General features: G+C 43.5%; 1 protein-coding gene across 1 annotated transcript; it reads left to right on the top strand.

The window, feature by feature from the left end:
- The first annotated feature begins 41,673 nt into the window (after positions 1-41,673).
- Positions 41,674-114,203, top strand: LOC121273095 (basement membrane-specific heparan sulfate proteoglycan core protein-like). Its single transcript, XM_041180060.1, has 20 exons — positions 41,674-41,806; positions 42,651-42,938; positions 47,074-47,159; positions 51,315-51,432; positions 52,743-52,877; positions 54,129-54,239; positions 61,498-61,598; positions 78,436-78,523; positions 80,023-80,316; positions 87,061-87,354; positions 91,490-91,783; positions 92,850-93,143; positions 98,967-99,260; positions 100,425-100,718; positions 103,104-103,400; positions 104,498-104,590; positions 107,519-107,546; positions 108,929-108,972; positions 110,954-110,991; positions 113,118-114,203. The coding sequence occupies exons 1-20, from the start codon at positions 41,674-41,676 to the stop codon at positions 113,187-113,189; spliced, it is 3,396 nt and encodes a 1,131-aa protein (XP_041035994.1). The 3' UTR covers positions 113,190-114,203.
- Positions 114,204-122,674: the final 8,471 nt, after the last annotated feature.

The raw sequence follows: 122,674 nt of genomic DNA, 5'->3' as shown, positions 1-122,674 counted from the left end.
TTCTTCAAATTAAACCATGAATAATTTGCAATCTGAATCCATTTAACAGCCATTGTATAATTTTGTTGGACAAACAGGCAGGGTAAGTTTACCTTTGTCTCAGTGGTGTGACATTTCTGACTGCGATATGGGCCATTTGGAAACATTGGCTGGATGTCCGGAACTCAAGGAGAGTGTCCAAAAAAAAGTCCAGCATCTCTGGATCTTGATCCAACAAGGGGATCTGTTGCCAATGTCTTTGCGTCTGAAGCTGAGGGGATTTAAGATAACCCGTACACGGTTTTTTCCAATTGGCAGCCTGTGGCTGCCTATATTTTGCTGTCATAATGGCACAGCGAGCACTTAGCGAGGCAAATGGTATGTTGGGCTTGAGTGGCAGAGAATTTTCTTACTGGAGTAGATAAGACTAATGGGAATTGCATCAAATCTTGGAAACATGGGATTTTGGTGCAGTTTTGCTCTCACGACCGATGTGAGGGTTTACGGGACACAGAGGCAGAGCAACGAAAACGGCGATTTGTCGTATGACGAGAGATAGAGGAGAGTGGGCCTGTATTCTCTCGAGTGACAGGTGATTTCATCGGTGCACACAACATTCTTACAGGGCTCAACAAGTTCGATGCAGGAAGGTCGGTTTCTCTGGTTGGCGGGTCTGGAACCAGGAGACACCGTCTCAGAATAAGGGACAGGCCATTAAGGACTGAGTTGTGGAGGGATTCCCTCACTCAGAGGGTGATGAATATTTACAATCTCTCTCCCACGGGGATGTGGAGGCTCAGTTATCGCGTGTTTTCTAAACAGATTTCAAGATATTAAAAACATCAGTGGACATGGGGATAGTGCAGCAAAGTCCTGTTGAGGTACAAGATCAGCCATGAGTTGGAGGCGGTTCAGAGGAGCTTTATTAGATTTTGACCTGGAATGAGCGGGTTGTCATATGAGGGAAGAATGGACAGACTGGGCTTGTTTCCACTGGAGTTTAGAAGAGCAAGGGGTTGCTTCATTTAAGTGCATCAGATCCTGAATTGTCTGCAAAAGATGAAAGTGGAAAGAATGTTTCTGCTGGTGAGAGAGTCTCGAACCAGGGGGCCCTGTTTTAGACTTCGGGTTCGACGTTTTAGGACAGAGATGTGGAGATTATCTTTTTCTCTCAGAAGGCTGTGCGATGTTGGAACTCTCTGTCTCCGATGGAGGCCGAGGCGGGGTCACTACATACTTTTAAGGTGGAGGTAGATAGAATCTAATTAGCAAGGGAGTCAAAGGTTTTCTGGCGTACATGGGAATGTGAAATTCGAAGCACAAACATATCAGTCAGGGCCTTATTTAATATTATCGAGGAGCCGAAAGGCCTGCTTTTGCATTTATTTAGTATGATCATGCGATTTATTTAATCGTGCAACAGGCTTGTTTGCTGAATGACTTTCTCCTGCTCATATTCCCTCTTCTACTCTGTTCTCACACGTGACAAAATCATGCTCTCTACCCCAGAACCACACCCCAGATGATCCAGCCGCTTACTCTAGTAATAAACACCTGTTGAAGTGTATGAGATTGTGAAGAAGAGGCCATTCAGCCTTTCCAACATTGGCGACCATGAAATGGCTGCTCTGTGACCTAACTACAGGTCTGACATTGGCAGTTTCAGGGAGGTTCAGTAACTGGCTGGCTCGGTCTGGGCACAGGCTGATGGGGAGTGAACGCTGCAAAGGGAATTGAAATTTGCAGCGGATGCTCGGCTGGTGCATTCGGCCCTTTAGCAGCGGACACTGCCCAAGAGCTCTGCTCCTCTTTCCCTGTTGGATACATTGTCGGGAGATGATTTTTGGGGGATTATTCAAGGTGGCAATGTGGGTGTTAGGTACCGATTTCAGGCACTGATCCCAGTGTCAGGATAACTTTACAGTGCTCTGTAAATCCTCTCAATGTCATTGTCAATGTTTAGCCCCACACCTTCACCACCCCACCCCCCCACCCCTGCAGTCGCCCCCGCCCCCCCCCCCCCCCCCCCCCCACTCCACCGACACTCACTGCATCTTGATAAAGGTTTCTAATGAATACAATCCCAGGATAATTTTCTCCATTTCTCACACCGGCTCTTTACCCCAGGAACAAACATTGGATACACCCACGTTAATGGGGCGGAATTTACTTTTTACATCTTTACCACCTTTATTCTCCGTGTGTCTGTGCCGAGTCAGGAGAGAAGGTTTATACCGACCTTTCCCATTTTGCAGCTCTTGTCCTGTGATCCTGTGGGTTACAGTGATACAGCCAGACGGGCAGAGTTGAAGTGAAATACCCCACCTCCATTCTTGACCGCCCCACCCCCAAACATTTTACCCCGCCAGTTCTAAACCTCTCCCAAATTCACTCACAGAATTGTCAGCTAGTCTCCCTTTCGAACACTGGCGTCGACTTTGGTGAAACAGGCGGATCTTCCCCACCGCACAATAAACACACAAAGTCTCATTGATTCCCCTCATTATTTTTGGAGCTGTTAAAGCCCCAAATATAATCACCACAACTTCAACCCTAAAACCCCCAACCAATAAATGGATTATTAAAAAAACAAATATAATCTCCACACATTCACCTGTAAATGAATAAATTGATAATGGGGGAGATGGAAAGTGAAAGTTTAACTCTCCCCAGGTTGAGGAACTTTCCTGAGATGAAAGTGATCCAATGCCACCATCTGTTGGCGGAGCACGGCTACTGCAGGCACTGCTCTTTGCCAGTCTCAGAGAGGTTCAGTCATTGGCTGGCTGCGTCTAGGGACAGGCTGATTGCGTTTGAACACTGCAAAGGGAATTGAAATTTCCAGCAGGCGATCGACTGGCGCATTCGCCCCATGAGCTGTGCTCTTCTTTCCCCATTGCAGCGGATATTGTCTGGAGATGGTATTTGTGGGATTATTCCAGGCTGCAATGTGGACGTTTGGTGCCGATTTCAGACACTGCTCCCAGTGTCAGGATAACTTTGCTGTGATCTGTAAATCCTCAGAAAGACATTGTCAATATTTAATCCCACACACTTCATCTTGCTATAGGTTTCTGATGGATACGTTCCCAGGATAATTTTCTCAAATTTTCACCCCAAACCTTATCACAGAAACAAGCACTGGAAACACTCCATTGTATGGGACGGGATGTAATTTTTACATTTTACCACCTTTATTCACCCTGTGTCGGTGCCGGCCCAGTAGAGATGATTTAAACAGGCCTTTCCCATTTTGCAGCTCTGGCCCTGTGAACCTGTGGATTGCAGTGATACAGTAGGTCGAAATACGAATGCCCCACCTCCACTTCCTGCTCATCCGCCCCAACCTATTTACCCTCCCAGTTCTAAACCTCACCCATAGTCTCTAATGGAATTTTCAGCAAGTGTCTCCCTTTCCAAAATCCGGCGTTGACTCTGGTGAAACACGTGAATTTTCCCCACCGCACAATAAACACACAGAGTCTAAATTATATTTCAATTACTTCTGGAGGTGTTAAAGCCCCAAATATAATTCCACACCTTCACCCCACCCACCAGTAAATGTTTTATGAAGACTCAAATATAATCTCCGCACATTCACCTCCCCCTCCCAGTAATTGTTTTATTCAGCCTAAAATACAACATCCACTCATTCAAGCCTCCAGTAAATATTTTATTAAGCCAATATTGTAAGGTCTCTACATTCATCCTCCCACAGTAAATTACTAAATTGGGGAGATGGAAAATGAAATTTTAACTCTCCACAGGTTGGAGAAACTTTCCTGGGATGAAAGTGATCCAATGCCACCATCTGCCGGCGGATCACAGCAACTGCAGGCGCTTCTCTTTGCCAGTCTCAGAGTTTCAGTCATTGGCTGGCGAGATCTGGGCACAGGCTGATGGGGTGTGATCGCTGCAAAGGGGATTGAAATTTGCAGCGGGCGCTCGGCAGCTGCAACCGACCCTTTATCCCATGAACAAACATTGCAAACACCCACATTTTATGGGGCGGAATTTATTTTTTTTCATTTTCATCACCTAATTTACCATGTGTCAGTGCTGGACCAGGAGAGACGATTTATACAGATATTTCCCATTTTGCAGCCCTTGCCCTTTCATACTGTGGGTTACAGTGATACAGGCAGGCTGGCAGAGTCGAATTGCAAATGTCCCACCTCCACTCCCGACACCCCTGCCCACCGCCCATTTACCCCGCCTGTTCTAAACCTCACCCAAAGTCTCTAACAGAACTGTCAGCGAGAATCTCCCTTTCGAAAACTGGCGTCGGCTCTGGTGAAACAGATGAATCTTTCCCACTGCACAATAAAGACGCACAGTCTCAATGATGCCTGCATTATATTTGGAGATGTTAAATCCCAAATAAAATCTCCACACATTCACCCGCCCACGAAGTAAATGTTGTATTAGAGCCTCAAATATAATCTCCACACATGCATCCTCCCCCATTAAATGAATAAATTCATAATGGGGGAAATGGAAAGCAAACGTTTAACTCTCCACAGGCTGGAAGAACATTCCGGAGATGAAAGTGATCCAAAGTGATCTGCTGGCAGATCACTGCTACTGCAGGCGTTGCTCTTTGCCAATCTCAGAGAGGTTCAGTCACTGGCTGGCTGCGTCTAGGGACAGGCTGATGGGGTGTGAACACAGCAAAGGAGATTGAAATTTCCAGCGGACCATCCACTGGTGCATTCGCCCCTTTGGCAGCGAACACTGCCCATGAGCTCTGCTCTTCTTTCCCAATTGGAGATATTGTCTGGAGATGGTGTTTGGGGGATTATTCCAGGCTGCAAAGTGGACGTTTGGTACCGATTACAGACACTGGTCCCAGTGTCAGGATAACTTTGCTGTGCTCTGTAAATCCTCACAAAGACATTGTCAATGTTTAACCCCATGCACTTAATCTTGCTAAAGTTTTCTGATGAATACATTCCCAGGATAATTTTCTCAAATTTTCACCCCATTTCTTATCACAGAAACAAGCATTGGAAACACCCACATTATATGGGGCAGAAATTAATGTTTACACCTTGACCCCCTTTATTCACCCTGTGTCTGTGCCGGACTAAGAGAACAGATTAATACAGACTTTGCCTATTTTGCGGCTCCTGTCCTGTGAACCTGTGGATTAGAGCGATCCAGCCAGACGGGCGGAATCGAAATACAAATGCCCCACCTCCACTGTTGACACCCCCCAAACATTTTACCCCACCAGTTCCAACCTCACCCAAAGTCTCCAGCAGAATTGTCAGCGATAGTCCCCGTTTCCAAAACGCGGCGTTGACTCTGGAGAAAGACGTGAATCTTCCCAACCGCACAATACACAAACAGAGTCTCAATGATTCTCCTTGTTATTTTTGGAGCAGTTGAAGCCCCAAATATTATCGCCACACCTTAACCCCTCCCCCTCCACCTACACAAGTAAATGTTTTATTAAAATCCCAAATATAATCTTCACAAATTCATCGCCCCCCCCCCCCCCACCCCCACCCCACACCAAATCCAGTAAATGAGTAAATTGATAATGGGGGACTTGGGAAGTTAGAGTTTAACTTTCTACGAGTTGGAGGAACTTTCCTGATTAGGAAGTGATCAAATGCCACCATCTGCTGGCGCCTCACGGCTACTGCAGGCACTGATCTTTGCCAGTCTCAGAGAGGTTCAATCACTGGCTGGCTCGGTCTGGGCACAGGCTGATGGGGCGGGAATGCAGCAAAGGGAATTGAAATTTGCAGTCGTCTCTCGACTAGCGCATTCGCCCCTTTAGCAGCGGGCACTACCCATGAGTTCTGCTCCTTTCCCCATTGGAGATATTGTCTGGAGATGTTGATTGGGGGATTATTCGAGGTGGCAATGTGGGCATTAGGTACCGATTTCAGGTACTGGTCCCAGTGTCTGGAGAACTTGGCTGGGCTCTGTAAATCCCTGCAAGACATTGTCAATATTTAAACCCAAAGACTTCATCTTGCTAAATGTTTCCAATGAATACGATCGCAGGATAATTTTCAACATTTCTCAGGCTGACTCCTTATCACAGGAACAAACATTGGAAACACTGACATTTTATGGGACGGAATTTAATTTTTACATCTTTACCGCCTTTATTCACCCTGTGTCTGTGCCGGACCAGGAGAGAAGATTTATACAGGTCTTTCCCAATTTGCAGCTCTTGTCCTGTGAACCCGTGGGTTACAGTGATACAGCCAGACGGGTAGAGTCGAAATCCAAATGCCCCACCTCCACTTTTGCACCACCACCCCCCACCCCGCCCCGCCCTGCCCTGCACCCCTTCCCCCGCCCCAACCTATTTGCCCCATCAGTTCTAAATCTCATCCAAAGACTCCAACAGAATTGTCAGCGAGAGTCCCACTTTCTAAAACCCGGCGTCGATTCTGGTGAAACAGTTGAATCTTCCCCTCCCCACAGAATCTCAGTGATAACTCCATTAGTTTTGGAGCTGTTAAAGGCCCAAATATAACTCCACACCTTCACTCCACCCACCGGTCAATGTTTTATGAAGACGCAAATGTAAGCTGCACACATTCACCCGCCCCAGTAATTGTTTTATTAAGCCCAACATATAATCTGCACACACGCATGCCCGCAGTAATTGGTCTATTAAGCCATTGGTCAGATTATCTCCATAGGTTCACCAATTCCAACCCCACCCCCCCCCCCCCACCCCACGCCCCGCCATAAATGGTGAATTTAAACTCCAATTATAATCTCCACACATTCACCGTCGCCCATTATATGCCTAGATTTTGGAGGTGGAAATTGAAAGTTTAACTCTCCACAGGTTGGAGAAACTACCCTGAGATTAAAGTGTTCCAATGCTACCATCTGCTGGCGCCTCACGGCTATTACAGGCAAAGCTCTTTGCCAGTCTCTAGGAGGTTCAGTCACTGGGTGGCTGGATCTGGGCACCGGCTGATGGCGTGTGAGCGCTGAAAAGGGGATTGACATTTGCGGCGGGCGCTAGTCTGGTACATCAAACTCATTATCCCAGGAACAAACATTGGAAACACCCACATTTTATGGGGCAGAATTAATTGTTTATATCTTCATCGCCTTTATTCACCCTGTGTTTGTTCTGGACCAGGAGAGACGATTTATACAGACATTTCCCGTTTTGCAGCTCTTGTCCTGGAAACCAGTGGGTTACAGTAACACAGCCAGGCGGGTAGTTTCGAAGTGCAAATTCCCCGCCTCCACACTTGGAACTCCCTCCCTAACAGCACTATGGGTGCACTAGCACCACATGAACAAAATCCTGGAACTCCCTCCCTAACAGCACTGTGGGTGTACCTACACCAAACAGACAAAATCCTGGAACTCCCTCCCTAACAGCGGCGTGGGTGTACCTACACCACAGGGACAAAATCCTGGAACTCCCTCCCTAACAGCACTGTGGGTGTTCCTAAATGACAGGGACAAGATCCTGGAACGCCCTCTCTAATGGCGCTGTGGCTGTACCTACACCACACGGACAAAATCCTGGAACACTCTCCCTAACATCGCCGTGGGTGCACCTACACCACGCAAACAAAATCCTGGAACTCCCTCCCTAACAGCGCCGTGGGTGTACCTACATCTCACGGACAAAATCCTGGAACTCCCTCCCTAACAGCGCCTTGGATGTACCTACATCACACAGACAAAATCCTGGAACTCCCTCCCTAACAGCACCATGGGTTAACCCTATGCTAATTGAGGAAGGAGTTAACAACTCAGTTCGTAGAATGTTCATCGTGACTTGCAGAAGTTAGAGAATAAATGGATTCTGTGCAAAATCAAATGAATATTGTTGTACTCGCTGACAAATTGGAGGGATAATTGTTTGTAAACGTGTAACTCTCTAACATCTCCCAGTTCTGAGCAAATACAAGTTGCTACATACAGATGCTACCTGATCTGCTGAGTATTTCCAGGGTTAGGGTTTGGGTTAGGGTTAGGGTTAGGGTTAGGTAGTGGAGGTTTTGATTTCCTCTTCCTCATTTAAGATTCCCAGAGTGCGAACGAACAGTTAATTCTTAAAGCCTAACTCTAGTACCTAACATCTAGCTTCTCTTTGAATTCGGTTCTGTTTTATAGTAAAGTGGGAAACCTTAGAATTTGTATGCAGAATGCAGAAAATTAATGTCAAGGTATTGGAGGGGGAGAAATTACATCAAGTTTTGGAGATAAAATATTTAATCGCAAAAAAAGGAAACATTGAGGGTGCCTGTTGGAATTGCTTGTGTCTGTAAAACACAGGATTGGAGTATCTCGGCCCCTCTCGGGATAAGAGAACTTGGAACCTTGAGAGAAGAGACATTCGAACAAAGATGGATGTGAGAAACAGGTTGCAATGCTGTGCTGTTCACATATGAGATGTCTGGTCGGTTCAGGAAACTGCGGTCAAACACGGGGAAAACAATGACTGGGGAGAGGGAGGAGTTAACTGGATTAGAGCCAGTATGGAGGAGACCCGGACTTTGTCTCTGTGCGGTGGAGAAATCTAGATAGCGAGACAAGAACAAATCAGGCAAGAGATAAAGGAGAGGGAGAGAGAGGCGAAATGTGAAGATCTGCCCGAAGATCAAGAGCTGCAACCAGAGATCTCATTGTGCGCTCCCCATTCAGGCATAAAACAGTAACGATACAGCGCACGTTGGATTGTAACTCGCTGCCGGCCTTTATAGATATAGGTGACCTGAACAGCTGGTAAACCTTTTCCTAACTTGCTCCACTTAAATGTGTCGGATGACTGAACGATTTGCAAGTGCGATCCCAAAAATTTGGAGGTTCAGAAGCCTCAAAACCGAACTCCAACATCCACAATATACACATTTAAAAATTCTATATCCCACGTTTTTATTTTCTGTCTCATGGGATGTGGCCGTCGCGAGCAAGGCCAGAGTTTGCTGCCCATCCCTAATTGTCTTTGAACCGAATGGATTCCCAGAGCCTTTCGGAGGGCCTTTCACAATCAACCACATTGCGATGGGTCTGGAGTCACATGTAGGCCAGACCGGGTAAGGGCGGCAGATTTCCCTCCCTGAAGGGCATTAGTGAACCAGATGGGTTTTTCCAACAATCGGCAATTGCATCACGGTCACCATATCTGAGATTAAAAACTTGCACACTTTGTTTCGGGTTTTACCTCATTAAATATGTCATATCAAATTTTACAAGCGCCACCGGAAAATAAAAATGTGGATCAGAACGCGCAGAAACCAACACAAACTCACGCAATAGTTTTCACTCCGTTATCTGTTCCACATAATCTTAGACCAGACGATTGATCAGTTGCAACAATTGCTCCTGTTCAATTATTCTCGGAACAATTTTGAAGTTGAGTTGCAATTACTTTATCCAGTCAGGCTAAGCGGAAACGCCGAAACTGAACCGAAAAGATGCCACTTTGAATCACTGAGAGAAATATTGCTAGTCTTGGTCGCAAGATGTTCCATCTAAACATTAAAAGCTTCGTTTCGCTGTTCACTCCGAAACGCTTTTAACAACACTACATCCCATATAGAGGGGCGGCCGTCTGCAAAATACACCCTGAGCAGAGGAGCCTCAATCAACGCTCTGTTCCAAAATACTCTGACATCTTCAGCCCCATTACCAAAGTCGTCACTTATCCTCGAATAAAGCTCAGACCCATTTGAATTTACACCGATTAACTCGGCTCGGCTTAAATTCAATTTCCGCTTGTGGAGAAGGGGAAAACATCTCTCACAATCGGGCACATCTTTCACAGCCCAATTGGGATGCCGAGAGGCAGCCCTGTGATGAAGGCTGACATCCGCCAATGGCAAAGCGATTCCTGAATTAAATCATCATCTCACAACCATGTGGGTTAAAGATGCTGCTGCTGGCTGCAACAGGAATAGGGTCACTATTAGTTCATCAGCCCAGCGACCTGCATCTTGGGATTCTCATCCTTGTACATAAACAAACACGGAGATGATATGACTCCTGCTTTATCTGTATCTATAACCACCGCCAGCCCCACAAAACTCCCAGATCTCGGTGCTCCTCTGATCTTAGTGTCGCTCATTTTTCACGATCTCCATTTCTATCGACAACTTTCACAAAGAAATTTGAATTTCCAGGTTCTCGCTGCAAGAATGAGCAGGTCGGGTTTCACGTTATACATGTTCTTACAATAGCAAATTACTAAGAGCGAACAACATTTTCTTTATAGAGGCCTGTTATACTTTAACCTGTAGAGATGGCTACACCCACTTTTATGCTAATTATACATTGGACCCCCCCAACGAACTTCGATCCTTACAACAATCCACGAATGCCCCCAGCCTCCAATGGGCTCCCGTATTCTCACTTCACAGAGCAGTAACTGAGTGTGAGGCACTTACCGCAATTCTCGGAGATGCCCTTAAATACAGCACCAGCAGTAAAGGCTATTCCAAAGATTCTAATTATTCGCGGCCGTGTGAGGATATTCTCCCGGAATCGATAGAAAGCTGCAGGACGCATCTCTTCAGCTGGGTGATGTCTCCCTTCCACTTCTGGCTGTGCTATCTCTGAAAGCCAAATGATCTTCTGTCCCTGCTAATCTCACTGAGCTGCTGCATCTCTGCGATATTCATTGCTTTATAGGGAAGCCTGTAATCTAATGTTAAAATAATAGCTTATCCCTCTTCTCAGCTGCAAAGCCAAATATATTAAATTTCACATCGAGGTAGAAATGATAATGAGCTTTTCTTGACCTCAACTATCTTTCCATCTTCCAAGTAAATGGAGAGTTTAAAGCATTACTGTTCAGAATTCTGTAAATTCAACACCTTTCTCGGAGTTTGGGTGACTTTCAGTCTGCTCATTGTTAACTCAGATGTTGCTGTCATTGTCTCTGAGCGTAAATACCTTGTGACTTCTTACCAGGAAAATAATCCAAGTCTTATTTTCATCGGTAAACATCAAAACAGCCCGGCTTACTGTCAGGCAATCTGCAGAACAGGTCAAACAAGCCCCATCACTTACCCTAATTGAAAACTACAATCCTAAAATATTCTAATCCTCTAACATTCACAATTGAAACACACATTTTAATTGCTGCATCATTGGTAACCTTACTGCCTGTTAACCTCGGATTCTAAGCTCCGGATTCGACATCATGAACCTCTTTGCACCACAAAATTATCATCATTTCAGTCGTTGCTGATTGCCTGAACATTAGAGAAAAACTATTTGGTCAGCACGACAGGTCTTAAATTGCAAAGGAAGTGTGGCCGGGAAGCATTAGGTGTTCAGTCGTTCAGTACTGTTAGATCTAATACTGGAAATGAAATGGAAACCGTGTCAAACTCCTGCATTTCTTCAACAAAGTTCTCATCCACTTATCTTCAATTTATATTTATCTCCGGTGAAATTGCCAAATCGACCACGGAGCTTTTGGCTCTGAGATCAGTTTGTCTTGTATCTAAGTGAAATTTATGGCCGAATTTATTTAATCAAACTCCAAAACTCCAACCCTTATCTGCCGGAGATCTGAGCACTCTGTCAATGGCTGGCATGGTTATGCATGGCTCTGGGGAGTGGAACGAGAATGAGGGACAGAACAGTACAGATTTTTCGCCACATCTTCATTCAACTGCTCGGAAATAAACATGATCGGTTTAGCTCCTATCTGTAACTACGTCAATGCAGTTCACTGGGTGTTTCAGGATAATATTTCGAAATCATTCCAAAAAATAATTTCACTTGTAGTTGTGACATGCAAAGGTCGTCCATGCTTGATTATAAGTCTGAAAACAAAGCGTTGAAAATCTTCAAAACCAGACCTGTGTCAGTTATGATCCATGACACTTGATAAGCAATAATATTGACCAGCCAGCAAGCCATTCCCTCACGTTTCAGTCTGCAAAATTGCCAAGAGTTCGGTGGAAGGACTTCGGACAGTGTGTTTTCGCTTCCCACAAAGTGCATGCTGCAGAATCGTTCATAATGTTAAGGGGAAAAACATACAAAATCTGGAAAAAATGCAGTAAAGGGAGCGAGGGAGGGAGAGACACACACACAGAGATACAGAGTCTGAGAATTAGAGAGAGAGAGAGTGAAAGGGAGACTTGTCCCGACCAATCATTGACGCCATCAATCATCGTTAGCTGACCGATGTAAAACACTCTAGAGTCAACCTCAGGACTTCCAAAAATAACAAAACAAACAATCAAGTACAGAACCGAGGGCCTCAACATGAACATCAATTGAGCTCCCCCTGCTGTTTTGTGCAGGGAATGTACACGACACTGTAGATTGCGACGTAGAGATTGAGCTGTGTTACAGTCGTTAATCATTTATTTGCGTAATTATAGCAAATTATAGCACCTTGTCAATCCTGTGTACCCACGAGTTCGAATGAGAGAGCGCTGAATGAAAGAATTGGAAAAGGTTGGGAAAGAGTTTAAACTGCTAACTGAATTTTTTTAGGCCTCGACACCTTATTTCAAATAACAAAGAAAAGTACAGCACAGAAACAGGCCCTTCGGCCCTCCAAGCCTGCGCCGATCGAGTAGTTTCGGTTCAAAATTCAAAAAACAATATGAATTGAAGAAAGTCCTTTAGGCGGGAAGGTTTCAGTTTAGTTCTGTTCAACTGAGGGGAGCAGGGACGCCGCTAATTAACGTAATCAATATTGCTGGAGCCTTCATTTCTGATTATGGAGGAAGCAGTGTTGGAGCAAGATGAGAGAAACCCCAAATTAATGATTAACAACTGTTATACAGCTCAATCTCTCCGTCACAACGGACACTCTGGTGTACATTCGCTGCACAAAACAGCAGAGGCTGCTCAATAGAATGGATCTGTAATTATCAATGAATGATTTAGAATATCTGGGTGAGTGAAAATTAGCATGGACATTCTCACATTGAGGGTAAGTTTGATCTGGAATGATCTACCGGTAAGAATGGTGCAAGCAGATTCGACCAGAACTTTGAGAATCTATTTGAATGGAACGGATTATTTACGAACATGAAGTTGGGTTATGTGGGGAAAGTTTCAGATCCAGAATATTTAGGATGGTGAATGGCCTCCATCTGCCCTGTAATGTGTCAAAATCCACTTCTGTACATTAAAGTAAGATTCAAGATTCAACATTTACTTTGGGCTATGTTTGAGATCCCCATCCAGGGGACATGCTGACCCTACTCTTGGGCCGATTTCCCGGAGTCACTGACGGGAATCTCGGCCGATATTCACTCTGTTATCCTTTCAGTTTGTTTTCTGCTTAGATGCGCGCATGCGCAGTTGGAGGGCGAAGGCCTGCCTCTGTCATCTCTGCTCATCTCAGTTCAAGCAACCCTTTCGGTGTCTGCACTCAAAACATCAGCAGGTAATGCTGTGAGTTGCTGGAGGCGACGTGGGGTACATCTCCTGTCGGGAATGTGCATCTACAGGAGAGTTAGAGAAACAAATGGGAGAAGGCACGTGTAAAAGTGAATATTTAGTAAATGTCTTTTGGCACTTTGTTAGCACATCCCGACGCTCCCCGGCCCAACCGCGCCCCAATTGGACGCTATGTCCCACCTTCTTTCAACCTGCGCTGCTCCAAGTTAAAAATATTGACTTCTGCAGTACCAACTTTGGATATTCCTGTTCCCCCAGTCATATCCACTTTCCATATTTCTCTTTCCTTTTCAACATTGAAGCTGAATTTGAGGCGCTTTCTGATATTTGTGATTGCCTGTGGGTAAATGTCTGGACACCACAACATTTCTTAAAATTAAACAGGAAAGTGCATGTCTTTCAAAGACAGTGTGTCAGATATTTTTCATCCCAGGGACAATCCCGCAATGGAATAAACTATCAAACGCAAGAGTAACAGCCCCGTCACTTGAAAATTTCAAGATCTATCTTTATAACATTTTCATTGTGAAGTTTTCAGTACCAGGACTGCCATTTCGGTAGGACATACCTGTCTTTGCTAGTTCTAGCTCTATGAATGTTGGTGGAATAGGGATATTATTCTGTGATGTGAACACAAGAAAAGCCGAAGCAGAAGCATGATTCAGGCTGGGCATAGTTCTCATAAATTGTCTTCTCTCAGCTTCTCCATCCAGTCTTCTGGAGTTGAGCATATTGCTAAGATATAAATCTTTACTGTGAATGAGCACTAATGTCCTGAAAACTCTGTTCCAACTGCTTTGGGGGCTCAGAGTTAATCTCTGAATCCACTCATTCCAACCTCTATTTGAAATACTGAAGGGTGCTGTGCTTATAAACTCCATTACCTATTCATTATTCATCCGAATTGTTCCTCCTTCTTTGTAGGTTAGGAGGCATGGGGCGGTGTGGGGGGTGATATTAGATATTTCACTCTTGGAACATTTCGACAATCCATAATTTTCCTGAGAAAAGCGAAGAAATTCCATGGCTTCTGCTACAAGTGGTGTGACCCAAAAATAATTAACTGTTGATTGAAAGAATAGCAGTGTTATTCTTATAGTATATTTTTAAATCAATCTAATTGTGCGCGTCCGTCGTTCTCATGCGCTGTTCTTCTTAGTTTCCCGACTTCCATGGAAAGGAGATGCTGGCGCGACCAATCAGCTCATATCTCCGAATCCACTGAAGGAAGCCAAATATGATGATAGAGCTTCTTAATGCCTGCTCCACGCAGGGGAGCGAGCGTGATCTGTAGGAGGGAAAAGTTCCTCCATTGTCACCACTGACGTCAGGTCAAGAAATCCACACTGTTTCTGGAAACAAAAATGAACAGATGACTAGAAGAGTATTTTGAACAGGCGCGGGTTTGCATTTGTGAATCAGTGCCCTCGGGAGATGAGAACAAACTGTTTGGAGAATACTTTCACGCAATTAGAAAACATTCTAATCAATTTATTTTGAGCGATTCGTTTGTTTCTGAGTCACCGTCCTAACTGACAGTTGCTCAGATCCTCTTTCTTTGTACTGAAGCTCCTTCGAGTTAAAACCGCTGCCTTCCGCTATGATGCTAATGGCTATTTCTATCCTCTGCAAAACTGATTACTTTCAGCATATTCGCTGATTTTTCTACCTCGTGCCCATTTGTCATCGAACTCCAGGCGCATTGTGATATTTTTGAGCGTGTGTATGTTGTTGGTCCATCTCTAGCGGATAATTCAGTCAGCCTCCAGATCAGGGACGTTGATTTAACTTTGCTTCGTCATTCACCCAGCTACTTATGAGCACATCACTGAGATACGCAGCTGCAGGGTGGGCGGAAACTAATGTCCATCAGAAAAAAACAAAGCTTCAGCTTTCCCCTGTTCTCAGCATCCATCTCACAATCTCCACATTCAACATCCAAATTGCCACCACGAACAGCTCAATCCGTTCCATAATGGACCTCGGCACTTCCAGTGGACATTCTGTTTGGTATTCCCCAATGAATTTTCATATTTGAATACAAATTCCACCCAGCTGCTTTCATGTGACTTTCAGTCAAAGATTCACTGAGTCACAAAACTGATGTTTTATTTTTAACATTTTTTTTTACCTGCAGGGCTTGTGTAAATAAAATCTCAGAGTGAATAATTGGATTGCTATTTCAACGACTCACTCCAGAGATGGATTGTCTGAGTTTCAAAGCGACAGAAAAGCAGCAGGAGGCCATTCAGCTCCTGGAGCCTGCTCTGCCCTTCAATTAGATACTGGTTGAACGTTTAGCTCAGCGCCATTTCCCGCACTGCCCCCATAACCCTTGATATCTTCTGAATCAATTAATCTGTCGATGTCTGCCTTGAAGATGCTCAATGAAAGAGCTTCCACAACCATTTAGCGTATACAATTTCAAAGATCCACCATCCCTTGAGTGAAGAATGTCCTCCTTAACTCCGTACTAAATAGCCACCCGCCTCCCAAACCTCTAATTCTGGGACGCTGTTCCCTGGTTCCAGACCATCCAGTCAGCGGAAACTTCCTCCCTGCATCTGTCCTGTTAAGCCCCTTAAGGATGTTGTGTCTTTGAAAGGGATCACTTCTCAGCCTCAGAATTTTCTAGAACACAAACACAGTCTCCTCAACGTCTCCTCAGGCGATACTCCTTCGATTTCAGGGATCACTTTAGTGAACATTCGCTGCACTCGCTCGATGACAGTTATATCCTTACGCAGGTAAGAAGGCCAGGACTGTACATAATGCAGCAGATTCGGCCTTACCATGGCTCTAAACAGATGCAGCAACACATTTTATTTTAATTCCTGTGCAAAAATCATTTTGCAATGAAAGCCAACATTCCATTTCCTTTACTAATTGATTGTTGAAACCACATCTTAGCTTTCAGTGACATGTGAACAGGTACACCTCAGTCCCCAGACTTCCCAATTTCTCAGCATTTATGGAATACTCTGCCTTTCTGTTTTTTCTTCCAAAGTGTATTCCATTACTTTTTACTTCATTACGTTCCATCTGCCATACTCATGCGCACAGGCTTAGTCTGTCTACATCCCCTTGAAGCCTCATTGGACCGTCCTCAGAACTCGTATTCCCACCAAATTGTGTGTCAACAGCAAATTTGGAAACGTTACCTTTGCCCCCACACCCAGTTTATTGTTGTAGATTGTGAACAGTTGGACCAAGCACTGATCGGTGCAGCACCTCATTTTAATGACTGCCTGAGAAACCTGGAATGACCCTTGTATAGCTACTTTCTATTTTCAATCTGAAAACGCTGTTCAATCCATGCTAGTTTATTAACCCCAATGACTGGTTCTGTTTTCTAATCTCTTGTTTCGGGCCTTATCAAAGCATTCAAATAAACCGCATCCATTGGTTTAACCTTTATCCATTCCGCTATTTGCATCCCTCAAAATCACTAATGGTTTTGTCAAACATCATGTCCCTTTCATAAATCCATCTTGGCTTCACTCAACAATGGGTCTTTAATGTTTTTATTCTAACTCTCGTGGTGTTAGAGAAATTCATGAATAACAAGGTTTAAAACGTACCAAAAGGTTACAGCAATGAAATTTATTTTTATATATTTGGCTCCAGACTTGGCTCTGATGCCCTGTTCATCCTGTCAGAGGTTGAAATCACATATGTCCGAGATGAAGTGTCTCTGAGCTGATATCACAGATTTCTGCTTAAAGCTTTTTCTGAAACTGTTAGCCTCAGCGTGACACATTCTCAGCTTCTTTGTTTTGCTCCGGTATTTTTTGTATTCAACACATTTGTTCTTCCATTCTGATTTCTCACCAACATTCCCAACTTGTCACATCTCTTCTGATAAAATAATTCCCAATCCTCACTGCCACCTTGAGAACAATGTGCTAAACTCCTCATATCTAAGGGGAATCATCCCACCTTCTCCAGTCCCTACACAGGAATGAAATCTCTAATACCTGGTCATATTCCCTAAACGTCCACTTAAATTCTGTTCTATCTGGAGAACACCCCCGACTGCTCTAATTTCTCCATAGAGCTGCAGAAATGATGATTAATGACATTCGTTCAGTCGCATTTGCTGCATTTCACTATTCCCCTGCTCCCCACTTTTAGCCTCCTTGGGGTTCTCTCCTCTCTGAAATCTGATGTTTAGACTTGAAGGTATTACCCAATGCCCTCACACACATGCCTATCGTGGGAGTAGTTTTCCAGTGATAACCATCACCTCCTTCCTTGACCACATTCTCAGTGAACAACTGGCAATCTGCACTGTCTCTCAGAGTTTGAAGCAGCTGAAATAATGACTTGCCAGTCTGTTCTGGTACGGTTATACCTTACAGAATTGCTTTGTGCCTGACAGGACCCTTCAATTTAACCAACTTAATCTATTTGTTGCGCCAAATTGCATCCAGTAATTGAGATGTTAGAAAATGCTTGTACAATATCAAATTTGTTTCTCTATTTAGCAGGCTGAATTCAGTTTTGAGATAAATGAATGTCTGAGAAGCAGAAGCTGCTGCTGTTGCTCTCACAGTGGCCATCTTCATAGAACAACTTAATATTATTTATGCCTGAAGTCATGTAAAAAATTGAACCATATGCTTGTACTGAGTGTGTTCGAACAGACTATTCACTCTGATGCACTGTCCATGCTATGAGGTTTAAAGTTCACTTGATCAGAATTGAAGGGATCCGACGTTGAACACAGAGATTTGGAATTATTACATTTTCTGTCACTTCACGCCTAATATCCATTAAAATTATTTGTTTTTACAGCAGAGAAGCACACCATTCCGCACAACAGCTCCATGCTGTTCTTGATGCTCAGTTTATCTAACATTTTCACCACTTCCTCATAATGCATTTCATCCACATGTTTCCAAACTATTTTCCAATGATATATATCAATTCTGTCAGTCTCAGCTACACCACGAGGCATCATGTTCAACATTTGGCAATCTTCCTGGGTGAAGAGATACCTCCTGACTACCACATTGCACATGTTGAAGTACATTACGATCTTTCACTTTTATAGCTAGATGCTGACGCTTTGACATGGCTTGGGGAATAGTGAATTTATCCTTTCGGGAATGGGAACCTGTTGGTCTGCCCATGGCATGGTAGGGCCGATAGTCTGGTTAGTGTTTGGTCTCCGATGTGACTACCAATCAGCTCAGTGCTCCAAAGAAACAGACAGGGAACACCTGAGAAGTGTTGTGACACAGTTGCTGAGTATTCTGTGATCCTTTTCCGTGTTCCAAAGTCGGTATTCGCAGCAGAAGAGTGAAGTATCTTTAGGGAAAGAAATCTGCCGCACTTACCTGGTCTGGCCTATACGTGACTCCAGACACATATCAATGTGGTTGACTTTTAACAATATGCTCTTAATTAAGAGAGGTATGGGTGGACAATCAATGCTGGCCTAGCCAGCGATGCCCACATCTCATGAATGAATAAAAAGTAAGTTCGAAAGACCTGTGGTCCAGTATCACCACTGGTTTCCAGAATTCACGTGGTAAAATCAATACCTGCGTTCAATTTGGATCAGATAATAGGGTGGGGAATTCAGCGTGGACGGGGTTCATTCATCAGTGAGCGTCATCGGGTGATTTGGCAAGTTCGACACAATTAGTAACATTCTGGTAAATTTATGTTGAGACATTCTGATAATTTGAATTCAATGTTGTCACTGACAGTGGCTACCTTTCCTGTTTCTTAGAACTGAAGGCCCATCAAGTTGAAACCGCCCCCTTCCGCTCTAACACCAAAGTGCTATCTCTATCATCTTTAATAATGGACACTTTCAGAATGTTTGCTTATTTTTAAGTCATATTCCCGAATTTCAGCTACTTTCAATGTACTGTGTGTTAGTCGACTGCTGGTGTCTTTATCATCTAAACAACCACTCGCTTGTTGTGAATAATTCAGGCAGAGTTTACTTTTGAAAACTTGAATTAACTCCACTTCCTCATTCAGTCTACTGAAGCTGAGCACATCACTGAGAGAAATATCAGCAGTGTTGGTGGAGACTAATGACCAACAATGCAGTAGTCTATCTTTGTGTTGAGAATTCACTTCTCAGTTACCATATTCCATTGTTTCAATTCCACTGTCAAATACTCAATCTTTTCCATATTGGAGCCCTGGCACTTGCATTCCCATTTTGTTTCTTGGTGTGGACACATGTGGGGACCTGCAAAGATGCTCAGTGTTTGCATACACGCTCCACAAAGCTCCTTTGAATTGCACTGAAGCTTTCATTCCGCAAGAAAATAGAAATTTTGTGAGTTTGTAAAATTATTTCAATTGAGCTCTGCCCTTAAGGTAAAGAGGATAAATTCGTGACTTCCATTATTTGTTGATGGTGTTTGCAAATGGAAACCCTGTACAACGAATATGACTAGAGGCATAGAAATCTTATACCTGAGGAGGTCATTAGGCCCGTCCTTTCTGTGCTGTATTTTTAAAGTGCTGCCAAATATGGAACAATGACCCAATTTTATTTTGCAAAGATACAAATTAGTCATGTTGAAATGCATGTACAGTGGTCTTTGTAAATTTCATCTGGAATCATTTTGCATCACATTTTCAATGTCCCTCTTAAAAAGTGAAAGATTCTATTCTATCTTTAACTCTTATGTAAGATCATATGATCATTAGTTCATTGGAAATGGGAGAAGGTGTAGGCCATTCAGATCGTTGATCATGCTCCACGATTCAATGAGGTCAAGATTCCTCTAATTGTGGCCTTCCTTGTCTGGCCCACATGCACCTTAAAATCCCAGCCTCCACTGCTCCTTTATTAAGATAGTTCCCATGGAAACAAATTCAGCTTCGAATCCAGTCAACTGGATAAATCATTCTTTGTAAACCGTGCCAACTAATTCTCAGTTCCCCCATGGGCTGAACATTCTCTTAGTCTCTAGAATTTAAAGCATCCTCAATACCTTGTATACTTCTTTAAGTCCACCTCTCACGTTTTAAGTGGGATTGAGTGTAAGTCCAATCTTCTCAGCATTTCCTGAAGACAACTTCTTCTGCCAGGTTTCAGTGAAAATTTTGTGAACCGCTTCTAATGACAGTGCACTAGTCCTTACATAAGGAGGCAAAGATAGCAGACAGCACCATTGGTGTGGTCTCACCAATGCTCTGTACAACTGCAACGAGGTTCTCTACATTTAAAACTCAATCCCTTTGCTCAAAACTGACCATATTCCATTTTATTTCATCGTTCCTTTGTCTACCTTCATTGTATTTCTCTGTAATTAATGAACAAGAGCCCCCAGATCCCTCTCTAATAGAGCATTTTACCCACTCTTGCATTGCATTTAATATTGTGCTCATCCATTTCTTTCCACCATTGGAAAAATTAATAATTTCGAAGATTTTACTCCATCTGACAAAGTGATGGCCAATCACTGATTGTATCCTGAGCAGATTCACCATTTCCTCTTCACAACTTTATTTCCTGCTTATCTTTGTATCCTTGAAAATCGGTTTACAGCGCAGCCCCTCATTTTCAGACAAATATTCATATTTGTAAATATTTGAAGCTCCAACAAAGATCCCTGTGGCACTCCAATCGTCACACTTTGCCAACCTGAACACATTCCAGTTTCCCCCGCTCTCCGTCTCCAGTTGATTTTCCAATCCTCCATCCTTGCTCAAATATCACCCATAAAACCAAAAGCTCTTACTTCCTGCTCCATTTTCTTTATGTGGTGTTTTATCGAATGACGTATGCAAATTGAAAAACATTATATTTGCTGATACCCCTTTGCCCAGTCTGTTCGTTGCAAACTCAAAGAGCACCAACATTTGCCAAACGCCATTTCCCTTACACAGAAACCTGTTGACTCTGCCTGATTGTAACGTGATTTTATTAATGCCCTGTTGCTACATCCTTAAAAATGGATTCTGACTTATTCACAAGGTTAGATGTTCGGTAAGCAGCCCATTGTTCCCTGCCATTTCATGCTTTCCTTCTTTCTAGAATTTAGGTGTTACGTTTGCAATTTTCCAAGCAGCTGGGAGCTTTCCCGATTCTATGCAATTTTAGAGGATTACAACCAATGTATCCATTATCACTGTTGTCGTCTCCTTTAGAACCCCTGAATGCTGTCCATGATTCCAGGAGTCTTGTCAATCTTTATTGCCATTAGTGCTCCCAGTACTTATTTCTCCAGTGATTGTGTTTGTTTTAGTCTCGTCCCTCTTGATTTTCTTCCATGCCTTGGATGATTTCTGTGTCACCTACTGCGATGACTGATTTAAAAATACTTGTTCAAAGTCTTTGCTTATTTCCTGTTTCCCCACTAGCACTTCGCCAGTCCCCCTCTAATGGCTCAATTTTCAACTGGCTATTTATCTTTCCTGTTTCATATACTTATTGAAGCTATTTTTTCCCTGTCTGTTTGTATAATTTTTCATGTCAAGCAATTCCTGAATCGTTTGTTCTGATGTATTTTGTACGTGTGTTAAGAGAATCAAAGATGTTGTGTGTAAAATGTAGTAACTTATTCGCATTGGAAGTAGGTTACAATTATTGGCATGAATAAACGAGTGCAAGGAGTTTCAGTATGGAAATCCACGAACATTGCTGGTCTTTTATCCAAGAATTCACTGATATATTGTTTTCAAAGTATTTAACAAAATTTGTCACAATATATTTTAATCCAATTTGTCTGAACACATGTCGATACATTGTTTTTCTAGACAAGTTTTAAATTATTCTTTTTCTGAGATGGTGTGTTTCTGACATTTAACTAAAACTAGTTTCCATTGCAAACACTTGCTGCCACTCTCAAGTTCAGCCACACACTTTAGCAATGGATTCATCCATTGTTATTTAATTTTCTTCTACGCTGCATTATGTTATACGCGAAATGTGGCATTGGAGACAGTTAGTTAATTGTCCTTGTTACCGTGATTTGAAATCCGAATAAGCTCTCATTTTATTTAAGTTGGCACTTTCTCGTTTGGCCTGCTTGAGTTGGGTAATTTGTTGAAATAGTGATCTGAATAGAGGGCGGGGACTAATTCCCTTCAGTTAACACATTGCAGCAGCTGCATTTATCTGGTTACCTTCATTGATTCCAATTGAAAATCTGTGGTTCGCACAGCAAACCATACAATAATGCTGCACAAAGACACAAACAGAAACACCAAGAGAGACAGACGCACGGACAGTGACAGACATACACACAGTGAAAGACACACAGACCGTGAAAGACACACAGAAATGGACAGGCATAGAGACAGAGACAGATAAAAAGACATAGGGAGACAAATATACACAAAAACCGGGATAGAAACACAGACTGTTATACACACAGACAGAGACAGACATGAAGACACAGACAGAAAGACATATATGACAGACGCAGGGTCAGAGGCAAACATTAGTGCAGTAACTGAGCCACCCAGAGTTAGTCAGGCAGAGAGAGGCACAGAAAGCGACATGAAGACAAAAACAGTGGCATGCACACAAGAGAGGCAGAGGCAGTGACAGACCCCCAGGCAGAGAGAGTCACTCAGCCAGCGGCAGAAACACCCACAGGGACAGACACACAGACAGAGACTGGTACACAGAGCATGCCAGACCCACTGAAAAAGACAGACACAAAGACAGCGAAAGACACACGAAAGTGACTGAAACACACACAGTGACAACAACACAGACAGAGACAGTAACAGACATACAGACAGTGGCAGAAACACACAGCCGGAACAAAACACAGATTGAGACAGGCACACAGACAGAGACAGACATGGAGACACAGACAGGCACACAGATAGTGACAGATGCACAGACAGAGACAGATGCTAGTATAGTAACACATGCATAGAGTGTGACAGGCAGGCACACAGGCAGAGAAAGCGACTTGAAGACAAACACAGTGTCAGGCAAACCAGCGATCTAGAGTCAGCGACTGATGCACAGGTAGAGGAAATCACACAGCCAGCGACAGAAACACCAACATGGAGAAACACGCAGACAGAGACTGGACAACAGAGAGTGTAAGAGACATAGAGAATGAAAAACACAAAGACAGTGAAGGACACACAGACAGTGACAGAAGCACAGACAGTGACAAACAGAAAGACATCACATAAACACAGAGACAGAGACAGTAACAGAAACACAGACAGTGGCAGAAGCACAGACAGTGAAAAGGCACACAGACAGAGACAAAGACATAAACAGTGACAGGAACACAAAAAGTGTCAGAAACACAGACAGAGATGGATGCGTAGAGTGAAGAAGCACAGACAGGGAAAGGGACAACGACATGGACAAGCACACAGTCAATGACAGGCCCACAGACAGTGACAGGCATCAGACAGCGAGGGAAACACAGACCATGACAGGCACACAGAGACTGTCCCACACATTTAGACATTTACACAAGTCACTTATCCATGGAGAAATATTTTAGTCTGAGCCCTCCACCACTGTTTCATTTTCCCTTACCTTCGACTCTCTTGTACTGTGGGGTGCCCACGGGAACGATGAGGGCTGAAGGTAAACTGCCATTGAGAATCATGGAGAGATAGAGAGAGCTCTCCATGTTAAATCATCTGTCCCACACTCACTGTGGGCGGCCCACCTCCCAAATCCCCGGATTGTGATTGCAAATCTGAAGACTCTCATCGCTGGTATAATTTTGTACAACCTTCTTTCAAACATTTCAAAGGCCTGGAAATCCTTTCTAAAGAGCTTTGCTCAGATATGGTCACATTAACTCAGCTGCTGCATAACCAAAGATTTAGTTATGTTTCTGAGATTCATCTCTTTATTTTGTTTTCTTTTATTTTCTTCGAATAACTAGTTGTCCAGTATCTTAACTAAAATTTCACTTTCTCTACCTTTTCTAGGCTACGTGTATGTGAACTGCCTTCTCAGTGTCAGGTGTTAGGAATCTAGTCTACAGTTCCCAATTTACAATATTCCTCCTTTCTAGACAATTGATATTAGGTTCCAACATCCAAGCAGTTGGTACCTTTAATAATCTAGAGAGGTTCGGAAGATTACAAGCATTGCAAACTTCATTGCCGCTGGGAATCCCTTCCAAACAGCACTGTGGTTGTGCCTACACGACAGGGACTGTAGCTGTTGAACAAGGCGGCGCACGACCACCTACTCAAGGGGCAATTAGGGACGATAAAAGCTGGAGGAGCCAGCGGCGCCCACTCTCGGTAAAAGAATAAAACATTTATATCACACCTGTCCCCTATTTTAAGACACCAGGATGCAGGTCATCGATTGCACAAGGATTGCTTATCCTTTGCTCCATTAGTTTTCGCGTTGTTTTTTTTTTTCCCTCTGATTGTGTTTGTTGTAGCTTCCACCTTTTTGCTTTTTTGCCATTCTTTGGATGTTTTTGTTCCATTCACTGCCAGGTACTTGATTCCCATCATTAACTCGCCAGTTTCCACCTCTCAGGGGCTAATGCACATTTTGGCTTCTGGCTTCCTTTTCACGTACTTGATGAAACTTATTTTCAGTCTTTAAATAGACGATTACATGGCGCTCAAATCCTCAACATGTTGGCATAATGCAACGTCTCTGCTTATTAATAACTTCTGAGATGCTTTGTGGAATGTTTAATGGCTGCTTTGTATTTGAAGCAGCTTGTATTTAATAGTTTGAATAATTAAGTGCAGGGTGAATCAGTCTGTTTGTCTGCACCACTGGCGGTTTTGTAACGCGGAATTAGTTGTTTACGCTATTCAAAGTAGTTAGAAGGAATTTTCACCATGTATTTTCTTTCACTGTGATTTATCACATGTCTGTCTCTGGGTCATTGTTTCTACTGTCAAGGGTTAAATTGTTTTGTGCCTGAGATTATGTGTTTCTGCTGTGAAACCACAGCTTGCCGTTATAAAAATTCACTGTCTCTGTAAAATTCAGACAGTTACATTTCCAAATATTTCACCTATTAATATTTCATTTTTATTTCACTATCCACTTAGTTGATATGCGAAGTGTCATGCATGTGACAGTTAATAAACTATTCTTGTTGTGGTGATTTGAAACAATGCTCGGTTCTTATTATTTAGTCAGAACCTTCTCCTTTACAGGGCTGGAGTTGGTCAAATCTTTAAGATATAGATCTGTACAGGTGTGGAGACTAATGTCCGTAAATATACGCCTTACAGCAGCTGCTCTTTCTCGACAACTTTTATCATGCACCTACTGAGGTGTTTTTCTTCAACTTCAAAGGCTGCTGCTAATGTATGAATTAATTCCTTAATGGGGCTCGCCGACAGAGAAAGACTTAGATGGAGGCAGACTCGCAGACATAGGCAGAGAAATACACAGAATCAGGCACATTGACAGAGATTGTCGCATCGAGTCAAAAACACAGACAAACACACAAAGACACACACAGCAAGAGAGGCGCAAGCAGATAAAGACACACAGTTAGACACTGCCACGCAGACAGAGAGAAGGAAATATAGAGAGACAATCAAATGCACAGGCATACAGGGAGATGGACTCTCGGGCAGGAGCAGACACACAGACAGAAAGAGAAATAGGGAATCATATGAACACAAAGAGGCATACACACAGATGCAGACAGCGACAGATAGTCAGATAGAGACCGACACAGAGAGACAGACACACAGAGACATGCACGCAGAAAGACTCATACGCACACAGAGAGGAAGATACAGATACAGAAACGACAGTTAATCAGATAGAGACATGTATACAAACATCGCTTAACCACAGAGAAAATGTTAAGATTCTCCAGGTCCTCATTCATTGTTTCTTCGCTGTGAGTTCCACCGTCTCTTGTGACAGCTGAATCCTGAGGGTAAATGCTAAATGATGAGAACCGTGAAATAGAGACGGGGCTGAATCTGGTGGCAAAGGTCACCTTCGTTCTGCGTCCTTCTCACTATCACACATGAGTAGCAATGGAATGTTGTGCCATTTAATAAAATCATGGCTGACTAGATGGTTACGTCATGTGAATCTCTCCTAACCCGATATCATATCGCCCCCTTGCTTACCAAGAATCTATCCACGTCTGCCTTAAAAATATTCAAACACTGACATTACCCTTCATTTCAACCCATTCGGTTTGTGTGATTCGCCCAAATGCATCCAGACATTGAGAGGTTTGAAGATACTGCCGCAATATTAAATGAGCTTCTGTAATTAACAGTCTTCAATTCAGTTTTGATGATAAATGAATGTCTGAGAACGAGCAGCTGCTGCTATTGCTCTCACAGTTCTGATGCTCTTAGAAAGGCTGAATAGTATTTACGGCTGAAGTCTGTGAAAAATTTTGTCACAACATCTTTGTATTCAGTGTGTGCAAACAGAATCTTCACTCTGATGTACTGCTCTTGCTGTGAGGGTTAAATTTCACTTGATCAGGGGTGAAGGGCTTCGATGCTGAACACAGTCACTTTCAGTTCGTGCATTTTTTGTTGCTTCATGCCTAATGTCCATTGAAATTATTTGCATTTAAATCAGAGAAAGACATCATTCGGTTCAAGAGCTCTATGCTGTTAATGATGCTCCACACCATCCTCCTGCCATCTTGTTTTATGCAATGTAATCACCACTTCCTCATAATGTTTATCACCGACAAGTTTCCAAACATATTTCCTCTGAAATATATCAATTATGTAATCCTCAACCAATCCACGAGGTGCAATGTCCCATATTCTGCCCATTGACTGGATCAAGAGATATCTCGTCGATACCACATTGCACATGTTGAAGTAGATTTTAATGCTAGATATTGGCTCTGTGACATGACTTGAAGGATAGTAAATTTAATTTTCGAAATGGGAGCCTGTTTGTCTGCCCATGATCTCGGCAGAGCCGATAATCTGCTTAACAAAAACAGAAATATGTGGAAAAGCTCAGCAGTCTGGCAGCATCGGCTGAGAAGAGCAAGGCTTCCCACCACCCCCCCCGCCCCCCAACCACCACCCACACACACACACACCCCTTAAACCAGCTTATATTTCACCCCTTTCCTACTTCTACTTAGTTCTGTTGAAGGGTCACGAGGACTCGAAACGTCAATTTTGCTCTTCTCCGCCGATGCTTCCAGACCTGCTGAGGTTTTCCAGGTATTTCTGTTTTTGTTTTGGATTTCCAGCATCCGCAGTTTTTTGTTTTTATATTGATAATCTACTTAGTTTTGTTTGTCTTATGTGACTACCAGTTAGCTCAGTGCTCCAAAGCCAAAGAAAGGGAGCATTGGTCAAATTTTGTGACACAGCAGCCGATTATTTTGAAATTTGTTCCGTGCTGCTAAGCGGGCTTGCGCGGAACGAGGGTGAAGGAAATATGGCCACCTTACGTTGGCTGGTCGACATGTGACTCCAGGCACACTACAATATACTTGACTCTTAAAGATGTCACCCCAGTGATGGGACTTATGGATGGGCAAATAATGGCGGCCTAGCTAGCCATGCACACACCCTCTGAACAAACAAAAACAATGTTAGAAACGTTTCAAAGACCTACAGGCCTTTAACTCCGCTTTTATCTGGGGGGCTCATGATCAAATCAATATATGCTTTCAGTCTGGATCAGATAATGTGATGGGTTATTCTCCGTCGACGGGATCATTCATTAGCGAGGCTCATCGGGAGATTTGGAAAGTTAAATTGAGGTAAAAACTTGTTCACAATTAGGGAACATTTTGATGAATTTATTTTCGGCTATTCTGTTAACTCTAGTTCAATGTCGTTACTGACAGAAGCTAAGTTCCTGTTTCGTTGAACTGGGGCCCCATCAAGTTGAAACCAATACCATCCGCTCTAAAGCCTAAGTGCTATCACAATCATAGTTAATAATAACAAACTTCACCATGTTTGCTTATGTTTCAGTCATGTTCCCAGACTTCAGCTACTTTCAATATGCCTTCTGTTAGCTTTGAGCGGGTGTATTTACAAACTGTACAACTAAACCCTTCTATTGAGTAATTCGGGCAGTGTTTAAATGTGGAAACTTGAATTAACTCCACTTTCTCTTTCAGCCTGCTAGAACTGAGCACATCACTGAGATAAAGATCTGCAGGGTGGGCGGAGACTAATGACCAACAATGCGGCAGACTAACTTTGTGTTCAGAATTCAGCTCTCAATTACTATAATCCATTGTTTCAATTCCACTGTCAATGCCTCCACCTGTTCCAAGTTGGAGCTCTGACACACTCACATTATCTTCCTTGGTCAGTACACATGTGGGGATCTGCAAAGATGCTCTGTGTTTGCAGACACACTGCACCCAGCAGCTCTCCTTTTACTTTCACTGATGCTTCCAAGAGTTCAGTGAATGAGCCTTTAGTGAATGTTTTAATTTATTTCAATTGATTTCTGCCCTGAAGGAAAAGTGTATATGTTGACGAATTCCATTAATTGTTGATAATGGTTGCAAATGGAAACCCAGTACAACAACTATAACAAGAAGTATAGATATCTTATACCAGAGGAGGTCATTAGGCCCGTCCTTTCAGTGCTGGATTTTTAAAGTGCTGATAAATGTGGTACAATACCCCACTTTTAATTTTGCACAAATACAAATTAGTACTTTTGAATTGTATGTGCAGTGGTCTTTGGATAGTTCAAATGGAATCAATTTGCACCACAGTTTCAATGCTCCCCTTACAAAGTTAAACATTCCATTCAATTTTGAACCCTTATGTAAGATCATACGATCATTAGTTCATTAGAAATGGGAGCAGGTGTAGGCGATTCAGAACCTCGATCCTGCTCCGCCATTCAATGAGATCGATATTGATGTAATTGTGGCATTCCTTTTCTGGCCCGCATGCACCTTGACGTCTTTGTAGATCACAGCCGTGGATATATTAAATGTCCCAGCCTCCACTGCTCCCTGACGAAGAAAGCTCCTGTGGAAACAAATTGCTCTTCGGCTCCATTCCACTGGTTGAATCGTTCTTCTTAAACTCGGCCTCCTAGTTCTCATTCACCCAACGGGGTGAACATTCTCCTCGTGTCCAGTCTACAAAAGACCCTGGTTACCTTGTATATTTTTATAAGTCCAACACTCAGGTTTCAAGTGCGATTGAGTATAGATCCAATCTTCTCAGCCTTTCCTGAACTCTTCGGCCAAGCTTTCAGTGAAACCTGTGTGAACTGCTCCTAACTATAGAATAACAGACGCGCAGACATAGGCAGACCATACACAGAATCAGCTACATAGAAGGAGATAGGCACATAGAGTCAGAAACACCGACAGATACAAAGACACACATACAGGGGGAGAGACACACGCAGATACAGACACACAGGCAGGAGCAGGAGAAGGCTATTCGGCCCCTTCAGCCTGCTCCGCCATTTAATAAAATCATGGCTGATCTATTGGTTACGTCATCTGAATCTCTCATACCCCCCGGTAACCCCTTGCTTACCAAGAATCTACACACCTCTGCCTTAAAAAAATATTCAAACACTGACAGTACCCTTCATCTTAACCCACTTAATTTGTGTGATGCGCCCAAATGTTTCCAGGCATTGAGATGCTAAGAAATGCTGGTGAAATATTAAGTGAGTTTCTGTAGTTATCAGTCTTGAATTCAGTTTTGATGATCAATGAATGCCTGAAAGCCGTCAGCTGCTACTGCTCTTCTCACAGTACTGTTGCACTTATTAAGGCTTAATACTATTTACGGCTGAGGTCATGTCGAAAAATGTTGTTACAATATGTTTGTATTCAGTGTATTCAAACAAAACCTTCACTCTGATATTCTGTTCTTGCTGTGATGGTGAAATTTCACTACATCAGAAGGGAAGGGCTTCGATGCTGAACACAGTCATTTTCGGTTAGTGCTTTTTTTGTCGCTTCATGCCTAATACCCGTTGAAATTATTTGTTTTCAAAGCAGAGAAATACCTCACTCGGCCTATCAGCGCTATGCTGCAATTGATGCTCCACACCATCCTCCTTCCCCTTTGGTTCATCCAACGTAATCACCACTTCCTCATAATGTTTATCGCCTACCTGTTTCCGAACATATTTCCCCTGAAAAACATCAACTCTATAGCCCTCATCTGCTCCATGAGTTGCAATTTCCCATATTCTGCCCTGTCCCTAGGTCAAGAGGTATCTCCCGAATTCCACATTGCACATGTTGAAGTAAATTGTGCGATCGGTATTATTAGTTACATGCGTGCTCTGTGACGTGATTTGGAGAAGAGTGAATTTATCCTTTGGAAATGGGAGTCTGTCTGCCCAAAACCTCGGCTGGGCCGATTGTCTGCTTAGTCCTGGTTGTTCGGTCTGACTACCAGTCATCTCAGTGCTCCAAAGCCACAGAATGGGAACATCGGAAAAGTATTGTGACACAGCTGCTGATTATTCGGTGATATTTGTTCTGTGCTGCGAAGTGGGCATGGGCGGAAGGAGGGTGAAATACGTTTAAGGTAGTAAATCTGCCGTCGTTCTCTGGTCTGTCCTACATGTGAGTCCAGATCACAGAAATGTGGTTGACTCTTAAAATTGTCCTCGCAATGAGGGGAATTAGGCATGGGCAATAAACGCCGGCCTAGCCAACGATGCCCACATCCCTGAATGAAAATAAACAAGTTAGAAACAATTCAAAAAGTTTATAGGCCTTTAACACCATAATTGTCTGGGGGGCTCGTGATCTCATCAAGATCTCATTTCAATCTGGGTCCGATAATGTGATGGGGAATCCCGAGTTGACGGGATCATTCATCAGCGAGCGCCATTGGGAGATTTGGAAAGTTAAATTGGAGTAAAACATTGAACACAATTAGGGAACATTCTGGTAAATTTTATTTACAGATATTCTATTAAATATAACCCAATGTCGTTACTGACAGACGCAATGTTCCTGTTTGTTTGCACTGAAGCGCCATGAAGTTGAAAACGCTCACTTCCGCTCTAACACCTAAGTGCCATTCCTATCATCTTTAATAATGTTCACTTTCGCTCTGTCTGCTTATTTTTCAGTCATGTCCCCAGCCTTCAGCTGCTTTCAATATACCTTCTGTTAGCTTTAAGCTGGTGTCTTTACCAACTGTACAACTAAACAGCTCTGGTGAATAATTCAGACAGCGTTTCCATTTGGAATCTGGAGTTAACTCCACTTCCTCATTCAGCCTGGGAGATCTGAACACATCACTGAGAGAGAGAGACCTGCAAGGTGGGCGGAGACTAATGAACAAAAATGCTGCAGTCTATCTGTGTGTTGAGAATTCAGCTCTCAATTACCATATTCATTTTTTTCAATTCCACTGTCAATGCTTCCAACTGTTCCATATTGGAGCTCTGGCACATTCACATGATGTTTCTTAGTTTGGACACATTTGGGGTTCTGCAAAGATGCTCAGTGTTTGCACACACACGACACCCAGCTGCTATCCTTTGACTTCCAAAGAAGCTTTCCTTCGTTCAGTAAATGGATCTTCAGTGAATTTTTAAACTTATTTCTATTGGGTTATGTCCTTAAGACAAAGAACATACACTGATGACAGCCATTGGTTATTAAAAGTGTTTCCAAATGGAGACCGAATACAACAAATATGATTAGATTTACCGATACAAATACAGGAGTTCATTCGTCCCTTCCTTCCTGTGCTGGATAATTTATGTGCGGCTAGATATTATAAAAAGGCCCAACTAAATTTTCTTAAATATTCAAGTTAATCCTTTTGTGATACTTGTACAGTATTTGTTGTGATGTTCATATGGATCCATATTGCACCAGAATTTCAATGCCCCTATTATAAACTTAACTATTCCCTACATTTTAAGCCCTTACATGAGATCATCAATTTGTTAATTTAATCGAAATATCAGCTGGTGTAGGCCATTCAACTCTTCGTGCCCACTCTGCCGTTCAATGTGATCATTGCTGATCAAATGGTGGTCTTCACTCCATGTTTCTTGCCATCCCTCAAGCACCTGGCTGTCCTTGTGTATCATAGCCTTGAATATATTAAATTTTGAAGCCTTCACTGCTCCCTGGTGGAGATAACTCCAGGGAAAACAAATGCTGCCTTTTCGAAGCCATTTATCTATGCGAATCCTTATTTGTAAACTGCGGGCTGTAATTCTCAGTCAGCCCACGGGGAGAGAATTAGCCTATTATCGAGTCTGTGATACACGCTTAGAGCCTCGTGTGCTTCTCTAACCTAACTCTCAGATTTCTAAGCGCCATTGTGCACAGGCCCAATCTGCTCAGCCTTTCCTGAAGGCAATCGCTTCAACCCAGGTATCAGTGAAACTTGTGTGAATTGCTCCTAAAGCAAGAATATCCTTCCTTGTGCCTGGAGAGCAAGGTTATAGACACAACTCTTGCTATATTCTCACCAATGCTCTGTAAAAATGCGGTGAGCTTCCCTACATTTAAAGTCAAACCCCTTTGCAACACAATGCCCATATTTCTATTTCTTCCATCAATTTTTGTTGTGCCTTCATTGTACTTCCCTATGATTCATGTCCAAGGGCACTCAGGGCCCACTCTAGAAGAACATTTTGCAGACTCTCCCCATTGTAATTAATATCCTCTTTTTTTCTGCCATTTGGAAAAGTTCATATTTTCCAAGATTATACTCCAACTGACAAATTGATGGCCAATCACTCATTTGATTTATCCTTTGTTGACTCGACGTATCCTCCTTGTAAATTGCTTTCCTGCCCATCTTTCTGTCATTGCAAATGTGGCTACAATTCTGCCCAATCCCTTCATCCAAATATTCATGTTGTTGATAAATGGTTCTAGTTCCAGCACCGATCCCTGTGACACTCCATTTGTTACAGTGTGCCAAACTGAATATGTTCCATTTCCCCCTCATCTCCATTTGCAGTTAGTTTCCCAGTCCTTTATCCTTGCCCTTATTTCATCCATAATATCATGAGCTCTCATTTAGTGCTGCATTATCATTTAACGTGGTAGCTTATCGAATAGCATTTGTAAATCCAATTACACTAGATCTACTGGCTCCCCACTGTCGAGCGTCTTTGTTACATGCTCAAAGGAAACATACATTTACCAAACTCCATTTCAATTCCACAGGAACATGTTCACTCTGCCTGATTATAGTATGAATTTATAGGTGCCCTGCTACTACATTCTTCATAATGAATTGTGCCATTTTCACAACGCCAGGTGCTTATCTAACAGGTATATAGTTCACTGTTCTTTCTTGAAATGTATTTTTCTAGAATTTAGGCGCTACAGTAGCAATTTTCCAAGCAGATGGAAGTTTTCCAGAATTAGGGAATATTGGATGATTGCAACCAGTGTACCCAATACTCCTGCTGCGCCTTCCATTAGGACCCCAGGATGCAGGACATGGATTCCCGGAGCCATTTCAGCCTTTAGTTCAATTTGTCTTCCCAGTACTTATTCTCCAGGGACCCTGTTTGTATTAGCTTGTCCCTCCCTTTTTTATTTCTATGCCTCGGATGGTGTGTGCGTGTGTGTGTGTGTGTGTGTGTGTGTGTGTGGACTACTTCGAGGACAGATTTTATAAAACTTGCTCAAATAATTTGTCATTTCCTTGTTCGCCAAGTAATTTGGCAATCTACCCCTCCATGTGACCAGTTCTCATTTTGGCTATGTATATAACTTTCTTTTTAATATTCTTTTTGAGATTTTTTTTATTTTCTGTCCGTTTTTATAATGTTATATGCTGTGCAATTGCTCAGTTTGTTGGCAACATTTGATGTGTATTTGTGTTAACAGATTCAAAGATGTTATGTGGAATAATTAGTGATTTAATTGTATAGGAGGTAACTTGAATATTATTATATGAATAAATCACTTCAGGGAGATTCAGTATGGAAGACCGTGAAAATTAATTATCCAATAATTAATTAATATGTCTTTAAAAGTATTTAATTTAGGGTTTTCACAATATACTTTTACACAGTGTGTTTCATCACGTTTCTCTCTCTTTAGCATAGCTTTTCCAGTAAACGCTCAAATGCTTTTTCTGAGATGATGTGTTTCTGATCTGAAACCCCAGGTTTCTCTTCCATACTCTTGCTGTCACTCTGAAATTCAGCAAGATACTTTATCATTTTTGTTATCGATTGATGTTTAATTTTCTTCCACTGCCCATTAAGTTCATACACAAAGTGTGACCTTATTGACAGTTAATAAACTACACTTGCAACCGTGAATTGTAACAATTATCGGGTCTAATTTTCTAGGCGGCAGTTGTTCCTTTGGTCTTCTTGGATTGATTACATCCTTGAGATAGAGATCTCTATAGAGGGCAGTAAATAATGTCCTTCAGTTAACACATTGCAGCAGTTGCCTTTCATGGTCGATATTTTCCTTTTACATTGACTTGTTACCTTAACTTGCTGTTAAAGCTGCAAATCATGCCATCATGCGACAGAGAGAGAGAGACAGACAGAGAGACAGACAGACAGACAAGGACAGACACACAGACAATGACAGAAGCAAAGACCGTGGCAGGCACACATTCAAGACAGGAACACAAACAGTTGCAAGCACACAGGGGCTGAAGCATAGACAGTGAGAAACAAAAGGCGGAGACAGACACACAGGCAGTGTCAGACTTACAGACAGTGACAGACAAATAAAGAGAAAGACAAATACAGAGACAGACACACAAATATTGGCAGAGAAATAAAGTGAAACACACAACTTCAAGATAAAAACGCAGACAGTTTCAGGCACACAGAGATAGAGACACAGACAGTGACAGAGACACAGGCAGAGACAGGCACATAGTCAGTGACAGGGACAAACATAGTGACAGGCACACAGGTAGTGAGAGACAAACAGGCGTTGACAAAGGCTCCCAATGACAGACACACAGACAGAGACAGAAACATAGGCAGAGACAGAATCATTGTCAATGAGAGACACACAGTTAGTCGTGGCAAAGATGTACAGACAGACACACGCTCAGTGACAGTCACAAAAACAGAGAGAGACACACAGACAAAAATAGAAACTCAAACAGAGACAGACTCAAAAAAAGCCACATGTGCACAGAAAGTGACAGACACACTGACAGAGATAGGTACACAGACAGGGACAGTCACACAGACACAGGCTGTGGCACGCATACAGGTCTTATTAGACGCAAAGGCAGAGGCAGGCACACAGGCAGACACGCAGAAACACAGACAGGGACGCTAAAAAGTCAGAGACTGGCACAACGACAGTAAGAAACAGATACAGACAGACGTGTACATGGAGACAGTCATACAAACAGAAATAGGCACAAAGACATAAACAGCTACACGACAAGAGAGAGATGCACAGACAGTGACAACTAAACAGACAGAGACGGACACACAGAAAGAGACTGTCACACAGACAGAGCCATGCAGAAAGAGAACGAAACACAATTTGAGACGAAGAGTAAAATAGGAAAATAAATGGAGAGACACAGAGCGAGACAGGCAGACAGACTGATGCAGATACTAAGGTAGAGGCATTCACACAGACATGATACAGAGAACTAGACAGAGGCAATCACACACACTGTGGCATTTTCAAAGGTCCTTACCCATAGAGGAACATTTTCTGACCAGGCCCTTGTTCACAGTGTGATTTTCTTCAAATTTGCCGCTCTTTATGCCATGGGGTATCCACGGGAACGATGAGGCCTGAAGTTAAACGATGAATATGGTTCATGGAGAGATAGGAAGAGCTCTGCATGTCAAAACATTCGTCACACACTCCCTGCGGATGGTCCACCTTTCAAACCCCCGGATTGGGATTGTAAAACTGAAGATACTTATCCCTGGTATAATTTTCGACAAACTGCATTTAGCAAAGTTCCAAAGACCTGGAAATCCTTTCTAAAATGCTTGGCTCAGACATGGTCAGAATAAATGAGCTGTGGCCTAACCGGTGATTCAAATATGTTTTTGTGAATCAGCTCTTTCGATTGTTCTTTTTGTTTTTTCCTTTCACAACTAGATATCCAGTCAGACATTTTGTCACCCGCTCTTCAGGGACCAATTCTCACTTTGGCTGTTATCTTCATTTTCACATTCTTATTGAGGATTTTTTTAAATTCCCGCCAGTAAAAAGATGATGATACGGCGCTCTAATCTTCAACATGTTGCCATAATGTAACGTGTCTGCTTATTAACAACTTCTGAGCATCTTTGCAGCATTTCAATAACTGCTACGTATTTGAAGTAAATTGCATTGAATTGTTTGAATAATTAAGTGCAGGGTGATTCAGTCAGTATATCCGCACCACTGCTGGTGATTTATTGCAGGATGAATTATTTAATCTGATCAAAGTATGTACACAAATTCTTAAACTGTATTTTCATTCAATGTGTTTCAACACGTCAGCCTCTGAATCATTGTTTCCAGTCCCAAGGATTAAATTGCTTTGAGGTTGAGATGATTTGTTTCTGCTGTAAAGCCCCTGGTTTCTGTTGTAAACAGTGCCTCTGACAAATTCAGACAGTCAGATTTCCAAATGATTCACCTATTGATATTTAATTTTCATTCCTTATCCATTTAGTTGATATGCGAAGTGTGATGCTTGTGGAAGTTAATAAACTACTCTTGTTATTGAAAATTGAAACACTGCTCGGATTTGATTATGTAGACATCACCCCCTCTTTTAATCCACTGTAGTTGGTCACATCATTGAGATAACGATCTGTATATTGGCGGAGACAAACGTCCTTTAATAACCACATTGGAGCAGCTGCCTTTTCTGCTCAAATTTAACAAGTACCTACCTGATTTTTTTTCCAATTCAAAGGTTACAGCGAATGCATGGATTCATTCCATAATTGTGCTCGCCGATGGAGACAGAGACTCAGACGGAAGCCGACATTCAGACAGAGAAAGGCGCATACACATAGTCAGACCTTAGACAGAGATAGGCTCACAGAGTCAGACTCAGAGAAACGCTTCAATGGAGAGAGACACAAACGGGGACAGGCAACTGGTAGAGGCTGTCACACAGACAGAGACAAACAAACATTGGGAAACATTTAAACACACATACATACAGAGAGATACACTCTCACAGACAGAGACAGGCGCACAGACAGCGACAGACACAGAGATAGACTCATGTGCACACAGAGATTTCCACACAGACAGTGACAGATACTCGGGCAGTGAAATTTATACCAAGTTTCCTTAACTATGGAGAAAAAAGAAATATTCTCCAGATCCTCATGCACTGCCACTTCTCTCTAAGTTCAGCGGCCTTGTGTGACAGCCGAAGACAGGAGGTCAGTGCAACCCATTAAAATCAAGGGATAGAAAGGGGTTGAATCTGGGGAAATAAATCACTCTCATCCTGCGTCCATCTCGCAAAACCAACCTGAGTGGGCTCGGAATTCCAGAGGAGCCTTGACCTCACAATCCATCCTCTGCAGACTCCAATCTCGCTTGATCACATATTGAGGAAGCGCCATGTTTCCCCGGCTTTCCCAATGCTTTCTCCTTACTCCATCTGTCAAAACTTTCGAACATTTGGAAACCTCCAGCATGTGTCCACATAGCCTTCTCTGTTCTGCATCAGTCTGTGTGTCTGCCTCAGTACGTGTGTCTGAGTCTGTTTGTTCCATATCTGAATTTCTCACAATTAGGAGAACGATACCAGCTTTTCCTATCTCTCCACATCACTGAAGCCTCCTCATCGCGGTACCAATGTGACATTATCCTTTCCAGCCTTTCAAAGTCTTTGAAATCCTCCCTAAAGTGGACACCAAAATTAGACAGCATATTCCAGATGAAGCCTAGCCGCTGATTTATGCATGTTTGGGAATCACTTCCTCTCTTTTTTATTGTTTACGTTTATTTGTAGAACCACAATTCCAGCAAGATTGTTTTATTTGCCCTAGATTCTTCAACGTTTACTTATGAACATACGATAAAGGAGCAGGAGTAGGCCATTCGGCCCCTCCATCCTGCCCTGCCAGTTAATAAAATCATGGCTGATCTAATTGTTACCGCAGCTGCACTCCTCTTACAAAGGTAATCTATCAGCCCCTTGCTTGCCAAGAATCTATTCACCTCTGCCTTGAACATATCAAACATTCTGCTTCCACTGCGTTTTCAGGAAGAGAGTTCCAAAGGCTCACGACTCCCTGAGTGGAAAAACACATCCTCATAATCCTTTTAAATAGGCGACCCCTTAGTTTTAATCAGTGACCCCTAGTTCTAGATTCTCCCAAAAGAGGAAAATCCTCTCCACATCCACCCTCTCAAGGCTCATCGGGTTTTTATGTGGTTCAATGAAGTCGCCCCTTACTCTTCTAAATTCCAGCTGATACAAGCCTAGTCTTTCCAGCCTTTCCTCATAAGACAACCCACCCATTCCAGTCTGGTCAACCTTCTCTGAACTGCTTCCAACGTGTTTCGCGATGTTGAAATATTGGTGTACGTGACCTCTCTTCCTGCACACTTTGGAACTTTTTCAATTTTCTTCAAGTTGCCTTTTCTCCTGAGTCCTCTCTGAATGCATCACCTCACAATAATCTTCAAAAATTATCCACATTACACCAGGCTGCACATGTCCACCTGAAATCTGCTTCTAGCTCCACACTCTTTACTATAATTTCTACGTCACTACATTTTCAGCTGGTGCAGAAGGTGGCAGGCTCGGCTTAGAAAATAAAGACCAGGAAACTGAACAGGATATAGGAAAATCAGCAGGTCATTTAACACTTCAAGTCTTTGATAGCATTAAATTAGATCACGGCCACGCAGCCAGTAGGAAGTGGTGACATAATAATGCATCACTAGACTAATGATCCGCAGTAATGGTTTATGGATCTGTGATCGAATCCCAAGTGGAGGAATAAGCAGGAAACCACTGGATTATTGCAAAATGCTGGTTGTCTGTATCCACGTCACCAAATAATTCGCAAAGACAAACGTATGTAAATACAAGCTGAGGCAGTGATGCCCCATGAGGGAATGCAAGGGGAATCGTACATGCCAGTCTCTGGTTGATATCAAAAAATATTGTTAATTCGGAAAGAAATGAATCATTGACATGGCCTTTGGCAGAAGCTATTTCCAATCTTACGCCACCCAAGTTTCCTAAGTTCACTCCTGAAATCTAGGACTGTATCGTCTTGCCTGTGCCTCCCAGTCCCATACTGCAGTTGTGTTGTGAGAATGGAAATTCTGCGCTTCACCCACTGAGAGCAGAAAGGTGTCGGATGAGAATTGATGGCGGTGTTCAAAATCACGATGGATTTTGATGGATTAGATAAGGTGCAAGAGATTGCAGTCGTGGTAAACAGAGGACACACAATTGAACATACTTGGCAAAAGAACCAACGGAGGCATGATGGGGACAAATTTCTTTACAAAAAGCGAATAGTTGTGATCTGGAATGCACCTCTTGAAATTGAATTATAAACATATGAAATTGAATTGGATAAGTAGCTGCGTGCAAAACAGAATCCATGGATATTGAGAAAAGCAGGGAGTGGCCTTAATTGCAAAACACGGCAAAGAAGCTGACATATGTGTAATGAGAGGAATAGCCTTCTCTGTATTGCAATGTATCGTTCTCTGATTCTTGGGAATAAGGGAAGGTTCTGGTCTTCATTTAATCCATTCATTTTCTCTCTTTTCAGTGGCTTTTGCGGTTCAGAGGAGCGTGTTTTAATGTAAGTATTGACATTTCTCTCTAAAATTCTGACCGTGAATAATTAATTAGCACACTGGTAAATCAATCAGTTGGCTTTAATCGAAATTAATTTGGTTGCTATAACCCATGGTGTTGTCGCAGTGATAGCTGCAATGCAGCATGTATTCTGACAGTTGTCATTGCGAAGACGTTATGTGAAATGCCCTTTCTTGACACTTTATCCTATTTCCTTTCTGTGCCGAGAATGACGAGGCAGTATCCCAGCATTCCAAATGGTCACAGACCAATGTTCTATTGAATGTTAAAATGACCTCAAAATGTGTATTAATTTTCCATTCCAAGTCCTCACATTTGTCATCATGGCGAAGGAGGCCATTGTATCCTTTATGTCTGTTCTGCCGTTGAATGTCAGCGTGACTCGCTTATCTGTTCTCTCCTTCTATACACCCTGGTTACATTATCTTTTAAAGCCTAAACTAACAAACATGCTATCAACTTACCAAGGCTCTGGAGATATCCTGCAGTACCAGATTAAAGCCATTCCTCGCCTCAGTGATTTCTTGTCTACATCGTCATTAGAAGGGTTAGTTTTATTTTCTAGTCTTTCTCTCTTCGATCTGGACTCGGAAACGAGTGGCGTAGAATCTGTCTATCTTGACCAGGATACAGTTAATTTACCTGAAACACCTCAATTTCATCAATTTATATTATACACTTAGCATTTCACATGCAGTTTGTTTTAATAATTCACACCATCTAACCCGGTAATGATTCTCTAACACTGCAGAGGCCAAATCTCATAAAAATCTTCCCTGTCCACTGAACCCAGCCTGGACCACCACCTAGAACTCTTCAATTGATCAAATAGAGCAACTGTTGATCTCCATCTCGAACAATGATTAAATAAAATAAAAGAAACATGTTACTCATGGAGTTGTATCTGTCATTGTGTTTTCATAGTAGCTTTGACTAAGGCCATGTTCAGTACAGTCGCATCCCCACATGCTGGTGGAATCCTCTCCCTGCCCCACCAGAGTTGTTTCGGCGGCAATGTAGCACTAAACCTGAGAGTAGACTTTCCACTAGCTCCTCTGTCACCTTCCCCTCAATCCAACAACATTAACGGCCGTTAACTATGTATAATCTGCAGTTTCCCACCAAAAACCAGTCAGCTCTGACAGCTTCGTCGCAACCAAAATTTGCATTTATATAGCGCTTTTAATGCTGTAACACGTCTGAATGTGCTTCATGGGAACCATTATGAAACGAAATTTGACAAACTTTAATAGGAAGAGATTTTAGTGCTGTTCGCCAAAATATATGCTGAACAGGCAGGAATGAAGGTGTGTCCTAAAATAAGGCAGAAAAAGATGCCAAAGAGCAGCGAAGGAATTCCAGAGTTTCGGACCCCCAGACAGCTGAAGACGCCAATTGTGGAGCGATGGAAATCTCAACCAGCGGCTATAAGAGGACCACAGAGATATCGGAGGAGTCTTAGGATTGGGGGAGTTTGCACAGATAGAGAGGCCTCGAGGTCCATGGGGAAGGTGGCAGAGGAGGGCTGGTGGGGCGAGGAGTGAAGGTGGGGCTGTTGTGGTACATTGACATCAAGAATGAGATTATTGTGAAATCTTAGTATTCCTTCATGGGCTGGCGACGTGGGAAGAATGTATTTTTTTGAGAACAGGAGTCATGGATCAACAGATTTTGGTGCGAATGAAGAAAGAGGGCAGCAGAGATTTAGTTAACTTCGAGTTTATGCCTGGTGGAAAATGCACGTTTCACCAGGATGCATGTGGAATAAACATATCTGGACGTAACAATGGTAGATGACCAGGGGCAGAGGTGGAGTCAGGTGATGCCACTGAGGCGGATAATGGTGGCCTTGAAGATGGAGCGCATAAGACCAACTCAAAGTCAACGGTCGCACTAACATTATCAAGAGAGTCCTTCAGGGACAAGAAGCTTCCGGGGAAAGGGATGGAGTTTCTGCCTAGGGATATGAGCTCTGGAGATGGGCGATGGGGTATCGTTGTCTTGGGGCCCAATTCCACGTCCTGCTTCCAATCAGCAAATCGGTTTTACCAACAAATCGTGGCCTGCATTGCCTGAGAGACACTCACCTTCAGATTCTCAAAGGCAAGTAGGATGCACAAGGAATTCAGCCTGGCCAGATTCACTTACATCCGGAATGATTGCATAATACTTCCGGTTTACAAGGATAAGACCAGTGTTTGAAATGCAAATCCACACTGTTTAAAGTTACATTTTCACCCCGGCCAAATTAACTAGAAATGTCGAATGCACATTAAACAATCTCCTCCATTCCCTTGTATACCAAAGTCACATTTCTGATCCGACGTCTAACTTGAAAGACAACTCCAGCTGAGTTATGTTCTTTGGCACGGCCTGTATTACCGAAGTAGCTGGGCTTCATATATGCGTCAGTGGCCATGAAGGGAATTTTAAAGCCCAGCGTTACAGAGATGCTTTGTTCAACATCAAATATTTCTCACTTTCTCAGTTAACAAATCCCTAAACATCATCTTGTTCCAATTCATTTCCAACGGATGCAACTTCCCTCAACAGGAATTGAGTTATCAACTTCCACTGCACCTGAAACCTTGGAGATCCATTCCTAACAGACCTTTCCGTTTCTTATTCCGCAGATGAATTAACACAGCCGGAGATATCACTTGACCAACCTGCAGGAGTTTGCTTAGAAACAGAGTATATCACCATTAACTGCACTGCGCGGGCAAACTATTTCGATAAAACGTTCTACATTTACAAGGATAATCAAGCACTCAACATTTCTCCAGCTTCCAAAAAGGATAAATTTGTAATGTGCTCGATTCCTGCTTTAAACCAGGAAGGGCGGTACCAATGCAGGTACGGGGTTTCGGTTCTCCAGTCCCGTTCTCCACTGAGCGAAACTGTGATGGTGACTATCGAAGGTGAGTGACAAGGAACAGAGATTGTTAATAATGACTTCATTCAAAACAATTGCGAATTACAAAACTCTGTTTTTTTAGTATAAGGAAATAGAACTTTAGGTATTAGGAGTGAGGGGTAAAACGGATTGACCTTGGAATTCACTGTGTAACGCCTGTCAGATGTCAGTAAAGACTGAGGCCTGATTGCATCAGTCGTGATTGTAGGGGCTGAAGGAACCAGAGGAGTAAAGCAGCAGGAGCAGCGTGTCAGTGTACAGTCAACAGCTGAAACAATCTTTCCCTGGTGACGTGGCCCATTGTTGTTTGACGCCACACTGTATCTAGGGATACGGCTGGGCCGTTTATGATATCAAAGTGGCCTTGAGTGTTTGCATCCCACAACTGATGACATCACAGTGTCTCCCATGACCCCATGCGGTGGCAAGGCCGAATCAGCCAATCATTGCCTCCACCCATTGTCTCTCATTCTCCACATAGACGTTGGCAGAACTCCCCCTGGTGTTGGACTATCCCCATTGACACTCTCTTTACCTGGTTTGAGAGCTATTTCACCTGCCTCAGTTGGAACTGGCTTCAATTTCCAACTCAGCGATTTGAGCTCCATTATCCAGCCGGCACTCCCCCGGTGCACAATTTAGTGTGTGCTGCACTGCTGAAGTTAGATGTATATAGTCCAGGACTTGAGCTCCATAATCAAAGCCGACGCATTGCACGTGCCAGTGCTGAGAGAACGCTGCTCTACCGGAAGTATATGCGCTTGCTCTGAAGGCTGAAGGCCTTGATCTCCATAATCCAGTCAATACAGCGGTGTTAGCCCTGAGAGAACACTGCACTATCAGAGGGGATTTTTATCCGATGAGAGGCTATGAACATCCCTCATTTCAGGTGAAGGCAAATTACACCATGGGCAGTCTTTCGAACAAGGTCATTGAGCTGTTCTCAGTAGTGTCCTGAGGTCAATAGATACCACGCATCCAATGACGCCATTAAGTCTTCATTATCTCAATATTTTTCCTGCAATATATTTCTGCGTAAATTGTTACAATTCAACAGTCGCAAGATTTCACTATCAGTTCAGTGTTTGTGAAGGTCTCTGGGACATGCTGGGTTGCTGAGAAAGGCGTTGAAATACGTTTTGATGTCTTCGTTTCCTTTCTAACCAACACCGAACTCACCGCCTGTGGAATCTGAGTCCCGGATGTAATCACTTCCCTTCCACACAGATCAATTGACAGTGAGTTAGTAGCGTTCTACTTGTACATGGTATTCCCCTGATCCACTTCTCATCGTTCATTCATTTATTCCACAACAGCTCCACGATCAAATCCAGTGATTAGACATGATCAACAGACAGGGGTTTATGTTGTCGGAGAGAGGGTCACCATTACCTGCACTGTAACTGGAGATGTTCGTGATAAAACCTTTCACTTTTACGGAGGCACCAGATACTCTCCTCCTCACAGCTCTTCACAAAGAACAACATTGGAACAGCTCATGTTCCCGCTGGAACAAATGGAGAACAATACAGCTGCGCATATAGCATTTCTGTTAATAATCGGCTGATAGATTCCCCGGTGAGCCAGCATGTGATGGTGACTATAACAGGTCAGTGACCGGGAACAAGGCTATAAAACACTTTTTGTATTTTTTTAACATATCAATGATTTAATCATTGCATTAAAAAGTAATGTTCAATGATCGGTGGGAGTATTGTAAGTGAATGAACTTTTATTTCATTTCTCAACTCTTGACAGTTTCCCTGAATGAATGAGACCTGAATGCACCCGCAGTGCATCGGCTGTGATGGCAGGGTCTGACTATGGCAGGGCAGAAAGGCTGGAGGAGAGGGTGACGGGACATGCAGCTGCTGAATTTTTCTGTTCCTGGGGAGAGCTGGCGTTCATGCATTGTGCTGTGAGGTCGCAGTCCACCTCACGATTGGGTTATTTTCATTCTGCCATCAAAGTGCCCCAGAATGTTCGTCCGTGAACATTGATGTTGTCACAGCGAATGCCACAAACCCGCCCGATCCTCAGAGGCATTGACAGGGTGCATGTGGAGGGGACGTTTCCTTTTATGGAATAATCTAGAACTCAGGGGATCAGATTAAAATTAAATGGTCACACATTTTAGACGGAGCTGAGTGGGTATTTTTCTTTCTCTCAGAGGATCTTTAGTCTTTGAACTCTGTTCCTGAAAGTTGAATGCAGTGTATCTGAGAATTGTGAAGGCAGAACGAGATACATTCGTTATTAACGAGGGTTTAAATGGTTCTTGGGAATGGTCAGGAAAAAATGGGTGAGGTGACACCAAACCAGCCATGATCTGATTGATTGGTGGGGGGGGCGGGGGGGGATGGGGGGGGGCGGGGGGGTGTGTGTGTCGGGCTGGGGGGTGTGGGGTGGGGTGAGTGGGTGCCGAGTGGCCTAAACCTGGTCCGAATTTATATATTTAAACGCTAATACATTCGAGTTTCTGCATCTTGAATTGAACGGTTAGTGCCACAGTTCAGCTCCCATTCCCTTGAAACTGCGACTACAGCCCATCGCCTTGGAATATCTCAATTAGGCAGCCCGTAACGAATTTGGTATCGCTGTTTCCTGAGAAGGAAATACCTGGCCTCTGCTCCCACTCAAAAAAACTTCAGCTTCACAAATCAGACCGATATTCCCCCTGGTGCCAACATAAATTTAGCGCTGCAATGTCGGAGGTACTTGAATATACCTTAGGACTTGATCTGCTTAATCCAGACCTACACTCCCCCCGATAATAATACTGAGGGAGAGCTCCGCTGTCGGAGGTAGATGGAAATAGTCTAGGACTTGAGCTCCATAATCCAGGCCGACACTCCCCCGGTGCCAGTACTGAGGTAGTGCTGAAACAAAAGCAGAATTATCCGGAAAATCTCATCAGGTCTGGCAGCATCGGCGGAGGAGAAAATAGTTGATGTTTCGAGTCCTCATGACCCTTCAACAGAACTAGCTGAATCCAAGGAGAAGGGTGAAATATAAGCTGGTTAAGGTGGGGGTGGTGGGGGGGGGGGGGGGGGGGGGATGGGGTGTGGTGTAGGGGGTTGGGTGGGGGGAGAGAAGTGGAGGGGGTGTGTGGTTGTAGGGATAAACAAGCAGTGATAGGAGCAGATAATCAAAATATGTCACACACAAATGAACAAAAGAACACAGGGGTGTTGAAGTTGGTGATATTATCTAAACGAATGTGCTAATTAAGAATGGAATGTAGGGCACTCAAGGAATAGCTCTGGTGGGGGTTGGGGGCATAAAACATTTAAGAAAAATGGAAATAGGTGGGAAAATAAAAATCTATATAAATTTTTGGAAAAAACAAAAGGAAGGGCGAAGAAACAGAAAGGAGGTGGGAATGGAGGAGGGAGTTCAAGACCTAAAGCTGTTGAATTCAATATTCAGTCTGGAAGGCTGTAAAGTGCCTAGTCGGAAGATGAAGTGTTGTTCCTTCAGTTTGAGTTGGGCTTCACTGGAATAATGCAGCAAGCCAAGGACAGACATGTGGGCAAGGGAGCAGGGTGGAGTGTTAAAATGGCAAGCGACAGGGAGGTTTGGGTCATTCTTGTGGACAGACCACAGGTGTTCTGCTAAGCGGTCGCCCAGTTTACGTTTGGTCTCGCTAATGTCGAGGAGACCACATTGGGAGCAACGAATGCAGTAGACTAAGTTGGGGGAAATGCAAGTGAAATGCTGCTTCACTTGAAAGGAGTGTTTGGGCCTGTGGACGGTGAGGAGAGAGGAAGTGAAGGGGCAGGTGTTACATCTTTTGCGTGGGCATGGGGAGGTGCCGTGGAGGGGGTTGAGGAGTAGGGGGTGATGGAGGAGTGGACCAGGGTGTCCCGGAGGGAATGATCCCTATGGAATGCCGCCAGGGGGGATGAAGGGAAGATGTGTTTTGTGGTAGCATCATGACACTTTCCCTCAAAGAATGGGCCCTGAATTCACCTGCTGGGCATCAACTAACTATCACTGCAAGTGTTGACATGGGAAGGAGGCAAGCAGGAGGAGGATGTGAGGGGAGAGTCAGCAGCTGAAGGATTCTGTCACTGAGGGAGGGGCTGTCCATTGGTCAGTTAGGTCATGCTCTACCTCCTTATTGGGTTCTGCTCTAGCTGGCTTCATACTGGGACCAAGTGTCCAACGCCGACCACTGAGGCTGTCAAACAAGAGAAATTCCCCATTCCAAAACCCACATGCGGTAGGGGATCACGTACCACCCAAGCCTTTCAGCGTTTGTCTTTCATTCTCCACATTGGTATTAGCACTAAGTGCCTTTTTCATTGACGATCTTCAATCATCTCTTTACCAAGTCTGTAGGATGCTACGCTAAGTCAGAAGGTTGTGTGATCAACTCCCACTCCAGTTTGAGCCAAACACATTTCTTTAGAACAAAAAACAAAAAAACTGCGGATGCTGGAAATCCAAAACAAAAACAGAATTACCTGGAAAAACTCAGCAGGTCTGGCAGCATCGGCGGAGAAGAAAAGAGTTGACGTTTCGAGTCCTCATGACCCTTCGACAGTTCTGTCGAAGGGTCATGAGGACTCGAAACGTCAACTCTTTTCTTCTCCGCCGATGCTGCCAGACCTGCTGAGTTTTTCCAGGTAATTCTGTTTTTGTTTCTTTAGAACAAAATTACTGAAGAAAGAACCATGTTGATAGTCCAGTCATTAATTGATTTCAGTTAATAGGATCTTCTTCTTCTCAATCTATTAGTGTGAATCATCGATTACCATAATAAATACTGTTCCATGATACTTATCAGCTGCAGAGCTGTTAGAGAAGGCCTAAGTCCCTGATTGGCGTTTAGAATAGGCTTTACTTACTTCATCATCACATTCTGATCCCTACATTTGTGAATTCTCAAACACTTGTAAACACGTTGTCGAGACACAGAGAAATCAATGTGTTTCCAACCACCTGCTGCTCATACAATGACGCTGATCCATTTCTAATTGTTCCTTAAATTAGTTTTACCACAGAAATGCTTAAAACCCCAATTATATCTCTTGATCAAACTGGCACTGAATTAACCCGCTGGGCGTGAAGCAACAGTGTAAGTGTTGAGATGAGTTGGGGAGGAAAGCAGCAGAAGGGTGGGAGGGGACAGTCAACAGCATATGGATTCTGTCACTAGGGGAGAGTCGTCACCCTGTTGGGTGATGTCATGGTCTACCTCAGTATTGGGTGATGCTCTTTCTAATATCGCAGTGGGACCGAGTGTCCAACGCCGACCACTGAGGTGGTCAAACAAGAGAGACTCCCCATCCCAAAACCCACATGTAGTGTGGCATGATGTACCATAGAATTGTTTCACAGTTTGCCTTTCATCTTCCATGTTGATGCAGAAACTACCAGCAATCGTCATCTTCCCTCATGTGCTTACAGGGAATGTTGCACGCTACCCTAAATCAGAAGGCTGTGTGATAAACCACAACTCCAGATTTAATTCCATAATCCAGGATGTCTCTTATGCACTGTGTCAGTACTGAGGGGATGCTGCACTGTCAGCGGCAGATCTATATACTCTAGGAGTTGAGCTCCATAATCCAGGCCAACTCTCCCCGGGTGCCAGTACTGAAGGACTGTCTGAACTCTGCTATTTGTAATATTCCGCTCTGCAATTTTATGTTCAGTCAATACATACAGTGGAATTATTGCCAGTGACATCAGTAGGAACTTCGCTTTAGTATCCATGGGCTCAAACACACAACCATAAAACAACATCACTGAAGGAAAAATCACGTTGATTGTCCCATCAATTAATTTCAGTTCATTGGATCTTGCTCTGCCCAAATCTGCTGGTAAGAATTGTCGATTACCATAACGAATACACTTCAGTCGGGTTTATCAGCTGCAGAGTTGTTAGAGAAGGCCCGAATCACTGATTGACATTTAAAAATGCATTTTCTTATCCTCCTTGCTTCATAAACAAATCCTGATCTTTACATTCGTGAATTTTTAAACACTTGTAAACACCTTGACTCGACACAAATCATTTAATGTGTTTATAATCTACTGCTTAACATAGAATGACTCTGATCCATTTCTAATTGTTCCTTCAGTTCATTTTACCACAGTTACGCTATAAACCCCAGTGATATCTATTGATCAAATCTCAGGGGTATATGCAGCAGGAGAGACGATCACCATGACCTGTACCGTGACTGGAGATAATCGCGAGGAAATGTGTTATTTTTATATATTACGTTATCAACTGTGATTTAGTCCAACTAAACCAAATAGCAACACTTTAACATTCCAGAATTCCCATCCAAGCCGCAGCGGACAATATCAGTGTCAATACAGAGTTACGGTCCAGAACCGGCAGTTCGATTCCAAACAGAGCCCGACAGGTGAGGGACAGGGAACAGGTATTTAAACATTTCTATTTACGATCTTGGCATTCTCAAATAGTCGATATTTTATTCACTGTAACAACATGAATCATTCTAAATAGACGGCGGTGCAAAGGGGCGAAGGTGGTGGGCGGGAGGTTCAGATGTTCTGACTTTTCATTCCACAATTGTGAAGTTGGAGACTGGATTCACCCGCTGTCCATCGAATGTGATTGTAGAGGATGGGGTTGGCAGGAGGTGACTGTGAGCCGCTGAAGTGCTCAGACACTGGGGGAAGCTGGTGTCCATTGGCTGGAGATGTCACAATCTTAGTTGGGATTTGGTTTGATCAGTTGTGACATCAGAGATGACTTCCACACCTCGGTGCGGAACAATGCCTTCATTTCGATGCATTGCTTTTATTTCCCTAACCCTAATCCTAACCCTAGCCCTAACCCTAACCCTAACCCTAATTACTTTAAATATTCTGCCATTAAAAACCATTTTTCCTTATTTACTTTATCGAGCTCTTAATGATTTTTTAAAGCTCTATGAAAATCTCACTTAACCTTCCCTAAACTACGAGAAAATCCCCAGCTTCTCCTCTCTCTCTACATGTCCTTCTTTCTGAAACCATTCTAGTCAATGTCCTCTGCCTCTTTGACAAGGCATGGTTATCCTTAACTTAGGGTGACGCCCATACCTGGACACAAAATTCCAAATGAGGCCTAACCAGCAAAATAACAGCAAAATACGGCGGATGCTGAAAATCTGAAATAAAAACAAAAAATGCTGGAGGGCTTAGCAGATCAAGAGGCATGTGTGGAGTTAGAAACAGAGTTCACATTTAGTGCATGTATGACTCTTCTTCACAGTTGAAGAGGGTGTGGAGAAGTGGGTATTCATTAGAGATTGACAAGAATGCCATGGGCACAAGACAAATCGACTATTAATGGTAGCGTTGAAGGTTAAAGAAGGTAGAATAGGGGCAGAAAGATAAGCTAGCAGAATGTGTGAATTGCAGAACAAGTGTAAGCACACTAAAAACAAAACATGTTACAGATGGGCCTGTGGGGGAGACGGCATGGGAAATATGTGAAAATGGAGGAACGAATTAATGGCTTGAGTCTGTTGCACTCACTGTTAAGTCCAAACGTCTGAAAAGTTCTCAATTACCACATTGTTATCTCACCTTTAGGACATTATTAGCACTTTTTCAGTCTTTAGCACTACCATTACCATTCCATTTATCTTGTGTCCATGACATATGTTTCAAATTTCTCTTGAGCTTCCCCCTTGCCATGACCCTCTATCTTGCTCCAGCTGCTCCACTCCTTTCATTATATAATCCATCACATTTCTAATTATCTTTTGCGCTGAAGAAGTCACACAGAATGGAAAGTTTAGCTCTGTTACTCTATCCACAGATGCTGCCTGATTCTTGGCAGCATTTTTGTTTTGACATGAGGGCTAAGGAGTGTTTTATGAAAACTTACCATATGTTTTATTTTGAGAGACTGATTTTTGACAAAAGCTAGTCTTGTATTTGTAACCAATCGGTACCAACTCTTCAATTCAATTTCCAGATCTTCCCGCACCATACATATCGGTTGGTTCTAGCGGTGTTGTTCAGGTTGGAAATGTCACATTTAACTGTACAAGCCCCGGGGGCAATGCTGCCAGCGAATTTTACCTGTACGGACAAGGGGATGTGAATCACTGTGCGGTCAAGCCTTCTATTCAGGGATCAATTTTGTCACCTTCACCATCAGGGGTATCGATTCGCTGCCGGATGTCCCTGGAGAAGGAGCACGCGGTGTCTGCTGGCACTCTCGAGGCCTTCTGTGCTCGGTGGCCACCATGGGGACTGGAGTGTTTTGTTGACCCCTTTAATCACATTTTGATTTAAAGTTTGTAAGTTTCCTTTAAACTTTGTTCTTGGTTTTACAGCTGACCTGAATTAGGGGCTGTGCCTGATTTATCCCAATTTTGTTGATTTGGTTTTCATTTAAAAGATTATCAGGGGTGTCGATCGCTCCGAGATAGGCAGTTATTCCTGTTGCTATAAGGCACTGATTAACGGCAGCAAGCTATCGTCGGCTCTGAGTGACCCTGTACACATCATTGCAACAGGTGAGCGAGATCCCTGCAGTCACTGTGTCCATTCGACCCCAGTAACTGTTCATTTACTGTTTCCATGTCATGCTGCATTAGATGATCGCCTTACCTTGTGCTTGGAAAGGAAAGTGACGACAAAAAAAACACAGACTATGCTCGTTACCTTTTTCACTTAGAATAAGTCAACTGTTGTAATCGCCGATTGTGGAATGAATCAATGCATATCTGATAGCCAATTGTTAAACCATGCAAGGAGGGATATAAATTACGCACGAATTGTACCACCCCAGGCCTGACACTGAGAGTTCCTTTGTCGCAGGGTGGGTGGGGTTTAGGGCTGGGGTGGATGGAATGTAGTAAAGATGGGGTTTGATAATACTGCAGGATCCCACAAACTAGGCTTTCTGATTACGAAGGATTAGCCTGACAGTTTTCCCAAAGTTAAACAGAAAATAAGATCAGTTTAAGGGCGCGATTTCCATAGGCAAATCGCAACTGGCAAGCATAATTCACACGCACTCTGTGGCCCACACACAGATTCACAAACACAGTCCCACACACAAAATTACTCAAGCACACACACACACTAGTACAAATGGTAGGAGAAGTGGATAGCCTAAATGCTCGTTAAGTAGAATTGGAGAAACTTGCAAACCCAGACACGGTACTTTCAAGGGAGAGAAAAGGAGAGAGAGATGGAGACAAAGACAGAAGGAGAGAGACAGTGAGAGAGTGCGAGAGAGAGAGAGAGAGGCAGAGAATATCTTTAGCAGCCTCTTTCAGGATAATATATTGCTCTTCCAAATCATCGCACTAACGTACAGTTCTGATGGTTTTATATTCCAGAGCAATACCATAAAACTGTGTGTCTTAAAGTCATTGTGTTTCGAACAATTAATGATATTTTCATATCTCATGAGCCAAACCATTTAGGATTTTTAGGATGATGTTCATGCCAACAACAGGCGATGTTTTGTTTCGCAAACATCATGGGATTTTGGATGTCTATTCCCCTTTTCATCCCACTTGGGACCAATGCAAGTTTGCATGTTCAAGGTTGTTGGCTGTTCTTCATTGTCTTAAAAGGGGGGCATTTCATTAGTGTTCAAAATCCAGCCAGAAAAAAAAGGAAAAACACTGTTTCTTAAGCTAAAAACAAAAATAAATCAATGATTGAATAAATGAAATGAACGAATAAGGAAGTTAAAGTCATTAAAGTATGATTGAATCATCTGTGGATGAATGGAGAAAATAGGTGATAATCCACTTATTCAATATCTCCATGAAACAGAGATACATTAATATGATGGCTCTGCCTTCTGCAGCGATCGATGATATGAATTGTTACATGATTGCAATCTATGGTCCCTTTCTGTTCGTCGCTTTTTTCCAGAATGACACAATGTCCTCTGGCTCGCTGGTACTTCATATTACACCGCTATTGAATGTGCGTGCCATTTGTAATACTCTGTTCCAGGTCCGGTCAACAAAAAACTGACATTGGTGATTTTGACAATTTTTTTTTTACATTTAAACTTCCACTAGTTGTTATAATTTTGCTTGAATACTTTCCACGCCAACAGCTTCTTGCGTTGAGCATGGAAATCATTGTTAGAGCCTGTTAACGCTGTTAAACAGGTTAAGTTCACAACAAAAACAGAATTACCTGGAAAAACTCAGCAGGTTTGGCAGCATCGGCGGAGAAGAAAAGAATTGACGTTTCGAGTCCTCATGACCCTTCGACAGAACTTGAGTTCGAGTCCAAGAAAGAGCTGAAATATAAGCTGGTTTAAGGTGTGTGTGTGGGGGGCGGAGAAATAGAGAGACAGAGAGGTGGAGGGAGGGGTGTGGTTGTAGGGACAAACAAGCAGTGATAGAAGCAGATCATCAAAAGATGTCAACGACAATAGTACAATAGAACACATAGGTGTTAAAGTTAAAGTTGGTAATATTATCTAAACGAATGTGCTAATTAAGAATGGATGGTAGGGCACTCAAGGTATAGCTCTAGTGTTTTTTTTATATAATGGAAATAGGTGGGAAAAGGAAAATCTTTATAATTTCCCGCATCCGCAGTTTTTTTGTTTTTATCTCTGAGGTTAAGTTCACTCCTGGATAAATAGGGATTATGTCCTGCTGATCATCTCAATCGTTGCTCTTTTTTACTTCTCCTTTACTGGATTCTATAACCCTCTCTAACAGGCGTTTAGTATGACTCACTGAGTGAACTGCTTGGCCAATTGGAGAGCGGTTCATACTCAGCCACGTGGCTGCAGATCTGGAGGCACATGATGGACGCGGTCACGTACGGACGGGAGACTTCATTCTCCAAAGGATATCAGTGACGAGATGTATTTTTTTTCATATGACAATTCAGTACGTTCACCGTCACCATTACTGATACAAAGTTTTCTGCTTAGCCTAAATTAAATTGAAGGTACACAGCTGTTCCAGTAGGATTAGGAATTCAACATCCCTCTGTCATTCATCTCGTACACTGGGTAATGTGTCCAATTTATGAAGAGGGCTTAACCCACAGAGGTAGAGGCCGAATAATGTCAATCGGGTGTGAGTATTTGACTGACCGTGAATGTCAAATGACAATATTGCCATGCTCCCCTATCTGTTAGACAGAATTACAGTCTCACTGGTCATTGCAATTTAATATAGTAATTTCCTATTAACTCTCGCCAATTTTGATTGCTTCCCAGCTTCCAATTCAATCCCTATTCGCCTGTGCCTCGCGGTTCTGATCATGTTTGTGATTGTGATTATCCTGGGAATAGAGTTCAATCCGATCAAGAGAAAGAGGGATTGCAAAGGTACGCTTGAAAATTACTGCATCTATTGTATATGTCATGTTGGAGTGAACAAAGGAATCATATAATCCTGTTTACTCTATGCTCTGAATAGTACTAATTCTTCATTTATAAAAGTTGGCACTTCAAAGGCAGACACTCCATAAGCTGACAAAATCAGACAATTATCCCTCAATGATTGTTCGTGCAAGAGAGGAGGCGATAAAGGCACTGAAGAGGTGACTGATTCCAGTAAATTATCAAAACGTGAAAACGTTGTGCATAAGTATAGAAAAACATTCAGTTTGTCTCTCTTCAAGTTCCCTGAATTGATCTATACCAATCATATAATATCACATCGTATCGTAACGTATCATGACATATCATATCATATATCATCTCGTATATCATATCGTATGATGTCAAATATATGTAGGCAAAACTGGTTACAACTGCTACTTGCGACAGAAGCCTGAAATGTTTCACGTCATCTCCGTTTCCACTAAATGGGCTGTTCATCATTCACTCCCACATCTCCCTGCAACAGCTTGCGAAGTGCATTCCAGCCATTTACAGCCGCTGGGACTATATTTGATCGAGGCACTCGGTCTCAGTTGTGAACGACACTGAGCCCAACACTGACTGTCAAACGGTTATATGTGTTGAATCAATCCACTTTTCCCAATAAGCAGACTGATAAAATTGAAGCAAAACATCAATATATGGAAAAAAGACAAACTCAGAATTCGGGGTTGAGGGACAATATCGTGACGCCGGGATTGACACATAAATGCACACACAGACAAACATTTGAATCATTAAATAAGTTTCCTGATGTAGCCTATACTCAGCTAATAAATCGAATCTGCTCAGAGCGGCAAAAAATGGTGATGGTCTCATGGGTGCACGGATAGTATTTTAGTTCAAAGCGCCACACACCGCCTCTCCCCCATCAACCCCCGAACTCTGCCATTACATTGACATCGTCTAATTGAAGGCAAATGACGGGATAACAAATTGCCACAGCAAATCGTCACACCGGATTCTGGCTGTAAAGTCAGCTATCTGACGGTAAGTTTCAAAAACTGTAACATTCTGTCTCAGGAAGATTTTTTAAAAATAATTTGTATCTATATGGCTTGTTCTTACTGGGGGAGTTCAGTGACAGTATATCAGTTACTTTTGCAGCCTTGCAGATAAACATGTTCCTTCTCCTTTGACTGTTGACGATACTGATGGAGTACATTGTGTCGCAAATGGTGATGAAGAGGCGACAGAGTGAGAGTGTTTTATTCAAGATGTTACATAAATCCGACATTTTAAAACAGAATTAAGATTGGTATTACACAAAACTGTACAAACAAATTTTATTTTGTTAATCTAATTACCAGTACGATAACTTTAACCGTTACATCAATTGTTTTCCGTTTGTGTGCGTGCTCCTGTAAGTGTGTGTGAAAGAGAGAATATCTGCAACTGGTTGTGTGTGTGTTTCTTTCTGTCTGTTAGTGTGGGCGCGTGTGTATGAACGTGTGTGCATCTGTGTGTCTGTGTGTGTGGGTGTGTGTGAGAGAGAGAGAGAGAGAATGTCTGTGCCTCAGTGTGCGTATGTGTGTTTTTCTGTGGGAGATTTTGTGCGCAAGTGTGTATATGAATGCGTGTGTGATTGTGTCTGTTTCTCTGAACGAGGGCGTGTATTTCTGTGTGAGACTCTGTGTGTGCATATGTGATTGTGTGTGCACGTGGTGTGAATGTGTATGCCCAAGCGTATACGTGTGTGTGTGTGTGTGGTGTGTGTGTAAGTGTTTCTGAGTGTAAATGTATTCTTTTATGTATGCGTGTGTGTTTGTGTTTGTGTGTGTGTGTGTGTGTGTGTGTGTGTGTTCATTTATCTGTGTAAGAGGGAGAGACGGAGGTCAGGCTTCTCATATATAATGATCCATATCTAATATGATAGGTTACATTGTATAACATGTGTATTTGTAATTTCATAAATACAGTTGAATTGTTGGCTTCTATCTGTGATATGGATATAAGTTGTTCTTAGTTTTCTCTCACAGTTGACCTGTTTCAGCGACAGGGATTGTATTTTTAATTCAGGCTGATCTCCGCACAAATTTTAATTTTCATGCAATTGTCTATTTAATATCAGATGTGATTTGAAAAAAAACGATTCAATAGTAGCCGGTATGCCCACTTGTTCGGAGGCATATAATAGTATATAGAGAGGATACACCAACATAACGAATAGTAGATAGGTATACATAGTAGCTAGAAGAAAATAAATAACTCAAGTTGTACATTTAAATGAAACTTTGTTTTCAAATGTCATGGTAGTATTTATTGACTTTGCTGTTTACCGTGTATATATTTGAATAACTTTTCACAACACGTTGTGAAACAAGATGAGTCCAAGATGGCGAAAGCTGCCCAGGCTGCTGGGCAGGTTTGAATTTGATGTTTTGTGCGCGCGCTCTAAATATTTGGGGTTCTGATGACATTAATTTTACATCATCTTCTATTGGATCCTCATGGGTCATCTGCGTGATGATAGCCAGAAATCTCTCGAAAATTCCTGCATGTATGGTAGAGAGAGACATGATCTAATGCTGAGCATAGTCTTAACGACACTCAAAGTGGAAACGGATGCTTGTTTTTACCCTCTCATGGGACGTGGTCGTCGTGAGCAAGGCCAGCGTTTGTTGCCCATATCTAATTACCTTTGAACAAAATGGACTCCCACAGCCTTTCAGAGGGCAGTTAAGAGTCAAAAACATCGCAGTGGCTCTGGAGTAACATGTAGGCCAGACCGTGTAAAGGCGGCAGGTTTCGTTCCCTGAAAGACATTAGTGGGCCGGATGGGTTTAAACAACAGTCGGCAATTGTTTCACTGTCAACATTACTGAAACTAAAAACTTGCACTTTTTCTTCGGATTTGACCATATTAAATGTGTCACACGACTGAACATTTTGCAAGCGCAATCCCAAAAAGTGGTGTCCAGGGCCTGCAGAAACCAAGACCAGAACCTGAAATGGTTTTCACTCTGTCATATATTCCTCATAACCGTAGTTCAGACGTTTTATCAGTTGCTAAAGTTGTTCCTGTTCAATTCTTCTGCCAAGATTGGAGCTGAATCACAATTACTTTATCAAATCAAACTAAGCGGAAATGCCAAAACACGGACAGAAATATTGCCAGTCTTGGCCGCCAAATGTTCCACCTAAAGATTAAAAGCGATGTTTGGTTGTTCACTCTGAAACCCATTTAACAGAACTGCAGCCCATATGGAGGGGTGGCCGTTTGCAAAAGACACCCGGAGCAAAGTTGTGTCAATCATGCTCAGCCCCCTCACCAAAGTCATCACTTATTCTCGAAGAAACCTTAGACCCATTTAAACTTACACCTATTAACTCGACTCTGCTTGAATTCCATTTCCATTCCTGGGGAAACCGATAGAATTTCTCACAATCGGGCACATGTCTCACCGCCCAATTGGTCTGCCGAGAGACAGCCCTGTGTAGAAGGCTGACATCCGCACATGGCAAAGCCATTCCTGAATTAAAACATTATCGCACAAACATGTGGGTTAAAGATGCTGCTCCTGGCTGCAACAGGACTTGGGTAACTATTAGTTCATCAGCCAAGTGACCTGTAACTTGGAATTCTCATCCTAGTACACAGACAAAGACAAAGATGATGTCTCTCCTGCTTTATCTGTATCTATAACGACTGCCAGCCCTACTACACTCCCAGGTCTCTGTGCTCCTCTGATCTTGGGGTTGTTCAGATATCACGATCTCCATTTTGGCCGATAAATTTGACAAAGAGATTTGAATTTCCAGGTTCCAGCTACATGAATTACCAAGTTGGATTTCACATTTTAGAACATTTACAGTACCATATTACTAACAGCAAACAACATTTTCTTTTCAGAGGCATCTTAAACTTTTAGCTACAGTGGAGACCGCACCATCTTTTATGCTATTTGTACATCGGGCTCCGCAATGAGTTCCGGTTCTTACAGCAATACACATATGCTCCCAGCTCCAATGGGCTCCCGCATTCCCACTTCACCGAGTAGTAACTGAGTGTTACGGTGCTTTCCACAATTCTCAGAGATGTTCTTAAATACAACACCAGCAAAGAATTTTCCAATGATTTTACTTACACTTGGCCATGACAGGGTATTCTTCCAGAATCCATAGAAAGCTGCAGGACACATCTGTTTAGCTGTATGCTGTCTCCATTCAGCTTCTGGCTGTGCTATCTCTGCTAGCCAAGCGATCTTTTGCCTCTGCTCGCCTAACTGAGATGCTGCCTCTCTGCGATGTCCATTGCTTTTCAGGGAAAACTGTGATCCAATATTTTTTTTTTTTTAATGATTTATTCAGCTCTCGCCCCAGTTGCGATAGAAAACATAATGACATTTTCACGACCTCAACTCTCATATTCAAAGGCTTACAGCGTAACTGTTCATAACTCGATACATTCAAAAACTTTCTTGGGCTTTGGGTGACTTGCAATCTACTCAATGTTAAATCAGACGTTCCTGGCATTGTCTTTGAACATAGATAACTTGTAACTTCTTTCCAGAAAAAAATAATCTAGGCCTAAATTTGACCTCTAAACATCAAACCAGACAGGCTTACTGTCAGGCAATCCGCAGAGCAGGTCAAACCAGTCCCATCACTTACCCTAATGGAAAGCAATAATCCTAGAACATTCTAACCCAATAAGCTTCTTAATGGAAATGCACATCCAGCATTTTAATTGCTGCACCAATGGTAGCCATGCAACATGTGGACCCAGGACTCTAAGTTCCGGATTCGACATTTTGAACCTCTCCTTGCACCACAATATTTTCAAAGTTCCAGTCGTTGCTGATTGCCTGAACAATAGAGAAAGAAGTATTTGGGCAGCACAGATCACTGAGAAATTGCATAGGAAGTGTGGCCCGTGAAGTTTTTCGGAACAACCTCCTTCATTAGGATGATTTATGAAGATAATCTGTCGCTCTCGGATCGATGTTTCTTCTGCACAAAACATCAAGTGTTCAGTGGTTCCATTATGTTAGATCCAATACTGGAAAATAAATGGAAACTGTATCAAGCTCCCACATTTATTCCTCAAATTTGTCTTCCACTGATCATCAATAAATGTTCATGTTCGTTGAAATTGCAAAATTGGCCAAAGAGGATTTGGCTCTGAACTCAGTTTATATTGGATCTGAGTGAAATTTATGACTGAATTTCATTAATCAAACTATTATAATTCCAGCCCTTCTCTACAGGAGGCCTGAGTCCCTTAAATGGCATAGCTATGCTTGGCTATGGAGGCAGGAATGAGGAACAGAGCTGTACAGATTATTCACAACATTTTCATTCAACTGCTCCGAAATCAACATGATCGGTTTAGATCCTATCCCTAACTTTGTCAATGCAATTCACTCGGGGTTCTAGGGTATTAGATCTATCGAAACAATAATGTCACATGCAGATGAGACTTTCACAGGGTGTTCATACTTGACTATAAGTCTGAAACCAAAACCTTGAGAATCTTCAAAACCAGACCTGTGTTAGTCTTGGCCCTTGAGGCTTGACAAGCACAACTTGTTACAAGCCAACAAACGAATCACCCAAAATTGCCAATAGAGTGCAAGCAAACAACTTAGGAAAGTGAATATTCGCTTCCAACAAAGTGCATGCTGCTGAATAATTCGTTATGTAAGGGGCAGAATCAATGAACCTACGAAAAAAAATTCTGCAGTAAACAGAGAAAGAGACAGACAGACAGGCAGACAGACGCAAAGACAGTGTGTGTGAGAGAAAGAGACAGAGACAGAGAGAAAGTTAGAGAGAGAGAGAGAGACATAGAGACAGAGACAGAGAGCGAGAGGAGAGATAAAGGGAGAGATGGGGAAGCGGTGATCCGGTCAATCAGTAAAGGCTGCAATCATCGCCAACTGACCATGTGTAGGTGTTCTATACTTCCAGCGCCTTGCCAATCCTATTACGGCGTGCCCTAACGCTTGAACAAGAGGGCGCTTAATGAACGAATTGGAAAAGTGTGGGAAAGAGTTTAAATTGCTAACTGAATTTTTCAAGCCCGATCCCCTTATTTCTGCAAATTCCGGATCGGAATTCCTGAGAGAAGTGAAAAAGCTTTCAGGCGGGAAGTTTTCAGTTAATTACTGTTCCACTGGGAAGAGCAGGAACGCCGCAACTTAGTCTCATGAATATTGATTTCGCCATCATTTCTGATGATGGATGAGAGGGTTTTGGAACAAGATGGGAGAGAATTTAAATGAAAGTTTAACAGCTGTAATACAGTTCAATCTCTGCGGCACAACACACTCTCGTGTAAATTAACCCTACAAAACAATAGGTGGGGGTTCAGTTGATGTTCCTGCTGAGGCTCTCTATGTTTTTGTGTGTTTTCTTTTGATAGTTTAGTAAATCCTGATGTTGAATATAGCGTCTTTTAAATCGGCTCCGGGAGATGATATGAGGAACGGTCCCTCCCAGATTTAGACTACCTGACCATTCTGAAAGACAAACTCCCAACGAACACCAAATATTTCAGTTTGTCCCTCCTGCTTTATAATCTCTTGTCGTTCATTAAACACGTGATCATTGTTTAACTTGCAAATGTTAACATTTTCGATCATGCAGGGATTGCATCCAGATTTCACTCCACGTTGTTCAAAACTCAGCGCTGTTTTTTTTAACCGTGGTGACCACCTCACGCCTCTGATTCCTCTCTCATTCAACGCTTCCTGGTTGAACTTCTGAGTCTTGGAGGAAGAGAATCAGCCGCTGTACCTTCCAGCTCTCATGTCTCGAAGCAGCACGAACTGGAACATGATGACAGGCGTCTCGTTACTGCTCTTTGGTGAGTCGTGAAGCAAACCTGTATTGGCACTGCTGGGTTTCTGGTCTGTGTGGTGGCTAAGTGGGTAACTAGCACAGCGAGAGAGGGACTGAGGCCCAAGGTGTCCGATCCCTGTTAGCTGAGTGAATTAAAGCAACGACTGGTCTGGTTTGCATTGTATCAGGATTGTTTATCGGAGCAGAAAGTGACTATGTTGAATTTTCCGTGAGGAACGGTATAGGAGAAAATCTGCTTTTACTTTTGCGGAGGTGTGAGCGATTTAGATCAGGCCAGAGAGCAGAGATAGTGTCTGCTACCGACAGTCACCTCCTGGCACCGTTTCAAAGCGTAAATAAGTGGATGTCCACTGAGGATTCTGACAGCGTCCTGTTTTGCACCTTCTGTAATCAGCCTGTTTCAATGGAAAACAGCGGCCGAGCTTAGACACCAAACATGTCCTTACCAGCGAAGGACAAGGCGGAGAGGCCCTTGCCCTAGAACTGTGGTCAAAGGCAAGTCACCACTTTCAGTTAAGGGAAAGGGCGAGATGGAGAAATCAAACACTAACGCTGCTGTTTGTGTCTGATTGTTTCTGGTCACGAGTTCAACTGGTTAACTTGGAGGATCCCAAGAGGCCTTGAATTGAATTGAACACTGTCCAGCCCGCCATTGGAAAAAAAAACAAGTGATTGTTACCAGCGATGAAATGATTCAGTGAAGTTGGGAGACTTCAGAATCTTTTTTCTTCTCTGCTTTTCCTTATTTTTAAATACAGCGAAGGTAAGGGGGGAGGGGGGGTACCTGAGAGATGCATTCAAAATGTTATTGTTATTTCACAGAGAGCACAGGGAGAACCTATTTCATTTCGTAAATTGATCTGTGATTATCGATGAAAGAGCTATAATAACTGGGTGAGGGGAACTTACTCAATTGAGGGTCGAAGTGATCAGTAATGGTATACATTCAAGAATGGTGGAAGCAGAATCGATCAGAACTTTGAGAAAATATTTGAATAGAACTGAATAGTATCAGATATGAAGCTGGGATATGTGGAGAAATTTGGACAGCTTTTCACAGAACCTTGAAAAGCAGGTTGGGTGAATGGCCTCCAACTGTGTTGTCAGATGCCAAAATCCCCTGCTATATATTAAAATAAGATTGAAGGATCAACATTCACTTTTTGCTGTATGAGAGATCTCCAAAAAGGGGACATACTGACATTGGTCCCAATTCCCCCGGAGTGACTGACGGGAAACTCAAGTGATATACACTCCATTATCCTTCCTCCCTCTTAAGCTGCTTGGATGCGTGCATGCACAGTTGGAGGGTGAATACCTATCTCTGTCATCTCTGCTCATCTCAGGTGAAGCAACTCTCTCAGTGTCTGAACTCAACTATGAGCACCTATTGCTGTGTGTTTTTGGAGGGTGGCCATGGAGTATATCTCATGTCAGGAATGTATATATAGAAGAGACATAGAGAGACAAGTGGGAGGAGGCGCGTTGTACAAGTCCATGAATATTTAGTAAATGTTTTATGGTCATTTTGTGAGCACAAAAAGCCCCGCCCCCCCGCCCCCCACACCCCCCCCCCCCCCAACCCCCCCCCCCCCCCCCCCCCCCCACCCCCCGCCATCTGCACCCCAAATGGATATTATGTCCAACCTTCCTTAAACCTGCACTTCTCCAAGTTATAAATGCTGACTTCGGATATACCGAATGTGTTACTGTTCCTTCAGTGCTGACAATTTTCCATACTTTTCATTCCTTTTCAATGTCGACACTGAATTTGAGGTTTATTGTGATACCTGTGATTTACTGTGTGCAAAGTGTCTGGACACCTCACCATTTCTAGAATCTATCATTAGATTATTTCCAATTTGAAGGTTTCTGTGCCAGTAGTACAATTTCAGAAGTACATCCCTGCTTTTGTTAGCTTCATCTGTCTAGGTGTTGCTTGAAAAAGGGTTATTATTCTATGCTGTGAACACAAATAAAGCGGGAGCATGATTCAGGCTAAGATAAGTTGTCAGAACTTGTATTCACTTCACTTCCCCGTTTAGTCTTCTGGGGTGCAGCATGTCACTGAGATATGGATCTGCAATGTGAAAGGACACTAATGTCCAGTAAACGGTGTTCCAGCTGCCTCTTGGACTGAAAGCTTACCTTTCAATCTGCTGATATCCTGTCCTCCTTTCGCGAAACTAAAATGTGCTGTGTTTGTATCCTCCATTGTCCATTCACTGTCAGGCGAATTGTTTCTCCTTCTTTGTAGTTTAGGAGCCATGAGAGAGAATATTAAATGTTTCAATTGATGCTAAATGTCTGGGAACCACAATTTTCCTTGCATGGGATGCAATTCTATTGTGATTGGTCTAGGAATTGTGGCCTAATAGTAATTAACTGGTGTGTGTTTCGATGAAAGCATAGCAGGAAGGTTCTTACAGTATATTTTAATTCAATCCTTTTTATGCACGTCCACGGTTCTCATGCACTGTTCTTCTCAGTTGCACGATTTCCATCAAAAGGAAATGCTGGCGTGGCCAATCAGCTCAGAGCTCCGGAGCCACTGATGGAAGTGAAATTTGGTGACACAGCCCCTTAATGTCAGCTACACACAGGGGGCGAGCATGCGCGATAGGAGGGTTAAGTTCTGCCACTGTCACCACTGCCCTCAGGTCAAGCAACCCACAGTGTGTCTGGGGACACAAATGAACAGATAACCAGAAGAGTAGTTTGTGAAGGCTTTGCTTTCAGCGTCTCCCGAAGATGAGACCAAACTGTTTGGTAGGATATTTTCACACAGTTAGGGAACATTCTCATGAATTTATTTTGAGAGATCCGTTTGTTCCTGAGTACTCAGTGCCAGTTACTCAGTTCCTCTTTCTTTGCACTGAAGCTGCAATGGTTCAAACCGTTATCATCTGCTATGATGCCAAGTGCTATTAACAACCCTGAAGACACTGATCATTTTTAGCATGTTTGTTGATTTTTCTATTCCTTTCTCATTCGTCATCAAATTCCAGGCACTTTGTGATATTGTGCGACGTGCGTAGGTTGTTTGCGCATCTCTAGCGGACAATTCCGTCAGCCTTCAGGTCTTGTGCTATGCATCAGCTCCACTTCCTCTTTCACCTAGTTAGGAATGAGTACAACACTGAGATATGTATCTGGATAGTGAGCGGAGACTAAGGTCCTTCAATAAATACAGGGCTTCAGCTTTCTCCTGCACTCAGAATGTATCTCTCAATCTCCATCTTAAACAACCCAAATTGACACCGTCAACACCTCTATCCGTTCCATATTGGAACTCCAGTACTTGCAGTGGACATTATGTTTAGAGATCTCTAAAGAAGTTCAATATTTGAACACTTACTTCACCCAGCTGATTCCACGTGTCTTTAAGTAAAGGATGAACTCAATCACAAAATGGATGTTTATTTAACTTTTTTTTAAACTACACGACTTTTGTAAATAATGCCTAAGCGTCAATAATTGGATTGCTCTTTCAAAGAGACGGTCCGGACGTGGTTTGTCTGAATTTCAAATGGGCATAAAAGCAGGAGGAGAGCATTCAATTCCTGGAGCCTGCTCTGCGTTTCAATTAGATTATGGTTGATTCCCTACCTCACTGCCATTTTCATGCACTGTCCTGATAACCCTTGATATTATCTGAATCAGTGAACCTATCGATATCTGCCTTGAAGATGCTCAGTGAATGAGCCTCCACAGCCCTCTGGGGTACAGGGTTCCAGAGAGCAACCTTCCCGCTGGCTGAAAATATTCCTCCATATATAATTGCAAAATAGCAGCCCAACCCCGCCCCCTAACTCTGAGATGGAGTCTCCTTTTTTCCTCCTTACATCCATCTGAAAGACCCATGAGGATGCTGTTTGTTTGAAAGAGGCCACCTCTTATCCTTGGGAACTATCGAGAACAAAAGCCCAGTGTCCTCAATGGCTCCTCAGAGGACACCGCCTTCTTTCCAGAGATCACTCTCATGAACCTGCACGGCACCCTCTCTTCCCCAAGTATCTCCTTGCTCAGATAAGAAGGTGACATCTGTACATAATGCTCCAGATTTGGCCTAACCATGGTTCTAAATAAATGCAGCAACACATTTTATTTTCTTAAATACTGTGCAAATGTAATCTTGAAATTGAGGCCAACATGTCATTTTATTTCCTAATTGTTTGCCATATCCACACATTAACTTTCAGTGACATATGGACAGGGACACCCAAGTCCCCTGACTTCCCAGCTCTCATTATTAACGATACACTCTGCCTTTCTGTTTTTCCTAACAAAGTGGATTCCACTTTTCCACATTACCTTTGATTTCTCTCATTCATGCCCTCTCAGCTAGCCTGTCGACATCCCTTTTAAAGCTTCTGCATCCGCCTCAGAACCATGTTCGGATATACCTCTGTGTCAACAGAAAATTTGGAAATATTATCTTTACCACATTTTTTGAGAATGTAACTAGTAGAGATGGTGAGGGAAAACCAGTGGATGTATTTTATTTGTTCGTTCAGAAGGGTTTCTAAAAAGTCCCACGTAAGAGATTGTCATGTAAAATTAAAACGCATGGGATTGGGGGTAGTGTTTGGAGGTGCATAGAAAACTGGTTGTCAGATAGGAAACAAATAGTAGCAGTAAATGGATCTTTTCCGAATGACAGGCAATGACTAGTGGGGTACCGCAGGGGTCATACTGGGACCCCAGTTATTCACAATATATATTAGTAATTTAGATGAGGGAACTAAATGTAATAGGTCCAAATTTGCTGATGACACAAAGCTGGGTGGGAGGGTGAGCTGTGAGGAGGATGCAGAGATGATTCAGTGTGATTTGGACAAGCTGAGTGAGTGGGAAAATGCATTGCAGATGGAGTATAATGTAGATAACTGTGAGGTTATCCACTTTGGTAGCAAAAACAGGAAAACGGATTAATATTTCAATGGTGTTAGATTGAGAGCGGTGAATGTGCAACGAGACCTTGCTGTCCATGTACACCAGTCGCTGAAAGTAAGCATGCAGGTGCAGCAGGCAGTAAAGAAGGGGGTGCAGCGAAGGGTTACACAACTAATTCCTGGGATGGTGGGACTGAGATATGTGGAGATATTGAGTCGATTAGGTTTATATTCGCTGGAGTTCAGAAGAATAAGAGGGTTCTCATAGAAACCTATAAAATTCTAACAGGACTAGACAGGGTAAACTCAGCAAGGATCTTCCCGATGGTGGGGGAGTCTATAACCAGAGGTCACAGACTGAGGATATGGGGTAGACCATTTAGGACTGAAATGAGGAGAAATTTCTTCACCCAAAGAGTGGTGAGCCTGTGGAATTCGCTACCACAGAAAGCAGTTGAGACCAAAACATTATATGTTTCCAAGAGGGAGTTAGATCTATCTCTTTGAGTGAAATGGAGCAAACGGTATGGGGAGGAAGGGGGAGCAGACGATTGAGTTGGATGATCAGCTATGATCATAAAGAAAGGTGGAGCAGGCTCGAAGGGCCTACTCCCCCTCCTAGATTCTATGTTTCTATCACCCAAATCTTTGATGTAGGTGGTGAACAGGTGGGTCACAATGATGCCTGAGACTGCCATTTTGTTACTTTATTAATGTTCGTTTGCTGCTCCAATCTCAATTGTCCTTGAACAGATTGCATATAAGAGTCAACTACACCATTGTGTATCTTTCGTCACATGTAGGCCAGACCATTTGAGGACTATAGGTTTCCACCCCAATGGGCATTAGTGAGCCACATGGGTTTTTATAGCAACGGTTTCAAGGTCATCATTAGGCTTATAATCCTAGATTTTTATTAGATTCAAATTTCACCATTTGCTGTGGTGGGCCTCGAACCTGGTTCCACAAAGCATTATCCTGCGTTTGATGGATTACAAGTTTACTTACAACACCACTGTCCCACTGCCCGTACTCCCCCACTAATCACTGAATGAGCAGCTGGAATGATCCATTTATTTGTATTTTCAATTTTCTATCTGAAAACGTTTCTCAATCCATGCCAGTTTATTATCCACAATGCGATTCGCACTGTTCTTTTTCCCTAATCTCTTAGGCCCGACCTTATTGAAAGCCTTCTGAAAGTTCAAATACATAATATCCACTGGTTCATCATTATCTATTCTGCTATTTACACACCTCAAAATTCTCCACAGTTTTGTCAAACATGATTTCACTTTCATTAATCCACTTTGTCTCCGCACAACACTGGGGATCAGCAGCGGGGCCTTTCATGTTAGGATCCTATCTGTGGTTGTGTTAGAGAAATTCATTAATTAAACAACTTAACGCACAGAACTGGAATGCAACAATGCATTTTTGTTTCTTACTTTCATCTATAGGCTTGGTCCTGATGTATCATTCAACCTATCAGGGGTTAAAGTTTTTATGCCCGAGATGAAGCGCCTCTGAGTTGAAACAACAAGATTTCCGTTGTAACATTTTATTGACACAGTTAGCCACAGCCTCCAGCATGCTCGGCTTCTTTGCTTTGCTCGGGTTTTTTTTCCTGTATTCTGAACATTTATTTATCCCATTCCGATCCTCAACAACTTTCCCAGTTGAGTCCCATCTCTCCTGTTAAATTAATTCCCATTCCTCACTGCCAAGCAGGGAAATATGTGCTTAAACTCCTCATATCTATTGAGAGCCATCCCAGCTTCTCCAGTCCTCAACAGCACTGAAGCCTCTCACCCCTGGTAAAATTCCCTAAACGTCCACTAAAAATTCTCTGTGCTATGGAGAACAGTCCCAACTGCTTTGGATTCTCCATGTAACTGTAGCTACGATGACTAATGCCATCCATTCAGTTGCATCTGCTGCATTCCCCAACCCCCTGCTCTCCTCTTTTACTCTCTTTGATGCTCTCCCCTCTCTGAAATCTTATGCTCAGTCTTGACGTTATAACTTCACTGTCCTCACACGCATGCCCATATTGGGGTTAGTTTTCCAGTCAAATCCACCACCTCCTTAATTGACCTCATTCTCAGTAAACAGCTGACAATCTGCACTCTCTCTCTCAGAGGATGCACCAGCTTAAATAATGACTTGCCCTGGTGTGTCTGTTCTGGTGCGGCCATGCCTTCACACAACTGCAGTGTGCCTGAAAATACCCTTCAATTAAACTTGTTTAATTTACGTGATGCTACCAAAGGTATCCAGACATTGAGGTGTTAGAAGATATTTGTTAAAACATTAAACATGTTTCAGTATTTAACTGGCTTGAATTCAGTTTTGGTGATAAATGAAAGCCTGAGCACCAGCAGCTGCTGCAGATGCTCTGATCGAGCTGATACACTTAGAATGGCGTAATGCTGTTTCAAACCGAAATGTTATCAACAATATTATCACATTACGTTTTTATTCAGTGTGTTCAAGCAAGCTCCTCACTCTCATCTATTATTATTGCTGTGATGATTAAAATTCACTTGATCAGAATTGAGGGGTTCCGAGGCTGAACTTAGAGATTTCCAATCATTATGTTTTCTCTCTCTTCACTGCGAATATCCTTTAACATTATTTTGCATTTATGGCAGAGAAGCACACCAATTGGCCCAAAAGCTCTATGCTGTTGTTAATACTCCAAAACATCTTCCTCCCACTCTGGTTTATCCAACGTTATCAGCATTTCCTCATAATGTTATTCACCCACATGTTTCCAAACAAGTTTTCCCTCAAAGATATCAATTCTCTCGGCCTCAAATACCCCATAAGGTATCATGCTCCATATTTTGTCCGCCCCTTGGGTCAACAGATTTCTCCTGAATTCCACCTTGCATATGTTGAAGTACATTCTGATATCTCGGTTTTATAGCTAGATACTGACTCTGTGCCATGGCATGGAGAACAGTGGATTTTTCCTTTGGAAATGGGGGTCTGTGGGCCACAACAGGCCGATAGCCTGGATAGTCCTAGGTGTCCTATGTGACTACCAGTGAGCTCAGTGTTGCAAAGTTATAGAAAGTGAGCATCATCAGGTGTTGTGCCACAGCTGCTGGCTATTCTATGATATATGTAATGTGCTGCGAAGTGGGCATGCGTGGAAGGAGGGTGAACTATCTTTAGGAAAGGACATCTACGGCCCTTAACTGGCCTCGCATTCATGGGAATCCAGATCCACAGCAGTGTGGTTGGCCTGTATAAATATCAACTAAATAAGGAGAATTATGGATGGGCAATAAATGCTGGCATGGTCGACGATGACCACATCCCATGAATGAATAAAGAAACATTAGAAACAGTTTAAAAGGCCTATACGCCTTTAACACCGCTATTGACAGGGGACACGTGATCAAATCAATATCTGCTTTCAATCTGTTAATGTGGTGGGGGACTGAGCGCGGAAGGGTACTTTTTTGAACGAGTGTCATCTGGTGTTTCGGAAATTACTTTGGAAAAAAACACGAAACCAATTAGGGAACATTCTGGTAAATTTATTTTGGGCTATTCTGTTAATTTTAATTCAATGCCTTTACTGACAGTGACTAAATTCCTGTTTCTTTGAACTGAAACCCCAAGACGTTGAAACCGCTCCCTTCCGTTCTCTCGCCTAAGTACTATTTTTAATAGGGGCCACTTTCAGAATGTTTGCATATTTTTTCGGTCATGTTCCCAGCGTTAGTTTGTTTTAATACACTTTGGGTTAGCTGCGGGCAGTGATTTGACAGCCTGTAAAACTAAAGGCTTGCAGTGAATAATCCAGACACCGTTTCCATTTGGAAATTTGAATTAACTCCACTACCTCATTCACTTTGTTAGAGCTGAGCACATCACTGAGATAGAGATCTGCAGGCTGGGCTGAGACGATTGACCAAGAGTGCTGCAGTCTATGTTGTGCTGGAATACACCGCTCAATTACCATACTTCACTGTTTCAATACCATGTCAGCGCCTCAATTTGTTCCACATTCGAGCTTTGACACTTCCTTCACATTATGTTCCTTGGTCTGGACACATGTAGGGATCTGCAAAGATACTCAGTGTTTGCATTCAACGGAGCTGCCCTCCTTTGACTTTCACTGAAGCCTTCATTCCATCAGTAAGATATTTTTGTGGATGTTTACTTATTTCAATTGAGTTCTGCCATTAAGACATGGGGATACATTGAGGACAGCCATTGATTTTTGATAATGTTCGTAAATGGAAACTCAATTCAACAAACATGATTATAAGAATAGAAAGCCTATTATAGAGGGCATAATTCGTCCCACCCTTTCTGTGATGCATTTTTTTATGTGCAGCAAAATGTGGTTCAATGCCCCAATTTTAATTTTGCAAGGATACAAGTTCGCCCTATTGAAATACATGCGCAGTAGTCTTTATAAAGTCCACATGAAATTATTTTGCACCACACTTTCAATGTCCCTCTTACAAAGGTAAACATTCCATGCATTTTGAATCCTTATGTAAGGTCATAAGATCATTATTCCATGAGAAATGGGAGAAGGGGTAGGCCATTCAGTCCCAAGGGCCTACTCGCCATTAAACAGGATCATGGTTAATCTAATTGTGGTATTCACTCCACTTCCTTGCCTTCCCCCATTCACCTTGAGGTAATTGTAGATCACAGCATTGAATGTATTAAATTTCTCAGCCTCCACTGCATCCTGGTGAAGATATCTCCAGTGAAAACAAATTCCTGTTTGGCGCCGTTTAACTGGGGGAATGCTTATTTGTAAACTATGCTCCCTAGCTCTCAATCCCCCCATGTGAGGAACATTCTCCTAGAATTTAGGCTGTAAAATGCACTCAGTGACTTGTATGCTTCTATAAGACCAGATCTCAGTTTTCAAAGCAGCATTGAGTGTCGGCCCAATCTACTCAGAATTCCCAACGACAATCACTTCAGCCCACGTATCAGTGAAACATGTATGAGCTGCTCCTAATGATACGTAAGGAGGCCAAAATGGCAGACAGTACTGTTGGTGTGGTCTCACCAATGCTCCATGCAAATGCGCTGGGGTTCCCATCTGTTGCATTTGTCATAAACTGACCATATTCCATTTTCTTTCAAATTTGCTTGTTGTACCTTTATTATATTTATCCTTGATTCTGGTTCAAGGGCACCCAGGTCCTTCTCTGTCAGAGCATTATGCCATCTCCCCCCATTGTAATTCATATTCTGCTAAGCAATTTTCTTTCACCATGAGGAAAAGTTAATATTTTCCCATATTATACTCCATCTGACAAATGAATTACCTGTCACTCACCTGCTTGGATCATTTGCAGACTCACAGTACATTCCTCACAACTTGCTTTCTTGCTTATCTTTGCATCCTTACAAATTGGATAAGGAATTTACTAATTTCCTTACAGACAGACAGCGCAGCCCTGCATTTTCAGCAAAGCAAAGAGCATCTACATTGGCCAAACCTTTTGCCTTCCATGTTGACTCTGCTCGGTTGTAGTATAGTATTGTTAATATCCTTCTACTACATCCTTAATGATGGATTTTCTAAAGGTCAGATGTGATGCAATTGGTCTATAGTTTCCTGTTGTATCTTGCCTTCCTCCTTTTTAGATGGTAGGTACTGCATTTGCAATTTTCCAAGCAGCTGGCAGCTTCCCAGAATCAATGGAATTTTTGATGATTTCAACCAATGTATCTATTATCACTGTTGTCCCATCCTTCAGGAGCCCAGGATTCAGGCTGTTGATTCCACCAGCCTTGTCAGCTTTTAGGTCCAGTACTGCTCTCAGTACTTTTCTCCAGTGATCGTGTTTGTTTTAGCTTCCTCCCTTTTGATTTTCTTCCATGACTTTGATGATATTTGTGTCATCTATTGCGAATGGAGATTTAAAAATACTTGTTGAAAGTATTTGCCATTACATTTTTTCCTCGTTAGTATTTCGCCAGTCTCCCCCTCAAAGGGCCTAATTCTCAATTTGGCTATTTATGTTTCCTGCTTCAGGTACTTTTTGAAGCTTTTTTTCTGCCAATTTGCAGACTGCTATATAACATGCAAATCCTCAATGCATGACATGATGTAATCTGTATGTGTTAACAGATTCAATGGTGTTGTGTGGAATTGTTGGTAAATTATTCTCATCGGAAGTATGTTACATTTAATTGCATGAATGAATGAGTGCAGTGAGATTTAGAATGTAAGTCTACAAAAAGTGTTGGTCTTTTTTCCAAGAATTAATTAATATTTTGTTTTCAACGTATGGAATAAAGATTGCCTCAATATATTTTCATTCAATCTGTTTTGACACATTTCAATCTCTCATCCAGTTGCTTTTCCAGTCAAGGATTAAATTGCTCCTTGTCTAAGAAGATTCGTTTCTGATCTGAAGCCAGGTTCCCATTGCAAACACTTGCTAGCGGTCTGCACTTCAGGCAGATACATTATCAAATGTTTTATAGATTGATATTTAATTTTCTTCCACTCTCCATTAGGTTTGTACACGAAGTTTGACCTTGGTGACAGCTAGAAAGCTACTCTTGTTACCGTGAATTGAAACACTAATCAGATCTCACTTTTTAGTAGACCCTTTGGACTGCTTGAGTTGGTCACATCCTTGGGATGGAATTAAAAATCCGTATAAAGGGCGGAGATCAATTTCCCTCAGTTGACGCATTGCAGCAGCTGCTCTTTCTGGCCTACATTTATCCTGTTTCCTTCCTTGGTTCCAATATAAAATCTGCTGTTAGTGAAGCAAGCCATTCCATAATGGTGCACAAACACAGAGGCCAAAACACCAATAGTGGCAAACACAAAGACAGTGATAGTCACACAGGCAGTGACAGACACACAGAAATAGACAGGCATAAAGACAGAGACAGATACAAAGACACAGAGAAACAGAAACAGTCACAGACACACAGACCGGGACAGAAAAAGAGATTAAGACAGGCACACAGGCAGATACAGATATAGTGACGCAGACAAATGGGCAGTAACACGGACACAGAGAGTGACAGGCAGAGGCAGAGACACATACAGTGAGTGACATAGAGATAAAGACAGTGACAGGCACACAAGCAGAGACAGTCTCACAACCAGCGACCTAAATATTGACAGGGACAGGCATGCAGACAGAGATTAGAACACAGCGAGTGTCAGACACACAGGCAGTGACAGACAAAATGACACTGAAATACATAAAGACGATGACTGAAATGCAGGCAGTGACAGATACACAGACAGAGGCAGGCACAATGACAGAGACAGACACAGACAGTGTCATATGCGCAGGCAAAGATGTGACAGAAGCACAGGCACAGGAAGGAACACAGACCCAGAAAGGCGCAGAGACAGTCTCAAAAACGCAGGCAGTGAACGAGACAATGGCAGGGACATGCACACAGACAATGGCCGTTAAACAGGCAGTGACAGACAAACAGACAGTGACAGAAACTTAGGCATACAGGCAGTGACATAAACACCATCATACAGGCAGTGACAAAAGCACAGCAGAAACAAGCCCACAGAAAGAGAGAGCCCCACACATTGAGGTGTTTACACAAGCCACTTGTCCACAGAGGAACATTCTTGACCAGGCCCTCGCTCATTCTTTCATTTTCCCTCACCTTTGTCGCTCTTTGTACCATGGGGCATTTACGGGAACAATGATGACTGAAGGGAAACGACCATTATGGATAATGGAGAGATGGAGATACCTATCCATGTTAAAACATCCGTAACATACGTCCATGTGAACAGCCCACCTCCCAGACTCTGGAATAGAATGCAAAATCGAAGGCCCTCATACCCAATACAATTTTGGACATTCTCCCTTTAAACATTTCAAAGGCCTGGAAATTCTTTCTAAATTGTTTTGCTCAGACATCGTCACAATAACTTTGCTGAGACCTAACCGGTGATTCATTTCTGTTTTTGATAATTATCGCTTTTGTTTGTTCTCTTTGTTTGTATTTTTGAATACATGGATATCCAAAAAAAAGTTATTTATTGTTTCACAGATTCATAAACTTCTTCATGTGTGCAAACTCTCTTCTCATTTTCAGATGTTAGGTATTTGGTCTACAGTTCCCTGCTTGCTTTCTTCCTACTTTCTACTAAGTAGATGTTAGATTTCCAATTTTCCAAGCAACGGGTACCTTGAAAAATCTCCTGGAATTTGGAAGATTACAAGCAGTACATCTTTCACTGTTTCTGGGACAAAATCTTGGAGCTCCCTCCCAAAGAACACTGTTGGGTGCAACTATACCATATGGACTCAGGGAGCCAACTAACCCATATCTTTTCACTGGGGCAATTAGGGATGGGTGATTAATGCTGGCCAAGCCAGCAACGCCCAGGCCCCGTAAACGAATGAAACATATATGTCGGAGCTGCCCCTTGTTTTAAAGCTACTTCTTGATTCTCTGCCATTCTTTGGCTGTGGTGTTATGCTTGCTCAAAACCTCTGCTAGTCACTTATTTCCCATTATTAATTCGCCAGCCTCCCCATCTCAGCGAACCAATGCTCACTGTGGCAGATATCTTCCTTTTTACACATTTGATCACGCTTTGTTTCTGTCTGTAAATTGACTGCGATATGCCGTTCAAATCCTCAAAAAGATCACATAATGTAACGTGTCTGCTTATTAACAACTTCTGAGCTGCTTTGTGGATGTTTAATAACTGATGTGTATTTGAAGTAGCTTGCATTAAATTGTTTAAACAGAGTGCAGGATGATTCAGTCTGTATATCCGCTCCATTGGTGGTGTTATATCGCAGAATGAATTGTTTAATATGTTCAAAGTATATAATACAAATTTGCACAATATGTTTTCATTAATTTTGTTTCAACACATGTCTGTCTCTGATCCATTGTTTCTACTGCCAAGGCTTAAATTGCTTTGTGCCTGAGATGATGTGTTTCTGTTCTAAAAACACAGGTTTCCGATGGAAACGCTTACTGCCTCTGTAATATTCAGTTCCATTTCAAAATGTTTCGCCTTTTCATAATTAATTTCCTTCACTACCCATTTAGATGATATTCGAAGTGTGATGCTTGTGACAGTCAGTAAACAGCTCTCATTATCATCAATTGAAACACTGCTCGGTGCTTATTATTTAGACGGCACCCTCTCCTTTAGTCGGCTGGATTTGGTCACATCATTGAGCTAGAGATCTGCAAATGGGCGGAGACTAACATTGCAGCAACAGCTCTTTCTGCTCAAAATTTATCATGCACCTTCCTGAGGTTTTTTTCAACTTCATAGGCTGCTGCTATTGCAGGAATTCATTTCAATATGGTGCACTCCGACAGGGGGAGAGAATTAGAGGGAGGCACAGGCGGAGACAGCCACATGCACAGAGTCAGGCACATAGACAAAGATAGTGACACAGAGTCAAATGCACCGACAGACACACATACACACAATACAAGGACAGAGACACATACAGGGACAGACACACAGGTAGAGACTGTCAAGCAGATGGGGCAAACAAGCAGACAGAGACATTAAAAAACAGACACAGACATAGATAGATGCACTCTCACAGACAAAGACAGACACACATACAAGGACAGGCACAAAGAGAGACTCACAAGCACACAGAGAGACAGACACAAAGACAGAGACAGAAACAAAGAGAGAATCATACGCAAGCAGAGATGCAGAAACATAGACACAGGCCGCGGCAGATACACAGACAGAGACAGACACAGAGAGACTCATAAGAACACACAGAGACAGACACACAGACAGAGACAGACACACATAGAAACACATACGAACAAAGAGAGACAGACACACGGGCACAGACAGAGACAGATACACAGACAGACATTTATGCAAAGATCCCTTAACCAAAGAGATTTTTTTAAAGAACCTTCGGATCCTCACGCAATGTTTATTCTCTATGAGCTCAACGATCTCATGTGGCAGCTCAACCTTGCAGGTAAATAGCAAATTATGAGAATTGAGAGGCAGGGGCGATGGCTGAATCTAGAGAATAACATCATGCTAACCCCGCGTCCTTCTCCCAGAACCAACCTGAACAGAAAAGGAATGCCAGAGGAGCCTGTCACAATATATTCCTCCAAACTCCAATCCGTATTGATAACATATCCAGATAGCGCCATGTTTCCCCAGCTCCACCACTGCTTTCTTTTCAAATCGCCCGAAATCCGGCTCATCAGCTTACCGACCCTTCTGCTAATGGATACATTTTCTCGTTATTTACACGATCAAACCCGTTTATGATTTGGAAACCTCCAGCAAGTGTCCTCATAGTCTTACCTGTTCTGTATCAGTATTTGCGTCTAAGTCTGTTGTTCATTTATTGAATTTTACGCAATAGGGAGAACGATCCCAACTTTTCCTATCTCTCCAAGTAACTGAAGTCCCATCATCCCTGGTACCAATGTGTCCAATGTCCTTTCCACCCATTAACATCTTTGACAACCTCCCTACAACTAATGCCAGAATTAGACGCATTGTCCCAGATGAGGCCTAGCCGATAATTTATATATATGTTTTTAATCACTTCCTCTCTTTTGTACTTTGATGCATTGATGTTCAGAACAAAAATTCCTGCAGGCTTTTTTTGCCCCATATTTTCAACGTTTAGGTACGAACATACAAACAAGGAGCAGGAATAGGCCGTTCGGCCCCTCCAGCCTGCTCCGCCATTTAATAAAATCATAGCTGATCTGATAGTTACCTCAGCTACATCCCTCCTGCTTCGATACCCTATCACACACTTGCTTACCAAGAACCTATTCACTTCTGCCTCAACAATATTCAAACGCTCAGCTTTCACCGCCTTTTCAGGAAGAGAGTTCCAAAGGCTCACGACCGTCTGAGAGAAGGGAACATAAACGCCTTATTTTCCTTTATAATGGGCAATCGCATATTTTGTACCAGAGATTCCTCGTTCCAGATTATCTCTCAAAAGGAAACAACCTCTCTACATCCACCTTGTCATGTTCCACTTGGATCTTCTATCTCCCAATCAATCCGCCTCTTATTCTTCTAAGCACCTACAAATACAGGCCTAGCCTGTTCAAACTTTCCTCACAAGACAACCCACCCATTCCTGGTATTAGTCTGGTAAAACCTCTCTGAACTGATTCTAATTTGTTTCCTCCATCTTGAAATATTGGTGTATGTGAACTCTCTTCCTGCACACTTTGGAAAATTTTACTATTGTCTTCAGGTTGGCTTTTCTCCTGTGTCCCCTCTAAATGCATCACCTCACACTTCTCTTCATGAAATATCATCTTCATTTCCTAAGGCTGCCAATCTCCACCTGAGGTCTGCTTCTATGCTCCACACTCTTTCTAAAGTTTCGATTCATCACAATTTTCAGGAGTGGCAAAAGGTGTCAGGTTCAGCCGCGTAAATACAGATCAGGAAACTGAATAAGATATAGGAAAATGAATTGGTCATTTATGACTGCAAGACTCTGACGCCATTAAATCAGGCACTGTGATTCAACGACGTTAAAAGTGGTGACGCAGTGGTTTTCTCACGGGACAAGCAATCCCAGCTCATTCTCTGGGGATGCTGGTTCGAATGCCAAAGCAGGTGGTGAAATTGCAATTCAATAAAACATTTGAAATGACTCTGAAACCACCCTCGATTCTTGTAAAACTCCAATTAGGGAAGGGACGCTTGCCTGTTCTGACATACCACCAGTCGCCCACCAGCGTGGTTGTTTAGTAAACCTATTCAAGAACAATTGGATAGTAAATATTAACCGAGTCGGTGATGACCTCAGCCTGTGAATGAAAGTTTAAAACAAAGCAAATCTAAATGCCAGTCTCTGATCGATATCAAATGCTGCCCTTAATTCGTAAACAAGTGAAACAGTTATCTCGCCTTTGGCAGACGATAGCTCCAACCTTATACCTCCCTAGTTTCCTTGGTTCACTCTTGAAGGGTCCAGTTCGAACGTCATGCCCGTGCCTCCCAGTCCGACACTGCAGTTATGTGAGGGGAGTGGGAACGCTGAGCTTTTTCTAATGAGATAAGTTAAAAACAAGTGCAAGAGGGGATTTGATGGAGATGCTGAAAGTCAGGGTGGATGTTGATGGTTTGCAGAAGGAGAAAATGATTTCAGTGTTGGAACAGTTGGTAACTTGAGGACACATAATAGAACATCATTGGCAAAAGAACCAAAGGGGACAAGGTGGGACAAATGTCTACAGAAACAGCGTGTTGTTGTGATCTGGAATGCACCACCTAAAACGGAATTATGAACATTTGAAATAGAATTAGATAACTACCTGCACGGAGAACAGAATACATGGGAAATGCAGGGAGTAGGATTAATTGTAAAGTACCACAACGAGCTGACAAATGTACAATGGGAGGAAGGTCCTTCTCTGTACTGTATTGTATCATTCTCTGATTCTAGTGTACAAGGGGAGGTGCTGGTTTTCATTTTATCAATTCATCTTCTCTCTTTTCAGTGTTTTTTGCGATTCGACGCAGCGTGTCTCAAGGTAAGTGCTGACATTTCTCTCTAAAATCTTCACATTGAAAAATGAATTCCCGTCTTTTTAAATCAGTCCTTTTGCTTTTTTTGAAATGAATTTTATTGCTGTAACCCATCGTGTTGTAACACTGATAGCTGCAATGCAGCATGCATTATACCAGTTGTTCGTGTGATGATGCTATTAGAAACGCCCTTTGTTAATACTTTATCCCATTTAATTCCTGTGCCGAAGATGACGAGGCAGCAATCCAGCATTCAAGATAGTCACTGACCAATGTTCTACTGAACTTTTAAATTGCTTGGATTTCCCATTCCAAGCCCTGACATTGGTTATCAGGACGAAGGAGGCTTTTATGCCTGTTCTGCCTTAACTGCCAGCGTGACTGGCCTATCTGTTCTCTCATTCTACACATCCGGTTTACATTATGTTTAACAAACTAAACTAGCCAACAAACTGTCAATTTACCTAGACTCTGGAGTTATTCTGCAGAAGCACATTAAAGCTACGCCTGGTCTCAGTATTTGCTTGTCAACAGCGATATTGGAAGGATTAGTATTAATTCCGAATTTAGCTCCCCTCGTTCTGGACTTGGAAACCAGTGGAAATAGATTCTCCATGTTGTTTACGAAACACTTTATTTACTTCGAACTCCAAAATTTCGTCCATTTGCATTCAACACTCAGCAATGTGCAGTCTGTTGACATAATTCACACCATTTATCCAATCCTCATCCGATACACTGACCGGTTGCTGTAAGTGTCGCCATTAATCACAGAATAAGAAAATGCAATACCGCAGGCAGAGACCACTCGGCCCATCCTTCGTCTGGAAGCCCTTTGAAAGAGCTATCAAATTTTTATTCAATTTGTTCACGAGATTCGGCAGTAAATGGCAATCGTTGATTTTAATTGCCTCTGCCTAGTTCCCTTTCACTCCCAAACATTTATCCACAATGTCTGTCCAAACAGACCTTCGCAATGTTTATCCAGTTCCCTTGGAAAGCTTTCTGTTGAGTCTGCTTTCATCTTAAGTAGTTCCCATCATAGTTGTCCTTCTGAAGCTGGTGATGAGCCACCTCCTTGACCATCTATCATCTATCTGGTGCATGGAGGCACACACTCACACGAACCGCCCACGCACGCGCACACACACGCACGCAGTGCACAGGCACACAAACTCACACACATACACATAATCACTCAGGCATGCACACAAACACACATACATACAGCAAAACATTCAGAATTAGACATATCAGAAAGAGCCTGCAATTCTGTTGCAATATTGAAAAAGAACGAATTTTAGAAATGCGCTTTGAAATATATCGTTTATTTCTTAAATATAATCAACACCCCCAACTCACCCTTTATCGAATCTCATTCGCTGATGAAAACATATCATTCGGTGTGGATCAATTGAATTTCTGCCACCAACAATTACTGTTCATTTTATTCGCGTGATTAATTTTTAATTTTCTGGTCCATTGTTTGTTATGTGTATCGCAGAGCCGCTAAGAAAACCAGTGATAACACTTGATCAATCGACAGGCGTGTATGTAATAGGAGAGACGGTTACCATGACCTGCACTGTGACGGGTGATGATAGGGATAAAACCTTCTATTTTTACAAAGATGGTGTACGGCAGTACTCTAGGCGAAATGATACACGTGACAATACCCGAACATTCCCGGTCACTGATAAAAGAGGCGAAGGGCGATACCAATGTCAATACCAAATTTCCATCGGGGGTCCGGATTCAACATCCCCAAAGAGCGAGGCTGTGAACGTGACTACCACAGGTGAGTGACAGGGAACAGAAGTTGTTAATATGTCTTTTCACCGGGCTTGGCTTATTCACAATCTCAGATCTCTGCATCAAAATTAAACGATCAGTGTTCAGGTAGAGAAATGTTTGCGAAAACCATTGACTTTATTGCTCAAGTCCTGACACTTTCCCTGAAAGAATATGGCCTGAATTCATCCGCTGGGCATCAGTTGCCACTGCAAGTATTGGGATGGGATGGGGAGGGAAGCAGGGGGAGGGGGCAGTTAGCATCTGGAGGAATCTTTCATTGGAGGGGAAAGGGTCCATTGTTGTGTGATGTCATGGTCAACTTCGGTATTGGGTTATGCTCTTTCTGACATCATACTGAGCCCGATTGTCCAACCCCGGCCACGGAGGCAGCCACACAATAGAAAAAATCCCATCACAATACCCACATGTGGTGGGGCAAGGTACACCGTCCAATCCATTCACTGTGTTCAATTCACTCCCCACATTGATGCTACACTACCTGCATTGGTTAACGACCAGCCCCATTCCAGGCTAGAAATCTATTACCCAGTCAGACACTGCCCCTTGCGCCAGTATTGAGGAAGTGCTGCACTTCGGATGTAGTTTTGTTTTCTTTCGGATCTGAGCTTCATAACCCAGGCCCACGCTCTCCTTGTGCCAGTTCTGAGGGAGTGCTCCACTGTCGAATTTGGATGCATATATTCCTTGACTTGAGCTCCATAATCCAGGCTGACAATCCGCTGGTGTAACCCTGAAGATTTGCTGCACTTACAAAGGTAGATGTTTATAATCTACGGTTTGAGATCCATTCCCTATGCTGAATCTGCACCTGGTGCCAGTACTGTGGGAGTGCTGAGCTTCGGGGGAAGATAAATGCTCCAAAGGACGTTAACTCTAGGATCCAAGTTCGCTAAAACATTAAGAGTAAAGTGGGAGAGTTGCAATGTCAGAAGTATCATGTTTCCAGTGAGTCAATAAAAAACGCCTAGAGTACCGCTTCTCAGTTGCGCGGTCCCTCTTGCCCTCACAGAACATCAGTAGTAAGTCCCGCCCTTTCTCCTCTGTCCCAACATGATCCCATCGGAACACATCACTCAATATGTGCACATTATACGGTTACTGTCTCATTATTGTTTATGTGCAAAGGTAATCAGTCTTTGTACTCTTATCAAATTATCACATAGGACAACATTGAAACATTCACTGTGCCCAGTAGAAAACAAGGAGGGGGTAACATAGTAAATAGAGCCCCTTTGTCAAGGTAAGGGAGTTAGAATCTCAGATAAGTGGATCGCTGAATGTCACTATAGGAGCTGAGTGAAGAGGGACAGCGAATATTAATATGTCTATTGAATCACTTCTGGTGTATTAAAATAAAAACCCTTGTTTCACGTTTTCTAACACTGAGAGAATTTGTGTTCATCTCTTGCCCATTCGTGACGCAACACAGTGACCAATTGCTGAATATGTTACCATTAACCACAGAATCAGAAAATGCAGCAGCAGAGACAGGAACTTCTCAGCCCCTCCTGCCTGTGGCGGTACTTTGACGGTGGTGACGTGCCGCATCTTTGGACGTCTGTTATCCATCTGGTGCACACATATATACACACAAACACACAAACAGACACACACACCTGCGAACAGATAAACGCACAAACACAGTAACGCAAACGCACAAACACACAGATGTACACAGACACACATACAGGCACACATACACACACACATACAGACAATCGGAAGTAGATATATACACTGTAGGATTTGAGATCCATAATCCACGCTGACACTCATCACCGCACCCCCCCCCCCCCGCCCCCCCACCACCCCACCGTGTCAGTACTGCGGGAGAGCTGGAGAGCTGCAATGTCGGGTGTCGACGAATTTACTCTTGGACTTGAGCTCCAAAATATGATCCCGCCGGTACCAGCTCTGAGGCAGTGTTGCACTGTCGGAAGCAGATGTACATACTCTCAGAACTGAGCTCCATAATCCAGGCCGACACTCGTCCCCATTGTTAGAACTGAGGGAGCGCTGCATTGTCGGAGGTTGAGTAATCTACTTTCGGTTTTGAGATCCATAATGCAGGCCGACACTCGGCCCCATTGTTAGAACTGAGGGAGCGCTGCATTGTCGGAGGTTGAGAAATCTACTATCGGATTGGATTTCCATAATCCAGGCGGACATTCCCCGTGGTGCCAGTGCTGAGGCAGATATATATACTCTAGTATTAGAGCACCGCAATCTTGGTCAAAACCGCACCCTCCCCTACCACCATCCCTCCCATCCTCATCAAAAAACCCTATAATTGAAATTCGAATGATGACAACGAAACGACTGTGGCAAAAAAGCCACTTGGTCCCTGAATGTCTTTGAGGAAAAGGAATCTTTGGTTCTAACCTGCTCTGGCCAACATAAGACTCCAAAACAACAGCAACGTTGACTCTGACTTGGCCAGGAAAGCCAGTCAGTTCTGGCCGAGCCAGCGATGCCCACCTCACATGAGCGAACAAAAAAAAAACTAGATTTTTGTTTCTACATGAACTATTATTCTCCAAACAATACTAGTCCCACCCGAAAGTCTCAGAACAACAGCAACTTGTATTTATATAGCGCCTTTAAACGGTAAAACGTACCAATTACCCGAAAAGCATGATCAAATGAATTTTGACATCGAGAAGTGGATGGACATTTTAGAACAGATGAATAAAACTGTCGCTGACTAAGTATTTTTTAATAAGCGTCTCCAAGGGGAAGAAGGAAATGCAGAGATATTTAGGCACCAATTTCGAGAGCTTTGGCCCAGGAGGCTGAAGGCGCCAGTTGTGGAGCGATGGTAAGCGGGGCTGCTCAAGGGGCCAGAACTATCCGATTGTCGAGATCTCAGAGGGATTTCTCAGAGGGTTTCAGGAGTTGGAGAATGGTACACAGATAGACAGTGGCCGAGGGCCGTGGAGGGGTTCGAAAATAAGCATCAGGTTGTTCAATCCCAGCCGTTGCTTAATGGCGTATGTGGAGGAGGGGGCGACGTATTGCAGTGAGAATAGGAATCATGGAAGAACGGAACTTTGTGTGAATTAGTTATTTGGTTAGCATCATTTTTATGCAGGGTGCCAGATGTGAGGTCCAAAGGGAGAGACTTGTAATGCACATAGCTGCAGACAGCAAAGACAGCGAGACCGAGATAGGGCTGGAGTCAGCTGGAGTCACGGAGTGCACATAGGCGTACTTAAAGATGGTGCAGATGTAGAGTCGAAAGACTAACACGGGGTCACTAATGATACTAAGATTGTGTGCTGTCCCTGACAGCCCCAGGCAGATGACGCTGAGCAGTCTAGAGTTCGTGCCCAGGGTGTGGAGGGAGCACGTTGGCTTGCGAAGTCACGAAGGCAGATAATATGATTATGAACACCATCACCGCAAGTTATCCCTCCTTGTCTCACGCAACCCCAACATGCAAGTATATCGGCGTTCCCTCAATCAAAGCTCGGTCAAATCCCACTTCCTGCTTCCGCTCAGCATTTAGGGTTTAGCTACACATCACGGACTGCATCACCCCATGGACACTAACCATCAGATTCTCAAAGGCAGTTAGGGACGTGCAACAAATATCAGCCTGGCCAGAGGCACTCACGGCCGGGATGATTGCATAATACCTCCGGTTCTCCAAAGCAACTCCAATGTTTGAAATGTGAATTCGCGTATCTTTTTGGAGTTTTCACTATCCTAATGGTATTCTAACCTCGGGAAAATTAGCAGAAATCTTCAATTCAAATGAAACATTCTCCTTGGTTTACTAGTATCCCAGGGTATAAACTCAGATCCAACATCTCACATTGTGAAGAGAATCCAAACTGAATTATTTTATTTGGCTCTGCTTATTGATTTGTTGCAATACAGAACTGGCAACTCTTTATTTATATGGCATTAGCGCTCCTTATATATGAAATTAGAATTACTGAAATCCAGTAAATAAATTCAACTATGCCATTGATTCTTAAAGCTCAATGGTATTGACTTCCAAATTCCAGGACGGCAATCCGGTGGTAGCACTACTCAAGGAGCGCTGCACTTTCGGAGGGACACGTAAATACTTGAGCACTTGAGCTCCATAGGTCAAGCCGTCATTCCCCCTAGTACCAGCACTGAGGGAGTGCTGCACTGTCGGATGTAGATGTATATACCCACGGACTTAACCTCCATAATCCAGGTCGAAACTCCCCTCCGAGCCAGTACTGAGGGAGTGCTGAACTGATGTTGCTATATTAACTCCCCAGCCAATGACACTTTAAACATGTTTTGCAATCAGCCACTCATCCTTGTTTGCGTGATTTGCTCTGCGTAATTTATCCTCGTTCCTTCCTGTATTACAGCTGTCACGACATATCAATATCAGCTCCTTGACTGTCGAGCTGTTTGGGACGTCCTGAACTCTTGAGCGGCGATTTGGAATGTAATGTGTTGTCTTCCTTTTGTTGCATTCAGATCCCGAACTCTCCATGTGTGGAACCTGATTCCGGGATGGAAAACCTTCTCTTTGCACATATCACTGGTTATTGAGTTCCCAAATGTACTGATGTACATTAGGTTCACATGGCCCATTTGTAATTGTTCTCTTGATTTATTCCACCACAGCTCCACCCATAAAACATTTAACCAACCCACTGGCATGTATTTATCCGGAGCGATGGCGACAATCACTTGCACTGTGACTGAAGATAAGCGCGATAAAGTCTTCGAGTTTTACCGGAATAATGAACTGCTCCACTTTCCTAAAACTTCCACGCATATATAAGGAGCGCCAATACCTTATAAATAAAGAGTTGCCAGTTCTGTATTGCAGCAAATCAATAAGCAGAGCCAAATAAAATAATTCAGTTTGGATTCTCTTCACAATGTGAGATGTTGGATCTGAGTTTATACCCTGGGATACTAGTGAACCAAAGAGAATGTTTTATTTGAATTGAAGGTTTCTGCTAATTTTCCCGAGGTTAGAATAAGATTAGGACAGTGAAAATCTCCAAAAAGATACGCGGATTCACATTTCAAACATTAGAGTTTTGTTTCACTTTCCACTGGGGCTATATACCGAGGAGGGCAGTACAGGTGCCGATATAGAACATCCATCAACAGTCGCTTACTTGGTTCCCCAGTGAGCGAAGCTGTGACCGTGACTATAGCAGGTGAGTGATGCCAAGAGATCATGTTCATATATCTGTTCCCGCTGCTACTTCCACAGATCGAAATTTTACACCGTGTAACAAAATCAAACGTTGAAAAATAGGAGAGAAGGACAACGGAACACTGGTCTGGTGGCCTGATAAGTAGTGTCACTCTTTCTGAACCAAAAGCTTCCGGTTTGAATCCCACTCCAGCAGGCAGCTTGTGCGCCTGCAGATCCTTCCAACACCCCTCTACCTGTGACAGGTGGGGAGTGAAGCAGAGGCTCCTGGTCAGGTATGATGTCGAGTGCCGTTCTTCTGGCTACGGGACAACCATACGTTCCACGAAAATCAAGCTAAGGAAAACAGATATAAGCAGATCAAACTCAGGTGTTTCTGTGCATGGGAAGCTTTCTAATTCTAATTGACCTCTTACTGGGTCCCTCAAAGCCTAGTTTGGGTGAGGGGGACAGTCAGCAGCAGAAAGTACTCTGACACTGTGTAGAGGGATTGAGTAACGTCCGGTGACTTCGTAGCCTATCTCGGGATGGAATTAAGCCATTTTCTGACGTCACAGCGGCCCTGAGTGTGGGACGCCCACCATTTCAGAAATCACATCATTTCCCAATCCCGCCGCAGCCTCCGAGCTGGACGCTGAATCCTCTAATCATGGGGTCTCGTGGCATGTTACTCCCCACGAGGACTTCATTTCGGTTGGCCCATCACCATTAACCATTCCAACTTAGATTGTTCACACTCCCATCTGTGTCAGAAGGACAGCCATTCAACCCAACTCCTGCAATCTCGGCATCCATAATCCAGGCCGACACTCCTCTCTGTGTCCATCCCTAAGTGCCTCTAAGAACCTGACTACGGCAGCCTTCTTAAACCTTTGCACCTCTGGTGTATCGGAAGAGAGTTCCAAGGAATTTGATCCATCTTTCGGATTAAACATTAAAAATAAAACGCCAACTTTCTGCATATCATTTACACATATATTATCTGTGGGCCAAAGTTTCGACGGAATGTTAGTGGGTAATTCACCCCAAAGCCCTGCAGCCAAATATATACCCTTGTAACAACATCACTGAAACAAAAAAAAAACAAATGGTCCTGGCAAAGCAGGATGGTACATTGCAGGAGGAGTGGGTCATTCAGCCAGTCTAGCCTATTCCTCCATTTAATTACATCATGGATGATAATCTACTTGAACGCCCTTTTCCCACCCAGCCCCCATAGCATTTGATGGTATTATTATCCATAAATCTAATCCTCTGTCACACCCTCATTGGTGTTTCTTATAAATTGCTGTGTATATTTTTTCTGCAAAGGTTTGCACATTACAGCTGTGCCTACACTTCCTTAGCTGTTTGTGATGCTGTCAGTTTCTGAAATACGCCTTGAAATGATTTTTTTTTCATTATTTTGGAATCAAGCCCCGAGCTCTACCTTTCTGGAATCTCAGATCCGGATCTAAACAGTTTCTTTCCATACAGATAAACTAAAGTTGCTTTTACCAACACTGACAGTACATAAGATTCTCTACCCATTTAAAATTGTTCTTCACATTTAATTTACCACAGATCGGCTAGAAAAGCCACGGATAAATCTTAATAAAAGGAATGGGGTGTATGTAATAGGAGAGACGGTCACCATTACATGCACTGTGATTGGAGATGTTCGGAAGAAAACCTTCTATTTTTATAAAGATGAAGAACTGCAGGTCTCCCGGCAAATTGTCACAAAAGTGAATATTGGAACAGTCCAGGTTACTGGTAGAAGTAGCGAAGGGCGATACCGATGTCAGTATGAAATTGTGATGGAAGGTCGGCATCTAATATCGACAAAGAGTGAGGCTGTGACCGTGATTACCACAGGTGAGTGACAGGGAACAGTGATTGTAAATATGCCCACTCGCCAGGCTTGGCATCTTGACAAATCCAGCTCCCATCCTCAAAATGAAATGGTCAGTGTTCGGGGATAAGAGAATATGTGAAAACCATGAACTTCATTGTTCAAGTCCTGGCAAATTCCCTGAAAGAATGGGCGTTGAATGCACCCTCTGCGCAGCAACTATCACTGCAAGTGTTGAGGTGGGAAGGGGAGGAAAGCAGGAGGAGGGTGTGAGGTGGCCGTCAGCAGCTGAAGGATTGTGTCACTGAAAAATGACTTTCCATTGTTCAGTGAGATCGTGCAATACCTTGGGATTGGATTCAGCTCTTTCATCATACTGGGCCCGAGTGTCCATCCCGACCATTGAGGCGGTCGCAAAATAGAGAAACAACATCACAAAACCCACATGCGGTGGGGCATGATGTACTGTCCAATTTTTTCAGCGTTTGCCTTTCATTCTCCACATTGATACTTGCTCGAGGTTTTATTATCTTGATGTACATCAACAGGTGTCCAATCACCACAAATACCAAAACATTAATATTCCCGAATGCCAGTGCAAGTCACATCGGGCAATACCAGTTTCAGTAGAGAATTACAGCCCTGAGCAGGCAGTTACATTCCAAACAGAGCCGGGCTGTCATGGTGAAAATAGTAGGTTGAGATACAGGGTCAGATATTTAAAAATGTCTATTTACGAACTTGTTATTTTCAAATAATCGAGGTTGTTTTCACTGTAACAAAATGAATCAATTTAAATAGGCGGCAGCACGGAGGGCGCGCGGCTTGTGGGCTGGGGGTTCAGTTGATCTCAGTGTTCATTCCACAATTGTGGACGATTGGGTATAGTTTCATCTGCTGTACATGGACTGTGATTGTAGGGGCTGGGTTGGGCAGGAGGGGACAGTCAGCAGCTGAAGTGTTCTGAAACAAGTGGAAACTGGTGCCCATTGGGGGGGGCAAAAGATAACATATTTACATTGGTAGCACTCTAGTCTGAATGATCAAGCAATGGAGCCAATTTTCACTTCAGCTCGTGAACTCCAAAATTGCAGCCCGACACTCCCCATAATCCAGACCGACACTCGCACAGGTGCAGGTATTGAGGGACCACTGCACTTTCGGAGGTAGATGTATAGACTCTGGGGCTTCAGCTCCATAATTCAGGCCGACACTCCCCCCGGTTCCAGTACTGAGGGAGCGCTACACAGTCGGAGATAGATGTATATACTCTTGGGCTTGAGCTCCATAAATCAGGCCGACAACCCCCGGTGTCAGTACTGAGGGATTGCTGCACTGTCAGAGGCTTTTTTTTATTTACTCTAGGGGTTGAGCTACATAAAGCAGGCCGACACTCCCCTGTGACAGTACTGAGGAATTGTTTCACTTTCAAATGTAAGAAATTTGAATGGGCCCTGAATTAACCCGCTGGCATCAACTACCATTGCAAATATTGAGAGGGGAAGGGGAGGAAAGCAGCAGGAATGTGTGAGGGGACATTCAGAAGCTGATGGATTCTGTCACTGGGGGAGGTGCTGTCCATTGTTGGGTGACATCACGGTCTTACTCGGGTTTGTGTGATGCTCCTTCTGATATCATTCTGGGTGCGAGTGTCCAACGCCAACCAGTGAAGCGGTCAAGCAAGAGAGACTCCTCATCCCAAAACCTACATGTAGTGTGACATGATGTACCGTCCAATTCTTTCACTGTTTGGTTTCATTTTCCACGTTGATGGTGAAATTATCAGCAGTTGTCATGGACTATCTTCCTTAATGTCCTTACCAGGTCTGCAGCACGCTACCCTAAACCAGAAGGTTGTGTGATCAACCATTCCTCCAGATTTAGCTCCATGGTCCAGGAAGTCTCACAGGCAATGTGTCATTACTGATGTAGTGCTGCGCTGTCGTTGGGAGATGTATATGCTCGAGGAGTTGAGTTCCATTACCCAAACCAACACTACACCCGCTCCGCGCCCACACCCCTACCACAACAACCACCCACCACCCGCCACCCCACCCCACAACCCCATGCATCCACTGCCCCCGCTGCCAATACTGAGTGACTGCTTTACTGCCTCATGTAGATATATATCATCTTGGACTTGAGCTCCATATTCCAACTCAACACACCCTCGGTGCCAGTACTGAGGGAGTGTCCGAACTCTGCTATTTCTAATAGTACTTTAAAATAGGTTCCTCTCTGCAATTGTCTGTTGCACTAAAATAAACAGCTGCATTATTGCCAGTCACATCAGTTGGAACTTCTCTTCCGTATCCTGGGCCAAATACACATCCTTAAAAAAACAGCACTGAAGGAAAATAATGTTGATTCTCCTGTCATTAATTTATTTCAGTTCCTGGGATCTTGCTCTGCCCAACTCTGCCTCTAAGAATCGTTGATTATTATAACGAATGTACTTCAGTTGGACTTAATCAGGTGCGGAGCAGTTCGGGAAGTCCCGAGTCCCTGATTGGCGTTTATAAATGTGTTTGCTAATCCTTCATAATCAAATCCTGATCTCAACATTTCTAAATTCTCAGACACTTGTAAACACGTTCTCTCGACACAGATCAATTAATCCTTTTATGTACCTTTGAAGACTGATCCAATTCAGATTGTTCCTTCAATTCATTTTGCCAAAGATCGGCTAAAAGCCCCAGTGATATATCTTGATCAAACCACAGGGATGTATGCAGTAGGATAGTCGATCAACATGACCTGCTTCAAGGCTGCAGATGATTGCGAGAAAAAAAAAATATTTTTATAAAGGATATCACCAGCTGTCCTCTAGCCCAATCATCACAAATACCTACACTATAAGGTTCAAGAATACCCGCTCAAGCTACCGCGAACAATACCAATGTCTATACAGACTTACCGTCGAGAGCAGGCAGTTAGATTCCAGAGAGAGCCAGGCTGTAACGTTGACAATAGCAGGTGATTGAGAGGGAACAGAGATTTAAACATTCCTGTTAATGATGTGTGTATTATCAAATAATCAATACTATACTCACTGTAACATTATGACTGGTTTCAAATAATCGGGGAGGGTATCCAATTGATCTGCGACCTCATTCACAATTGATGCCGATGGGATTTGAATTCATCCGCTGTAAATCGACTGTGATTGCAGGGGCTGGGGTGGGCAGACCCGGGAGGCAGGAGTGTGGTGTGAGGGGGCAGCCAGCAGCTGCAGTGTTCTGCCTATTGTCCATTAGCGGGAGATGTCTCTGTCTTAATTGGAATTGGATTAGGCCCGTTGTGACATCAGAGATCCTTTCCACACCTCGGTGTTGTATTGTCCCTTCATTCCCATGCATTGGATTTATTTCCATGCATTGATATCTTCGATGCGTTTGGACTATCTCAACGGAATAAAAAAAAAACTCACCTCCTTCGAGAGCACTCTTGCCTAAATTATATGGCAATGGAGACAAATTTCACTTGAGCTCGTGAGCTGCAAAAGTGCCCCACAGTGCCAGCAATGAGGGAGTGCTGCACTGACGGAGGAAGATGTATGTACTCCTGGATTTCAGCCATGTTACCTGAGTGAACATCCCAATCAACACCACCCCACCCTAACGGCCACCCAGGCCGTTGCCTTTACTGAGGGACTGTCTGACCTCTCCCAGTTCTATAATGAATGAAAAACGAGGGAACAGTCTGCAATGTCGTGTTCAGATCAATAAGCATAGTTGTGAGTCATGTCAGTGGGAACTTCGCTTCCGTATCAATGGGCCAAACACACATCCTTAAAACAACATCACTGAAGGAAGCATCACGTTAACTGTCCCGTCATTAATTGACGTCCGTTCATGGGATCTTGCCCAGCTCAAAACTGATGTTAGGAATGGTCGATTGCCTTAACGATTGCCTTTCAGTCGGACTTTATCAGCTGCGGAGCAGTTAGGAAAGCTCCGTTTTCCGGATTGGCGTTTATAAATGTGTTCGCTTAACCTCCTTCCTTCGTCATCAATTCCTGATCACAACATTTGTGAATTCTCAAACACGTGTAGACACCTTGTCTCGACACATCAATTAATGTGCTTATAACCTACTTCTGTACATAGAAAGACTCTGATTCATTTCAAATTGTTCCTTCAATTCGTTTTACCGCAGATCCGCTAAAAATCCCAGTGATATCTCTTGATCAAAAAACCGGGGTGTATGCAGTAGGAGAGACGATCACCATGACCTGCACTGTGACTGGAGATAATCGCCAGAAAAGGTTCTATTTTTATAAAAGATATCAACAGCTGTCCTCTAGTCCGTACATCACAAAAACCAATACTTTAACATTTGCGAATACCAGTCCAAGCCACAGCGGACAATACCAATGTAAATACAGAACTGCCGTCCAGAGCAGGCAGTTCGATTCCAAACAGAGCCAGGCTGTATTGGTGACCATAGCAGGTGAGCGATAGGGAGACAGAGATTTCAGCATTTCTATTTATAGCGTGTGTATTCTCAAATCATCAGTATTTCATTCACTGTAACAATATGACTCGTTTCAAATAAACTGGGATGGAGCCCAAATGATCTGCGATCTCATTGCACAATTGTGATCGATGGGGGCTGAATTCTCCCGCTGTACATTGACTGTAATTGCAGGGGATGGGGTAGGCAGGAGGGGAAGATAGAAGTATGGTTTAAGGGGACAGTCAGCAGCTCAAGTGCTCTGTCACCGCCGGAAGCTAGTGCCCATTGGCGGGAGATCTCAGAGTCTTAATTGTGATTGTGTTAGGGCCGTTAGGACATCAAAGATACCTTCCATATCTCGGTACTGAATGGTACCTTCACGCTTCTGCATTGGCTTCGTTTCCATAAGTTGATGCAATCGATGTGGTTGGGCTAACTCAACTGAAAATAAAAACTTATCTACTTTGGTAGCGTTCTCACCCTCGCCTGATTTATCAGGCAATGTGGCTAACTTTCACAACAGCTCGTGAGCTTCGCAAATGTTGTCCGGCTCGCAACCCATTGCCAGCACTGAGGGAGTGCTGCACTGACGGAGGTAGATGCATATCTCGGACTTAATCTCCACAATCCAAGTCGAAACTCCCCCCTGTGCCAGTACTGAGGGTGTGGTGCACTGTTGTTGCTATATTAGCTCCCCAGCCAATGACAATTTAAACACCTTTTGTAATGAGCAATCATCCTTTTGCAATCATCCTTGTTTGCGGGATCTTGCTCTGTGTATTTTTTCCGCGTTTCTTCTGTATTACAGCTTTCACGACATTTTAATATCAGTTCTTTACCTGTAGCACTGTTTGTGACGTCATGAATTTCTGAACGTCGATTTGGAATGAAATTTGTTGTATTCTTTTTGTTGTAATCAAATCCCGACCTCTCCATGTGTGGAATATAGTTCCTAGATGGAAAACCTCCTCTTTGCACATATCAATGGTTATTGAGTTCACAATGTACTGCTGTACATTAGGTTCATTTGTAATTGTTCTCTTGATTTATTCCACCACAGCTCTGCCCATAAAACCAGTCATCACATTGAACCAACCGACTGGCGTGTATTTACCTGGAGAGAAGGGGTCCATAACCTGCATTGTGACTGGAGATAAGCGCGATAAATTCTTCAAGTTTTACCGGAATAATGAACTGCTCCACTTCGCTAAAACTGGCACACAGGGCAGTTTTGTTGCACTTTCCATTGGGGCTACATACCGAGGTGGGCAGTACAGGTGCCAATATAGTACATCCATCAACAGTCGCTTACTTGTTTCCCCAATCAGCGAGGCTGTGACCGTGACTATGGCAGGTGAGTGATGCCAACAGATCGTATTCATATATCTCTTCCCACTGCTACTTCCACAGATCTATCTGTTTCACCGTGTAACAAGATCAAACGCAGAATATTAGGAGAGAAGGATAACAGAACACGGCTCTGGTGGCCTCATAATTAGTGTCACTCTCTCTGAGCCAGAAGCTTCCGGTTTGAATCCCACTCCAGCAGGTAGATTGTGGGTCTGCAGATCCTACCAACATCCCTCTACCTGTGACAGGCGGTGAGTGAAGGAGAGGCTCCTGGTCAGGTATATTGTGGAGGGCCGTTCATCTGGCTTGAGGACAACCACACGTTCCACGAAAACCAAGCTAAGGAAAACAAATATAAGCAGATCAACCTCTGGTGTCCATGAGCATCGGAAGCTTCCTAATTCTAACTGACCTCTCGGCTGGGTCCCTCAAAGCCTAGTTTGGGTGAGGGGAACATTCAGCAGCTTAAAACGTTCTCACACTGCGTGGAGGGATTGAGTAATGTCCTGTGACTTCACAGCCTACCTCGGGATTGAGTTAAGCATTTTCTGATGGCACGAGGGCCCGGAGTGTGGGACGCCACCATTTCAGAAATCACATCATCTCCCAAACCCACCACAGCCTCCATGCTGGACACTGAATCCTCTAATCATGAGGTCTCATGGCATGTTATTCCACACAAGGATTTCCATTTCGGTTGGCCCATCACCATTAACTTTTCCAATGTAGTTTGTTCACATTCTTATCTGCGTCAGAAGGACAGCCATTCAACCCAACTTCTGTAATCTTGGCATCCATAATCTAGGCCATCTCTCCTCTCTGTGCCCATCCCTAAATATTTCTGAGAACCTGACTAAGAGCAACCTTTGCACCTGTGATGTATCGGAAGAGAGTTCCAAGGATTTTGATCCATCTTTCGGATTAAAGTTTAAAAAAGACGCAACATTCAGCATATTATTTAGATATATAATACCTGTGGGCCAAAACGTCGACGGAATGTTAATGGGTAATTCACCCCAAAACCCTGCAACCAAATATTTGCCCTTGAACTAACATCACTGAAACAAAAAGCACATTGTCCTGGCAAAGGAGGTGGAACATAATAGGAGGAGTGGGTCATTCGGCCAGTCGAGTCTGTTCCTCCATTTAATTACATCATGGCTAATAAGCTACTTGAACGCCACATTCCATCGCAACCCCCATAGTACTTGATGGTATTATTATCCATAAATCTGTCACACCTTAATTGGTGTTTCTTACAACTTGCTGTGTACATTTTTTCTACAAAGTTTTGCACATTACAGATGTGACTAGACTTCCTTGGCTGTTTGTGGTGCTATCAATTTCTGAAATACGCCTGGAAAAATTTTTTATTTCTTCAATATTTTGGAATCAAGCCCCCTGTTCTCCCTTTGTGGAATCTCAGATCCGGATGTTAACATTCTTTTTCCATACAGAAAAGCTAAATTGGTGTTACCAACACCGACGGTACATAATATTCTCTGCCCCCATTTAAAATTGTTCTGCACATTTAATTTACCACAGATCGGCTAAGAAAGCCATGATAACTCTGAAACAAAGCAAAGGGGTATATGTAATAGGAGCAACGGTCACCATTAACTGCATTGTGATTGGAGACGTTCTCAAGAAAACCTTCTATTTTTCTAAAGATGAAGAACTGCAGTACCCCTGGCAAATTGTCACAAAAGTGAATATTGGAACATTCCACGTTACTGGTAGAAGTAGGGAATGGTGATATTGATGTCAATATGGTATGTCGTTCGATGGACGGCATCTAACATCCACAAAGAGCGAAGCTGTGACCGTGACTATCGGAGATAAGTGACAGGAAACAGAGATTGTAAATATATCTACTCGCCAGGCTTGGCATCTTGACAAATCCAGCTCCCGTCCTCAAAATGAAATGGCCAGTGTTTGTGGAGAGGAGAATATGCAAAAACCAGGAACTTCATTGTTCAAGCCCTGAGACATTCCCTGAGGTGGGAAGGGGAGGAATGCAGGAGGAGGGTGTGAAGGAGCAGTCAGCAGCTGAAGGATTGTGTCACTGGGGAATGGCTTTCCATTGCTCAGTGAGATCGTGCAATACCTTGGGATTGGATTCAGCTCTTTCATCATACTGGGCCCGAGTGTCCATCCCGACCATTGAGGCGGTCACAAAATAGAGAAACAACATCACAAAACCCACATGCGGTGGGGCATGATGTACTGTCCAATCTTTTCAGCGTTTGCCTTTTATTCTCCACATTGATACTGGCACGAGGTGTTATTAGCTTGATGTACATCAACAGGTGTCCTCTAGTCCAATCACCACAAATACCAAAACTTTAATATTCCCGAATGCCAGTCCAAGCCACAACGAACAATACCAATTTCAGTACATAATTACTGCCCTGAGCAGGCAGTTAAATTCCAAACATAGCCGGGCTGTCACGGTGAAAATAGCAGGTTGAGAGACCGAGTCAGATATTTAAAAATGTCTATTTACGATCTTGGAATTTTCAAATACTCAAATTTTTATTCACTGTAACAAAATGAATCAATTTAAATAGTCAGTAGCACGGACGGCAACGTGGCTTGTGTGTTGGGGATTCAGATGATCTCAGTGTTCATTCCACAGTTGTGGACAATTGGGTTTAGTTTCACCCACTGTGCATAGACTGTAATTGTAGGGGCTGGGTTGGGCAGGAGGGGACAGTCAGCAACTGGAGTGTTCTGAAACAAGTGGAAAGTGGTGCCCGTTGGGGGGCAAAAGATAACATATTCACATTGGTAGCACTCTAGTCTGAATGATCAGGCAATGGAGCCAATTTTCACTACAGCTCGTGAACTCCAAAATTGCAACCCGACACTACCCATAATCCAGACCGACACTCCCACCGGTGCAAGTATTGAGGGACCACTGCACTTTCGGAGATAGATGTATATGCTCTTGGGCTTGAGCTCCATAAACGAGGCCAATGCTCCCCGGTGTCAGTACTGAGGGATTGCTGCATTGTCAGAGGTTTTTTTTATGTACTCTAGGGTTTGAGCTACATAAAGCAGGCCGACACTCCCCTGGTGACAGTACTGAGAGAATGTTTCACTTTCGAATGTAGGAAATTTGAATGGGCCCTGAATTAACCCGCTGGGAAATCAACTACCACTGCAAATATTGAGATTGAAAGAGGTGGAAAGCAGGAGGAATGTGTGAGGGGACAGTCAGAAGCTGATGGATCCTGTCACTGGGGGAGGTGCTGTCCATTGTTGGGTGATGTCACGGTCTGTGTGATGCTCCTTCTGATATCATTCTGGGTGCGAGTGTCCAACGCCAACCAGTGAAGCGGTCAAGCAAGAAAGACTCCTCATCCCTAAACCCACATGTAGTGCGGCATGGTGTACCGTCCAATTCTTTCACTGTTTGGTTTTATTTTCCACGTTGTTGAAATTATCAGCAGTTGTCATGGACTATCTTCCTTAATGTCTTTACCGGGACTGCAGCACGCAACCCTAAACCAGAAGGTTGTGTGATCAACCACTCCTCCAGTTTTAGCTCCATGATCCAGGAAGTCTCATAGGCAATGTGTCATTACTGATGTAGTGCTGCACTGTCGGTGGGTGATGTATATGCTCTAGGAGTTGAGTTCCATTACCCAAGCCATCACTACACCCACTCCGCGCCCACACCCCCACCATGCCAACCACCCACCCCCGCCCCCCACCCCATAACCCCACGCATCCACTGCCCCCACTGCCAATACTGAGTGACTGCTTTACTGCCTCAAGTAGACATATATCATCTTGGACTTGAGCTCCATATTCCATCCCAACACACCCTCGGTGCCAGTACTGAGGGAGTGTCCGAAATCTGCTATTTCTAGTAGAACATTTAAAATACGTTCCTCTCTGCAATTGCCTGTTGAGCTAAAATAAACAGCGGCATTATTGCCAGTCACATCAGTTGAAACTTCGCTTCCGTATCCATGGGCCAAATACACATCCTTAAAACAACAGCACTGAAGGACAAATAACGTTGATCCTCCCGTCATTAACTTATTTCAGTTCCAGGGATCTTGCTCTGCCCAAATCTGCTTGTATGAATCGTCGATTATCATAACGAATGCACTTCAGTCGGACTTAATCAGGTGCGGAGCTGTTAGGGAAGCCCTGAGTCCCTGATTGGCGTTTATAAATGTGTTTGCTTATCCTCATTGCTTCATAATCAAATCCTGATCTCAACATTTGTGAATTCTCAGACACTTGTAAACACGTTCTCTCGACACAGATCAATTAATCTTTTTATAACCTACTAATGTAAATGTGAAGACTGATCCATGTCGGATTGTACCTTCAATTCATTTTGCCACAGATCCGCTAAAAGCCCCACTGAAATATCTTGATGAACCCACAAGTGTGTATGCAGTAGGAGAGTCGATCAACATGACCTGCTCCTTGACTGCAGATGACTGCGAGAAAAAAATATATATATTTTTATAAAGGATATCACCAGCTGTCCTCTAGCCCAATCATCACAAATACCTACACTATAAGATTCAAGAATACACGCCCAAGCGACCGCGAACAGTACCAATGTCAATACAGACTTACCGTCCAGGCAGGCAGTTAGATTCCAAAGAGAGCCAGTCTGTAACGGTGACAATAGTAGGTGAGTGAGAGGGAACAGTGAATTAAACATTCCTGATAATGGTGTGTGTATTATCAAATAAACAATATTTTACTCACTGTAACATTATGACTGGTTTCAAATAATCGGGGAGGGTATCCAATTGATCTGCGACCTCATTCACAATTGAGGCCGAATGGATTTGAATTCATCCGCTGTAAATCGACTGTGATTGCAGGGGCTGGGGTGGGCAGCCCCGTGAGGCAGGAGTGTGGTGTGAGGGGGCAGCCAGCAGCTGCAGTGTTCTGCCTATTGTCCATTAGCAGGAGATCTCGCTGTCTTAATTGGAATTGGATTAGACACGTTGTGACATCAGAGATCCCTTCCACACCTCGGTGTTGTATTGTCCCTTCATTCCCATGCATTGGATTTATTTCCATGCATTGATATCTTCGATGCGTTTGGACTTTCTCAACAGAATAAAAAAAAACTTACCTCCTTCGAGAGCACTCTTGCCTGAATTATATGGCAATGGAGACAAATTTCACTTGAGCTAGTGAGCTGCAAAATTGCCCCACAGTGCCAGCAATTAGGGAGTCCTGCACTGACGGAGGATGATGTATGTACTCCCGGACTTCAGCCATGTTACCTGAGTGAACATCCCAATCAACACCACCCCACCCTAACGGCCACCCAGGCCGTGGCCATTACTGAGGGACTGTCTGACCTCTCCCATTTCTAAAGTGAATGAAAAACGAGGGAACAGTCTGCAATGTCGTGTTCAGATACAATAAGCATAGTTGTGAGTCATGTCAGTGGGAACTTCACTTCCGTATCAATGGGCCAAACACACTTCCGTATAACAACGTGAAGGAAGCATCACGTTAACTGTCATTAATTGACGCCCGTTCATGGGATCTTTCCCATCTCAAATCTGCTGGTAGGAATGGTCGATTGCCTTAACGATTGCCTTTCAGTCGGATTTTATCAGCTGTAGAGCTGTTAGGAAAGCTCCGTTTTCCGGATTGGCGTTTATAAATGTGTTCGCTTAACCTCCTTCCTTCGTCATCAATTCCTGACCTCAACATTTGTGAATTCTCAAACACTTGTCTCGACACAGATCAATTAATGTGTTTATAACCTACTTCTGTACATAGAATGACTCTGATCCATTTCAAATTGTTCCTTCAATTCATTTTACCGCAGATCCGCTAAAAATCCCAGTGATATCTCTTGATCAAAAAACCGGGGTGTATGCAGTAGGAGAGACGATCACCATGACCTGCACTGTGACTGGAGATAATCGGCAGAAAAGGTTCGATTTTTATAAAGGATACCGACATCTGTCCTCTAGTCCGTACTTCACAAGTACCAATACTTTAACATTTGCGAATACCAGTCCAAGCCACAGCGGACAATACCAATGTAAATACAGAACAGCCGTTCAGAGCAGGCAGTTCGATTCCAAACAGAGCCAGTCTGTAACGGTGACAATAGTAGGTGAGTGAGAGGGAACAGTGAATTAAACATTCCTGATAATGGTGTGTGTATTATCAAATAAACAATATTTTACTCACTGTAACATTATGACTGGTTTCAAATAATCGGAGAGGGTATCCAATTGATCTGCGACCTCATTCACAATTGAGGCCGATGGGATTTGAATTCATCCGTTGTAAATCGACTGTGGTTGCAGGGGCTGGGGTGGGCAGCCCCGTGAGGCAGGAGTGTGGTGTGAGGGGGCAGCCAGCAGCTGCAGTGTTCTGCCTATTGTCCATTAGCAGGAGATCTCGCTGTCTTAATTGGAATTGGATTAGACACGTTGTGACATCAGAGATCCCTTCCACACCTCGGTGTTGTATTGTCCCTTCATTCCCATGCATTGGATTTATTTCCATGCATTGATATCTTCGATGCGTTTGGACTTTCTCAACAGAATAAAAAAAAACTTACCTCCTTCGAGAGCACTCTTGCCTGAATTATATGGCAATGGAGACAAATTTCACTTGAGCTAGTGAGCTGCAAAATTGCCCCACAGTGCCAGCAATTAGGGAGTCCTGCACTGACGGAGGAAGATGTATGTACTCCCGGACTTCAGCCATGTTACCTGAGTGAACATCCCAATCAACACCACCCCACCCTAACGGCCACCCAGGCCGTGGCCATTACTGAGGGACTGTCTGACCTCTCCCATTTCTAAAGTGAATGAAAAACGAGGGAACAGTCTGCAATGTCGTGTTCAGATACAATAAGCATAGTTGTGAGTCATGTCAGTGGGAACTTCACTTCCGTATCAATGGGCCAAACACACTTCCTTATAACAACGTGAAGGAAGCATCACGTTAACAGTCATTAATTGACGTCCGTTCATGGGATCTTGCCCATCTCAAATCTGCTGGTAGGAATGGTCGATTGCCTTAACGATTGCCTTTCAGTCGGATTTTATCAGCTGTAGAGCTGTTAGGAAAGCTCCGTTTTCCGGATTGGCGTTTATAAATGTGTTCGCTTAACCTCCTTCCTTCGTCATCAATTCCTGACCTCAACATTTGTGAATTCTCAAACACTTGTCTCGACACAGATCAATTAATGTGTTTATAACCTACTTCTGTACATAGAAAGACTCTGATCCATTTCAAATTGTTCCTTCAATTCATTTTACCACAGATCCGCTAAAAATCCCAGTGATATCTCTTGATCAAAAAACCGGGGTGTATGCAGTAGGAGAGACGATCACCATGACCTGCACTGTGACTGGAGATAATCGCCAGAAAAGGTTCGATTTTTATAAAGGATACCGACAGCTGTCCTCTAGTCCGTACTTCACAAGTACCAATACTTTAACATTTGCGAATACCAGTCCAAGCCACAGCGGACAATACCAATGTAAATACAGAACTGCCGTCCAGAGCAGGCAGTTCGATTCCAAACAGAGCAAAGCTGTATCGGTGACCATAGCAGGTGAGCGATAAGGAAACATAGATTTCAACATTTCTATTTATAGCGTCGGTATTCTCAAATCATCAATATTTCATTCACTGTAACAATATGACTAGTTTCAATTAATACGGGAGGGAGCCAAGTGACCTGTGAACTCATTGCACAATTGTTACCGAGGGAGGCTGAATTCACCCGCTGTACATTGACTGTGATTGCAGGTGATGGGGTGGGTAGGAGGGGAAGACAGAAGTATGGTGGAAGGGGACAGTCAGCAGCTCAAGTGCTCTGTCACCGCGGGAAGCTAGTGCCCATTGGCGGGAGATCTCAGAGTCTTAATTTTGATTTTGTTAGGCCCGTTATGACATCAAAGATACCTTCCATATCTCGGTGCTGATTGGTACATTTTTGCCTCTGTACTGGCTTTATTTCCATAAATTGATACAATCGACGTGGTTGGGCGATTTCAACTGAAAAAAGAAAACTTATCGACTTTGGTAGCGTTCTCACCCTCGCCTGATTTATCAGGCAATGGGGTCAACTTTAACAGCAGCTCGTGAGCTTCACAAATGTTGCCCGGCTTGCCCCCCATTGCCAGTACTGTGAGAGCACTGCGTTGTCTGATGTATATGCACATATTCTGTGCCTTGAGTTCCATTATCCAGGCCGAGACTCCCACGGTGCTAGTACTAAGGGAGTGGTGCACTTTCGGACTTCGATTCATATGCTTTAGGACTTGAGTTCCATTATCCAAGCCTATTCACTCACTCTTGGTAAGTGAAAAAGGAACATGTTTCATATTGTTTAACAGTCACAGAGAGGGGCTTTTAGTTCATCTCTTGTCAAATCCTCATCCGACACACTGACCAATTACTGCAAGTGTCTCCATTAATCTCAGAATCAGAAAAAGCAGCAGCAGAGATTGAGACCACTCGACCCATCCTGCCTGTTGTGGCTCTTTGAAACAGCTATCAACTTTTTTCTGTATTCGTTCCTGAGGTGTTATAATAGCTGGGAACGGGAACATTTATTTCAGATTCCTAGTTGCCCTTTAGAAGCCAAGTTATCTGCACTGCCAGGCATTTGTCATAAAATTTCTGCCAAGTTATCCCACAGCAATGTTTATCCAGCTCACTCTGCGAGTTCCTGTTGGATCTACTTTTACCTCACTTCCAGAGAGGACATTCCAAATTCTAACAAAATGCTGCATTAACACGGTTTTTCTCATATTCCATCCGTTTCTTTTTCAATCACCTGAAATCTATGTTATCTGGTTACTAAATACTCTAACACTAAAAACAATTGTTCCTTCTTTACTTTATCAAGCCCTTAATGATTTTTTTAAATCTCTTTGAAAATCTCAGTTTATCTTCTCTGAACTACGAGAAAATTCCAAGCTTCTCCAGTCTTCTGCATACCATCCTTTCTGAAAACATTCTAGTTAATGTCCTCTTCCTCTTTGACGAGGCATGGTTACCCTTCCCATACGGTGACGCCCATAACTGGACACAAAATTCCAAATAATGGTTAACCAGCCAAATAATAGCAAAATTCGGCGGATGCTGGAAATCTGAAATAAGAACATAGAATGCTGGAGGGCTCAGCAGAACTGGTAGCATCTATAGAGATAGAAACAGGGTTAACACTTAGCGTCTGTATGACGCTTCTTCAGAGTTGAAGAGGATGTGGAGAAGTTGGAGCAGAATAGAAGGGCAGTGATAAGTGGGTGCACAGGACAGATTGACCAAAATGTCATGTAGAAAAGACAAATGGAGTGTTAATTGTAGCGTTTAAGACTAAAGTGCTAAAAGTGAAAGAAAGGTAAGATAGCAGAAAGTGTTAATGGGAGAACAAGTGTCAACACACTGAAAGCAAAATAGGTTACAGATGGCCTTGTGGGGGTCAGGGCATGGGGAATATGTGAAAATGGAGGAAAGGGTTCATGGTCTGAGTTTGTTGAATCAGTGTTAAGTCTAAAAGTCTGAAAAGTTCCCAATTAACACTTTGTTACCCTAACTTTATGCCATTATGAGCGCCCTTTTAGTCTTTCACACTGTCATTACCATACCGTTGGTTTTGTGTCCATGATATTTTTTTTCAAATTTCTCTTCAGTTTCCACCTTCCTGCGACCTTCTATCTTGCTCCAGATGCTCCACCGCTTTCACTGTCTCATCCTTCACATTCATAATTCTCTTTAACTCTGAAGAAAGCATACGGACTGGAAAGTTTAACCCTGTTTATCTATTCACAGATGATGTCTGATTCTTGGCCGCATTGTTGTTTTGATATGAGGACTAAGCATTGTTTTATGAAATTTTGTCAAATGTTTTTTGTGAATTTCATTTTTTGACAAACTACAGTCTTGAATTTGGAACAAGTCGGTACTATCTCTTCGATTCCAATTTCAGAACTTCCCGAACCATACATATCCGTCGATTCTAGCGCTGTTATTCGGAGTCAAGCTGTCACATTTAAGTGTACAAGCCCCGGGGACAATCCTGCCATTACATTTTACCTGTACAGACAAGGGGATGCGAATCACTATGGTATCAAGCCTGCTGCTTCAGGGATCAATTCTGTCACCTTCACTATCAGGAATGTCGATCACTCTGAGATAGGAAATTATACCTGCCGGTATGAAGCACTGATTAACGGAAGAAACCTATCCTCGGCTCAGAGTGACGCTGTGCACATCACTGTTACAGGTGAGTGGGATTCCCAGTTAAAGTAACCATCCGACTGTAAAAAAAGGTGTTGCTGTGTTTCAATCTGTGCCCTTTCCTCACGACATTAACACACTTAACATTTCAAACTGGCTTGAAAGTGAGAGCAGCGTGTTCTCTTCTCCATGTCCAGTATTGACCCAATGAAAATTACACTTGTTCCCATAGGACTGGATTAACAGGATAATGACCTGGTAGTATGTATGCAGTTAATATCCAATGGCGAGCTAGTGGATACAATGACGCAAATAATAAGTGGGCCAAATGCAATTGATCATTCTGCTGCTTCATTCCAGCGAGGGTATTGGCTCGCCCCCTTGGGATGACTCCCACACACCTCCCACTACTCCGCCCCACCCCCGCCCCCCACCCCTTACCAACCCCATTGCTGATTGGCTGCTTTTGAAACAGTGTTTTCGTGTGGGACATTTAGAGATGGGAGGGGAGACGGGCTGTAGATACCAAAGGCTGCGGCAGGTTATCCAAACAATGGAAAGCCTAAAGACAAACTTCAAAATGGATCAGCAGCGTGGGAGTTGCTGCACCGCCTGACGTGGGAACAATCTTCATTGGTGACTGAATAGAATGGTTCGAAAAAGTTAAACAGGGAGCAGTTCCATATACGGGCGGGAGAGTTTCTAAGCAGGGAACACAGACAAAAGGTAATTGCATTAATTTGTAAGCAAGAAGATTTTTTTTGTGTGATCTGCAACACTGTGGAATACGATTCTGCAGTTTCCAATACTTAAATCAAAAATCTTATTGGAATAATGTTACAGGGCAATGAAGAAAGTGCAAATGGGGTTGGGTTGTGTGAAGTATTGATCCTGTCCTTTTAGTTCTCAGCACAGTCATGAGGACCGAGAGGCTCCCTCCTCTGTCTCTTAATTTTATGACTCTCACTTCATCTCTCCAACTATCTCTCTCTCTCTCTCTTAGTCACACTCTCTCTCTCTCAGTATTTATTTTCTACGGCAGTCTAGCCCCAATTGTTGTCCTGCATTAAATTGCAGATTATTCTTTTAGTTGTACAAGCTGTCCACTAAAACTGCCCTGCTCTCCCCCTTTACCTCATTCAGATAAGAAACATGTTGCTCTGGCTGTTGGTATCGGTTCTGCTGCGGGCCTGATTCTCCTCCTTGCTCTGTTGGGTGTCTGCCTCTGGAGGAAAGGTAGGTCAGACCATATGTAACAACCCGTCATTACAGATGAATAGACAAGGATAACTTTCTATTCTTGGTGACCAGTATGATCAAATTCCCTAAACCACCCAATCCCTAACTCCAACATTAAATGTATGGTGATCCCGCTATGAAGGTTGGAATAGCCAATCGCAAAATACTGGGTAGCAATCAACAGTGGGCGGGTTGACAAGGCCGGGAAGGTCACATTGACCGCGTGTCAGACACTTGGTCTAATATGTAGCTGCATTGATTTCACAAGGGCTGAACTGATGGCTGGTTCATGAAGCAGGTGTCAGCCATACCGCTGCCTTTGGACAGCCGTCCAGGGCACATAGCCGGGTTAGCAATGTTCCTTGGCTGAAGACAGAATGAGAGGAACTGCATTAAAAAATCCAAAAAGTTCAAATGTCTGCCCCAACACTCTGAATTTAAGAAGAATGCAGGGAGAGCTCAAGGTAGTGATTTTATACAGGTTGTTCAGAGAGTACATGGTATGGGATCTGGAACATGGTGCAGGAAATGAGGGTTAGACAAATGGAGGCAGTCTCCAGCTGCTGTAAAGTAAACTGGTTCAGATATAAGAAAGATCTTCAAGAGCAGTCAGACTAAGAAATAACACCTGCTACTATTCTGGAGTCCAACGTCTTCGAATCATTGACATAACATATGGATGTTGCAATGGCATTGGGGCACTGTGTACACCTTGTGGGGGATGTGTGAAGCTTCGTTGAACGGCTTTCCTTATCTGGAAGGCTCTTGTCTTTGAATGTCGGCGAATACCCATTTCCCCATGTGACCTTTTACTGCACTCTGCCTCCAAGACCCCTGCCATTGGCCCCTTGAGTAACCCTCCTCATATGAACTGTGATTTTGTTTTATATCTCCCGCGTCCCTCCACACCCCCATCACATTGCTCCCCACTCCCACCCCTCGCCGTTCATCACCGTTAATTTCATCCACTTCATGTGTCTCACTAACTGATCAATGTGCACTTTCCAAAAGGAAATGCCTCCACTCTCAAGCTCCTTTCCTCAATTACCTTTGTACCAACACACGAGTCTTCGATTCACTCAGTCGATGCGCTTATCAATACCACTGCTTTGAGGAAATGGTCTGTCTTTTTCCAGCCCTCCGCATCTAAATTCAGTGTCTTCAATAAATTGTTTAAAGGTGATGATCTTCTCCACATATGCCCCCATTGCTCCCTAAACATCATGTTCAAAGACTTCTAAACAAGCTTCAATTCAAACAATATAACAGACTATTCTGGTCTGAATTTTAGAGTGGCTTGTTAGCAATCCATATATTCCTGGATCGCTCCATTCATTAACGGGTAGGTCATTGCTCAGAGCGCTGTCCTGTATAGACCTTGCCCCTGGAACTGGTCTCTCCCGTTGCCTTTCCCACCCTGATCAAAACATTGATTCCAATGAATTTATTTCATCTGGGTTAACGGCCACCTCTGCAACAATCTGATTTTTTAGTCCATTCAGTGAAGTGGCAGAAGTTGTCTAGGCCAATAATTATTAACCATATCCAATTGCCAATGAGAAGATGGGGAAAGCGGCCTTCTTGAAACACTGCAGTCCATGTGGTAATACCGCGGTGCTGTTAGGGAGGGAGTTCCAGGCTTTTGACCCAACGACAGTGAAGGAACGGCAGTTATATTCCCAATGAAGGATGGTGAGAGTCTTGAGGCGAACTCCCCCGTGATGATATTCCCATGTATCTGCTGTCCATGTCCCTCTAGATGGCAGCACCCGTGCGGTTGGAAGATGCTACCAAAGGAGCTCTGGTGAGTTCCTGCTGTGCATCTTGTAGATGCTACACACTGATGCTACTGCTCGTCAATGGTGGAGGGAGTGAATATTTGTGGATGGCGCCAATGAAGTGGGTTGCTTTCTTCCTGGATGGTGTATAACTTGGTTGAGTGTTGTTGGAAGTGGAGAGCATTCCATCACACTCCTGACTTTGAGCGCTGTCAATGTTGGATAGGCTTTGGGGAGTAAGGAGGTGAGTTATTCGCCACAGGATTCCTAGCCTCTGACCTGCTTTTCTGGACACAGTTTTTATGTGGCTAGCTCAGCTCAGTTTCGAGTCAACGTTAACCCCCAGGATGTTGATAGTGGGTGATTGAGCCCAGGTAATGTTATTCTGTCATTTAACATGCTCTGCATCATTACCAACACCTCATATCTTAAAAACAGTGTTGAGAAGTATGGACTAAAGATTAATCTTTCTATTGACCACAAGCAACCCCATCCATCGACACCTCAGCTGTAACCACTCGCTGATTCCAGTTAACAGACATTGATGCACTTTGAGTAGTTCCTCAATGCACTGCTGTGGTCCTCATCTCTCCCTGTTCTGAAAATCCGGAGGACCGATGCAAACATGCGTGTTTCACACCTGACAAATATTTATTTTCATAGAACCATTATTTTTTTAGTTATTTCTTCACTGGGTTTGGGCATCACTCCCAACACCAGCATTTATTGACTATCACTCATTGTCCTTACTGACTCCCAGAGGGGAATTTTACTATCCAGAGCATCACTGTGGGCTCTGCAGTTGCATTTCGGCTCGGCAGGACAGCAGGTTGAATTCTCAAAAGGGCATTCTTAAACAAGATGGTTCATTGATGGATGTCCATGGTCACCATGACTAATGCTAACTTGTTTTTTACTCCAATTGCGTTTCATTAACTGAATTAAAAGTGCCCAGCTCCCGGGATGTGAAATTAACTCATGACTCCCGGCCCTTAGTCCAGGATTCATAATTAGGAGCTCCGTCAACCAACCGGTATGTCACTATTCACGTTACAATGGGCAATGAGCAGCACGAATTCGCTGCTCTGTGATTTGTTTCTCAAGCTCCTTCTATTCTTGGATTCTAATCCTTATGTTTCCTTCTCAGGAAAGAATCAAAGCAATCTGGAAACCAGGTGAGACCATTAAGTGTTGCATTTCAATGACATGTGACCAACATAATGATCAGAAGCTAATGTTCAGCCAATTCGTATTCCAGATAAGCATTGTGTCTTTTTAATTTGAGAAACAAGGTCTGCAGCTAACATTCTCAATACAAAGGACAGACCAGCAAACAGATACACACATAAAGTGAGACGGGCACACACTCACGGAATCATACCAGAAGGCAAGCAAAGATACTGGAGCAGTGATACACACAAGCGCACTCTTTCTCTCTCACTTTTTCGCATAAGCACTCGATTTCTCTCGCTCTCTCTCCTTCGCGCTCCATGTGCTTTATTTATATATCACACTCATTTAAAATATGCAGCGCAAAACATGGTAATGTCGGGGATCTAAACCGAGACTGCATACATGCGAAACGCACCTTCTCCCACTAAGCTACATGACCGCCTGCACCGATTTGGTCCACTGCACTGTTGAAGCTAATGCAGAGGCGTAGACAGGAGTTGGCCCTTCGAGATGCTACTGCCATTGAGTCTCTGCTTGTGAATCAACTGCATTATTCCCTCTCAGGGGGTCGTTAGTCGTTGGAATCTTCTTAGCCAGAGAGCAGTGGATGTTGAACATGCTCAAGGCTGGGTTAGAGATTGTGTGTTGTTCAAAGGCAAAGAAGTCGAGGGTTATGTTGGGGCAGGAGAGCGATGACAGGAAAATGGAGTTGAGAGCACAATCAGGTCAACCATGTACTTATGAAATGGCGGAGCAGGTTCCAGGGCCGAATGCTCTTGTTATTAAACCCCTCCATGGTAATTAGGGAAACGAGTTAGGAGCAGCAGTGGGCCACTCTGTCCATCGATCCTGCTGCGCCATTCAGTAGGATAATGGATGGTCCGATTGTAATCTCAACCCCACATTCCCGCCCACCTCGGACAACCTTTCACCCCCTTGTTAATTCGGTATTTCCATCCGCTGGTTTAAAAATATTTTTTGTCTTTTGAGGCCGCTGCCTGCGCGGCCTTCCCCGCGCTACGTGCGCGGCCTCTCTCGCGCTGCGTGCGCGGCCTCTCCCGCGCTGCGTGCACGGCCTCTCTCCCGCTGCGTGCGCGGGCTCACACTGACTGCGTGCGCGGCCTATCTTGCGCTGCGTGCGCGTGCACCCTCTCTTTCAAACATGTGCTGCTTTCATTCCCTTCAAAAATTTAGCCTTAATTCTCTATAATAGGTATGGGTGTGAAAGAGTTTAATGGAAACATGCTCCTGGTCACCCAAACAGGAAAGCTTTTACACTTAGCACGGGAATCGCGGCTGCAGCAATTTCAATGTTGCCTCAAGTGCTTCATGACACGGGTCATATCAGATGAAGTGACTAACTGATCATTTTGGTTGTTTGAAGGAATGCGGTGCCCTCTGGAGACTTAATCAACGAAAATGTTACATGTGAGTTCAGATAAATATTCCGACAACATGAATTGTCCTTTGTGTTCAGAGATTTATCAGCACTTCATGAATAACCACCAGCAGGACATTATAAGAAGGTTGTAGAAAACATTGAAAATGAAAGTTTAAAAGTTGTAGAGTTGCAAATGTATATTTGTATGTGATTTCAGTTATACACATTGTTAAACGAAGCGATGCAAGTTAACATTCCTTTCGCAATCCAATCAGGTGATTAGTAAAGGGGTAGAATTGAAAAGTAAAAACGTTAAGCGGAATCGCTGGCAAACCTTGGTTCCACCAATTAGTACTGGGGACAATGCTGGTTAGCGTAGGATAAAAACACATGCACAGATTCTTGAGTGGGTCTAACATATTTACAAGGATGATCGAAGGAGGTGCAACTTTCAGCAGGGATTTAGTATTGCTGGGTCTCGCTCCTTATTAAAAAGGGAGACTGAGGGACTATCTAATAGAGTTCTTTGAAAACATAAGAAAGATTCTAATCGTGGGTAGAGCAAAACCAGAGGTCGTGAATATGTTATCTCTTTAGTAAACCAACAGTTTATTTTGAAGTTCTAATTTGAAATAAAAAGGGAAAAAAGACTTGCATTTAGATAACAACGTATGGACGCCTTCAAAGTGTTTTGCAAGTGTTAAGGACATGGTTTTCCCCACAGGGTTCTTATTAGAATCATAGAACTTTATTCACTGGCTGCAGCAGCAGTTACAAGCTTTCATCAAGCTCCACAACTAGAAGAAAACTCGTACCCTAAGGTCTCCTGCGCTTACAGTTGATTCTTTCACACCGTCACGCGATGCTGCTCAACGCAATGAGTCTTAAAGCTACAGTCAACACATTCCTTAAAGCTGCAATTACTGCAGCAATAAACTTGATGTTTGAAGTTTTCAACCATATCAAAACCGGGCGCCATTATGCGCAAATCAAACTCCCACAAACAACGACGTGACAAACATCAGATATTTTCCATTGGTGATGTTGATTGTTGAGTAAACACTACCCAGGATACCAAAAATCATTCCCCGACTCTTCTGCGAAACGCCTTACGGGATTATTTTCATCCGCCAAGCCAGCAGATGGAGGCTTTCTTTGCAGTCCATTTCAGCAGTGCAGCGCCCCCTCAGTACTGCACTGGAATATCCGTTTTGTTTTCTTATCATGAAGCGCGGGAGTGGGACTTAACCGCGGAATGTTTACCCAGAAATGTCGGGATTATGGATCACACCACCCCTGGGAGTGGCCGTTCCGAATAATTTAAAAGCTTTAACGAATAGGCTGTGTGAAGAATGAAGGTAAATTACTGGCTGACCAACTTGAAACATAGAAACTTAGAAAATCGGAGCAGGAGGAGGCCATTCGGCCCTTCAAGCCTAGTGCAGTAAACAATGGGTCCCTTAACTCAATACTCCCACCATTACACCATACCTCCGTACTGTCCCCACACCCATTGACGCCTTGAGTCAATAAAGCTATTTCCTTCTGAAATATATTCAATGAGTTGGCCTCCACAGCCCTCTGTAGTATAAAATTCCATAGTTCCACCTCACCCTGAGTGAAGATATTTCACCTCATATCAGCCCTAAATGTTCTACCCCGTTTCGTGACAATAAGACATTCCAATGTTGCATTTGTGATGTTGGTAACCAAAAAGAACCACACAATGTAAATCTGCTCCCCAATCTCGTGAAAAATCCCTGCCCAATCAATTTCCTAGATTGAAGAAGAAATTGGGAATGAAACGCTAATTTTGGAACAGTATTCGCTCCCTCACGAGCAGTCAAAGGCCTCTGTGTGCCGGTTGAAGAATAGGTGTTCCTAACTCTTGGCAGTAATTGTAACTAAATGAAGCATATTCGAGAAAACGGGCCTACCATTGACATCAAACTCTTCAATGAAAGGGACGAATATTGCCAGCCATTACTCATCAATATATGATTTTTAATCTGCTGTTGTTTCATTTAGACGCTGTTCTTAACCTACAAACAATGCCGAAGAGACATGTAAGTTGAAATTGAGGATGTCTCGGTGGGGGCATGTGCGGGGCAAGGGGGTGTGTGCGTGAGGGGCTTTGCGGGTGAGGGGCTGTGCGGGTGAGGAGTGACCGGATGAGGGGCTTAGCGGGTGATGGTCTGTGAGTGTGAGGAGGCTGTGCGGGTGAGGCGCTGTGCGGGGGAAGGGGCTGAGCAGGTAGGAAGCTGTGTGGGTGAGGGGGTTTATGGTGAGGGTCTGTGCAGGTGAGGTGCTGTGCGGGTGATGGTCTGTGCGGGTGAGGGTCTGTGCGGGTGAGGAGGCTGTATGGGTGAAGGGCATCCTGGTGTGTGAGGTGCGGGGTGTATCCAGAGCAGTGGGCTGTGCGGGTGAGAGTCAGTGCGTGTGAGGGGCTGTGCGGCTGGGGTGGGGGGGGTGGTGGTGGGGGGGTGGTTGCGTGCGGGTAATGGAGGTCACTTACAGTAGGCCGGGAGTTGGCCGGCGTGGTGGGGTTTGTGCTAGTGAGGGGGCGATTTGAATATCCTCGGATGCTCTCTTTTATTTTGCTAATTCACTCTTGGAGGATTCCTGCAATTACCCGCTTCATCCTTTTTCTGTTTTTTAACATCATAATCCTCTTGTCCGTTAATGAATTTTTATTCGAACTAATGCATTTTCAATCACGTTTTTAGCGTTTTTAAAATTGCCACCGAAATGCATGCGGGGAAGAGAATCCAACTGATCAATGTTTGTCTTAGCGGATTGAACAGCCGATTCTCAATCGGACACGAATGTTTCAAACTGAAGTGAAGATGTGCACCCTCTGCAGGGCATGAAGTGAATTGAACATTTGCATGACGCTATTGCCGCTGAACATCTTAAATACACTCCCAAAGAAGCGGATATAGCACTGTACAGCAGTTATTGTTTCACTTGTGGTTTGTGTGCGGAATACAAGAAACTTTACAATCGAAAAAAATCATATTTCTATTCGCTAGACTGAACAAGCGTGAAATGCTAATGTCCGATATCAGCCATTATTGTCTTCAAGCCTGAATGTTGAGTTGCCTCTATTATTGGTGCTTTGTTGATGAACACTGAACAATTTACCTGGGGGTAAATTTGTAGCTGCACAGAGCACTGGTGCGAGTACGCGTGTACTGCTCTGCTTTCCATACTAGAAGCGGGACAGACTTGCATTGGTAGCAGCTCATAGAAAGTTCACTAGGCTGAAGGGATTATCTGATTAGGAAAGTTGCGCATTGACACTTCTGGGTTCAGACGAACGAGAGGTGATCGTTTTGAAACCCAGAAGATACTAGGAGGTGTAGGGAGGGTGACACGGTAGATACTCTGAGGATCCCTCCCCTCCTGTGTGAATCTAGGCCAGGAGGCGAGTGCACAGATTAAAAAAGAGTGCCTCCCACTGAAAACGGATATGAGAACCAAGTTCTTCCCTCAAAGGATCGTTTGCCAGTGGAATTATCTCTCCCCACCCCCCCCCCCCCCCCCCCCACCTCCTCCAGAGAGCAGTGGTGGCTGTGACATTGAATATATTGAAGACTGAGTTAGGTAGAAATTTGTCTGGCAAGGGAGTCAAGGGTTAAGGGGCGAAGGTGGGGGAGTGGGAGGCAAGAAGATGCAGTTCAGGACACCATCAGATCAGCCATGGCCTTGTCGAATGGCAGGGTAAGGTCGAGGGGCCGAATGGCTTACTCCTGATCCTCTTCCTTGTGTTGGTATATTCTTCTGCTGATCGGGATTCGGCCAAACAATGTACATCCGCAAGATCCCATCCCATTGAAGTCAGAGGAACATTTGCAGATGATAGCGCATTGCCTGCGTTCAGGTCAAAAATTCCTCCCTTATTTGGAATTTCCTGTTTCCCTGCCTTTTCTGGCGAGTCCCTTCTTGTTAATACGAGAAACAACACACCCCTGTGCTAATAGTTTCACTGTGAAAAGTAACCGTGAGCAGACAGTCGATGCCCTTTAGCATTAAGGCCTGCTCCCCATTAGCACCTGTTGAATTGACCAAGCCCTCTGTTGAGTATTTGCCTCTTTCTCCCACGCTTCAACTGCTGATAGAATTTCGTGATATTTTATCAGATTATAAAACGATTGTTTGAATTCCTGACCAATTGCACCATTGATTTCAGTGTCAGCGTCAGCGAGACAACGGCCAAGCCCAGAGTGAGGACTTCACCATCTACGCAGCGGTGAAGCTATAGGACAATTCCACGAATGCAGCGCCCACAGCGAGAAGTCCAGCGCCGATCAGCCCAATGACCATGAACATGTCTCCCCCTTCACCATTATGCAAGGAAACTCTTTGTGTACAGATAGTTTTCCTGAGGACCGGAAGCTACTAGCGAAGTACTGCCTCACTCCTGGAGTTAAGTTTACATCATGAGCCAGGTGAACTAACATCTTGAAACATAGGAGAAAGAGGGAGACTATTCGCCACTCTAGCTTGCTGTTGGCGAATTATATCATGACTCTTCTGTAGCTATTCATTTCACTGTTTTTTTTTCTCCAAATGATCTATGACAACCCCTGCATAACAAGGAAGGAGTACCCAATTTCTAATTGGCGCTTCCTGATATTATTCCTTAACTACCTCTCTCTATTTTAAAATCTATATATTCTGCTTTCTGGGGTCTCTGATCAAAGCAAATGGTTTAACTGCCTCTGCTTTATTAAATTTGTTAAGCATTGCAAACACCTTAACCTAATGACCCATCAATATTCGATCCTCAAGGTAACAGGAATCGAGCCTATTCTCCTCATTTAACACCTTGAGCGTGGTATCAACTGTGGTGCACCCGCTTCAAGGACAATATCCCAACTCCGTGGTGTGGTAAACAAAACTGAACAGTTACTCCAGATGGAACCTTACTGTGTGTCTGTGCACCTAACACTTAACGTCGACCTCTGTTGCATTCCCGACGTCTTGGAGAGAATTTGGACTGCTTTGCTGCTTCCACACTGTTCAGGCGCAAATTGCGAACTTGCCACGTTTACCTCTCTGTGCTAAGGCGAGCAAATTCTTAACGCCCAGAAACTAAAAGCCTAAATCAATTGCCATTTCAGAGCGGGATTTTAGTGGTGTTTATTGCTGGGGAAGCTCCCTTTTTTAATGTCATAGTAAGTTAATATGCTTTGGTAGATTTTTAATGTTATACCAGTCTGGTTGTAAAGCAATCCCGCGCTTTCAGTTTCTCAATAAATACATTATCATTTGACGAATGAGCTGGTTTTTGTTTTACTCCAGTCACTAGAAGAAACAAATGGGATTCCATCCGCAACAGCTCTCAGACCAACAGTTAGATTAACGATTTAGACTTTGTTGTTATAAACGACATGGGCCTACATGAAATTGGGAGGGAGGGTCCGATCTGATTTGCACCAGAGGACATTCCACGACATGTCAATAAACTGGCAGAGAGGCATATAACAGGAGAATGGGCATCAATAGAGATGCAGCCGCCCCTTTACAGTTTGGTAATAAAAATGAAACTCATCGGGACATTGAAACAGGAAAAGGAGTAGACAATTCGGCCTATCGAATCTAATCTGATTTCCACCAGAGGGAGCTGAGGCTCGTGTCACCTACTTTCCCTCCTCCCAAGGCTTGGGGCTCACGCAGGATCTCTCTCACCAAGGCCTGGGAGGCATAAACTTCTCTCCCCCCTCGAAGACTGGGGCTTATCCAGCCCCTGCTCCACTGCCAACCCGAGTCGAGAGGTATGGGGACAGGCAGGAAAAAGGATTTGAGGACCCAAGCAGGTGAGCCATGTTCTTGTAGAATGGTGGATCAGATTCGAGGGCCGAATGGCCTACTATCGCTCTTAAGCCCGGGCACCCCCACCACCACCACCACCAACCCCCACCACCCCCCCCCCCCCTCACCCCCCCCCCCCCCCCCCCCCCCCCCCCCCCACCCCTGGGTCATTATGGATGCGATTTACAAGCAGGGGTAGGCCACTTGGGCGCTAGATCTGGCTCCACTACTAAATATGATTATGGGTGTTCTGATTGGAAACTCAACTCCACATTCTCTCCAACTCCCGATAACCTTTCACCCGCTTGTTAATCAAGAATCTATCCCCGTCTGCCGCAAAAATATTCAAAATCTCTTCTTCCATCTGCTTTTGAGGAAGAGAGTTCCAAAGACCCACTAGCTTTCGAGATGAAAAACAATCTCCTGATCACGGTCTGAAATGAGCGAAGCCTTTTTTTCTCAGAATGAACCCTAGTTCTATGGGAAACATCCTCTCCACCTCCATCCTGTCAAGGCCCCTCAGGATCTTTTTTGATTCAATCAAGTCACTTCTTCTAAACTGCACTGGATACAATCCTAACCTGTCCAACCTTTCCTTATAAGACAGCCTGCCAATTCCTCGTATTAGTCTGGTAAACCTTCTCTGAACTGGTCCCAACGTATTTGCATCCTTCCATAAAGAAGGTGACCAATACTGTGCACAGTACTACAGATGCGATGTCAACAATGCCCTGTTCAACTGAAGCATACCCCCCCTCCTTTTCTTTTGTATTCAACCCCCCTCTCAATAAATGACAAAATTGTTTTAGTTTTCCTATTTTCATGCTTTACCTGCACAATAGATTTTTGTGATTGATGCACTAGAACATCCGGATCCCTCTGTAACTCTCACTATTTGTTATATATTTGCCCACTCGCCTGACCTCTCCTTAAACCTTTGTAGCCTCATTATGTCCGCTTCATAACTTACCTTCCCTTTTACCTTTGTGCCAGCAGTAAATTTAGCCACCATCCTTTCGGCCCTTTCCCCAATCTGTTCTTTTATTTTCACTCTTCTGAGAAGTCAACTGAAAGCCAACACAGCTATGATAGGACGGATGGTCTCATCTTGTGCTGTACCAATTGTTTCTTTCCTTTATTTTTCGTGCTCGTACATTTGATGGTGAGTCGAATGATAAAGGACTTCTGTTCTAGTTGGAGAGCATTTGACGTGCCCTCGACAGATCATCTTCCGCTGCTTCATCAATAAACTTCCTTCCATCATAAAGTCAGGAGTGGGGATGTACGCTGATAGTTGCACAATGTTCAGCACCATTCGTGACTCCTCAGATACTGAAGCAGCCCATGTCCAAAAGCAGGAAGACCTGGACAATATCCAGGCTTGTGTTAACTAGTGGCAAGTAACATTCAGGCCACACAAGTGCCAGGCATGACAATCTCCAACAAGGGAGACGCTACCCATCGCCACCTGACGTTCAATGGCTTTGCCACCACTGGACTCCCAATATCAATATCCTGGGTGGTTACCATGTACCAGACACGGACCTGGACTGGTCATAAGATCTCAAATGAGAGGCAAGAATGATGCCCCTCACCTCCTGACTCCCAGAAAGCTGTCCAACATCTAAAAGGCAACATGTCAGGAGTGGGATGGATAAGTCTCCGCTTGGCTGGTTGAGTTTAGCTCCAACAACACTGAAGAAGCTCAACATCATCCAGGACAAAGGAGAGCGCTTGCTTGGCACTTCTTCTATCAACATTGACTACGCCCAACACCGACGCACAGTGGCAACAGTGTGTGTCATCCACAAGATTCACTGCAGGAACTCACCAAGGCTCCTTACATAACGCCTTCAAAACCGACGACCGCAACAATCTGCATGGAGAAGGGCAGAAGATATGTGGACAGCAGACACATGGAATCGCTCCTCCAACCAACTCACCATTCTGATTTGGAAATATATCGACCGTTCCTTTACTGCAGTTGGGTCAACATCCTGGAATTACTTTCCTCACAACGCTGTCGGTGTACGGACACCAAACTGACCGCAGCGGTTCTAGGAAGCAGCTCACCACCACCTTCCCGTGGGAAATTGGGAATGGACAACAAATGCTGGCGAGAGGCATTGACGCCCACCTCCCGCGAATAAATAAAAAAACAATGGAGATGTCAGGGAAGGAACCCAAGGCCTCACACAATGAAGACGAGAAGTCTCTCATAGCGGAGGCTGAGCGACGAAAACAGTGAAGACATCGTGGTGAGGATTCGTCGATGGTGCTTTGGTACACAGCAGAGGAGGGCAGTTTTGACTGAGAGGGTTGGGCCAAACTGAGATACTCTCTGAAGGAGAAAGTGCGGGAGAAGTGAAAGGAACTATCAGGCAGTGATATGATTATAAGTACCAGGCTGGTGCTCTGACAGCCTGTTCGAGCTGGAATGAATAGTGAGACGGCATGGGGGAGGGGTGGTGGGGTAGGCGATGGGGCTGGCCTGGGGGAGTTCATTCACGGGTTAGACACCATCAACCTTTATCCGGGTTTCCATTTAGGCCGTGGTGTGCAGGTCATCATTCACAATAAACATTAGGCTCCCAAGGGCCTTTTAGTCGTTCAGCCGCTGGAGGAGTGGTGGATATTTTATTCATTCTGCCAACTCCGCCTCGAACCCCTCAAGGTTTTGAACCGCTCTATCATATATCCTGTCAACCTTCTCTCCCCCACGGATAATAATCCCATCTTCTGCAATGTACCCACATGACCCGAGTCCCTCATTCCGGTCAGCCATCCTGTGAATGGTATCTGCCTCATCTCCATAAAGCGAGAATTGGATTCGGCGTTACAGTTGACGAACTCAACTCTCTGGAAGAAACTGCACATTTAGTAATTTCCAGCTTTGACAGAGAATAATTTGTCGAGGCCTGGAACATAAAAGGATATTATCGCGAAGAATTATTGTCCCATTTCATTGCAGACACACACAGGAAGGTGCACACCAACTGGGTTCAAGCCTCCATGTCTGTATCAGTTTAACAAAAGTAGCGCGGCCCTTGAAACGTGAACGGTTGTGATCAGGTCATTCTGTTTGCTTTCGTCAATCGTAAGGGGACCTCAGTTTCATCAACGAACAAAGCGAGACGATCACAATGACGGCGTTTGTTCGCGATGTGGAATGGTCGAGAATCGAACCTGAGTCTCACACATACAGACCGCCACGCTCTAACACTCGGCGACGTCCTCATCAGTTGCAACGTATTTGGCATACAAACGGGATAAGGAGGGCATTTTGACCTTCGACCTTGTTGTATCGTTAAACTTCCCAATTGTCACCTGAATCCATTTTTCTGCCTAGGTCCCATTTGTAGTTTTATCCGAGTCATTTAATGCACGTTCCTGATTTGCCGACTTTCCATGCAGCAGAATCCCAGCTGGAAAGATTGAAACCAGGAGATTCAGCAGTGTTGGAAACCGATTTGTGCGCTGGTCCATGGAGAAGAAATGGCGGTTGGAGATGTGGGCAACGGTTTGTAATCGGAGTTTTGACGAGATGTTATTTTTGAGAAGGAGATTGATGGAAGCAGTTTTGAAGGGAAGGACCGCGTTAGGAAATAGAAATAGTTTAAGCTCATTATGTGAGCATTTGTAGGTGTTTTGAATGAGTTTCAGATTTAATAGTTAATTTTGAATTTCATGTCTTCATCTGTGTGCTCAGATGAGGTCAAGCTGAGCTTTGGTTTCACTTTCAAAGGTGCTTGCATTTGAGGGTTTTTACGACTGTTGCAGGTAAGAGTGGAAGAATTGGGCTGTTGCATAGCAACAGGGGTCCAAGCGTGTCACGCCCCTACCACAGACGGACACACAGTCAAACTTGAAACATTAGTTTGATTGGGAAGCTGCTGGAGTTCAGTTGGTTTCATGGTAGCTGCCAAGCGGAAGAAGCAACTTTTGATGATATCCTGAGGAGAGTTTGGGTCGGGCACATCACAAAGGCAGATGGATTTGTAAGACGAGTTATATGGCGAAAGCTTCAAGGTCAAAGTGGAAGAGCAAAGCAGAGGGAATCAATGCAGGATGGCTTGGAAATTGAAGGTTGTCCTTGGAAAATGAAAAGACTGACACAGGATAGAGACACATGGAGAGACTGACATGAGCAAAGAACCTGCCTGCGGGCAAGGCAGCCATGATGATGTGGCAATGTATTCCTATTGTAGGGTATAATTTGTTTATTAATTGTTCAAGACTGTTGACTGACTCCACATTCCTGAGAAGGAACTTGTTGTTTAATTTTATTTCAGTCCTGTTTGTTTCAAATTAAAACATGCTTTCATTCCTTGTATTAAATCATATTTCAGTCTAAAAATCTATTCAGTGTAGTGTAGCTAGACCGACGGACGGAGAGAACAGAGTAACCCAAGGCCGGTCACATGGGGCGGGTTGGTGAGCAAGACGGAATTTGGCCTGTTACACAATGTCTCTAATTTGTTGTTGTCCCGTTCACAATATTTTTTATCAGGGCTTAAAGGTTCTTCGATGATTTTGGAACACGAGTCCAGGCAGAATTATTCTGAGCTTTGCTGCACACATGGTAGAGAGAAACTTGATATAAATGCCTGGGACCATTACATCTGCATTCAGGGCGGAAACAGGTATCTGTGTTTGTAATTCTGCATGTCCAGAGTATAGAGACATTGTGTTTGAAAAGCAATTGATGCAGCACAACTACAGTTTTGAATTACAGGTCATGTTAATTTATAAGTGCGAATTTCCAACATCGACCGAGGATTCCAAAGCAAACCCTGCATTTCCACAACATATTCATTGATTCCTGAATATAAGAATCCTCCCGTTAAGGTGCTTTTAATAAGAAAGACTATATAAACCCCCATTGTGATTACCATGAATATATCATTGGAATTCTACTGATTGTTGACCATTCCCCATAAAGTTGCTTCTTCACCAACTGTTCGATAACAGGCGACCAGCTTCACTGATGTTATTCTGCAGCATGTAATGTTTGGCATCTTGGAGATTTTATTTGTCAATATGGGGAAAATGTACTTAAACGTATAAATTATAACCGACAGCGAATAATTATTCATGTCAGTGCTAAGCAAATACAATATGTAAAGGGTACATCAAAGGCGTCTCCGTGCGCACTAACTATAACGATATTTTTTTGAGATAGAAGCCAGATATATTCATATTCTACTATTATCTCGACTCTGCCTGAATTTAATGCCGATTCCTGCATTACAGAAAACTCTTACAGGGCAGTTTCCTATGTTTATGGAGATACTGGAGAATTTCCCACAAGTGATCACGTGTTTCCCATCCCCATGGGGATACAGGGCGGCAGCCCAGTGATCATCCCTGATGTCGACACATTGCAGAGTGACTTCTGAGGGCAGGGACCCGCTCACAAAGTCGCGATTTAAACATATTGCTGACTGCAGTAGGAAAGGGTGAATATTTGTTCACCAAAGCTGTGTGCTCGGAATTCTGCTCCCTACATACCAATGCCTAAATGACCTGTCTCCTGCTATCAGTATATCTATAACCTCCACAAGACCTACATCACTCCAAGATCCATGTGTTCAACTAATCTTAGCCTCTTCCGCATCCCCAGTGTTAATAGCCACACCATTGTGATCCGTGCCAACCCGAGCCCAGGACTGTGAACCCCAGGATTCACTCCCTGGGCCCCTCTGCCACTGGAACATTTTCTCTTCCATTCAGACGCTCATGGCTGCCCAAGCGTTTGAACAACGTGTTTGATTTCCGTGTCTCTGTATTAAACTGTGTTTGATAATTGTTCCCGTCAAGCCTTTTGGAATGCATTCCCGCATTAATGTTGTCTTATTGCTATTGGAGAGGAGCATTGGTGCCCAAAGCACCACGTATTCACTCGATCTGCACTGCAAGATAGAAGGTAGGGAAAAATGAACAATGGTCAATCGCACACATTGAATCACTAAAGTTCATTTTTACATGCATATAGTCTTCCACAGGATGAGGGCTTCCCTGCTTGGATCAGCAATTATTGCCCATCCCTAAGTGCTCCTGGAGAAGGAGGTAGTGAGACGCTCCCTTTATCCGCTGCAGTCCCTTTGGTGTAGGTGCACCCACAGTCCTGTTAGGGAGGGAGTTCCAGGATTTTGTCCCTGTGGGGTAGGTACACCCACAGCACTGTTAGGGAGGGAGTTCCTGGATTTTGTCCCTGTGGTGTAGGTACACCCACAGTTCTGTTAGGGAGGGAGTTCCAGGATTTTGTCCCTGTGGTGTAGGTACACCCACAATGCTTTTTGAGCGGGAGTTCCAGAATTCTGTCCATGTGGTGTACATACACCCACAGCACTGTTAGCGAGGGAGTTCCTGGATTTTGTCCCTGTGGTGCCGGTACACCCACAGTGCTTTTTGAGTGGGAGTTCCAGGATATTGATCCAGTGACAGTGAAGGAATGGCGATATATTTCCAAGTCAGGATGGTCAGTGGCTTGGAGGGCAACTTCCAGGTGGTGGTGTTCCCATGTATCTGCTGCCCTTGTCCTTCTAGATGGTAGTGGTCGTGGGTTTGGGAGATGCTGTCTAAGGTGCCTTGGCGAGTTGCTGCAGTGCATCTTGTAGATGGTAAACACACTGCTGCCACCACGTGGAGGGAGTGAATGTTTGTGGTGCCAATCAAGCGGGGCTGCTTTGTCTTGGATGGTGTCCAGCTTCTTGAGTGTTGTAGGAGCTGCACTCATCCAGGCAAGTGGGGACTATTCCATCACACTCCTGACTTGTGCCTTGCAGGCTTTGGGGAGTCAGGATTTGAGTTTATCTTTCTTTACAAGAAGTGAGTTACTTTTTTGTTAGGATCATTCATAAATATTCATGCCGGGTGAAATTCTTAAATCACCAGGAAGCTTTGGCCTCTTAATGAAAGCCACCTTGGATCTGAGTGAAGGTTGGAACTGAATTTGTTAAATCCCGCTCCCCTTACTCTCTCAGGCAAGTCTGGATTCCCAGTCAGTGGCTGACGTTAATGGGCGTGGCTGTGAAGGAGCCATTGAGAATCCGGAACAGCGATTTCCAGCTTCTCCACCACATCTTCATTCAAATGTCCTGAAATGAACACGATCAGCTTCAATTCTATCGCTAACTGTGGTTCGATGCATTTCACTGGGAGCTGCAGGATATTCAATCTGTAGAAAGAAGAACCACAGCTCATGGGTGTCCATCCTTGATGATGATGATAAATGTGTATCAATGCATCGTGTAGACAGATGCTTTAACATCGTTCATGCTATACCTATATATATAAACTGCACAAGCCCCACAAACACCCAGGGTCTCTATGTCTCCTATCCTGCCCTCTCTTACATCCGCTGTTTTATTTACCGCACCAGTCGCGGCTCTGCCACTGATTACGTTTGACAACAAATCCTTCCATCCGGGTTTGTGCATTAGGAATAGGGCTGGTGGCAAACCCTTGGCTTTCCTCAGGTTGTTGGGCTGTAGTTTTGATGCCTGTGGAGGTCATTTTGTCACACAGGATTCAGGACGTTTTATCAGGAGACGATTATGAGAGGTTGTTTCAGAAAGGCTAATAACAAGACAGTGGGAATGTGTGAAACAATATCTGGGTCAGTCAGGGTCACTGGGAGTAGATTTGCACAACTGATTATCCAAATAAACTAGGCACTCAGACTTCCCACCTGCAAATTGCCCAAGAGACTTCAACTGAAGAACGTGGGAAGTGAGGAGCTGCGCACAACGTGGCTCATGCTGCTGCTTTATGGATTGCTTTCGTTTTGGGTGAGAATGTTGAGCCAGTGAAATGTAACCTCTGTACGATGACACTTACTGACTAGATATTGTAACGTTGAAGAATTAAGGTACCGTGTGTACTGGGTGTAACAGTGTTTGCTGCTTCCTATCATATAATAGACTTTGC

The sequence above is a fragment of the Carcharodon carcharias genome, chromosome 39, assembly GCF_017639515.1.
Source record: "Carcharodon carcharias isolate sCarCar2 chromosome 39, sCarCar2.pri, whole genome shotgun sequence".
NCBI lineage: Eukaryota > Metazoa > Chordata > Chondrichthyes > Lamniformes > Lamnidae > Carcharodon > Carcharodon carcharias.
Note: the sequence above shows the minus strand (reverse complement) of the source record. Positions and strands in the feature narration are given on the sequence as shown.

Coding starts and splice junctions, on each gene's coding strand:
- LOC121273095 (XM_041180060.1), top strand. CDS start 41,674: ATGGATCAACAGATTTTGGTGCGAATGAAGAAAGAGGGCAGCAGAGAT. Junction 42,939..47,073: donor TGTGATGGTGACTATCGAAG/GTGAGTGACAAG, acceptor GTTCTGCTCTAG/CTGGCTTCATACTGGGACCA. Junction 104,591..107,518: donor TGTCTGCCTCTGGAGGAAAG/GTAGGTCAGACC, acceptor TTTCCTTCTCAG/GAAAGAATCAAAGCAATCTG.